The sequence below is a fragment of the Doryrhamphus excisus genome, linkage group LG10 (assembly GCF_037039965.1).
Source record: "Doryrhamphus excisus strain RoL-2023G ecotype Guam linkage group LG10, RoL_Dexc_Guam_v1.1, whole genome shotgun sequence".
Classification (NCBI taxonomy): Eukaryota; Metazoa; Chordata; class Actinopteri; order Syngnathiformes; family Syngnathidae; genus Doryrhamphus; species Doryrhamphus excisus.
In genome coordinates, this window is record NC_136366.1 from 20757564 (window position 1) to 20901742 (window position 144179).

General features: G+C 41.2%; 3 protein-coding genes across 6 annotated transcripts; 2 read left to right on the forward strand and 1 right to left on the reverse strand.

The window, feature by feature from the left end:
• Nucleotides 1–23341: 23341 nt before the first annotated feature.
• On the forward strand, nt 23342–92299 carry epha5 (EPH receptor A5). 3 transcript variants are annotated; one of them, XM_078794307.1, is made up of 19 exons: nt 23342–23597; nt 31636–31700; nt 40749–41463; nt 57616–57771; nt 58257–58595; nt 64929–65053; nt 66544–66633; nt 66812–66881; nt 67029–67131; nt 71002–71069; nt 71623–71748; nt 73177–73362; nt 73460–73521; nt 76475–76542; nt 76618–76759; nt 77727–77876; nt 82204–82397; nt 84275–84453; nt 86219–92299. In XM_078794307.1, the coding sequence occupies exons 1-18, from the start codon at nt 23507–23509 to the stop codon at nt 84441–84443; spliced, it is 2919 nt and encodes a 972-aa protein (XP_078650433.1). In that variant the 5' UTR covers nt 23342–23506; the 3' UTR covers nt 84444–84453; nt 86219–92299. The 3 variants fall into 3 exon arrangements, with proteins under 3 accessions (XP_078650433.1, XP_078650432.1, XP_078650434.1); XM_078794306.1 differs by having other exon boundaries at nt 84275–84439; nt 86219–92297; XM_078794308.1 differs by lacking the exons at nt 57616–57771; nt 58257–58595; nt 64929–65053; ... (11 more) ...; nt 84275–84453; nt 86219–92299 and adding an exon at nt 55414–55587.
• A 16576-nt stretch (nt 92300–108875) lies between these two features.
• LOC131111910 (N-acetyllactosaminide beta-1,3-N-acetylglucosaminyltransferase 2) lies at nt 108876–110854 on the reverse strand. Its single transcript, XM_058064136.2, has 2 exons — nt 110724–110854; nt 108876–110245 (listed from the first exon to the last, which is right to left on the reverse strand). Exon 2 carries the CDS (start codon nt 110217–110219, stop codon nt 108876–108878), a length of 1344 nt encoding a protein of 447 aa, XP_057920119.1. The 5' UTR covers nt 110220–110245; nt 110724–110854.
• A 787-nt stretch (nt 110855–111641) lies between these two features.
• Nucleotides 111642–126682, forward strand: smad2 (SMAD family member 2). 2 transcript variants are annotated; one of them, XM_058064166.2, is made up of 11 exons: nt 111642–111797; nt 114509–115010; nt 118640–118729; nt 118935–119128; nt 119251–119385; nt 119590–119664; nt 119774–119827; nt 119915–120127; nt 120356–120493; nt 122874–123018; nt 123764–126682. In XM_058064166.2, exons 2-11 carry the CDS (start codon nt 114754–114756, stop codon nt 123885–123887), a joined length of 1425 nt encoding a protein of 474 aa, XP_057920149.1. In that variant the 5' UTR covers nt 111642–111797; nt 114509–114753; the 3' UTR covers nt 123888–126682. The 2 variants fall into 2 exon arrangements, with proteins under 2 accessions (XP_057920149.1, XP_057920152.1); XM_058064169.2 differs by lacking the exon at nt 118640–118729.
• The last annotated feature ends 17497 nt before the right edge of the window (nt 126683–144179 follow it).

The following is a 144179-nucleotide window of genomic DNA, read 5'->3' on the forward strand; positions in this document are numbered from 1 at the left end:
TCATCTGTGGTGTACACACGACAGAATTAATCATACCACCAGGGGGCCGCGGCCCACACTTTGGGAATCACTATGCTAGGCTACCTGAACCAAAACAACTTTGCTTTCTGTTATAGGTGACAAAGCACTTTAGTGTACTAAAATAGCATGACTAATAATGTGTTGTTTTCAAAAATGTCATAAATACCAAATCCGTCCTGAAGTTTTTTCTTTGTCACTGAACTCCTTCCTTTCTGTTCCATCATCACTTCTTATTTGTCTTCCTTTCCTTCTTGACTGTGTTAGAAGTTACTGGAGTGCTCATTAAAGCCTTCCTTTATCATTTAATTAAGTCGTTGGATTAGAGTTGATGCTCCGACCAGTCAAAAGGGAGACAAATGGACAAGTGTTGGGTACAGAAGAGTGTGAGTACTTTTGTATTTCAAGTACAGCTTTTGTTTGTTTACTTGCACCACAACGACTGTACGTGCTTATTCAGATTGGAGGATCAGAGCGTTGGAGGTATCATTTTTGTCCCTAAAACTGATTTTAATCATAATAGAAAATTTCACATGGTAGTACCAGTGTTTCGTCTAACATAAAATACATAAAACGTAAAGTCTGAGGTTGTGGTTCTCTGCCTGACAAGGATTTTTCCGAGTGAAGGAAGGAAATGTTGATATTTCCACTACAGCATCAAGAGGAGCCAGTTGAAGTGGCGCAGACATCTAGTCCAGATGCCTTCCAGGCATGCCCACACGGGAGGAGGACCTTGGACACACTGGAGATATGATGTCCCACAGCAGGCCTGGAAACACCTCGTTGTCATCCTGGTAGAGACCGGGAAGTCTGAGCTTCCCTTCTGAGACAGCTTCTACCGCTCCTCAGACCAAAATAAGCAGAAGAAAATGGATGGACGGGTGAAGGAACGGATAGAAAATACGATGATGAGACATCAAGAGACAGTAGGGACTTAATCTTGTCTATCATCTTGACTCATTGTTGAACTTGAGTAGACCTCACCATGGAACTACAGTAGAGTCTCGTTATATCGATATTCTCGGGAGTCGGAAAAATACCGATATAACCGGACTATCCATATATCCGATCCTGCGCCAAACTGCATTAAAAGTGGGCGGATCTTTGATATGGCATGTAATTTTCTCCTTGAGTTCATGGATTGCGTATCTAGCATGCTTTTGTACTACAATACATTTTGTACTACAGTAAATAAAAATAAACTTACGCTGTAGTGATTACCGGTTACCGGCACATAATTCACCCCGGAACATAATTCACCCCGGAACTATCGATAGGGAAGGTGTTGCCACCCGGAGGGGTAGGCGTGAGGGACGGGTGTTTTCCGCTGTGTGTGCTGCACTCTGGTGGTGGAAGTGTGAAAAATAAAGTTGACTGGAAGCAGCCGTTCGCCGTGTTCTTTTTTGGTATTGAAATCCTTAAGCAAAGATTGATTTAAGCTGCTTTTGTATCGATATAAGCAGACCAAATTGGCTGGCGGGAGATGAAAAGGGCATCGTAGTAACCGGATTATCATAATAACCGGGTATCGTACTAACGGAGCTAATTATATCATAAAAGACTAGAAATTTGCTGGGAAATGAAAATAGTATCGTAATAAGTAGTAATTCGTTTTAACCGATATCGATATAACCAGACTCTACTGTACATTATGTGTGCGTGTGCTTATGGTTGCACAATGCATTAGTCAAACTGCAGAGGTCACAACTTAGTTTAGTGAAATTAATCGAATGCCGAGCATGAAGTCATGCTCAATGAAGTGAGACCGTCAACAATCTGTCTTGCTCAGTCGAGCGTTTCTCCATGAAGAGATGCAAAGCACCTGCTTGTGCATGATGCCTTTAAAAGCCACATAACAATGTTGACTTGGTTATATGATGGACAGGGGTGGTCCCTGCATGAGATCTTTTTATAACCTGTTGCACTGGAAAAAGTCCGGACAGGTTGAAATTAGAAACAAGGTTCGGTTCAAGTTTTAATTTGAAAGAAATGCTGCTGCAACTTGGGTAGAATAATACCAGAAAACCTCAGAAATGCAATATTTTTTGTCCGTGTTTACTTATTACTTATCATTTTTCAACAATTGTTTTCCTCCCTCTGTGTCGCTTCTCTCCCCCTGAGTCCTTCCATCCTCTTTCTGCTTTCTCCTCCTTTCTGTTCCTCCATCCTTTTGGGATAGAGGCGCAGTAGAATTACTGTCCTCTTGATCTATAATTACCATACAACTCTCTACAGCTCTTCCTCCTTCCTTTTCAATGCCCGCCCCCCATGACTGACAGATACTTGATAGTTGATTGAGATTAGGAAAACTCTTTCTGTTTTTCAACAAAAAAGTACCACTGTAATTGAAAGTTGCACGTTGTTAGCGAGTATTTTGTAGGATAAGGTGGATAAAAATGTATGAAACCGAGTGAACCATAAAACGTAGATGACGACTATGTTGCTGATACGGTTTTTGTTGGGGTTTTAAAATAAATCGGTCAGATGTTTCCGTGAAATTGATAAGACAGTCGATAAGGCAGCGAGGGTAAACACAGTTTGTAACCTACACTTCTATTCACCTCAACATCTATTATTCATCGGCCGAGATGATTCTTTCATGAAGCAAGCTAGTTGCACATAATTCATAATGCGGGCTGTGGAAAGTAGGACAGAGTGAGATGCAGGCGGGGGGGTGCAGCGGGGGAGGGGAAAGATGAGAGGGCTGAGGGGGAGAACGAGGGTGACGAAAAGGATATAAACTGAAAGAGAGCGAGAAGGAGAGGAGAGTGAGGTGTCTCACGGTTTGAACAAGGTGTGTTTACCGCCGAGAGAAAAGATGGCGGGATTGGACAATTAGGCAGAAGAAAGACAAGAGAAAGACAGATAAGCGCCGAACACCCACAGACACTCTAAAAAGAGCAACCAGGAGAGAGAAGGATGAGGAGGAGGAGGCGAGGAGCTGATGGCAGACGTCTCTATCAAGTGGTGGGAGGCGGGGTCTGCGGCAGGAAAAGATGTGATTGGTTACTTTTCATACCAAAGCAAATTTGCTCCATCTTAACCAAAAGATGCAGGCACAAATGTTGTCTCTGCATTGTGCATTCTCATGTTCACCTTGAGTGAAAAAGCGTTATCTCTTAATTGCATTTAAAGAAAGAATTGATTGTTAAGGACAGCTGTCTCAGGTCATGTGACTAATGAAAGGTTTTCCTACTTTTCCTATGCACGTTATATGCTTCCCCTTTTGCAAGTTTCTTCGAAATTAGTCATGTTTTGCATATATCTGCTCACCAACAAACCGTCATCTAAACAAGTGGTTCTGACAAGCCGTGTCGGAACTTACTTGGTTATGGACTGTAGCTTCTAATTAGAAACGTCAACACTGGTGTACATTTTACTTTTATAACCTGTGCTTCAAATGCCTCCTTGTTTTAGTTAATCCAACTTTATGGTGTTAAAAGGCTAACTGATCATTACTAAGCCAACTTTCAAGACTGGACTCCAGACTTTCCCATGACTGTGTTTGTGTTTTCTTACAGTTTCTAATCAGAGGTGGGCAAACTACGGCCCTCCCGTTCTTTCCAAAGTATTTCATTGAAACATACATCCTGGCATCATGGCTTGAGCCAACCTTTTGATGGTTTTAGTAGCTTTATTATCAATTTGGTTATTTGATGTGGTCTGCTGTTTATAAAGTGCTCCTGAAAAAAGGTACACAAGCACATATAGCAGGTTGCATGACACTTTTACACATACAATAATTCCAGGTGGACTGTTAGAATTATATGTGTATATAATGTGTAATATATAGTCTGGCCCCCCAATCAATTTTGTTAAATCAATGCAGCCCACGAGTCAAAAGGTTTGCCCACCTCTGGTTTAAATGGACGAGCTATTGGAAGTATTGAGCAATTTCAAGTACCAAAGGACTCAGGCCTCACAGCTAGGAGACCTGAGTTCAATCCCACCCTCGGGAATCTCTGTGTGGAGTTTGCATCTCCGGGTACTCCGGTTTCTTCCCACATTCCAAAAACATGCTAAGCTAATTGGTAACTCCAAATTGTCCATAGGTATGAATGTGAGTGTGAATGGTTGTTTGTCTATATGTGCCCTGTGATTGGCTGGCCACCAGTCCAGGGTGTACTCGCCTCTCGCCCAAAAACAGCTGGGATAGGCTCCAGCAACCGTTGTGAGGACAAGCAGTAGAATATGAATGAATGAATGAAAAGTACCACCCTTGTTCAAGAGTGACGGAAGGATTGAACGCAAGCTCGACACATGGATTGGTGTGGCGTCTGCAGTGATGTAGGCTCTGCATCGGTCTGTTGTGGTCTGTTGAGAGAGCTGATTTGTTCCTACCCTCAACTATGGTTATGAGCTTTTGTAGGGAATGAAATAACAAGATTCTCGCCATTGAGAGGAGCCAGAAGAGGTGGCTCGGGTATCTGGTTAAAATGCCAACCGGACCCCCTCCCCACCCGGGGAGGTCTTCAGGGCATGCCTGTGATAGGACGCCTCTGAGAAGACCCAGGGCACGTTGCAGTGACAAGTCTGAGTTGGCCTGGGAAAGCCTTGAGATCTGTCCGGAAGAGCTGGACAAAGCAACTGGAGAGAGGGAAATTTGAGCTTCACGTGATTGAGCTGGAGCCTATTCCAGCACTTTTCAAGCCAAAATTACGCCCGCCACAATTTAATACTGCTGACAAGCTAACAAACAAACATGATCTTCATGGCTCTAAAGAGCTAAAATATATAAGCAAATGTATGCATTCCATAACAGCCTCTCTTCCTATGCCGGCATCTCCAATAATCTCATCACTCCCACGTTACGCCTGCAGCTATTTCGTGACAGGTCTGACTTTTTAGACTCTGCTACTATCTTCTTACTTTCTTGACTCTTTATCTTGTCCTCCTGTACACCCCCCATCTCCTTTCCTCTTGATCCTTCAGCAGACGTCTGCTGACACCCTGTCAGAGGAAGCTTCATGCCGCATTTTAAAGTATGACGCAGACGTCACAGTCACCTCATATGGATATACAGTATGGCATATTTAATATGGTATTTATATATGTGTTACTGTGTGTCTAGGAGGCTTAATCGGTTGCATCAGGCAGTGAGCTCAGCCAAATTCCCCTCAGGGTTACTCTCTGTGTACATGTGTGTGGTGGCGGTTGCTCTTTGTTTATATTTGGGTCAACTGACATCACACTTCCTGTGCACCACTCGTTCCTGTCTGGCTGTGTGTGTGTGTGCGTGTGTGCGCGCATGTGTGTGTGTGAAAGATTGCAGGGTGCACCTGAATACATTTTTCATCAAATCTTGTAATATGCTTTCCCTATGCAGCAAATATATCCATTTTAGTTTGCTCAGCCTAAATATCAGCACTGTCTGCCCCATTTCCTCTTTTTTGAACCCTTCTATGTCTTTGACCCTTATAGCTAATCCGCCTTGTCCCCTTTCCCCTCTGTTATTCCCCCCCAATTATTTCCCTGAATGGGCATTTTTCTTACGGGTCAACTCGATTTTGCAAGATCAACCCTTTTGAGCTGGTTTGGAGTCACGTATAACCTCCAATTTCAGGCTCAGTGAAATCACTGAATAGCGCGTCAAAAAAAAAAAAAAAACGCCAAATGATGCCTGAGGAAAATCCCCAGTAGTGGAAAAGCAAGTACAGTAAAGTCTCGTTATATCGATATTCTCGGGAGTCGGAAAAAATACCGATATAACCGGACTATCCATATATCCGATCCTGCGCCGAACTGCATTAAAAGTGGGCAATAATGCACTCGACATTGTTCTATAGTATAGAACAATGTCGAGCAGCTTAAATCAATCTTTGCTTAAGGATTTCAATACCAAAAAAGAACACGGCAGCATGTACATATGAAAAACAGTGATTATTGCAAGCGATAAAAAGATATCTGAATACAACACAATTAAATACATGTATTTGTACGCTTGTGTCTTCGTTGGAATAGGTGTGTATGCTATGTCAGTTGGTTCTTCTGTTGCAGGCATGTGTTTGGCCAGCTATGTGGGGCGGGTTGAGCATGACCTGTGAACCAGGAAGTGCGGGAATCGGTGTGTGTGTGCTGCGCTCTGGTGGTGGAAGTGTGAAAAATAAAGTTGACTGGAAGCAGCCGTTCGCCGTGTTCTTTTTTGGTATTGAAATCCTTAAGCAAAGATTGATTTAAGCTGCTTTTGTATCGATATAAGCAGACCAAATTGGCTGGCGGGAGATGAAAAGGGCATCGTAGTAACCGGATTATCATAATAACCGGGTATCGTACTAACGGAACTAATTATATCATAAAAGACTAGAAATTTGCCAGGAAATGAAAATAGTATCGTAATAAGTAGTAATTCGTTATAACCGATATCGATATAACAAGACTTTACTGTATAAGACAACAGTCAGTATAGTAAATAAAGAAATACGAACCTTTCATTCATTCATTCATTTTCCACTGCTTATCTTCACAAGGGTCGCGGGGGTGTTGGAGCCTATCCCAGCTGTCTTGGGGCAAGAGGTGGGGTACACCCTGGACTGGTGGCCAGCCAATCATAGGGCACGACAACCGTTCACACTCACATTCATACCTATGGACAATTTGGAGTCGCTAATTAATTTAGCTTGTTTTTGGAATGTGGGAGGAAACCGGAGAAAAACACGGGGAGAACATGCAAACTCGGGTCAAATGCTAACCACTCGGGTCCACCGTGCAGCCCCCGTGATAGAACCCCTAAAGTTGCAATACAATGGATTCCATGATGCTGGCTGATCTTGACTTGTTTGTATTCTGAATTCAGCGTTCTCTATCTTTCAAGTCTCATTTTCATAGCTAGTTAGTTTTTAATTGAACTTCATTTCTTGTTATCCGCTGAACCGATGGGTCAATATGCCGATGCATACACACTCAGTATGTTTAACAGATTGTTGTCGACATTATTTGTTCGATTATGTGAGTGTGCATGGTGTGTTGCATGAAGACATGAAGTCGTTGAAAACCAGGCAATCAAACAGTTGTTGTTGGTCACTGAAATTGGGACAACTTTTTCAGTTCCTATAGCAAATATTAGTAATAGACGTTGTTATATTCCCAATAGAGTTGGACTGCTCTTAAGTACATGACAGTGACCTTTACAACCAGCAGTGCCACAATATTTTATGATGTCATGATCCTACTCGTTACAAAAGATGGCAGATTTTAATGAGTCAAAGAGTTTGGGTGTTGAAATGTTCACAAAGATGGATGCTATGTTTGGACTAATTTGCCCTTAACGCCAACACCAGCCCTACTTCACGTTGTCCCATTTTGTTTCATCTCATACTTCCTCCTCATCTCTCATCTCTCCCAGTATTTCCCTCCAATCCTCTTTATGTTCCTCCTTCCTCTCTCTGCCTTTTGCCTCTTCTCTCCTTCTGTCTGACACACTGTCTCACTTCCTCTACTCTCCGTTGGAATGGAGGGATTATGGAGATGAGAAAGACATTGTTAAGGACAGGGAGCCATCTGCCATCCTTTTGTGACACATCTCAATGCATCCAGCTGCATAGTCGAGCTACGAGACATGTGGCTGTCACCATTTCAGAAGCACCTGAGATGAATCTGCTGTCCATGGACAGTAGCCACATACAGCATCAAGAGATAAAAACACTGAACCCATGTCGGTACAAGTAAATACTGATATCTGCAAACTCACATAAGCAAACTCCAGCACGGAATAACGCTAACAAAGCTGTCAAAGTGGTGGAACTAACGTGATGTGGCAACCGCCAGGGGGTATTATACTGCAGAAGTTGGGGGTTCTACGATTTTTTTCTTGCTCTCCTTGCATTTACCCCTTTGAAGTGTGCTGTACCAACAAGCGGGCACGTTGGGGGGGGGGTGGACTTCAGATGGAATGTGATCCATTTTTTACAGTTACAGCCAGGCACTCAAGTAATTTCATCAAATACAGGTTGTGTTGTGGTATATATTACATCTGTCGGGATTATTAATGGGGTCATCCTGAGGACTGGTTCATTTTTTTTGTAATTAGCCGTCACTGCAGGCCATGAAACTCAATGTGATTATATTTATATGCAATATACAGGACAAATGATTGGAGCAAGAATATGTTCAAGAAGGATCTGTCACGGTCCTGTCTGGAGTGTTTATTTACTTGGTGGACTTTTTCGTTCATTTTGTTCATTTTGTTCATTTTGTTCATTTTGTTCATTTCGGTCATTACGGTCATTTCGGTCATTTCAGTCATTTCAGTCATTCTGGTCATTTCATTCATTTCGTTCATTTTGGTCATTCTGGTAATTTCGGTCATTCTGTTCATTTCGTTCATTTTGTTCATTTTGTTCATTTTGTTCATTTTGTTCATTTTGTTCATTTTGTTCATTTCGTTCATTTCGGTCATTTTGGTCATTTCCTTCATTTCGGTCAATTGGTCGTTAGCCTGTGATCTCTCCCTGTGCATCGACCCGGTCAGCCGTGTCGAGTCAGTCCGTTGTCCACTGTTGTTCACGTTCGTTCCGACTCAACAGCGCAACAACACATGATGACGTACCTTGAAATCTGAAGTATTATGACAGCCCTCTGGATCCGAGCGTCTCAGCTCCCCGGTCTAGCGTTACGACCCGGACATTTGTTGACCTCTAGTAACAACCGACAACAGCGACAACAGTGCAGCCTTGCCAGCACCGCTTCTTGCTAACAAGGTAAAATGACTTTTGACAAAACATCAAAGCCTTGTTCCGACTGTGAGGAATAACACAGGACGTGACAAAGTATTTCCACATAGTGGCTGCATCGGACTTCCACTTCTCTCATTTCATAGAAACGGTATGACGCAAAATTTTAGTGGCTTTGAAGCCGTGACTTTTTCATAACGGGTATCCGGCCCGTGCGTACCTTGTATTCAGTGTCTTCGTCAATCTCTTCCATTTGTCTTGCTAATTTCTGGTAACACGTGAAATGTGGCATTTCGGTCTTCTCTCACTCTTCTTCTAAGTCTCCTCTCACTCTGCCCAGTTTCAGTCCATCCACTTTTGTGGTCAGCCTTCTGCTCGGTCTGTCCAGTCACTACTTCAGTCTAACTCCTCATTTAAAGTCTTTCCTGGTAAGATTAGCAAGTCGTTCATGTCGGTGTGTTGAGCTTTATCGTTATTTTAATTCTTTAAAACATGAGTATTGGTTTCAATTCAGTCTGTATCTTGTGCTATTTGTCCAGCTTCTCAGCCTCAGTTTGAGTCTGCCCAGTCTCATGATAAGCTTGTCCAGTTTCTGTCATGTCTTCTGTTCAGACTGTCCAATATCTGGTTCAGTCTAACCAGTCTCCTGTCCTATCGAGTCTCCTGAATAGGGTTGGGCATCCTTTGAATTCCAGGGATGTTTAATCCTGTGAGTGGTGCATCCTCCTTCCTCCAACTTCAACCAAACTCGCGAGCGCCGTCGCACACTATCCATGGTCGAAATGGATGAACACAAACGTTTCTTCTTCTTGATGTTATGCCACGATTTTGGGCGGTTGGTGGGCTGGCCAATGTAGGCACTAGAATTTAAAGAACCTAAGGATTCCGGGAGAATCGGAATGTCAGAACCAATTCCCATTGTTGCTTGATGCCGTGTCGTGCTCCTGAATTGGTATCCTTCAGTTTGTTCCCCAGTTTCATCTTTCTAGCTCGTCCATTTGTTTTGACGGTCCTCTGCCCAGTCTTCTGCCCAGTGTTCTGTCTAAGTGGTTTCCTCTTCAGTTTGTCCAGTCAAGGGTACCCCCCCCCCCCTTGCCTCGGTCCTCTCCATCCACCTAACCCCTTTAATTGGCTTCACACATACTTGACTTCTGGATTGAACCCATCACAGTAGTAAAAACAGCAGGCACCCACTTATAATGACAAACCAATTCAGTTGCTAGAATGAGGTTTTTCAATTAGGGCATCACATCCCAGTCTCTGGTCAAAAGCCGCGTTCTTAACCTCACTTAACCTCTGCAGTCCGCATTCCAGCCCACATTCCAAGGTGCTGACCACCAGTTAGAGAGAGAAATTATCCAAATGACAAAAAGTAGCTGTTAATTGAAAACCACTGTTAAGCAAGGTTTATAATAACGACTGGGTGTCCCTCACTTGTGTAGCCTCTCGGCATAGATTTAGTTTTCAGCAATCAACATAGAAGATTGCTTTCTGCTTGTGTTTTTGTTACAGTGGGAAACAGAAGCTGCTATGTGAATTGCCAATGAGGTATCTAATCCCCTTTCTCTTGCTATGACAATGCCACAAGTTAATACCAAATTATTTTTCACATTGTTTTACAAATAAGGCTTTATAATGGAATGCAGCACGGTCTTTGTCATCTGCACAATGTATGCAGGAATGTGCTCTGGTCCAAACCACCATACAGCAAGATTAAAATAAGCCGGTCCATTTTCTACTCACACACACACATGTGTAAACGGCAAATATGCAAACATAAATCACCTTGTTAAATCCCTGCTTGTATCTGTGTGTGCTTTGTTTTTATTTATTTATAAAGGAGATGCTGGATGATGACTTGGAACGCAACATCTTTTACACAAAAAATGTTCAAATAGTGCGATCCATGTGTAGATTTGGTAGAATCACAATGAGAAATGGGATGTTTTTGCATTTCATGCCCTAACAATTAATACCATATGGCTTTTGTGTGAGTTTTAAATAAAGATGTCAGAATGTGAATCCCTGACGTACATCAGTTGTTCGGGCATGTTTGGCCACATTGTCCCCCAGCAGACCAGAGAAACATCAAGCCATAAGGTCTTTTATGTCTCTTTTCATTACTGTCCTATGTGTCTGACGGCAAGCTGTTCTTGCAGCACCGCTGCAGCGTCACCAGCTGTGCTGCCGCTCCCTTGGCAGGTAAATGATGAGACCTGATGAGGCAAGCCAGTGTTGTAACACCAGTGGGTTAAGGGAAATTTGCTATACATCTCAAGTGGCTGTAGTACATTTAAAGTAGTATGGGAAAGATAATGTGTTTTGACATATGGAAGGCAAGGAAAGGATGTCAGTGTCGACCTTCATGCAACCTTAACATGACCAATAAGATGACCTTCATGGTGGAATGAACACATATGTGTTGTACACAGCATTTTTAAATAGCGGCTTTCATTCATTTATTCATTTTATACCGCTTATCCTCATGAGGGTTGTGTGGTGCTGGAGCCTATCCCAGCTGGGTACAGCCTGGACTGGTCGCCAGCCAATCACAGGGCACATATACTGTAGACAAACAACCATTCACACTCACATTCATACCTATGGACAATTTGGAGTAGCTAATTAACCTAGCATGTTTTTGGAATGTGGGAGGAAACCGGAGTACCCGGAGAAAACCCACGCATGCACAGGGAGAACATGCGAACTCCACACAGAGATGGTGGAGGGTGGAATCGAACTAGGGTCTCCAAGCTGTGAGGCCTGCGTGCTAACCACTCGTCCACCATGCGGTCCCGCTTCTAATTCGAGCTTCAAAATGCAAAAAGAAGAAATGGGAGTGAGACAAAAAATGTTTTTTTTTGTAAACATTCATTCATTTTCTACAGGGGGGTGCTGGAGCCTATTCCAGCTGTCTTTGCGCGAGAGGCGGGGTACACCCTGGACTGGTGGCCAGCCAATCACAGGGCACATATAGACAAACAACCTTTCACCTAGCATGTTTTTGGAATATGCGGGGAAACCGGAGTACCTCGCACGCAAACTCCACACAGAGATGGCCGACAGTGGGATTGAACTGGGGTCTCCTCGCTGTGAAGCCTGTGTGCTAACCATTCGCCCAATAAATGATTCTTTCCATAATATTACCCCGATTAATGACCACCGAGCACAACAGGTTTACATTTCTTGGTAATTCAACGGTGAGCATCCGCTACTTCCATATCGAAGGTGTTATTAGAAAGGCTCTGTGGTGTCCGCCAGCTGTGCCAGCTACTTCCTGGCAAGCACCCTTCAGTCACCACACCATCTGTGTGTGCAGGCAAGCACTAGTCTATATAAACGTCCTCCTTATAACCGGCATGGCTGTGAGACAATTCAGCTGGCATCTGTGTTTACCTTTTTGCTCTTTTCGCTCAAGAAGAAATGGAATGCTTTCAAATCTGTTCACCGGGAGCAGCGGTTCTTCTTCACGCCAGCAATTTCAGCTATTGAAATAGTAAAATTGCAAGGTCAACTATATGTCACATATAAAAGATTAAAGACGGCATTTCAAATGCAAATGAAGAGGGTGTCAGTGTGCTAAAAATCATATTAGGGCCAATTACTGTGCATTATTAAACTGACTGCAGTGTTTATACAATGGCATGGTGAATCAATTTTCTTAGCGATGGAATAATTCCAGTCCCATGTGAAAAAGACCTGAATACAAGACCACGGTAAATCCCTGACTGTAGCAAATTGGAGTGTTTTGGACTCTGGAGGCTCTCAACATGACCTTAGCCAACATGTTCATGCCTTTAAAGAGTTTATATTATGTGCTTCAGCAGGGCTGGCTGTAATAATGCCCATTGCTCTCTTTCCTGTTGAGACATTTTTCCCTGCCAAACAAGCTCAATTTATCCCACCCCATTATCACACCTTGCATGCCTGCGCAGATTGAAAATGTTCCGCCAGCTCCCTTTTTCTCCCCCTAGTTGGAATTATACTTGAATCATTATGAAAATTGGCTGTCGTATGCACTGGGCATATAAAAGAGAAGACAGAAATAGGAGTAAATGCAGACAAGGAATTTGTCCCGGTGAAAGCTTACTTTGTGACTCAGGCGCCAGTTCATTTTTTTTTTAAACACATAAACTGATATTTTAGTTTTGTTTTTTTTTTTTTTTAAATACAAGCAGGTCCTTTAAAGTTGAATGTCTCAAAATTGTCACAAACCCACATGAAAAAATGTTCCACAGGCACCAGGCCTTTAATGATTATAAGTCATCAGAAATTTTGGTGAGCCTACTTCTCAGTCATACGGTCTCTTTGTCTTGGTGGGTGGAGGCGGGGCCGGTAGCATACACACACAATCATTAGGAGCAATGCAATCAGTACATTACAAAAGTAATTTTCTCTTACTTGTACACTCGATCAGTAATGATGCCAATGCAGGACAAACCGTATTTTCTGGACAATAAGTCGCTCCGGAGTATAAGTCGCACAAGGCCAAAAATGCATAATTAGGTAGAAAAAAAAATACTGGAGTATAAGTCGCATTTTTTGCTGGTAATTCATTTTACAAATAAACCAAATAGACATTACGTCCTCTTGGAAGGCAAGTTCTAACAATATAGAATAGAGAACAGGCTGAATCGGTGTAAGATATGCTAACATAATGGTTATTCAGCTACACAAAAAATAAACATGAATAGAAAAGGTGCCCAGTGTTTATGTAATATAAATATTTTTTTCATTTATAAGTCGCAGGGACAGCCAACCTATGAAAAAAAGTGTGACTTATAGTCCAGAAAATACAGTACTTAAAAAAACTGAATTATAAAGCAACTCTTGAAATGCTAACATGTGTAAGTCTACATTATGTTTTATTTATATGTTACATTAGTATGTCTTTGAGTAATACAAGTGAAAAAGTGACTATAGGTCTCTTTCTTTTAACAATGAAAATGTTCCATTTATAAATAAGCAATTTTACTATGCGGATATTCCTAATCACAGTCTGTTGTGGAAGCAATGAACCATGATAACTAAGTTATGATTGTATGTATGAACTATACATATCATGCGCTCTTAAGTTCATAATTCCAGGAATACTTCCAGACATGGTGAATGACGTGTATTTTCTGCGTGAAAAAAACAAATTTTGATAATTTTATTGATTTATTTTGGTCCACCCTCGGCCATCTCTGTGTGGAGTTTGCATGTTCTCCCCGTGCAGACGTGGGTTTTTTCCGGGTACTCCGGTTTCCTCCCACATTCCAAAAACATGCTAGGTTAATTGGCGACTCCAAATTGTCCATCAGTATGAATGTGAGTGTGAATGGTTGTTTGTCTATATGTGCCCTGTGATTGGCTCACAAACAGTCCAGGGTGTACCCCGCCTCTCGCCCGAAGACAGCTGGGATATTTATTTATTTTGGACCCAAACTCTGCAAATCAATGTGGTCGTTGATTTATGCTATGCTGTATATCACGGCATTAAACATGTTTTTCTCTCTGCATGCCTCCTGTTTTAAGAATTTTAATGTAATCATTAGCATAGTTCTATAGAACTGTGACATAAATAGAAGCAAGCAAAGACATGGAGATCAAATGGCGTAGGTTTAGGGGATAAATGTGAAATAAATCATTGACGTGCACGTGTTAAAAATGTCACAATGACAGCTGTTCATATAGTATGTGCTTACAAACGCACCACAAATGCACACAAACACGCATAGAAGCATGTGTGTACATGTGTGTATGATTGCTTCCCTTGGGTGGGATTCCAAGGCAAATATGGCGTGCGCTTCCTCCCTAGGGAACTTCTAATGGTCCTTTCCCTTGCACACATCATCACCTCTTCTCATTTTCAACATTCAAATCAACCTTTATGCAAAGGAACATACAGAACATCTTGTTGTGGCCATAGCATTAGGTACACCCGTATAGTCAGAGAGCCAATAGAAGAGTTGTGTTGCTTACTATTTTATTCCCAAGGAATGGGGGAGGCAGTGCATGCCTATGAGATATCGATGCAATCAATTCAAATCTGTTTAAAAACGGCATTGTGGGTTGCATAACCGCAACATGGCGTCTTCGAGATTTGGACTCATCTGATTGTCTAATCACACCTCAAACGCCGCCTCCCCCAAACATGAGGAGGCGAGCTTGTTTCAGCATCCCATAATGTTAGAATTGCATAAGTCAACATTAGGACTGCATCGTAAATATCAAGCGGCGAGGAGGGTCAGGAGCATCTCTAATGGGATCAGCATGAGCCCATTTGTCCATCAGCTACGTGGCCGGGTTGAGTTTTCGATGATTTCTCTCTCTCTTCTTTTATTTGCAGATGAGAATGGTTCCGCACCAAATTGTGTTCAACTCCAAAGCAGTACAATATTTCACTTAGTGTAATAAAATCATCCTAAGAGCAGCGCTTGGAGTCTAAATGAGACCACTTTGTCTTTGAGGGTTTATACAGAGTCTTGTCTTGCTTTCCCAGGCATCTTTCTATGAGTATTGCACTTAGAATAAGTTATCCCCGTGGCCCTATACACACACACACACACACACACACACCACTTCTCACATGAAGTATATATTCTGTAAGTCTTGACTTGGGAGATAAAATGTGTGAAAGGAGAGCAGCAGGATTTGGAGCAGCATGCAGAGGGGGAGCAGCCAAAATAGAGCAAGAATATCAGCAGTGCTGCCTGCTAGACTGAGCTGCTAAGCAGGGCTTAACGATGCCCAAGGGTGTGTGTGTGCGTGTGCATGTGTATGTGTGTGTTTTTGTGAGCTTTCTTTCTTTATAAGCCCAAAACATGAGTTCCAATGTTTCGGGTTCAAATAGAGGCCATAGAGTCTGTAAAGCAGAACTTTTTTTGAGGGTCCGTCAACTATCAGTATGACAAGATGTTCCTCCTAATTGGATGGATGAAGGACGTATGGTTATTCAGGAGTAGGGAAGTGACCTAACTTCACTGGTGCAGCTAATGAGGTCCACAACAGTCAAGTCAACCAAACAGTTGTCGAGTCTTTGACCTTTATCGTTCAAACATACGATTAAATCCGTGGAAACCTTCAATTTGTTTGGATATTGAATTGATTTTCCCAACAAGAACATTCATTCATTCATTTTCTACCGCTTATCCTCACGAGGCTTGCAGCGGTGCTGGAGCCTATCCCAGCTGTCTTCAGGCGAGAGGCCGAGTACACCCTAAATTGGTGGCCAGCCAATCACAGGGCACATATAGACAAACAACCATTCACACTCACATTCATACCTATGGACAATTTGGAGTCGCCAATTAACCTAGCATGTTTTTGGAATGTGGGAATGTGTTTTTTGGAAACCGGAGTACCCGAAGAAAACCCACGCGGGGAGAACATGCAAACTCCACACAGAGGGTGGAATTGAACTCTGGTCTCTTAGCTGTGAGCCCCAAAAAAGAACATATGAAAATGATTTTTTCCAAGTGTTGAACTATCGCCATTGTTCAAATTTGGGACACTAACCAAGTGAGCTCATCCATCCGTCTTCTTCCGATTATCTGAGGAACAGCCAAAGCAGGGAAGCCCAGCTACTTCGTCCACCTCAAGATCAGAAAATGGCTTCAAACCTGCAGGAGGGACACATAATTCTACTGTTCTGTTGCTGGATCCAACACTACTGTCATTAAGTCAAAGTTGTCCTCACGTTCTTAAAGTAGCATAATCAGCACTTCCCTGTGCTGGAGGCCAGCTGGCCAAGCCCCAAAGCTGATTATTAAGGGTATTGTGTGTTTGTGTGTACTTTTATAGCACCTATATGTGTGGTATTTTTGGAAACAAACTGATCATCAACAATTAATACTTTCCAATAGTGAGAGGTGAGTTGTCCTCAGAATGCTGGTCAGTGTCAGAGATGACCTTCCTTCCCACTTTCCGCCCCCTGTGTCATGAGTGGGGTTGGCACAAAACCACAGTCGGCGATTGAACCCGCAAGGTACCATCACGTCTCATTACACCAAATGGGTGCATTTGGAAACCAAACAATGCTGCATCCTGGAGTCAAACCGGGTGCTAAACACTACCCAAAAAAGTGTGAAAAACAGTTCACCATGTTGAAGGGCATGCCCCATTTGGACATAGTCCACCACATTGCCGTTTGGCAGTGAAATAGAGGCAAGGATGCTTTCATTGCAGTTTTCAGCACCATTTTGTGTCAGTACACAAAAAGTTGGGAGTACAATATAATACTTCCATCTGACCAAGTGTTTGAACTACTGTGTAAAATTATTTTCAAGACATATTGTCCGAATAAACATTCTTGATTTGCATAAACTTTTTTTTACATAAACTGCATACAATACGGCGGTTGAGTGGTTAGCGCACAGACCTCACAGCTAGGAGACCCAAGTTCAATCCCACCCTCGGCCATCTCTGTATCGAGTTTGCATGTTCTCCCCGTGCATGAGTGGGTTTACTCCGGCTTCCTCCCACATTCCAAAAACGTGCTAGATCAGGGGTGGGCAAACTACGGCCCGGGGGCCACATCCGGCCCGCCCAATCTTTCCAAAGTATTTCATTTAAAGTCAACATACAACCTGGCATCATGGCCTGAGCCAACCTTTTGATGGTTTTATCAATTTCCTTTTTTGACATGGTCTGTTGTTTACAAAGTGCTCCTGAAAAAAGGGACACAAGCACATAATAATAATAATAATTATTATTATTATTAGATTATTATAATTATTATTAGAACTATTATGATTATTATAATTATTGTATTCATGCTAATTATTATATTAATTATATATAATATTATTGATATATTTGCATATTTTGCATAATAATAATATCATAATTATTATTTTAATTTTATTGTAATTATTAAAATATTTTATTATTTTTAGAATATTTAAATATAAATATAAAATAATAAATAATAATAGCAGATTGCATGACAATTTTACAGATACAATAATACCAGGTGGACTGTTACGTGTAAAATATATAGTCTGCCCCCCCCCCGCCCCCCCTCGTAAATTTTGTCATATCAATGCGGCCCGCGAGTCAAAAAGTTTGCCCACCCCTGTGCTAGATTAATTGGCGACTCCAAATTGTCCATAGGTATGAATGTGAGTGTGAATGGTTGTTTGTCTATATGTGCCCTGTGATTGGCTGGCGAGACCAGTCCAGGGTGTACCCCGCCTCTCGCCCGAAGACAACTGGGATAGTCTCCAGCACCCCCCGTGACCCTCGTGAGGATAAGTGGTAGAAAATGAATGAATGAATGAATGAATGAATGAATGAATGAATGAATGAATGCATACAATATATCAATTGATTCGGTTGTCTACCCTCATGGGCTTATTTTGTTTCAGTTTCAATTCGATTTACTGCATTTCATTAATTACAAAGCTTCTAATCGAATTACATTTAAAAGTAATCAATTGACAACCCTAGTTTTGAGACACAAGGCATTCTTCTCCACAAACACTGCAAAGAATTAGACGGCGACACCTCCACAAGACAAACACTTCCTGGCATCCCACAACCACCTCCACACCCGCTGTTACACACACACACACACACACACACACACAGTCAACACCCTGGCATTACACCTACAATTCTCATCTTTTACTGCAAGATACAACAAAGTTTGAGGGTCTGTTTGTTCTTCAAAAGGAAGGAGATAATGTTTAGAATGCACAAGGAAAGTCAGAGGGAGGTCATGGAGGGAAGGCATCAACACACCTTTAGATCCAGATGAAGGAAATGTGTTTATGGGCCTATTTATGTACAGGAAGTGGGGGCATGTTGGACGTGTAAGCAGGGTAAACCGCAGGAAGATTACCAGGAATCCATCAGCCATTAAAAGAAAAATTGCAACGTTTTGGATAATGGCAGAAATAAAAACGTCACAAATTGACGATTAATGGAAATGGAAATGTCATATTGGAGATACATGGCTCAAACAATTTTTTAATAATATTTACAGCTCCGGTGTGATGTTTGCATACGCTCATTATGGGATTGAATGGATTGAATGGTCAAAATTTGAAAAAAGAATGTACATTTTGCACTGTTGGATCTGAAGGAGGTTCTAAGTGACATAATAAACATTATAGAACACAGCATATTTTTTAAGTTCTATGGAATCTATGGAGTTACAGTAAAGTCTCGTTATATCGATATTGTCGGGAGTCGGAAAAAATATCGATATAACCGGACTGTCGATATATCCGATCCTGCGCCGAACTGCATTAAAAGTGGGCAATAATGCACTCGACATTGTTCTATAGTATAGAACAATGTGTATAGAATCTATACACACGAGAGAAACCACGAACAAATTCTATAGAATCTATACACATGAGAGAAACCACGAACGCCAGCATGTACATATGAAAAACAGTGATTATTGCAAGCGATAAAAAGATATCTGAATACAACACAATTAAATACATGTATTTGTACGCTTGTGTCTTCGTTGGAATAGGTGTGTATGCTATGTCAGTTGGTTCTTCGGTGTGTGTGCTGCGCTCTGGTGGTGGAAGTGTGAAAAATAAAGTTGACTGGAAGCAGCCGTTCGCCGTGTTCTTTTTTGGTATTGAAATCCTTAAGCAAAGATTGATTTAAGCTGCTTTTGTATCGATATAAGCAGACCAAATTGGCTGGCGGGAGATGAAAAGGGCATCGTAGTAACCGGATTATCATAATAACCGGGTATCGTACTAACAGAACTAATTATATCATAAAAGACTAGAAATTTGCCGGGAAATGAAAATAGTATCGTAATAAGCAGTAATTCGTTATAACCGATATCGATATAACGAGACTTTACTGTATTTTGTTTTTTGGTGTTGTATAATTGAACATTTTAAAATCTGTGGGACAAAAATATTTTCTAGAACCAGAGATGATAATCATTGAGACGTCTTAGTAACACAAATATGGTGGCCTGACCCCTCGAGGGAGCCGGGATAAGGAGATAAGCATCCATTCATTCATTTTCAACCACTTCATCCTCACAAGGTTGGGGGGCGGGGGTTTTGGAGCCTATCCCAGCTGTCTGCGGGCGAGAGATGGACTGGTCGCCAGTCAATCACAGGGCACATAGACAAACAACCATTCACACTCACATTCATACCTATGGACAATTTGGAGTCACCAATTAACCTAGCATGTTTTTGGAATGTGGGAGGAAACCGAAGTACCAGGAGAAACCCCACGCATGCACGGGGAGAACATGCAAACAAAGGGTGGAATCGAACTTGGGTCTCATAGCTGTGAGGCCTGCCTGCTAACCACTCCCAACCGAGTTAAAACATAATGAGCATTATTCCCGCAATAGTATATCTGCTTAACTTTGTCTGCCACTGTACGGACGCACAACATAAAGACATAAAAAGTTATGAAGAAAAGGAATACTGTCGTCAACAACAGATGCCAGTAAAAGCGCGGTAACACGTCTCAGTGAGTTACGATTCATAAAAGTTTACACCACGGATTCACACCTTGATTAGCCGTCGCCTGAGGGTGTCTGCAAAAACCCACAATAACACAGCAAAGAAGGCAACCGAGTGCAGCACAAGTGTTTGAATAAAGATGAAGACAAAAAAAAAAACACAACAACAAGAAATGGCTGTGTAGCATCGTGACACTTTGTTTCTTTTTCTCGCTTGAACACAAAATGTTACTTTGAGCCACTGAAGCTCTGAGTGGCTGCCAACAATGCGCCCACATCCAAGATCTATCCACAAAGCGGATGCTAATTTGTTAAAATCATTTTTTGGTCGGTTTATTTTAAGAATATCAACAAAAAAGCAAATTTAATAAAAATCAAAGATTATCAATTAATTTGTGTTTGATCCCCAAGCAGAATGTGGAGAAACCCTTCGGTCAGAGGTTTCAGTTGATTACCAGGGTGGTGCACATCTCAGATACTCTCTAAATACTTAAAATTTTGAAGCGGTTGCTTGGCAACTAAAAATCTTCGCCCCTTCTACATATTTTCAATGAGTTTACAGTCCAGAGAGTGTTTAGACCACTCTAGCATCTTACTGTGCTTCATCTTGTGCCACTCCTTTGTTGTCTTGGTTGTGTGATTTGGGTTATGTTTTAGTTTTTCAATTGGATTACAATCCAGAGAGTGAGTGGGCCTCTTCAGAATCATAATGTGCTTCTTCTTGAGGCACTCCTTTGTTGTCTTGGTTGTATGTTTTGGGTTGTGTTTTAGATTTTCGATTGGATTACGATCCAGAAGTGTTGAGCCACTCTAGAATATTAGTGTGCTTCATCTTGTGCCACTCCTTTGTTGTCTTGGTTGTATGTTTTGGGTTATGTTTTAGTTTTTCAATTGAATTGCGATCCAGAGAGTGAGTGGGCCTCTCCAGAATCTGAATGTCCTTCCTCTTGAGGGACTTCTTTGTTATGTTTTAGATTTTCAATTGGATTACGATCCAGAAGTGTTGAGCCACTCTAGCATCAAACTGTCCTTCCTCTTGTGCCACTCCTTTGTTGTCTTAGTTGTATGTTCTGGGTTATGTTTTAGATTTTCTATTGGATTCTGGTCCAGAGAGAGAGAACCCACTCCAGAATCTTAATGCGGGTGCTTTTGTACCACTCCTTTGTTGTCTTGGTTGTATGTTTTGGGTTATGTTTTAGATTTTCTATTGGATTACCGTCCAGAGAGAGAGGAGCCACTCCAGAATCTTACTGTGCTTCCTTTTGTAACCACTCCTTTGTTGTCTTGGTTGTATGTTTTGGGCTATGTTTTAGTTCTTCAATCGGTTTACAGTCCAGAAGTGTTGAGCCACTCTAGCATCAAACTGTGCTTCCTCTTGTGCCACTCCTTTGTTGTCTTAGTTGTATGTTCTGGGTTATGTTTTAGATTTTCTATTGGATTCTGGTCCAGAGAGAGAGGACCCACTCCAGAATCTTAATGCGGGTGCTTTTGTACCACTCCTTTGTTGTCTTGGTTGTATGTTTTGGGTTATGTATTAGTTTTTCAATTGGATTACGATCCAGAAGTGTTGAGCCACTCTGTGCTTCATCTTGTGCCACTCCTTTGTTGTCTTGGTTGTATGTTTTGGGTTATGTTTTAGATTTTCTATTGGATTACCGTCCAGAAGTGTTGAGCCACTCTAGCATCTTACTGTGCTTCCTCTTGTGCCACTCCTTTGTTGTCTTGATTGTATGTTGTGGGTTGTGTTTTGGTTTTTCAATTGAATTGCGATCCAGAGAGTGAGTGGGCCTCTCCAGAATCTGAATGTCCTTCCTCTTGAGGGACTTCTTTGTTATGTTTTAGATTTTCAATTGGATTACGATCCAGAAGTGTTGAGCCACTCTAGCATCAAACTGTGCTTCCTCTTGTGCCACTCCTTTGTTGTCTTAGTTGTATGTTCTGGGTTATGTTTTAGATTTTCTATTGGATTACCGTCCAGAGAGAGAGGACCCACTCCAGAATCTTAATGCGGGTGCTTTTTTTTACCACTCCTTTGTTGTCTTGGTTGTATGTTTTGGGTTATGTTTTAGATTTTCTATTGGATTACCGTCCAGAAAGAGAGGAGCCACTCCAGAATCTTACTGTGCTTCCTTTTGTAACCACTCCTTTGTTGTCTTGGTTGTATGTTTTGGGCTATGTTTTAGTTCTTCAATCGGTTTACAGTCCAGAAGTGTTGAGCCACTCTAGCATCAAACTGTGCTTCCTCTTGTGCCACTCCTTTGTTGTCTTAGTTATATGTTCTGGGTTATGTTTTAGATTTTCTATTGGATTCTGGTCCAGAGAGAGAGGACCCACTCCAGAATCTTAATGCGGGTGCTTTTGTACCACTCCTTTGTTGTCTTGGTTGTATGTTTTGGGTTATGTATTAGTTTTTCAATTGGATTACGATCCAGAAGTGTTGAGCCACTCTGTGCTTCATCTTGTGCCACTCCTTTGTTGTCTTGGTTGTATGTTTTGGGTTATGTTTTAGATTTTCTATTGGATTACCGTCCAGAGAGAGAGGACCCACTCCAGAATCTTACTGTGCTTCCTTTTGTAACCACTCCTTTGTTGTCTTGGTTGTATGTTTTGGGCTATGTTTTAGTTCTTCAATCGGTTTACAGTCCAGAAGTGTTGAGCCACTCTAGCATCAAACTGTGCTTCATCTTGTGCCACTCTGTTGTCTTGGTTGTATGTTTTGATTTATGTTTTAGATTTTGAATTGGATTACGATCCAAAAGTGTTGAGCCACTCTAGAATATTACTGTTCTTCATCTGGTGCCACTCCTTTGTTGTCTTGGTTGTATGTTTTGGTTTATGTTTTAGTTTTTCAATTGGTTTACACTCCAGAATCTTACATTGTGAATACTGCATGTCAGAAAATCATAAGCAAAATCATTCTATAATCTTAAATTTTTCAGTCGAAATGATGGATTTCACAGTCTGAATTTATTAGTATCTTTGCCAACATTTGCAGTATCGCCCACCACAGCGAGAGATCGGTTATTATAACGTAAATTGGAACTAAATGAGGAGGAACGGCATAGCATTTGCTTGGACGTGGGTCCCGCAGTGGTGGGTTCTACCTGCCGAGGCTCCGTGATTGGAGGTATCCGCAGCTTAACTCCGCCCTCCCGCCGGCGCGCGGCCCGCCTCTCCCGCCTCGGGAGCGCACAGTTTCGCTCCAGCTCTCCGCCGCAGAACATGAGCTCCAACCCCGCTGAGCGGATGCCACACGCCGCCCATGCGTTCAAGACGCTAGCACTCAGAGAACCTGCCGCTTTTTAGGCACAAACTCACATTTAATACACTAGATTTGTTTCCGTTTTGCTCCTTTTTGTGTGTTTTTTTTGGATGCGCTATGAAGGAACGTTGGAGGAGTTGTGGCGCGGGGCTGGTGGTGGCGTGGACGTGGGTTTGGAGTGTGGCGTGGTGCATCCCCGCTAACGAAGGTAAGAACATGTCACTACTTCCTGGCTTTGCGACTTGCCACAGTCAAGAGTGGACAATGGACACCCTTTGTTTGGCACGTCGTTTGTGCGGCTTTGGTGTGACTTAGGACCTTTGCACAGAACATGCACCTTACCTCGTAGATAAGCATCATTTATGGATTTACGTGGAATGACACCATGCACCGTGGGGCTGCAGTCCTGGAAGTCCTGTTGAGTTTAGCAACCCTTCCAATATCTGCCTTTTTTATGCTTTTCCTGTATATGAATCAAGTCAGGAGGTGTTTTTATCTTGGACTTCAAGATAATAAATGATCACAGTCGCTTTCTTATCAAACTTGACGGCAGGGCAGCTCAGTTGAGCCAACATGACAGATCCGTAGTCGGCTATATCACAGGCAACATCAGGCAACATCTACATGAGGGATGCCTATGCAGCATCAGCTCAGATTGCGTTCCCACGCTGCTGTCAGCATTTTAATGGCGTAAGATGAGGGCTATTGTTGGGAGCTATTATTTGGCATTAACCCAGGAAAGAGAGAACATTAATCAGCCTGCTTATTCTTTGGCTACGTCTTGGTGGTTTTTGTTTTGTTTTAGGACGTATTTCATTGGATTCATTGCATTCCCAGTTGCGATTTGTATGATGTAGCCATTTTCTCTGAATATGTCAACCGTATTGGGTAGTACGAGTGACTATAGGGGTGTTAGTTCATGTCTGGAGGGCTTTAAAGAAGTTTTTCTTTTTTACAATTTTACTTTTAAAATAAGAAATCCTACTCTGGCGGCACGGCGGTCTAGTGGTTAGCGCACAGACCTCACAGCTAGGAGGACCAGGGTTCAATTCCCACCCTTGGCCATCTCTGTGTGGAGTTTGCATGTTCTCCCCGTGCATGCGTGGGTTTTCTCTGGGTACTCCGGTTTCCTCCCACATTCCAAAAACATGCTAGGTTAATTGGCGACTCCAAATTGTCCATAGGTATGAATGTGAGTGTGAATGGTTGCTTGTCTGTATGTGCCCTGTGATTGGCTGGCGTACCCTGCCTCTCGCCCGAAGACAGCTGGGATAGGCTCCAGCACCCCCGCGACCCTCGTGAGGAAGAGCGGTAGAAAATGAATGAATGAAATCCTACTCTGCGGAAATTCACTCATCATGGTCACCAATTAACAAGGAGTTATTATATAAGGTATTTAGACGACGCATTCAAAGACATGATGATATGTAGTATTCAACCAGGTGAGACACACAAGCACCAGACTTGATCGACCGGATGGGGTGGGTTGCGAACTTCCAGTTCGTCCCTCACTCTGCTCCCTTTGCAGCGAAACACATGACAGTTTATTTTTATTTATGTCTTATGTGTCTTATTTGTTTTTTTTCTGCGACAGAGCAACCACAATGTTTAATAAAACTCAATAAAACAAAAAAATAGTGCTTCCACAAGAGGGGAAAATTTGAATTTTTTTTTCGAAGAAAAGACCACCAGTTACAGCTCCACGCTCTACGATTTGGAAGGGGGCATAATTCAGCCTTGAGTCTGAGCTAAATTAACTGTTACGTCACTTGCTGTGTACACAGAACACATGAAGGACATCAAGTACGGTCATAAAAGTCATAAAATACAATCATAAAAATGCTAAAAACAAGCTGCTTTATCATCTCCACCAGCAGCTTCACCTTGAACCTTAAGGTTATGCAAATTAGCAAAGCCTTAAACCGCATAAAGCAACCTTTACTGGCCATAAACACTTCACTTTTTAAGGTTTCCAACAATCTTTTAGTCTTCTAATCGACATATCTCAAAAATGGGACTGCACTTCTTAGTTAACACTGTAGCTTTCGTAGGAGCAGATCCTTGAACATGTTCAAGGATAGAACGGTTGAGATGAAAAGTGTGGCCACTATTCTCCTGTCTCTGAGCTTTCTATGGTGACTGCTTTCCTTTTCTTTGGCGCACTGCCACCAGAAGAGCCTGCCTTATTGCTTGCCTTAGTCCTACTCGTTCTGAAGCGTTCTCGTATTTATAGACCAAAATGTAATTTTTTATCCGATAATAGGATAATAGGAACATGTTAGTAACCAAGGAACATCGGAATACAGAAGGTCCTAAAACGAGGACCAGCTGTACTAATAAGTGGTGAACTAATACTACTTAGTTCCTAGTAATTGGAACTATTTGATGGTGTTTCCAACTTCCCAGCAGTCCTGAATGCAGCAAGAATGCTACAAACATGTACTTCCTTTTTTCAGTTTTTCTACCCGATTGGGCGCTAATAGATGTTATAGACCAATCCAGCTTTCTTTAACTGTTTGTTGGTGAGGCTTGTGATTAATCGGAGGAGAAAATGGCGAATACCAACAACCTTAATGTGTCTTTTAATATTTAACGACTTGCTGCAGGAATGAGGAAAGTTCACCACTGGTGAAAAAGTTGTGCGTGATGCCAACGTGATTTATTCTCTCTTTTGGAGCGAGTCCATTCTTACTTGAATTGATGAATTTCTCCCAAATTGAAGATGCTCCACATCTGTTTTGGAGATGTTCACCAGGCCCTATTAATAATAATATTATCTGACTAATGATGATGTATACTAGCTGTGCAAGCAACAAAACCATCACACTTAATGGTGGTGCTATGAAGAGAGTGCATTTGCTACATTTGACTAAATGATATTAAATGACTTGAGTAAAGTGTGTGTGTGTGTGTGTGTGTGTGTGTGTAACACAGGAGAACGTAAACTAACGATTCAAGGGCCACTTTGATATTTGTAGATAGGCCAAGAAGTTATGTAACTGCATCACAGCATATTAGTATCAATGTTTGTTTTTTCTTGCTGTTGTTGTTTTATATTCCAAATATTTCAACTCTCTTCCTAAATAATCTGTGGAAATGATATTTCCCTTTTTAATATTTCAACTCTATGCTGGCATTATTTTTCTTCAGTTTTCTTTTATTCTCGTCAATTTTTCTCTGTATTTTTCACGTAATATTTTGACTGAATTCTCATGAAATTACAGCTGTTTTTCCCCCCATTTTGTCCTAATTATATTCTGACTTTATTCTGATATTTTCAACTTTTTTTTTCCATAATACTATGACTTATAATAGTAACATTTATTTTTTTATTTAGACATAATTTTTTCCTCTCAATATTACAAATTTTATTCTCGGAAAATTGAAACTTTTTCTTGTTAGAAGACAACTTTTTTATTGTAATATTTTGAATTAATTCTTGTAAAATTAGAGCCATTTTTTATGTTTTTGTCTTGTGATATTGTGACTTTATTCACATATTATTTTGATGTTATTCTTGTAAAATTACAACTTTATTTAATTTTTTTTACAAGACTATAATTAAAAAATATTGTCTTTCTTTAATATTTGTGCTCATAAAATTACAGCTTTATTTAATTTTTTTACAAGACTATAATTAAAAAATATTGTCTTTCTTTAATATTTGTGCTCATAAAATTACAGCTTTATTTAATTTTTTTTACAAGACTATAATTAAAAAATATTGTCTTTCTTTAATATTTGTGCTCATAAAATTACAACTTTATTTAATTTTTTTTACAAGACTATAATTAAAAAATATTGTCTTTCTTTAATATTTGTGCTCATAAAATTACAACTTTATTTAATTTTTTTTACAAGACTATAATTAAAAAATATTGTCTTTCTTTAATATTTGTGCTCATAAAATTACAACATTATCTTGTAAAATTACTGCAGATTTTTCCGTTTTTTTTCTTTACTTAGTTTTCTTGTTATGCCTTTAGAATGTGCTGCTGGCCAATAATAATATCACAAACGTCCCCCGACCTGCACATCGGAGCCCCTTGCTTTAAATTGTAGAAATCCCAGCTCCATGAAAACGCACGCAGTAAAGAAAGCCGACAGGAAGCTGATCGCGGCGAGGTGATGTTATTGCGACACACCTGTCTGCCTTTAACAGCCTTTTAGTTATCGTCAAGGAATTTTCCAACAGGATTCCTGAAGCTGAAAATCTGCTTACTCGTCAAAGTATGTGAAATACTTGAAGTATCCTTCAAATAGTGCGAGTGCAGCACTTGACACCCGCTCCGTGGTTGAGCGGTGATGAGTCTGGATAACGCGGCGTGTAGATCATTGTCACGACTTCGATGGTTTGAGGTGAGCGAGGCAGAGACCGCAAGCAGACACGTATCCCATATGATCTAGTTCAGCATCACTTATCTCTTCTTTATGGCCTAATTAGTTGTCTAATCGCCTCCTCGGGACATCTTTTATTATTCTCCGTAGAACAGTGGAGACGGTAAGACTAGCTGATGGTGGAGGGTTTGGGAGAGGGAGAGTCTCAGGTACAGAACAATGTTTGCCTCAGACTGGCTCCGTTTCCGCGTTGGGCGAAGACTTTTTCAAGGACTAGGATGAGAGTTTTGGCATTTTATTTTCTTTATCTTGCAATAAATGGTATGTTCCTCGGTAGAGTGCACAGCAGGAATACGGTACTACAGTGGAAGCTTGGTTAGCATCATTAATCCATTCCAAAACGTACACAAACCAAATCATAAAACAGTCGCACTTTGGGCACCCTGAATGATACACCATCCATCCAATTAAAAAGAATTGATCATTCATTTTCACTGTAGTGGATCAAAGAAATGTCGTCAGTGTCCCCGAACCTGACTTTTACTTCTTCTAGGAATGTTTTCATCCTTCAAAATTCTCATGAGAGCAGGTTGTTTTTCCAGTGAGGGGGGAGAATGTACCAAAAGTACCAAAAGCAGTTAAGCCATTATGAAAAGGAGATTGCATGTACCCTAGTTACATGCAGACTTAACAACATGGGTGGCAAAACCAAGATCACTGAGTTGCACAGAACAAGTTCAACGTTATCAGGGATGAGATAAAGTCCCGAGTGAACCCTGACCGGGTTGCTTTGATATTCCAGGACAGGGTTAAATTCCTCTTTATTCATCTCTCATTACTCCTCATCAACACCATTCCACACTGATGCTTTATGTTTATTCATCCATCCGTTTTCCATACAGCTTACCCTGTTAAAGGTCACTGGGGGCTCCAACCGACCCAAGCTGACTTTAGCCTTAAGGCAGGCTGCACCATAGACCGGTCCCCAGTCAATGACAGGCCGCATACTGTATAGACAAGGAAGCATTCACGCTTCCATTCACACGCTGGCTGCACACAAGTCAGAGCCGTGAACCACTAGAGTTATCTGTACAAACCACTGCATGACATGCTGGCACTATCGTTGTATCAAGCATGAATAAAGACACTAACAGATGTGCCAATGTTGAAGAAATTGATGATGATGACTGATTAAGAGTCCGTCACGCTCCTTTTCAACCTGCCGACCAGCGCTGCTCTTAAGGTAGTGAGGGAGGGAGTGAGGTTTACTTACGTACTCGCTCTCAGCTACACGAGCTGGCAACTTCTACACATGCAGTATTTATTAAAGTCCCATTTCAACTTTTACAGCATCAGTTACGGTGTCACAGGTGTCCAAAGTGCGGCCCCAGGGCCATTTACGGCCCGCAGATGTTTTTTTTGTTGGCCCTTAGTACATTGTAAACATACAAAAATGGAAAAAAACAAAAAATTTGGAGATTACATTTATACGAAAAATAGCATAAAGTAGAATTTTTTTTTAGAAATTAAAATAAAAATAAAAAGTCACTAACATATTAAAAACAAAATTTTTTTAAATCATTTTTATCATCATATTAGGAATATTATAAACAAAACCCTGAAAAAAACAAAATTTGGAGATTAAATTTAGGATATTAATATGAAAAAATACCATGTAGTAGATTAAAAAAATAAAAATAAAAATAAATCCTCCAAAATAAAAAAAGTCACAAACACAAAAAAATATTTTTATCATTTGCGATATTAGTAATATTATAAACAAAACCCTGAATGAAGTTGCAATTTTAGGACATTTAGGTTGGGTAAAAGTTATGTATAAAAATAAAAAAAATAATAAAAAATTAAAAAGTCACTAATTGCATATTAAAAACAAATTTTTTTTATCATTTGCAATATTAGTAATATTACAAACAAACCCTGAAAAAAACAAAATTTGGAGATTAAATTTAGGATATTAATATGAAAAAGTAGATTTGTTTTTTAAATAAAAATAAAAATAAATCCTCTAAAATAAAAAAAGTCACTAACATATAAAAACAAAAAAAATATTTTTATCATTTGTGATATTAGTAATATTATAAACAAAACCCTGAATAAAGTTGCAATTTTAGGACATCTAGGTTGGGTAAAAGTTATGTTACGATAATAAAGTCAAATATGAGAATCTTTAGATTTCTCTGTATGCGGCACTTTTGGGGGTGTGGGGGGGTACTTTGGACACCCTGATTGTGTACAAGTTTAGTTCAAAGTTACCAACTGTTAATAGTAAATTATGAATGAAATCATTCTAAAACCAAGCTATCTAAGGTAGAAGCAGCCATGCAAAGTCTTCCCTTTTCCTCCACTAAGTAAGACATGGTGGCCACATCAAGTAAAGGAGTTCTTCCACGTGTGCTCACAACCTTTGCTGATCCATTGTTATCCTCTTTAGACAAGAGCAAGCTTTCGTGAGTGGTTTTATTTATAGGCAAAAAATGGATGCCGTCTCTGGGACAGAACCTGCAATATGGATTTGTCCAGGCGGCGGTGGAGGAAGAGGAGGAGGAGGAGGGGTGTTCGGAGGAGTGCAGCAGTCAGCTACTTGGCCCTGACAGCTTAAATGAAGAGGCTGATGGAGGAAGATTTCAATAGATCTGTTTGAGCTGAGTCTTCTCTTGCTGCTTTAATTTATGTAAATTGATGGTCATGTTCGCTGTAATCACTTTGGCATTTCTAACACCATTTGATGCCTGCTGTGCTGATTTGCATTTTGTCAGCTCGTGAGGGAGACATTGGAAAACAAACACTACACCTGTAGACGTGTATGCAGGCTTGGGATAAATGGTAAAGTAGCGAAATCCAAAATCTCTGATGAAAACCGAAATGTGAGCGTTCACCGATCACCGTTTTCCTAAATTTATTGAGAGGGTGGGGGGGTGGATCGATCCTGACATATGAAACCGATCTTATCTACCTCTGCAAAAGTCTTCAAATCAGCACTGACACAGACTTCCACAAAGTGGGATTCCTTCTCATGAATTGGATATTTTCATAGTTCACCAAAAACACAGAAAACCTCAATGAGCCCTCTGGGCAGGAAGTAACACCCCTACAGTATAGTCATCTTTACACTGGTGTTAGCTAATGTAGTAGAGAATAAGAGAAAATAAGACATTCAAGACGGGCTTACAGGGTGGATGAGTGGTTAGCACACAGGCCTTACAGGAGGAGACCCGAGTTCAATTCCACCCTCGGCCATCTCTGTGTGGAGTTTGCATGTTCTCCCCGTGGGTTTTCTCCGGGTACTCCGGTTTCCTCCCACATTCCAAAAACATGCTAGGTTAATTGGCGAGGTATGAATGTGAGTGTGAATGGTTGTTTGTCTATATGTGCCCTGTGATTGGCTGGCCACCAGTCCAGGGTGTACCCCGCCTCTCACCCGAAGACAGCTGTGATAGGCTCCAGCACCTCCCGCGACCCCCGTGAGGAGAAGTGGTAGAAAATGAATGAATATTGGGAAATGTTTGTATATTTGTGTATACACATTTTGAGTATTAAGTTGCTGTGTTATGAATTTAGTGCTGTGCTGTGAAAGATGACTCAAAAGTTACAAAAGCGGTAGAAAATGAATGAATGGAGACATTCAAGACGTAAATCAGACTCGTCCTCGTGTGTGTTGCTATAAATGTGTTTGCAAGGGGAACTGAGTGACGGATGGACAGGAAGTGACGTCATGGATTCGGCTTTGCCTGCTGCAATAGTCGTCTGTGTGACTACTATTATGAGAGATATTGAGTAGTATTGTGCCTGTTACATTACACATTACAGTAACATGATTGACGCCATGACTACCCAAACATGAAACAGCATGATGCCTTTACTGACTGATTCTTACTTTTGTCTTCCAGTTAACTTGCTGGATTCCCGCTCTGTGATTGGAGACCTTGGATGGGTGGCATACCCAAAAAATGGGGTGAGTGTTCATGAAACCTGGGGAACCTTGGAGGGTGGGGTAGCTATCATGACTGACAGTTGTACCTTACAATAAAGCAGTTTTGTTTCAGGAATTTTCAAGGTCATTTCAGCTTCCAGGAATTCCTAAGGCTAGATTGAATTCATGAATAAACGATTGAAAGTCACTACGGACTATTTAATTTTTAAGCCAGGAATTGGATTTTTCATTTGTAAAGTATTCCCAAGAGTTGGGCTAATTAAAAAATGACTTGCTACAGTTGGGAAAATAGTCAATGAAAAATTATATAAAAAAAAGTCAAATGTATTCCAGAACACCTCTACTGATGATAAACTAGTTCACAGTCCCACACCTACTCCCAGAAAGTCTGCATCGCTTACACCAGCCATAATAATCAATTACAGTAAAGTCTCGTTATATCGATATTCTCGGGAGTCGCAAAAAATACCGATATAACCGGACTATCCATATATCCGATCCTGCGCCGAACTGCATTAAAAGTGGGCGGATCTTTGATATGGCATGTAATTTTCTCCTTGAGTTCATGGATTGCGTATCTAGCATGCTTTTGTACTACAATACATTTTGTACTACAGTAAATAAAAATAAACTTACGCTGTAGTGATTACCGGTTACCGGGACATAATTCACCCCGGAACTATCGATAGGGAAGGTGTTGCCATCAGGAGGGGTAGGCGCGAGGGACGGGTGTTTTCCGCTGTGTGTGCTGCACTCTGGTGGTGGAAGTGTGAAAAATAAAGTTGACTGGAAGCAGCCGTTCGCCGTGTTCTTTTTTGGTATTGAAATCCTTAAGCAAAGATTGATTTAAGCTGCTTTTGTATCGATATAAGCAGACCAAATTGGCTGGCGGGAGATGAAAAGGGCATCGTAGTAACCGGATTATCATAATAACCGGGTATCGTACTAACGGAGCTAATTATATCATAAAAGACTAGAAATTTGCCGGGAAATGAAAATAGTATCGTAATAAGTAGTAATTCGTTTTAACCGATATCGATATAACGAGACTTTACTGTAACTCAATTCTCTTATTGGGAAAAATCCAAATCTACAACAAGACGAAGATCCATGTAATCCTGGAAGAGGAATCGAACCAGTAACGCTGACCACCGTGACTTCTCAGCTCTTTGTATTCAAATCGCGGCTCCTCCCAGGCTGCTTTGTATGTAGATGGAGGAGATAGCGCTAAAAAAACCCAAATGCAGCCATATCCACAATCATATTAATTGAGCGTCATTGTTCTGCATGGTTTTATGCAGTTGCGTAAATAACCGCATTCAGACTCCATGGTGCGAAATAAAAGAGTCCATTATAACTTCAACTAAATCACATAGTAACTTGTGCAAGGCTGTGTTTGTTTTCCATTTAACATATTGTCTCGTGACTTGTGTGGGTGGGGGCGGGGGATAAATAACAGGAATTACTGTTGTTAGCGATTAGAATTCTTATTGTGGAAGCCGTTTATACAATGTAGTCCAATCTGCAGCATCCTCTATTAGCACACAAACACACACACACATTTGGCAACCGCAATTGCGTATGGCTAAATAAGATGTTATGGAGGCTTTTTTTGTCACATATTCCAGATGGTTTGTTTCATTCTCCTCCTCGTCCTCCTCCTCTATCCACGCTGGTATCTTTTACATTGGCTTCTTCCATGGGTTGCCATCTGCTTATCTTTTTTTTTTTTTTTTTTTTTCCTCTTCCCCTGTCTGTGTTCCCCACCGCGTGCTTTAAGGAGCACATGAAAGGCATCGTTAAGGAAGTAAACAACAACAATTTTAAAATTATTTTATTTCACGAAACTTTGCTTCAGTTTCCATCTTTTCACTGTTCTATACATTGCTACAACATTTTCAACAAACTGTAATGCTTGTGATTAGGGAAGATGTAGTCACCCATGCAATAGCAACGGCGAATTTGTTTCAAGGTCGCGAAACGAGTGTGTTCCGTGAGTGAGAATGTGTATCTACGGCTAAGACGAGCTTTCATTCATTTTCTACCGCTTATCCTCACGAGGGTCGCGGAGGGTGTTGGAGCCTATCCCAGCTGTCTTCGAGGGAGAGGCGGGGTATACCCTGGACTGGTCGCCAGCCAATTACAAGGCACAAAAAAACAAACAACCATTCACACTCACATTCATACCTATGGACAATTTGGAGTTGCCATTTAACCTAGCATGTTTTTGGAATGTGGGAGGAAACCGGAAAAACCCACGCATGCACGGGGAGAACATCCAAACTCCACACAGAGATGTTAAGACGGGCCTGGCCTGTGGCCCCCTGGGCCACACTTGGGACACCCCTGGATCATAGTCTCCAAAAAGTGTCCAATAAGATGAGAAAATGTTCCTTGATTTGTCATTTGGAAACTCTCGATGGTTCAAAATACTGGCTAAGTTTGCAACACTGATCCCTTGTGCTACGTTGTCTTATTCTCTGGTAGACCAGTTGCGAATGATGTGTGCTAAGAAGCGTAATGACAAGCCACATTCACAGAGAGTCCGTTATAATGTGTTTATAAACATGTAGCGGCAAATTGAGGCGCTGCATGGATGGCGATGGTCTTCTTACTTCAACCATTAATTAGTTTGGACTGAATCAACAGCGCCTCTGCAGGTTTTAGCTAGTACTGCAATGCATTTAATAAGCAATTATCAGAAATCTTTCATTAAAAACTCCTATCAAGAAAAAGGTAAATGAACATCAGGTGGATATGGATGGAAGTAACCTCAAAATATTTGCAAGCTAGGTCAGAGCGGGAAGCAAGTCTTGGCAAGAACACTTTAAATTGTTCTTTGTCCCGTCGGGACCATGCGTGCCCCCCTCCATTATGTCTCCCATATTGTGTCGTGATGGTAGATTGGCTGAGCTGCTGCTCGCGTGCCATTTCATAGAGGCTTTTATCTGCTGCATCTTCATGCTGGAAGAGAATAAAGAAACATCTGGAAGGAGGGCAGCATAAAAGGGATGGATGTCACAATAAGGATTAGTTTCCTGGCCGCTCCATCCATGTCACCTCATCGCGCTCCATTACCGGGCTGTCATTCCAGCGAATTCCAGGCCCATTTTCATCCCTTATCTGGACCATATCTACTGGACTCATCAAGAGTGTTGACAAAAGCCGACTGATGAAAGTTTTTGGACGTTACGAATCGAAGGTGGAAAGCTGGCATGACAGCTGACAGCTGGCGTGAGATCGGAAGAAACCAAACGGCTCTCAACCGGCTCACGATATTCACACTTGACTTATCTGATGAGGCTTGATGCATGCTCGGAATATTAACTGTCTCGCTGTGCTTGCCTCGGGGATAGATCATTTCAATATCAAATCCTGCTTTTTATTGATTTTCATTTTTCTCCCCGATCGATTTCAACTCTAAGATTGATAACTGAATAAATTACGGGAGTCGGCTTGTGCTTGTCAGGTTCAGTAATTAGTGCCGAAGTAGAGAAAATGCTTTTGTTTGCAAAACGTTGTGCAAGGCAAACCATAAGTCGGCCATGTTTCCCCCCCATAGAATTAGGACTGTATGCACATGCCTACCACCTGCTTGGGCAGGGGTGTCCAAAGTGTGGCCCGGGCCCCATTTGCAGCCGATGGCTGTTTTTTATTGGCCCGCGGCACATTCTAAAAATACAATATAACAAGAAAACTGGAAAAAAAACAATTAACAGTAATTTTACAAGAATAAAACTATTAAGAGAAAAAAACATTTTAAAAGAATAACATTGTGGAATTACAAGTAAAAATAATGTAATTTTACTGGTGTACAAATTTTTTTTAAGTTGTAATATTATGAAAACAAAACAAAATGAGGTTGTAATTTTCAGAAAAATTAAGTTGCATGATGAGAATAAAGCCATAATATTTGTGAAGATTATTTAATGAGAAAATTGAAATATTTGGGAAGTAAAAACATCTAAAAAGGCCAAAAGTGAGGCTGTAGGTGCAAATCGGCAGCCATGTTTTTGTCAATTACTTTACACACGTTAGCATTGGGAGAGTTCCTGGTGTTACATTACTGACACCTTTACTATATATCATCACAAAGTCTTTGAATGCGTCTTCTGAATGCCTTATATTTGTGTTTTAGTTCACTGAGCTGAATGCATGCTTGAAATAATAATATTTCTTTAGAACTTGTGATGGAAATATGCTTCACTGATCAGGCGTTAAAAATTCACACTTTCTTCAGCGGTCTTTGAATGTAGTCAGTCGTTACTGTAATTATGAAAGACGAGCAGTGTGGATTATGCAGCTCAGAGAAAGGCCGTACTGTGACTCAGATTCCATATTTATTGCTTAAACCCAAACCTTAAACCTGTGAAGCCAGTACCGTGTGTAGAAAATAGACATTGGCATGGCCCCAGAATGTAAGACTTGTGAAAAGTGGTATTCTCCTTGACAGGAGGTTCGATACTAATTTTGCTTATGACTTTTTTTGTTTATGAACAACAAGCACGCGCCGTTGCCACCTGCTGTTTATAAATGCCACTCATGCAAGTTGATATGAAACATTCAAGTGTAGGTTTTCATCCTGGACAAAGACACCATCTGGCTTAGCGAGAGGGAGCGACGCTGAATCGAGACTTCGATTCAGTTTTGAGATACAGTAAAGTCTCGTTATATCGATATCGGTTATAACGAATTACTACTTATTACGATACTATTTTCATTTCCCGGCAAATTTCTAGTCTTTTATGATATAATTAGTTCCGTTAGTACGATACCCGGTTATTATGATAATCCGGTTACTACGATGCCCTTTTCATCTCCCGCCAGCCAATTTGGTCTGCTTATATCGATACAAAAGCAGCTTAAATCAATCTTTGCTTAAGGATTTCAATACCAAAAAAGAACACGGCGAACGGCTGCTTCCAGCCCCACATAGCTGGCCAAACACATGCCTGCAACAGAAGAACCAACTGACATAGCATACACACCTATTCCAACGAAGACACAAGCGTACAAATACATGTATTTAATTGTGTTGTATTCAGATATCTTTTTATCGCTTGCAATAATCACTGTTTTTCATATGTACATGCTGGCGTTCGTGGTTTCTCTCGTGTGTATAGATTCTATACACACGTGAGAAACCACGAACACAGTTGGTTCTTCTGTTGCAGGCATGTGTTTGGCCAGCTATGTGGGGCGGGTTGAGCATGACCTGTGAACCAGGAAGTGCGGGAATCGGTGTGTGTGCTGCGCTCTGGTGGTGGAAGTGTGAAAAATAAAGTTGACTGGAAGCAGCCGTTCGCCGTGTTCTTTTTTGGTATTGAAATCCTTAAGCAAAGATTGATTTAAGCTGCTTTTGTATCGATATAAGCAGACCAAATTGGCTGGCGGGAGATGAAAAGGGCATCGTAGTAACCGGATTATCATAATAACCGGGTATCGTACTAACGGAACTAATTATATCATAAAAGACTAGAAATTTGCCGGGAAATGAAAATAGTATCGCAATAAGTAGTAATTCGTTATAACCGATATCGATAAAACAAGACTTTACTGTATCTCAAAACTGAATCGAGGTCTCAGGAAAGTGAAGCGTCGCTCCTCGACTGCTCGACATTGTTCTAAATGTCGAGTGCATTATTGCCCACTTTTAATGCAGTTCGGTGCAGGATCGGATATATGGATAGTCCGGTTATATCGGTATTTTTTCCGACTCCCGAGAATATCGATATAACGAGACTTTACTGTACTACGCTGTCCATTGAAACTCGACGTGATTCGCATCGTCTCTGTTTATCCGCTGCCTGTCCTCCCTGACAAACCCTTGTGGTTGCCTCTTTCTTATTGAGGTAGTGTGTACACTGGCTTTAACTAATTTGTCGATAAGAAGGGGAATAGAACCCAGTGTCGGGCTATGAAAAAGAAAAAAGCTACAAGTGCGTGTGATTAAAGTGAGCAAATCATCAGAAAGAAGGCAGTGGTCCAACAGCATCTGTGTGTGTGTCAGACCGGGTGATTAAAGCAATAATGGTGAGGACACATAGCGGGAAAATGATTACAGTCGGGGACAGAGCAGAGTCAGCTGGATGCCGGAATAGAATAAAAGTAGGTGGGGTGTTTCTTTCATGGATAAGGAGCAGGAAGGACAGTTCGATTACAGTGTCATGGCGGTCAGCATATAATGGGCGGTAATAATAAGTTGGAGACAGCTTCCTTGTGCCGGGAGGGCACTCAGCACAGCCGCGGGGGGCTGTGTGTGTGGGGGGGGGGGGTCTGCTGACTGATGTGACAAATGCAGACGCACACCCAGAAACACACGCACGTGCACATAATAGTCAGCAAAACAAACACAAGCGCTAATGAGGCGCTGGAGGGATGCCCACGGGGACGCTTCGGCGTATGCATGCAAGTGATAAGGACAGGAAGTGGAGCAGGATGTAGAGGTGAGAGAGAGGTTGAAAGGATGAACCTCCAGTGATCAAACCGTCTCATTAGTTTCCCCACCACTTCAATAAGCGGAATAAATATTATGACGGAATATGTGGATTAGGCTGCACGGTGGGGAGTGGTTAACATGCAGGCCTCACAGCTAGGAGACCCGAGTTCAATTCCACCCTTGGCCATCCTTGTTTGGAGTTTGCATGTTCTCCCCGGGCATGCGTGGTTTTTTTCCGGGGTTAATTGCCGACTCCAAATTATCCCTGCCATTGGCTGGCAACCAGTCCAGGGTGTACCCCGCCTCTCGCCCGAAGACAGCTGCCATAGGCTCCAGCACCCCCCGCGACCCTCGTGAGGAAAAAGCGGTAGAAAATGAATGAATGAATGAATATGTGGATTAGGCTGCACGGTTGTTGAGTGGTTAGCATGCAGGCCTCACAGCTAGGAGACCCGAGTTCAATTCCACCCTCGGCCATCCTTGTGTGGAGTTTGCATGTTCTCCCCGGGCATGCGTGGGTTTTTTCCAGGGACTCCCGGAAAAAATTAGCCCTGCCATTGGCTGGCAACCAGTCCAGGGTGTACCCCGCCTCTCGCCCCAAGACAGCTGGGATAGGCTCCAGCACCCCTCGCGACCCTCTTAAGCGGTAAAAAATGAATAAATGTGGATTATTCTGTGTCATTGTTAGACTGGTGACACTGAAAAAAAAAAACTGAAGAAAAAAAACTACAAGTCACATGTGTAGCGCTGCAACCAATTAATCAGTGATTAATTAATCGTCCAAATAACAACAGTAATTGTTCTTCAATGTAAAAATTCTGATTCCAGCCTCTGAAATGTGAATATTTTTGTTTGTCTTTGATTGCATTTTGGTTGAGCGGTCCAGTGCCGGATTACTCGATTAATCGCAACAACTAAATTCCAATTAATCAGATCAGAAAATAACTGTTAGTTGCCTGTTCTTCGATGCTGGCTAAACTGAGCTCTAATACCAACTGATTGACCAAAATCGGTCCATGTGCGCCGGCCACCGAAGCCACGCTCTACTGCCCAGCGCTAATTCACCAATCTAAGCCTTAATTAAAGATTTAATGGCAGGTTGTATCTCTAATTGTAGCTTGTTCCTTGTGGTGTTGTTAACGTCAAATGATATGTGATGAAATACTCGAGAGTCACAGCAAATTAGCCGACCTTTCACATCGGCATTCGAAGAATATTGTGGCTCTGCGGCGTTGTCACAGCGATGTCAGTGCATGTGTATGTGTGCGTGTACGTGTTAAGCTGCGGGAAGCTCGAGGAAGGCTGCGGGATCTGTGAGATCTAACCAGTAAGAGGCTTAATGTCTGCACAGGAACTGACTGCTCCAGTCTGGGACACACAGAAACACAAACATACACATACGTTTGGGAACTGAGGAACTGGAGCTCCGTTCCCATTGTCTTCCCAGGTAGAATGTAGGTCTACTGCGTGTAAATCGCTGGAAAAGTGGATGATTACGGCCTGAACAAAAGATGGGGAGGCAGTTGGAAGAAGACAGATGCAGAGAGACATGAAGGGGAGGGAGACAAAGACAAAGGCACAAGGTTGTGTACAGCAGCCACAGAAAGGATGATTAATATGGGCTATTAAGCTATAACACCAGATCATAGTCTGGTCCCTCTGGCCATATTACGCTGACATGATGAAGTACTTGTATTAGCCATGGGAGCGTGCTAGTGATGCAGATAATAGCCACATCCCGGGAGACCCGCAGAAGGAATTAATGCCGTTGTCTCATCATTTACATACAAACTGCATGAATGGAACGCGAGGCTATTTAACTTTTACGGTGTTGCTACACAATGCACACCGACGAGACAACTCCGCCCCCGTTCATGGTAAACACATATACTCGTATACTCGGTAACTCCCTCTACTGTGTTGCAGTAGAAAGAAAACCAAGTGGAAGAGATGAGGATTATTTTGCTATCCATATTGAGCTTCTCGCAGTTCTTTTTGTACTTTACTCTTGCCCGTTAAGCCCGGCGTCGGGCTTCATACCTCATTTTGATGAGATTTTCATGGTGCTTACACTCTTCACCTGCGTATAATATGAATGATGAATCCCCTCAGACTACTGTATGGAGGCTTTGAGGAGTGACTACTGATAAGCTGTGAGGGAAACTATTGAAAACTGCTGTACAGGTACCAACTTGACGTTTTTAGCTCAGCACACGCCGAGATGAATTTAAAATCAGTGGGGTTCCTCAGGGTTGTGGTCCTCTTTCAGTGCTTGCATTCATTCATTCAGGGTAAACCCTGGACTGGTGGCTAGCCAATCACTGGGCACATATATGTAGACAAACAACCATTCACACTCACATTTATACCTATGGACAATTTGGAGTCGCCGATTAACCTAGAATGTTTTTTGGGAGAACATGCAAACTCCACACAGAGATTGCCGAGGGTGGAATCGAACTGGGGTCTCCTAGCTGTGAGGCCTGTGTGCTAACCTCGCGGCCGCCATGTTAGTTTTTAATTTCCTAGTGATGGCTTTCCCAAAACTTTTTTTTAAAACTATTTTGATAAATAACCACAAACTACGCCATCTGACTTTTCGTTTTCACCCATTTTTGTCACCCCTCCAGTGGGAGGAAATCGGGGAAGTGGATGAAGACTATGCCCCCATCCACACTTACCAAGTGTGTCGGGTCATGGAGCAGAACCAGAACAACTGGCTTCACACCAACTGGATATTGACAGAGGGAGCCCAGCGAGTCTACATCGAGCTGAAGTTCACCCTGAGAGACTGCAACAGCCTTCCCGGGGGCGTGGGTACCTGTAAGGAGACCTTTAACATGTACTACTACGAGACAGACGGGGATGAAATGGAAGATGGAGAGATGAGAGACGGAGACGGGATCACGGTGGAGGAAGACAGAGCGATGAAGGAAAGCCGCTACATCAAAATCGACACCATAGCAGCCGACGAGAGCTTCACCGAGCTCGACCTCGGGGATCGGGTTATGAAGCTCAACACGGAAGTCCGTGATTTAGGCCCTTTGACTCGGAAGGGCTTCTACTTGGCTTTTCAGGATTTGGGAGCCTGCATCGCTTTGGTGTCGGTGCGGGTTTTCTACAAACGCTGTCCTTTTCTTGTGAAAAGCTTGGCCGAGTTCTCCGACACTATCCCGGGATCGGAGGCCTCGCAGCTGGTGGAGGTGGTGGGTCGCTGTGTCAACAACTCGCTGCCTTTATACGAGCCTCCCAGGATGCATTGCAGCACCGAGGGAGAATGGCTGGTGCCCATCGGGAAGTGTGTGTGCCAGCAAGGATTTGAGGAAATTGGTGGATCCTGTCAAGGTGAGCTTTTTTTTTTTTAATTTGTGACTGCTTTTTGTATTTTTTGATGTCTTTATTCATCTATAAGGGTTTTTTTTTGACTGAGTGCATGCATTTTTCCTCGGCTTAGCGGTGGGTTTTCCCCTGAGCCCTGCAGCACTTTGCTGCTCTCATACATTCGCCTTTCTGCTAAGCCTGGAGCCCAAACATTCCCACCTCCGACGTCAACTGACATTCCCTTGTGCGCCCTGTCCTCTCTTGTTTTCCCTAATGCGCTTTTTAACGACTACCGCTCTTTCTCATTTTAGCTCTACGGATTCTCTTTCTTTACTAACTTATCATGGACATTGTGAGCAGAATGTAAGCATTTCAAACCAGTCAGGAAAGCCCCACAGCAAAAAACAAAACAAAACCTTGTTTGGTTTCAAATGGAAATACAAAATATTTTGTTTTCATTCCTTCATTCATTGGTTGGTTCCTCGTTTTTAAGTTGCTTGAAAAGGTCAGACAGAGCTGTCTCTTCCCAGACAACCAATAATATGATATTTACACAAAAAGACACGCTATAAACCTTGCAATCCTTCCTAAGCACCACTCGTTGGCTCCAGTGGGTGCAACGTGATACGCTGATATGTGGGCTAAGCTGATCAAACTTGATCAAAATTACTTAAGATTTGTCAGATCAAAATCCGATCGCTGGGAAAAAACGTGACATTAGCGTCCGCTTATTATTTTTGGTCGCTGTGAAATTTACGGTTCATACCGTAATGCAGTTTTGTCAGAATTGTACAACATTATATTATCAAGTCGAGGTGTTTGTCTCCGAAATGGATTACGTAAGAGACGTTGGATTCTTCCATTACCAGTTCTGATTGGTAAATAGTGCATAATGTATTTCTATCAATTTTTAAGCCAAAATACGTTTAAATTAATTGGTTAGCGCCCAAATAAGGTTTACTTCATGAACCCCTTTTTTATTTGTCGTAATTTCCCATCCACCTTCATGCTTGTACTCCTGTCAACCCGTACTTTAGTAGTTGGCCATTTGAGTTGCTCAAGGACAAACAATATGAGCTGTGGAGCTCCGCTAGCCAAGTGACCTTCTGATTACCAGACAGCCAATCTACCCCCTGTGCCCCGCCGGCCCACTTTGTTGTTTCATTGTCCCCAAGCTATGAGGGGGAATGGGGTTGGCTGCGCACAAGGCGGCTTTATCAAGGACCATTTAGCATGTCTAGTTTTCCATCGTACAAGGCCTCTGGAAAGTCACAGTAAATCTCTCCCGCTTTCCTGAGTTCGCATTGATGGATTCATTGGTACAACCCCGATATGGACAGTAACCACTTCAAACTTTCATATTACTACCACATTTTGTTTGATGCCTGAAGGAAAAAAATTAGCCACGTATACATGGACCCAAATATTCCAATTCTATTTGGTTTATTTGCTTAAATGGAAAGAATTTAACCTTTGTATTCACCTCATTCCGAAAGAAATGTGCCAATCTGAATGAATATATAAATCAGATTCCCGGGGTGGAATATTCCTTTCCCCAATCCGATTGAGATATCTTGTTCTTCTTCGTCGTGTTTTTCTTCTTCTGTTGTTGATTGGCGGTTGGCAAGCAGCTTTCGTGTGCATTACCGCCATCTGTGGAACAGAATCTAAACACTTCTATATTTTATTCACAAGTCCAGTTTTATTAAAAAAGAAAATATACAGTAAACCTCGGATATATCGGACTCTGATATATCGGAAATTCGCTCACAACGGACAGATAAAAAAAGAACCGATTTTTCTGTAATGCATTTCCAATAAAAATTCATTGCATATATCGGATTTTTTATAACGGATTTCGCCTATTTCGGACAAAATCTCCAGTCCCGTTCCAATTTCCCTCGCATATATCGGATGGCCGCATCGTGTCCAGATTTAGGACAAATATAAAAGTGAGTGAGTGTCAATAATACTAGCACAGCAGTGAATGCGATCTTAACCTCACTATTGGAAATAACGTAGGCCTGACGGGCGTAACAGGGCCGAGCTTAATTAACAATTTGTTATGCTCAGAGTCCAATAAAGTTAAATTCTCATTACCTTACGTCTCTTTTCATTGCCCAGTCCAGGTACATTGGAAACATAGTCAAGGAAGTGCCTTTTTATAACGGATAAAATCCAATTTACGCATATAACGGATTTCGCTTATATCGGACAAAACCAGTGGGAACAATAGAATCCGATATATCCGAGGTTTACTGTATCTATATACGTAAAACATGTCTCGAGTTTAATTATAAAATATTAGCAAGATTGAATTTGATCTTTTCCTGTTTAAATTTATCCCGGGTGCGTTCTTTCAGCACATGCTCAGATATGACGTAACACGCAGATCCAGACGTTCTTCAGTTTTAAAAATGGAGGCGAGCAATCGGCACTGGACTGCTAAGGAAAGTTTGTTTTTGATCCAAACTAAATTCAAGACTGGACGAATGGAAAAACCGGCAATACAGAGTTATTCCAATATGTGAAAGAAAAACTATGGGAAGTTGGTATCATATGATGTTGATGTTTACGTTTTACTGGGCATGCCCCATTGACTATTCTGTTTGATTATAGCTGCGCATGTAGACAAGAGATTGGAATATTCCTTTCCATGTATACCATTGTTTTCGGAAAAGTCATTCGAAAAAATTCCATTCGGAAACATGTAAACTTGGCTATTGTGGTATATCGGAAATAAAATACAAAGTGACCATGCAGTCTGTTTGTCTTTAAAAATGAATTCCTTGCCTACGTGAGGCGATGCTCATTTCAGCGAGTTGCCGTGTTCTCTCCCCCCGCTAAGGAGACAAAGTTGTGTCACATGCTAATTATCACCGGTTGTTCAACATTAATTTCTGAATAAAAGACGTCTCACTGCTCACCAGTAAACACGGCTCACGTCGCCAGTGAAGCTAAACAAATAAACGTGACTCCTCTAGCAATTAATGAAGCCGCCGTGTTTTGCTTTTGCACCACAGAATGCAAATGAGGCTGTCACACCGCCAGCCTTTCAAAGGATCTAATGAGAGAGAAAGATGGAGATGAGAAAAGGCAATATTTTCTCCAATTTCGACTTCATATCCGTTTCAAATCTTAAGACAGCTTCACCGGTTATTTTACTTGAGAAGTGAAACATTTAGGCAGTTTTTTAGGGACCGTAATCCCTTGTTTATCACCATGATGAGTGAATTTGCACAAAGTAGCATTTTTTTAAATTCATAAATCAAATATTTTCGTAATTAGGGCACGGAAAACTTAATATTGTTTTAACATTATTAAAGCCCTCTAGACATGGAATAACACCCCTATAGTCACATTTACACTTGTATTATCTAATACAGTAAAGTCTTGTTATATCGATATCGGTTATAACGAATTACTGCTTATTACGATACTACTTTCATTTCCCGGCAAATTTCTAGTCTTTTATGATATAATTAGTTCCGTTAGTACGATACCCGGTTATTATGATAATCCGGTTACTACGATGCCCTTTTCATCTCCCGCCAGCCAATTTGGTCTGCTTATATCGATACAAAAGCAGCTTAAATCAATCTTTGCTTAAGGATTTCAATACCAAAAAAGAACACGGCGAACGGCTGCTTCCAGTCAACTTTATTTTTCACACTTCCACCACCAGAGTGCAGCACACACAGCGGAAAACACCCGTCCCTCGCGCCTACCCCTCCGGGTGGCAACACCTTCCCTATCGATAGTTCCGGGGTGAATTATGTCCCGGTAACCGGTAATCACTACAGCGTAAGTTTATTTTTATTTACTGTAGTACAAAATGTATTGTAGTACAAAAGCATGCTAGATTCGCAATCCGTGAACTCAAGGAGAAAATTACATGCCATATCAAAGATCCGCCCACTTTTAATGCAGTTCGGCGCAGGATCGGATATATGGATAGTCCGGTTATATCGATATTTTTTCCGACTCCCGAGAATATCGATATAACAAGACTTTACTGTATAGACATAATATAGACTCACACATGCTGGCATTGCGAGCGTTTCACTGCCACCTAGCGTTGACTACATCCTGGTAGTGGCCTGAAACGTTGCGAGTGGTGCTGTGAGTTGTGTCACAACCCTAACCCTAACCCAAGTACTTCTTTGAGCATTAGCTCCTACAATAACAGAGATAATGTAAATGGAACATTGTTGCCATTTTTTAGAGGGCTTTACAGTGGAAATAGGTGAATCCCATTACGCATATTGTTAGTTTCACATGAGGATTATGGATGATGGGCAAAAATTCCAAATAAAGTGCAGTTTTCCTGGAACTGGGAGGCTTCATATGTGGAATCGACTTGGTTGTTTTTAGGATCTTTGTGTCATCCAGCATTCGCTCCATTACATTAGCTTTTATTGCCGCTCTGCTCTGTGAAAATAATAAAATTGCACGTTATTGCCCGTTCAGGCTATTCAGGCCTTGTTTTTTAAGCACGCACGCCTCGCTGAGTGGGAATTGTTGCAGGTCAGAGTGCAACACAATGTGAGAAAATGCACACCGCCTCGCCGAGCATGATTTAACGTCTTTGTAAATGTGGGACAGAACTGCTCGTGGGCAGCTCATCCTCACCTCTTTTGTCTTCCTGCGGTTTTATTACCGCACCTCATTGGAGCACCGCTATTTCCCTGTCTCATTTTTATCTTTACTTCACTCCCTCCAATCTTTTCCACGCTTGCACGTCTTTTCTTTTCCGTCCCACTTTCTCTCGGTTTATCTCCATGTCGCTGTCAGTCATTTATTGTGTCCCAGTCCCCGGCTCGCCATCCCCCTCCCGCCTTTTCTTTCATAAAAGCTCCGACGTTAGCACTTCAGCGGCTTAGACACAAGGACCCCTCCTCTCGTTGAGTCCCAACATTATGTTTCTATTTGGGAAAAACAATTGGTTAAATTGGTGTAAGTGCTTTCCACGGGGAGCATCTACGCGGCAGATGAGAATACACGATTGGAAAGCAATGCATTGTCCCCTTTTCAAATGAGATTATTCTGGTTTATCTAGCAATATTGGTCATTGGTCATGTAATATTTACAAGGAATGTTACTGTGTACAGTAGGACAAAGAAAGAAAGTCATATTAAGGCAAAAAAAATTGCCTAAATTTGAAAAATGACAAGAAAAAGTTGTAATATGAGATAAAAAAAAAACAAAGAATAATGTTGGGAAAATTAGGTTGGGAAAAAGTTATAATATTACAATAATAAAATCAAAATATTCCGACAATAAAGTCATAATAGTACCAGGAAAGAAATACTACAAAAATAAAGTTTAAATATTTGTAAAAATTTAAAAAGTGTACCACGAGAAAAAAAAGTTCATACTAATCATATGCTTTGTTACCAATAACACAAAGTTGCGATACAGGCTGTTTTTTTTTTCTTTAAATATAAAAAAAAATATCTGCATGTCCAAATAAAACATATAAAGCCCCCAGCATCCTTTTTTTTTAGTTTTTTTTTTTTAATTTTTAGGAACAACTGAGGGCATCATAAAAGTGTCCCTGGCTCAGCGTCACATCATCTCTCACTGGCATAGCACTCAAACACTGGTGACACTCAACGACTATCCAAAATTCAGTGCCTCTAAGCGTCAAAACAAGGCAAAAAGAAGTCGAGCAGGTATAAAACGTTAGCATATGAAGCATGTTTTGATGTTACATCGTGGTTTGAGGTGGCAGCTAAGGATACCGTGTTTGCTTTTGTGAGATGTATAGATGTTGGCACAACTTTAGCCGGGATAATTGGCGAGAGCCTGCAGCTCTGTCAGCACAGCGAGCCTGCTGAGCGAGACAAGAGCGGGTGGGGGTGGGGTGTTACTCTGCGTTTACAATAATGAATGACTGCATACAATGGAAGATGGATGGACGGAAAGAAGAAATGAATGAGGGAAAAAGTGGCACTGAAGTGAGGCAAAAATGAGGTATAGTTCCTCTCGCCTAATTCCGACTTTTTTAATTACGACTTTCGCATGTAGGATGAACTTGGATTAAGTGTATGCATTTAAGTATTCATTCATTCATTCATTTTCTACCGCTTATCCTCACGAGGATCATGGGGGTGCTGGAGCCTATCCCAGCTGTCTTCGGGCGAGAGGTGGGGTACACCCTGGACTGGTGGCCAGCCAATCACAGGGCACATATAGACAAACAACCATTCACACTCACATTCATACCTTTTTGGTATGAATTTGGAGTCGCCAATTCACCTAGCATGTTTTTGGAATGTGGGAGGAAGCCAGAGTACCCAAACTCCACACAGAGATGGTCGAGGGTGGAATTGAACTTGGGTCTCCTAGCTGTGAGGCCTGTGCGCTAACCGCTGTTGTGATAATTTTGACAGTCGCTATGCTATGCTATGCTATGCTATGCTATGCTATGCTATGCTATGCTATGCTATGCTATGCTAGGCTAGGCTATGCTATGCTACGGTGTTGTGTGCTATGCTATGCTATTTTTGTGACAAAAAAATTAAACAGATTTGTAATTAACATAACTTTATTATTGTTATGCTATGCTATGCTATGCTATGCTACGGTGTTGTGTGCTATGCTATGCTATTTTTGTGACAAAAAAATTAAACAGATTTGTAATTAACATAACTTTATTATTGCTATGCTATGCTATGCTATGCTATGCTATGCTATGCTATGCTATGCTATGCTACTCGCCAACTCTAGTTTCCGCCCACATTCCAATAACATGCATGCAAGGTCATTGGATACTCTAAATTGTCCATGGGTGTGATTGGCTGGCAACCAGTCCATTGTGTACCCCGCCTCTCGCCCAAAGTCAACTGGGATAGGCTCCTGCATACCATAATACAATACCATAATTCACTAGTGAGGACGAGCGTCATGGAAGATGGATGGATATGTAAATCCTCGTCCTAAAAGACAAAGAGAGGGCAGATGGATGAAGAGTGAGATAGAGATGACGTGGGTAGAGCTTGCAGATAGAATTTGCCTTCCCAAACTCAAGCAGTGAATTTGGGATGTCGTGAGTAAAACGCAGGAGTAAATTGAATTTTGGGGAGCTGTGAAAAATTGATAATGGAAGAACGTCTTAGTGTTTGTAGAGAAACGAGCTTTCTGTTTTTTTTTTATCTCCCCCTTTTGCCGCATTGCAAGGAAAATAGGACGCCTTGTCTGCTTTGCCATCTTTATAAACGTGTCTTGTCGTTTTTATTTTTATTTTTCACTATTAAAATAAACATGATCGTGAATGAAATCAAGAAATTTGGGGTTGAATAATTGAGTACTGCACTACATATGTCATAACATGGCTTAAAAGTTTAAAATCAGTGATAACGTCTTTGATATAACGGCGGAACAGAGCTAGGTTGTTAAATAAATGACACCATGCACAAAAGAAGGTTGATAATTGGCTGAGAGAAGCGTTTGACTTGAGGGCTTTGGGGATAATACAAGGTAATCTCGTATGATCCTGTATATAATAAAGGTTAGATTTCCTCATTTGTGGAGGAAAAGTCATTTGCAGTGAATGCATAAGAGCAGAAGGAAACATACGCCCTTAAAAGGAAAGCTGAAGAAACGTTATGCTGGAATCATGGAAGAGTACTGACGGGATGAGAGTTGAATGCGATGTTGGGAATAAAGGTGGAATCCTGAGATTTTGACAGCTTTGTGGTGTTGAGTTTCCAGGCAAGCTGACAAAAGATAAAAAGCCGGAAGGTATACGTATAATGGCCGATGAAATTGAGCAAGAAGAAGTTGGGGGAGGGAGCGCATAAGCAAGCGGGGAAGATGAAACGGGATGACAATGGATAAGGAATACAAATGAAAAGCAGGAAGACAGTCGGTGTCATTAATTAAAAGAAATTCCTGGAATGCTAAACTGCCGTGGAGAATTTTCCGTCTATTAATGTCGTCAAAGTGTGTCACAGGGACGACTGCGTGTCCCTTTGCGATACTTTGCTCCGGAGGCGGGGCTCCCTTGGTGTTTTTCTGTGTTTGCCGGCTTGTCAAACGTCACTGCAGCATATGTCAAACTCCATCTTGTCACGGCGATGCTGCCGCAGCTATCAGGCACTGTCTCTCTGCCATTGGAACTGTGGGAAGCCTTCCGCCGGCTCCCTCTTGGGAATCCCGGGATGGCCGGTGAGTGGTGTGGCGTTTGTGTGACAAGGCTATTCCAGTCACACACCAATACAAACATAAGCATCTGCTGCATCTCTTATTGCAGCATGATAAGCCATATGTGTTTTTGGTTACTCCAGCTTGGGTTGCATTATTTATCCGTCCCATGCAAAGGAGAGAGATATTGTGTTTTATTTGTGGTGGACTGATTTCTCTGTGTGTCCCAATGGCAGTACAAAATTTCAAAAAAAAAAAAATTCCAACAAAAAAAAAATTCCAAAATTCATTCATTCATTCACATTCTACCGCTTATCCTCATGAGGGTTGTGGCGGGCGCTGGAGCCTATCCCAGCTGTCTTCGGGCGAGAGGCGGGGTACACCCTGGACTGGTCGCCAGCCAATCACAGGGCACATATAGACAAACAACCATTCACACTCATGAATATGAGTATGAATATAGCTTGTATCATTATTAGAGCCCTCTACATTTGAAATAACACCCCTATAGTCACTTTAATACTGATATTACCCACATATAGACAAACAACCATTCACACTCACATTCATACCTATGGACAATTTGGAGTGGCTAATTAACCTAGCATGTTTTTGGAATGTGGGAGGAAACCGGAGTACCCGGAGAAAACTCACGCATACACCAGGGAGAGCATGCAAACTCCACATGGAGATGGCCGAGTGTGGAATTGAACTCGGGTCACCTAGCTGTGAGCCCTGCGCGCTAACCCCTCGGTCCCTCGTGCTGCCTTTTTCTAAAATATGTTCATAAATAAACTATTCTGTGATTCAATACGGCCTACAAGTAAAATTTTGGATTTGGGACACTATAGACAGATTTCCGCCGTCATTATGTGTATGCATGTGGGGGGGTGCTTCATCTGTTTGTAGAATGCCCACAAATGACGAACAGCTCAGTTTCTGTCTCCTTTCCTAATTAGCATTGTTCGCCCTGCGTTGATGAGGTGTTCAAGCGTATAAGTATTTCTGAGTGTTTGGTTTGCTTTTTTAAAAATTGCAGCTGCAAAATAAGCCACCACGGGGCCGAAGAAGGTGAGAAAGACACTAAATCCAAGAACTGTTTGTTTCAGTGGGATATATATATACGTATATATATATATATATATATATATATATATATATATATATGTCTTCAGTACCCAACCATCCATTCTATTCTTATGCCTCTATTTTCATTCTTTTCCCTCTCATCCTAAGATTGATATTTTGTGTCAGTCATGAAAGATGAAAGATGAAAAATCACTTTCCCTTTCACTAATGTCCCCATTGAGTAAAACCCTTAGGAGTGAGCTGAAACAAAAATGGACGTTCCTTCATGTAGCACTAACACAAGCATGCGGTGAATGATAGCACCCAAATCCGTGAGTGGCGGCAGGAAGCCTTTTCCATCATCTCCTCAAATATGAATTGACTCAATTTGCTGCAAAAAGAGCCGCCATTCGTCATTTAAGAGCCCGCTCAATTGGAAAGCGAGCGGCTGCTTTCGGCGCCTTCTTTTCTCCCGTCTTCCGCCCCTGCCTCGCTCCATCACGACTTCATCTAAACATGTGATGCTGTCATGACAACTAAAGTGCTTCCTGAGTGCTTGTTGGGTAAACCAACTTCCCCAGTTGTGCTTCCTCTCGTTTGCCCTCCCCTCTGCTGGCATTCACACACACAATCATTGAGTCCCAACCGAGTCCAACACAAAAGCCACCATTTGGCCAAATCCTGATGCAAATATGACAGCATTGTTAAAGGAATGACAATCCGTTCCGTCCACAAAATGCACATCTCCAACGGCGAGTGATACACACATTCCGTTAGTTGGTGAAATATTGATAAAATGCCTCATTCAGCAGAGCGAGCGTCTCTCCATGAAAGCCTGTTGTCTCCAGTGGCCCAGCAAGTGGCTCGTCAGAGTCTTTTTGTGTCGGATGCATTTAGGTCAGCCTCCCAAATTAAACCCTTTACACAACTATTCTCATTTTACAGAACAAACACACTGTTGATATGTTCCCCAACCCCCCCCCCCCCCAGCACCACCTCTGCGTACACAGGGGACGACTACTCTACCATCTGATGCATTGATGCATGCCACCGTGCACACAATAAGGATGTAGAATTGAACATTCATTTTCAATAGGGAAGAAATGTCTCAGAAATATATTGGAATTATGGAAAATTTAAGAATTTTTGATAGTCTAAATTTAAGTTTGGGCACCCCTGACAATTTCCATCATTCAATTCTGAATAAATAAAAATAATTTTAATATATCAAATATTTTCACAAGGTGTGAAATATGCATCAAATCAAACTTAAAATGATTCAAGAACCGAAGATCGAACCAGCAACCATCATGTCACCTGAACTCTGTCACCCTATAGAATAAACGGAATGTAATTATTTTTCACCAATAGGGGGCACCATTCATTTTTGCTTTTAGCAAACTAAAAAAGGCAGAATATTGATTACAGTCGGATCGATAATTGAACCAGAAACCACTCTGGTTCGGAAACAACCCCTCTGTAGAAGATCGTACAATACAAATTTTTTATACCCCGCATGAGTCCAACTCGTTGTAGCATATCTTTATTCCAAAACATTAGCATGTTAGCATGCTTTCAAAATGCCAGAACAAATTGATAAAGTCCAATCTTCCCCTGTTTTGCTCCAAAAAAACACAAAAGTGGTTTAAGTTCAAAAGCTATTTTGACCTTTTTTGTGCTTGAGGACTGATTGTTGGATGACAGGCGGCCATTGTTCAGCCCGACAGGAAAGCACCCTTTGACTCTATTGTGTAATACTGCATTATCATCTGTCACTGTTTGTGTTCACACACTGTTATACACAAATACGAGCACAACGACACGGAATGTATACAAATAGTGAATGAACAATAATACACACAGCAATGGAATCCTCAGCGCACAGACAAACATACAAATACGCTCACGTTTTCCGTGTTTGTGTTTCTTCGTCCAGTCGCTCGCTGTGGGACAAATACAGGAAGAGGATATTTACGGTGTTTCCTCATCTGGTTTATTGGTTCACAATCATATCTGTTAACAACACAAGCATTGTATTAGGGTTCCTTCGACCCGATATTATGTCCAAGTTGACTTTTGAGTCAATCCTGCAACTTCATTCAACATGTGGTAATGATCTCACAACAGGTCCAATATAATCCCTAACATGGGCCACTGTTGCAGCCATAACCCACGCCTAGCTAAAACTCAACTTTGAACTCAACTTCCTGTCCCCGTCCCCGTCCCCCGCCCACTCTAGCATCAGAACACATTTACAGCAACACAAACACAAGTCTTATGTATGTCTTCAATGGCATATTTTCTCTTATGTCTCCTATATTGTCTCCAAAGCTGACTATAGGGGTGTTATTTTATGTCTTGAGGTCTCTCAAACCGTATTTAGAAGGTTGTCAACGGGTTTTCTATTCTCCAACTATGAAAATGAATTCCCTTGTTTGGAGAATCTTACAATAGTATACAATACACAATGTTTAGCCTACACAATATATGTACAGTATATCATGATACAGTAAAGTCTGGTTATATCGATATCGGTTAAAACGAATTACTACTTATTACGATACTATTTTCATTTCCCGGCAAATTTCTAGTCTTTTATGATATAATTAGCTCCGTTAGTACGATACCCGGTTATTATGATAATCCGGTTACTACGATGCCCTTTTCATCTCCCGCCAGCCAATTTGGTCTGCTTATATCGATACAAAAGCAGCTTAAATCAATCTTTGCTTAAGGATTTCAATACCAAAAAAGAACACGGCGAACGGCTGCTTCCAGTCAACTTTATTTTTCACACTTCCACCACCAGAGTGCAGCACACACAGCGGAAAACACCCGTCCCTCGCGCCTACCCCTCCGGGTGGCAACACCTTCCCTATCGATAGTTCCGGGGTGAATTATGTTCCGGGGTGAATTATGTCCCGGTAACCGGTAATCACTACAGCGTAAGTTTATTTTCATTTACTGTAGTACAAAATGTATTGTAGTACAAAAGCATGCTAGATACGCAATCCATGAACTCAAGGAGAAAATTACATGCCATATCAAAGATCCGCCCACTTTTAATGCAGTTCGGCGCAGTATCGGATATATGGATAGTCCGGTTATATCGGTATTTTTTCCGACTCCCGAGAATATCGATATAACGAGACTTTACTGTATTTGGCCGATGGTACAATGCTACACACAAGTTTTGCTAATGAAGTAACAGAAACACAAGTTTTATGTATGTCTTAAATGGCGTGTTCTCTCTTATGGCTCCTATATTGGGTAATATGACTGCAAAGCTGACTATAGGGGTGTTATTTTATGTCTTGAGGTCTCTCAAACCGTATTTAGAAGGTTGTCAACGAGTAATGTTTAGCCTACACGATATACTAGAGTATATCATGATATTTAGCCGATGGTACGATGCTATACACAAGTTTTGCAAATGAAGTAACAGATTTTTTTCCCATTTTTAATACCATCCTTGACTTTATCCTCCTCCTTCCACTCTCCTCCGAAGACAGCTCGCCTTATAAACCAACATATTTAAAGTGATGTCCTCAAGTAAAGAGGATGCTCGTTAAGGGCTATCATAGGACACCACCGGATCCTTAATTGCTTGGGATTCCAGTGTGTGTGATGCATATTAATTGTGCATTAAGCACACACACACACAAATGGCGCATTAGCGTGTATTGCATATTAATTACCTATTAGCCTTTGTTCTGTGCATTAAGAGCTGTGTGCCATCAAAAAGACAGCTTGGCCAAGGGCAGCACACACACACTCACACACACACACACACACACACACACACACACACACACACACACTGGCTGCATTGACAATGAGGAATGAGGCATTTCAGTCCAGCCATGACCATAAATAATCTCACCACAGAAAGCGTGTTTGTTCGGGTGTAAAACTCTTTAAAACTATAAGCAATTAGGTACCAATGATTGAAAGTCCGAGTGTCCTTGAATGTGCCATTCACTGTAAAGCTATAATTGAGTTAACTAAAACCAACAGTGGCTTTTTAAGACTAAATAGTGATGCATCATGTCATCGTTATGACTGACATGTATATGTGCGTGATGCATTCAAGGCACGTGGAAAAGAGCAGCACTTAATGATAATGAATGCCTTCACATCAGTAACGTTGGTTGCTATGAACTGTAATTGACTTTTTATTTACCACCTCCATTATTCTCCAGTCATTTGCAACTTGCCTGGGAATACGTTTTCACTGTATTACTTTAATTGAATCAGACTTGAGTTAAACACTTGAGTTGGAGAGAACACTAGCTCTCCATTGGGTTGCTTTTCTTTCATCATCATAAACTTCCATCACCATGAGGTCCTCTCAGTTTTACTTTGTAGTAAAACGACAATAACAAGTAATGTTCCGTGTTCTCAGGAGGATTTAAAAAGATTATGTACCTAAAATTGGTAGTCAACTGACATTACGGGATTTAGCATGTCCAATTAATTTGATTATGAAAGTAATTTAGTGAACATACACCAAATAACTTCTATGTAATAGATGGATAGATACTCTTTGAATACTCTATAAATATCCATAGTTAGAGCATAGACTACCTTATTAAAATATTCTACCTATGATTTTTAATATTACAACCCTCTAGACTTATTATAGCACCCCTACAGTCACTTTTACACTTATATTACCCAATACAGTAGATAAAATCTGAGAAAATAAGCCATTTCAGACCTAAAGAAGACTTGTGTGTTTCAATGGATTTCTTACAGATATGTGAGCAGACGACTTGGCACCCCAAACCATGACTGACTGTGGGAACCTTAGAGTGGACCTCAAGCAAAGTGGATTCTGTGCCTTACCTCTCCTGCTCCAGACTCTGGTACCTTGATTTCCAAAGTGATGGTGATGGTTTGGGGTGCCATTCATCTGCTGGTCGTGGTCCACTGTCTGAGGTCCAAGGTCAGTGCAACCGTCTACCAGGAGCTCCTGACCAACTTTATGGTATAGTCCGTTTTCCGACAGGACTTGGCACAAAACTACCAGTACCCGGTTTAAGGACCATGGTATCCCTGTCTTTTGTCCTTTGGCCAGCAAACTCGCCTGACCTCAACCCTGTAGAACTCTATACAGTAAAGTCTCGTTATATCAATATTCTCAGGAGTCGGAAAAAATACCGATATAACCGAACTATCCATATATCCGATCCTGCGCCGAACTGCATTAAAAGTGGGCGGATCTTTGATATGGCATGTAATTTTCTCCTTGAGTTCATGGATTGCGTATCTAGCATGCTTTTGTACTACGGGACGGGTGTTTTCCGCTGTGTGTGCTGCACTCTGGTGGTGGAAGTGTGAAAAATAAAGTTGACTGGAAGCAGCCGTTCGCCGTGTTCTTTTTTGGTATTGAAATCCTTAAGCAAAGATTGATTTAAGCTGCTTTTGTATCGATATAAGCAGACCAAATTGGCTGGCGGGAGATGAAAAGGGCATCGTAGTAACCGGATTATCATAATAACCGGGTATCGTACTAACGGAGCTAATTATATCATAAAAGACTAGAAATTTGCCGGGAAATGAAAATAGTATCGTAATAAGTAGTAATTCGCTTTAACCGATATCGATATAACGAGACTTTACTGTATTATAAAAACCGGGACGCACATAAACTAGGGTTCCATGGAAACCGCTTTGCATACATCAGCGTCATCACGTGTATTACTGTCTGCTTGGTTCAAGTCAGTCCAGCTTGGAAGATTCCTCAAAAGCCGAATCTTAAGCTCCCCTTTTATAAGTAGACTCTATGTGACGTTTTCTATGCTAAATCTGTGCACATGTGTGTCAGATGGCGAGGTCGGTGGGAGAATTTTTCAGACCTAACGTTCCATGACAACTCGCCAAGGTTCCATCAAGGTGACTCACCACCCTCCACTGCCTCAAACGCGCACAATTCTTCCGCATCTCCTTTGTGCCCCTTCCCCCACCCCCACCCCCCCCCCTCCACCTCCTCTGCCTTATTTCCTTGTCTGCAATTTATCTTGCGGCTTATCTGAGCTTAATGTAGTTATTAATCACAGTTGTGGTCTGAATGGTCTCCACGAGATCTCCAGCAGGAACCACATAAGCTATCAAACACGTTGCCTTAAGAGAACAAGAGAACAAGGAAGAGGATGCTGCAGTGATAAGCCCGAGAGTGGATAGCGAGGGGACAGAAGTTGCGTATGTCACCTGAATGCTGCGTGTTTGGGGGAAGATTACATCTGTTTCTCGCATTCTGTTATGCAATGTGTGGATCCATGTGAGATGTGTTGTGTGCGCGCACAGCAGATGTAAGTGCAAATTCTTAATCAGTTGTCGGTGGCGAATCAGTGAGCTGGAGACTGACAGGCTGTGGAACAGCAGCCGCTTTGAGTCGTCCATCAGCGTCCATACATAATGCATAAAAGTTGCGCGAATGCCACGTTGTGACAGCTCACAGCGCCGTGTGCAGTCAATATTGTGTGCGGAAAAAAGAGAAGACAATTGATTTGAATGTTAAAGTGTGATTGAATGTCAGCATCTGAAGGGCCGCCTGTGTCCTGTGCTTAAAAAAAAAAAAAAAAAACTGAAGGAAAGCCCTGAAAATTGCACTTGAGATGACGCATGGGTAGATCACAGCCATCCCCAGAGGGATAGCGTCATAAGAATAGAACAAAAGCATGGTAACAAATGTTTTATTCGGCTTTTATTGCTGCAACGGGTATTTCTGATAACATCAAACCTCCCTGGGAGAGTGCGATTGCCACTGTGACCTCCTTTTTTGTCAAAGCAACTAACTTCCACTATCCTCCTTTCTCCTCTCCCACTTCATTTAACCTCTCCACCCCCCACAACTCCCTTTTCTATCTGTACATCTGCTCCTATCATCCCCCTTCTCTCTTTACCCATCTTCAAACGCCCGACGGCATCCGCTCCCGCTCCGTCTGTGTCTTTCAGCTTGCAAAGCGGGGTTTTACCGCTCGCTGCTGGAGTCTTTGGCCTGCAGTAAATGTCCACCCCACAGTGTGGCCCGGCACACTGGAGCGACTTCATGCAGCTGTGAAGAAGGATACTACAAGATTGACTCGGATCCTCCCAATATGGCCTGCACAAGTAAGAATCAATTGCATGTTTGCATCTCAGGAAGAGGAAGCAGTGTAATGTCAAGACTGGGTATGGTGGTGTGGTGCAGGAACACTGCCTGGGGACTCGTGGGTTGGCAAAATGCTCCCTGCCTTGGGTGCTGTGGGGCTGTCTCTGCTGTATTGGGGTGGTGGTTTCCCTTTTTTAAGAAAAGGGGGACCATTTGTTCCAATTACAGTGTGAACAGGTCATTCATTCATTCATTTTCTACCACTTATCCTCACAAGGGTCGCGGGGGTGCTGGAGCCTATCCCAGAGGCGAGGTACACCCTGGACTGGTCGCCAGCCAATCACAGGGCACATATAGACAAACAACCATTCAACATGCAAATTACACACACTGATGCCCGGGTGTGGAATCGAACTTGGGTCTCCTACCTGTACGCTAACCACTCAAGCACCAACCAGCCTGTGAACAGGTCATGTAACTTTTTTTTTTTTTTACTGACTCTCAGGACCCCCTTCTGCTCCTCGGAACGCAATCTCCAACGTCAACGAGACCAGCGTCTTTCTGGAGTGGTCCGTTCCCATGGAAACGGGTGGCAGGAAGGACGTCGGCTACAACGTCCTGTGTAGACAAGTCTTGCCCGACGGGAGGGGCTTGGAAGAGTGCGGCCCCAATGTCCGCTTTCTGCCGCGCCATGTGGGCTTGTCCAACACCTCAGTGATGGTGGCCGACCTGCAGTCCCACACAAACTACAGCTTCCTGCTGGAGGCCGTTAACGGCGTGTCGGAGCTGGCCAAAGATCGCACGAAGCAGTACGTGTCACTCAATGTGACCACCAATCAGGCTGGTAGGCACTCCTTTTTATTCCTTTGTGTTCTCCCTGTAACATTTGGGATCATTTCAAACTCCTGGTATGAATACGTAGCAGACGCCAGATGATGATATGACAATATAATTAAACAAAGCTGTTGCTCTATTTACTTTTAGTCAACGCTGAATTCTTGCAGGCTCTCAGTAAGTCTTTTTTTTACTCTTGAAGGCAATCCACAGTCTATGAAAATCGCCATATTTATGATGATGTGTTGTCAGGGCAATAATGAATTATGTTATGTAAGTTGATAAAGAGTTGATAAAGGAGCTTCCTGTTCCTGTTCCTTGACAGATGGTCTGCATGTCATTATAGGATAGGAGGAAGTAGTTGTGGTTAGATGATGGGTGTGGACGACGTACGTCGATGGTCAGTCCACCAGATGGTTGTCTGACAGTCAAAAGGGCCAACGGACCATTAGCCCTCCTGTCACTGTGACTGTCAGCAGACTGAGTGGATTACACCAGACTGCAGAACCCGCGTTGGAGTTGTAGCGGGATTAAAGTTAACCAGTCACCGGACCAATTGGAGATTAGGGATTACGTCAGATTACACACGACAGGCAAAGTCTCTGCTTCTTGGCACTGAGTGCAACTACACTGTTGAAGTCTATGACATTTTTATTGTATGGGGATGCCTTTAAGAGTTTAGAGATTAGGGTTGATATTGGTATTGGATATCGGTTCGATATCAGGAGAGAATGGGATTATACCGGTTTGCACCAAACAAGCAGTCCATACCAGGCTTCGCTCCATCACTTCAATCCGGATCGAGTCTACCACAACTGTGTGAGACGTGTCAAAAGCCCATTAAAGAACCGGGAAGTTGGTTTCAAAAAACACGTACATTTTTGTAACCACAAATGAGCATTTGGTAAATGATTTGGAGAAATGTCCTTGGGTGGGCGTGAGTGACATCTTGGTCTGGGATGGATGCAAGAAGAAGAAGAAGAAGAAGAGGAAGTGCGAGAGGACTAGTGAGTGCTTTGATAAAAGTGTGAAAGAAGTAGTGAAGTATAGGCACCCCCCCCACCTTCCCACCACCCCTTGCAACACTTTCATGTTAGCAATACACCAGATAAGAAGCCATCACACTTCTTGTCAATGCTGCTAATGAGCACGGAATCTTTGGTGGACATTTCCAATGAAACCTTCAAAAACACGGTGAAGAACCTCACAACATCATCACAGTGCAGACAAAAACCCCTCCAGAGACCGGTTTCTCTCTGAAGCACCAGAAAAGAAATCAATACGGACCTTTGACTATCTAACACTGTTTTATTACACTTTAACTGGGCTGTGGGAAAGATAATCAACAGTCGAACGAAAGCGTGAGCGAACGGGACATGCTTTCACCAGAGCTGATCTCATCTCTTCGACTTGCAGCTTCACTTTGTATCTTTCTGTTCTATTTCATACCGATGTGATCTAATAAAGATACATTTTAGGAATGTGCAAGACAGAATTGAATGAATAAACTCTATACACAAATTTCACTTTCATCCAAAACGTAAAATGAAGAAACTCAATTTACTTTGACTCGCTGCATGAACCATCTTAGTACCATTTCTACTGGTATCATATCGGTTTTATTTCATCGTTTGCTACTGGTTTTGATTTAGGGACTCACCATCACCCCTTAGGTGCAGATTGACTCCTCCGTGTGAGGCAAAGTCCATATAGTTGCAAAAAATGAAATGGTTTATTCCATAGAATGTTATGACAAAGTATAATTTTTCAAAAACGATAACTCAAGAGTCCAAAGCTTCCACCTTACCGTGTGGCACAGCACCTCCCCCAACATGTGCGTGACCGCACACCTGAATAAAGTTTTAATAAATCAGCAGTACCATTATTTGAAACAGAAATAGCAGCAACAATTAATTCAAATAAATATTACCATTTCAAACAATATTTAAGGTGTGCATCATAGCATAAATAACAAAAACTCCATTCTACAATTGACTGGCTCATACAGTAGTATATGGGGACCAACAACTGCAGCAAGGTTACCCAGCATGCCTTGCGGGCTGTACGTATGCTAGTGTATAAGCGCTATTTTAATACCCACGTACTCATGTATGAGTTTTTACACGACAAGGGGAAATCTCGATATCCAGAGTAGAACACACAAGTACTAGAGTACAAGCAAATAGGTTCAAGCCAGATTCAAACCCAGAACCCCCGGCTGTGGGGCAGACGTGTTAACCACATTGCCAGCGTGTTCTCCCCACTACGAAGCACAGCAAATGCTCTCTTCCTATTATCTCACACACTGCTCCATCATTCTTCACTTGCACTTTGGCTGCTCTACATGTATCTTCCGCACTTTTGCCCCCCCCCCAGGTCCAACCCGCCCTTCACCTCCCGAAGTAGCGACTCTTTATTATTCAACACAGGGACAGTGAACCCACCCATTTCACTGACCCCTTATCAAGTATGACACTTCCCACACTTCACAGGGAACATCTGCTCTGCCTCTGCCTGTCAGACCCCCCCCCCCCCCCCCATCCCCCCTTTTGGCCTCGTCTCTGCCTCCTCTTGCACCTCAAAACTCACATATACGTGCAGCACAGATGCTTGGGGGGGCTGATCCCAGCCATCATCGCGTAATTACATCTGTGACGTGACGCAGAAGAGGAAGCGTGGGTGGCGAGAGATTGTTGAGTGGGATTGAAACGGTGGGGGAACGTTCATCGGAGTGGAGGAAGCCACAAGGTGGCTTTGAGGCAACATCTGGTAAGGTGACGATGCTGGCGAATCACAGCCTAAATCTCACCATTGTACACTACTAGCCGTGGAAATTCATTCATTCATTCATTCATTTTCTACCGCTTCGGGTGAGAGGCGCGGTACACCCTGGACTGATGGCCAGCCAATCACAGGGCACATATAGACAAACAACTATTCACACTCACACAATTTGGAGTCGCCAATTAACCTAGCATGTTTTTGGAATGTGCGAGTAAACCGGAGTACCCGGAGAAAACCCACGCATGCACGGGGAGAACATGCAAACTCCACACAGAGATGGCCGATGGTGGGATTGAACTCAGGTCTCCTAGCTGTCTGTCTGCGCGCTAACCACTTCTCCGCCGTGAAGCCTAGGCGTGGAAATCATAAGACATAATGCTTCGTATTAGATCAGCATGAGTGAATTGGTACAAGTTGGAGGGAGGAGCTGCTGCCTGGCATTGCAAGGTTTATAGTATGTTGTTCTGTGTAAATACCCAGACTGTTTACATTCCTTTGACAACTGCCTCAATATTTAGAGTGGGCAGCTGTTATATTTATGTACGTACGTATATGCAAGTGTGTGTGTGTGTGTATATATATATATATATGTGTATATATATATATATACATATACAGTAAAGTCTCGTTATATCGATATCGGTTATAACGAATTACTACTTATTACGATACTATTTTCATTTCCCGGCAAATTTCTAGTCTTTTATGATATAATTAGTTCCGTTAGTACGATACCCGGTTATTATGATAATCCGGTTACTACGATGCCCTTTTCATCTCCCGGCAGCCAATTTGGTCTGCTTATATCGATACAAAAGCAGCTTAAATCAATCTTTGCTTAAGGATTTCAATACCAAAAAAGAACACGGCGAACGGCTGCTTCCAGTCAACTTTATTTTTCACACTTCCACCACCAGAGCGCAGCACACACACCGATTCCCGCACTTCCTGGTTCACAGGTCATGCTCAACCCGCCCCACATAGCTGGCCAAACACATGCCTGCAACAGAAGAACCAACTGACATAGCATACACACCTATTCCAACGAAGACACAAGCGTACAAATACATGTATTTAATTGTGTTGTATTCAGATATCTTTTTATTGCTTGCAATAATCACTGTTTTTCATATGTACATGCTGGCGTGTTCTTTTTTGGTATTGAAATCCTTAAGCAAAGATTGATTTAAGCTGCTCGACATTGTTCTATACCATAGAATTATTATTATTAATCATTATTGCCCACTTTTAATGCAGTTCGGCGCAGGATCGGATATATGGGTAGTCCGGTTATATCGGTATTTTTTCCGACTCCCGAGAATATCGATATAACGAGACTTTACTGTATATATTCTACAGTATATATATATACTATATACTGTAGTTCCTGTGTGGAAACCACAGTGCATTGGAGCGTGCATGTAGAATTCCTTTCACAATGTATGATTATATATATCATGGCGCAGTGCATCCATTTTTGTAGTATTTTAACACACGTTTGATGCATTGTTACAAGTTAAGCTGCGGGAAAAAGGAGCCCCACTTTCTCATCATTGCCCTCCAGGCTTCTAGCAGTATTTAAAACGAAGCAGTGTGTGTGTGTTGGTTTTTGGTTTCAGGCTTTTAAGATGTCGCAGATAACACTTTTGTGCAACCATCTACTCAGGATACAGTTACTGTGTTTGTAGCAATGATTTATTCCCTGTAGAGTTTTGCTGAAACTATTGAAACCTAAACGTTGTTGGGTGTCGCGCACATACACACACACACAAAGTGAAGATGTTGCCAGAGGGAGCATTTTGCCTGGTTAAAAGCCTCTTTATGTGTCGGAGACTCTCCAACTGTCCCTCTGAGAGATGGGCCAACAGTTCGGGTTACAACAGGACGGCTCAGTGACGGATGCTAACTCACGCCAGCCAGCTCTCTTGACTTGAGAGCTTTTGGAATGAATTACCTCCAAACCTGTGTTTAAAAATGGAAATATTTGGAAATTGCAGCACTTCATAGCTAATCACAGGTAAAACAAAATACCGTATTTTCCGGACTTCAAGTCACACTTTTTTTTCATAGGTTGGCTGTTCCTGCGACTTATACTCCAGAGCGACTTATAAATGAAAAAACTGTGTATGTTACATAAACACTGGACACCTTTTCTGTTCATGTTTATTTTTGGTGTAGCTGAATAACCATCGTGTTAGCATATCTTACATCTATTCAGCCCGTTCTTTATTCTTTTATTGTGAAAACTTGCCTACCAAGAGGATGTAATGTTGGTTTTTGCCAAGTAGTAAAATAAATTACCCGCAAAAAATGCGACTTATAGTCAACTTATGCAACTTATGTATTTTTTTTCTACCTAATTATGCATTTTTGGCCTTGTGCGACTTATACTCCGGAGCGACTTATAGTCCAGAAAATGCGGTATATACAGAAATATGTAAATACGATTGGTGAAACAATATTCTACCAGAAACGTAATTCATTGCTGTCATGTTCCTCCTGCGTCTTCTTCACTGTCAGAATTCCTTCATCACACACTTTGTCAGTCTCTCTCTCTTTTCACTTTTGTCTTAAGGAAAATTAGCTTCCTGTCCTTCCCATCACACAGTAGTCCAATCTCCCCTTTGGTCATAGTGTATCAGGATCCATCGGCAGACTTCAGTTGCTAAAAGTTGCTCGGTTTCTTTTCTTCTTTGGGATATTCCAAATAGTTGTAGTGGCTATGAGCAATGTTGTGCAATGTCTCTGATTGATTTTCCATCACAACAGATTCCCAGTCCCGCATTGTCTGTTTTTCATGTTGTTTTCACCTCTAAATGCAGTCTACAAAGGCTAATCCTATCCTAGCCAAGCTGAAACTGAACGTAGACATTCAGTGCTTCAAAATAAAAGCGCTATCTTCACTGCTCCGACACTTCTAAAGGGCACAGGATGTATATGTTTTTGTCTCCCCAGATCCAAAGTCGAACCAGGATACTGTTCACATACAGGATACTTACATACATGCTATACTTTAGGCTAAATATTGTTTTTAAGAAGCAGGTTTATATTTAATTTAGATCTCTTTGTAGCGCGTTTTTAGCTTTTGCTGTCTATTCAGTCGTTGTGTTTTACTGTGCTTCTCTGTATTGCTTCCAAACAACCGTGGCACTCCAAACACAGCACCAGATTGACAGAGTCATGGTTCAACTTGTGGTCTTCTCTGCCAACATGGAGCGAATAGCTGAAGATTTAACTGGGTGCTTTAATTAGGCGCTGGTGGCTGTCAATGCCAAAAATGTAGCTGAAGCTGCCTTGGCCTAGAATATCGGCTCATTGGCTGGAAGAGCTCAGTGGGATGAAAACAATCAAGCATCCCCAAAGGAGCTTGAATATGAAGCGATGGGGAACGCATGATAGATTAGTGCTGCTGTGAAACGTCTTTTAAAGCAACTTTCTCGCCGGTTTGTAGTAAGACGCCGATGTTTAATGATGGAATTCATGTTATTGTTGCTGGCCTCTAATCGTATTTGTGTGTGTGTGTGTGTGTGTGTGTGTGTGTGTGTGTGTGTGCGTGCAGCACCTTCCCCAGTGAGTGTGGTGAGAAAAGGTCATGCCGGGAAGAGCAGCATCGCTCTTTCCTGGGCAGAACCGGACCGGCCGAACGGCATCATCCTGGAATATGAGATCAAGTACTTTGAGAAGGTAATGCTATGCAGCCCACATCACATTCCAAAAATAAAATTTAGGGAAAACAGAAGAAGTGATTTTACAAGAATAAAGTCACAATATAATATTATATAATTAATAATATATTATAATAATATAATTATATAATTATTATATAATTTATATATATATCATTATAATTTATATATGTCATTGCGGAGTTGTTCATCGTTATGTATGTTCTCAGAATAAATAAAGCACACACGCGGTAAAGATGATTCAAGAATGAGTTGGCTGGAATCCACCTGTTGTGTCCCGGCTGGAATCTACCTGTAGTGTCCCAGTTGGAATCTACCTCTAATGCCCAATCTGGAATCTACCAATAGTGTCTAAGCTGGAATCTACAGATAGTGTCCCAGATGGAATCTACCTGTAGTGTCCCAGTTGGAATCTACCTGTAGTGTCCCAGTTGGAATCTACCTGTAGTGTCCCAGTTGGAATCTACCTGTAGTGTCCCAGTTGGAATCTACCTGTAGTGTCCCAGATGGAATCTACCTGTAGTGTCCCAGATGGAATCTACCTGTAGTGTCCCAGATGGAATCTACCTGTAGTGTCCCAGATGGAATCTACCTGTAGTGTCCCAGATGGAATCTACCTGTAGTGTCCCAGCTGAAATCTACCTGTAGTGTCCCAGATGGAATCTACCTGTAGTGTCCCAGATGGAATCTACCTGTAATGTCCCAGATGGAATCTACCTGTAGTGTCCCAGATGGAATCTACCTGTAGTGTCCCAGATGGAATCTACCTGTAGTGTCCCAGTTGGAATCTACCTGTAGTGTCCCAGATGGAATCTACCTGTAGTGTCCCAGATGGAATCTACCTGTAGTGTCCCAGCTGAAATCCACTTGTAGTGTCCCACCTCAAAATCAACCACTATCAAATCTTCACAGAACCTCCATCAACAATGCATGGATGCTTTGTTTGAAAACCAAGACATATTTTTTTGCCATAATTTTCATCAAAAATTGAATCAAATCCTACAAGAGGTGGGGCATGCAAAGCATTATTTGCTGTATTTTACAGGCATGTAGTGTAGCACCATCACTTTGCAGACATTTTCAGGTGACTTCCTCACACAAAGCTCTTTCTTTAAGGTGGACATTGTTAAAGAGAGCAATTTGATGCTTGGGCTCAGATCATTGCTCCTGTGCACTTCCTCTTTTACTCCTTTTCATCCTTGTAAGCATTCCTTTCTGGGAAGGTCACAATAAAGGTATACCGGAGAGAAGGAGGGAGGGGGAAGGAAGAAAAAGCAAGGTTTGTGGTCAGTGGTTAGCTAATGGTTTCTGGCTAATGGAGTGGGCATTTAGCCTTGTTTAAACCTGATGAGGTTACAGCTGGGAAAACCGATCCCGACACACAAGCAGCAGATACACACTCAAATCCAGCTCTAGCAACGCAGAAAAAAAAAAGACAAAGATAGATTTGTGTGTCAAAAAATGTGCCTTTTTTTTGTCTTGCAACAGGAGCAGGACTCCAGTTACACGATTATCAAATCCAGGGAGACGGAGATGGTGGTGGAAAGCCTGAAGCCCTCTTCGGTCTACATCTTTCAGGTCCAACACACAATCTATACGGATATTGATTCATGATAATGAGATGACAAGAAAAAGACAAATCTTATTCAAAGAAATGTATTCCAAAATTATTGTAAGCTGTCAAGAGATTGTCTTTTGTCTCGGAAAGTGACCTACAGAAAACCTTCAGGAAAAATAATCTGTATGTGCATTACAGGTCCGAGCCAGGACTTCTGCAGGCTACGGTGCTTTCAGCAGACGTTTTGAATTCCAGACCAGCCCTTACTGTGAGTTCACAGCGAGCAAACACGGCCATACAAAAAAAAAAACCTCACACCTGTACTTGACAGCACACTGTTGTCGAAAGCTCATCACATTCCAAGCGTGTGCGTCTGTGTGGATCTACTTCTGTTTTTATCTCTTTCCATTGGCAGTGACAGCTACCAGCGAGCGTGCCCAAGCTTCCATTGTAGCTGTGGCCATCACGCTGGCGCTGGTCCTACTGGCAGTGGTGGCTGGATTTCTACTCAGCGGACGGTGAGGCAAACAATATAATTTACGGGTTGTTTGAGGCTCTTGTTACAAAGAGCGGTGTAATCGCTTCGCTGCGATAGGTGGCACAAACACTAGCAAAAACACGATAATGGCTCCGAGGCAACGGTGCTTAGTTTAGAGTCTAAAGTTGAACAGTGCTTTCCATGCGTGTGATTGTATTGATATGATGATATGAGAGGGTCTCATGTCGAGTCAAGTCAATTTTAGTTAAAACATTAAAAAAAACTGAAGATATTGGAAAAATTGAGCAGAAGGAAAAATATAATGGGAAATAAATCGCATACAAATCTCCCGCTGCATAGGCTACTTTGATTTTTCAAGTTGGCCTTGCACTCATAAAATGTCTTCTAGGTGAGCGGGTCCAGACCCAAGTCGGGGATTCACATCAGCGTTAAACCTATGTTGTTTATATAAAAGGTCAAAAAGAGCGTCCGCAGTGTAGCCTATGCATCCATCAGCATCACGGCGACGGAACAACCCGCAGCCCTCAGCCGCATCCACAGTGGAGGTCAAGTAGAGCAGCTGCTGCGGTCACAGTGTTTTACTGTCAGAGCTCAGCTTCATGAATATCATTGCCGTTCCCTCTATGGGGAATATGCTGAGCTTTGGAGTTTCTCCACAGTGTGTCCTACCTGTCTGTGGAAGTAGCCGACGCACCAATTAGACACAGGTATCACAAAGTCATTCATCAACTGATGGTCAACCTCTAATGTTCCTGCCATTGTTGTGCACAGGACGAGATTAAATCATGCCCCAAAAATATAGACGCAACACTTTTTGAGCTCAGCTTCAAAGATCTAAAACGTTATACAGTAAAGTCTCGTTATATCGATATTCTCGGGAGTCAGAAAAAATATCGATATAACCGGACTATCCATATATCCGATCCTGCGCCGAACTGCATTAAAAGTGGGCAATAATGCATAATAATAATAATTCTATAGTATAGAACAATGTCGAGCAGCTTAAATCAATCTTTGCTAGTTGGTTCTTCTGTTGCAGGCATGTGTTTGGCCAGCTATGTGGGGCGGGTTGAGCATGACCTGTGAACCAGGAAGTGCGGGAATCGGTGTGTGTGCTGCGCTCTGGTGGTGGAAGTGTGAAAAATAAAGTTGACTGGAAGCAGCCATTCGCCGTGTTCTTTTTTGGGAAATTTTGGGACACGCGACGTCCACTGTATGTCCCTCGGGCCAATCCACACATAGAAACACGGTGCACATGTGTAGCCACACGTATGTGCAGTCATGCGTGTCTGCATAAATTAACGTGTGCATGCACGCGCATACAGGAAGTTGGAAGGCCAAGTGGGCCGCCTCTTGACTCAACAGCTCCGGAAAATGAGACACCCCCAGGCTCATGACATACATGAAAGACACACACACAAATACTATTCCCAACTATATTGGGGGATGGTTGAAATAATATTTCCGATATACTGGGGGTGTCCATACTTTTTCCAGCAAGGGTCACGAAGAAGTATATTGTTCGTCTGAACTTTGGTCTTTTGTTTACACATTTTTGCAGTTTTTCTATTTACAATATTTCAACCCTTTTTTTGTAGATTTTCTGTAATATTATGATTTTATTCACAAAAATTGTGTCTTTATCCCTATAATATTATAATTTTTTTCTGCAACATTATTAAAAATATTTTGTTTTGTGTTTTTCATAATATTACGACTTTTATTTCATCATTATTTTTCCTTATATTTTTTTTCTCTCATGATGTTATTGCCATATTTTGACTTTATTTTCATAACATTCTAACATTTCATTATAACTTTCTTGTTAGATTACAGCTTTTTTCACAAATATTTAAACCCTTTTCTTTATACATTTTCTTTGTGTAATAGTATAATTTATTCTCAAAAATTGTGCCTTCATCTTTGTAATATTAGGACTTTTTTCTGCAACTTATGTTTCCAAAAAATATTTAGTTTTGTGTGTTTTTCATAATATTATGACTTTTATATCAGCATTATTTTTCCCTGTATTTTTTTCCGTCATGATGTCATTGCCATATTTTGACTTTGACATTTCATTCAAACTTTTTCTTTTTAGATTACAGCTTTTTTCTCGTTAAGATTTTGAATTTTTCTTGTAAAATAATTTTTTTTTTTCTGCCACAAGCCAATAAAAGACAGCCGGGGGCCACGAATGGCCCGCAGGCCGCACTTTGGAGACCCGCACAATATACTCTACTAACTATAAATGCTGTACTAACCTTGCAACGCAGTGTTAAAAAGTGTCCCAAAATAAAACGGAGCATTATGTGTCATGTTGACGCTTTTGTTGGCGTAGTAAATGCCGGGTTTTTCTAATGAGATCCAGTTATAATTGCTTCTGGATCACTGAAATGATCCTAGTTATCTTTCTTGAAGTCTTTGTTGTGTGCCAAACTGCTGGTGTATGTGCGAACATTGGATCAAGTGCAAAATCAATCCTGCTGTTTAATCTGGATTATCTGATTGTCTCTGATGGCTCGGATGTGTAAATATTGGCATACAGAAACCGTGTGGACAAACAGACATGTGGACACACGCACAAGGGGATTTTTGGATACGCGGAAAACAAACATGTAGATTAGAATCATTTACTCACACCAGGGTTGTCCAAGTGTGGCCTTGGGGACATTTGGAAAAGTCATAATATTTTGGTAATAATGTCATAACATTATGAGAACAAAATGTACATGTAAGTAAATTTACAAGTAAGTTAAAATAAAACAATTGGAAAAATTGGGATATTATAATATTATGTAATATTGTAATATTATAATATTGGGAAAAAAAGAAATTGGAAAAACTGCTAGAATTTTACAAGAATAAAGTCAAAATATTAAGAGAAAAAAGTCGTATTCTAACAAGAAAAAACACGATTTTACGAGAATAAATTTGTAATATTATGAGGAAAAATGATGTGATTTTTGTAGCATAGAATTGAAATAATAAAGAAAAATATGTTTTATTATGTCATAATATTCTTTTATTACAGTAAAGTCTTGTTATATCGATATCGGTTAAAACGAATTACTACTTATTACGATACTATTTTCATTTCCCGGCAAATTTCTAGTCTTTTATGATATAATTAGTTCCGTTAGTACGATACCCGGTTATTATGATAATCCGGTTACTACGATGCCCTTTTCATCTCCCGCCAGCCAATTTGGTCTGCTTATATCGATACAAAAGCAGCTTAAATCAATCTTTGCTTAAGGATTTCAATACCAAAAAAGAACACGGCGAACGGCTGCTTCCAGTCAACTTTATTTTTCACACTTCCACCACCAGAGTGCAGCACACACAGCGGAAAACACCCGTCCCTCGCGCCTACCCCTCCGGGTGGCAACACCTTCCCTATCGATAGTTCCGGGGTGAATTATGTTCCGGGGTGAATTATGTCCCGGTAACCGGTAATCACTACAGCGTAAGTTTTTATTTACTGTAGTACAAAATGTATTGTAGTACAAAAGCATGCTAGATACGCAATCCATGAACTCAAGGAGAAAATTACATGCCATATCAAAGATCCGCCCACTTTTAATGCAGTTCGGCGCAGGATCGGATATATGGATAGTCCGGTTATATCGATATTTTTTCCAACTCCCGAGAATATCGATATAACGAGACTTTACTGTATTATCTATTATTTTCACGATATAGCCCTCACTGGAAAAAGTTTGGAAAACCCTTCTCCTTTTTTTCCATCTTCGGGGTCACAATCACATTTTGGCTTTGTTTTTTTACGCCCGATGGCCAGGAATCAAACTCGTGCCCCCTACCCTGGACGCCATAAGCATGGATCGTTGGTCCAATGTAAATTTTTCCATGGTGCTCTGTTGTCTCCTAGGCGCTGTGGTTACAGTAAAGCTAAGCAAGATCCCGAAGAGGAGAAAATGCATTTCCATAACGGCCACAGTAAGTATATATATTCCATTCATGTTTTTTATCATACTTATATCAATAACACAAGGAGGTTTTTAAGCCAAACAAATTTGAAGAGACATGCTTTTGATTGGAGACCAATGACATTTTTGTGTGGGTGGGTTTATGATTCGGGGGTTCAAACAGTGGCCATGTCTGCATGGGTTAGTTTACCCCTGAAGGCCTGGCAGTGTGTGTGTGTGTGTGTGTGTGTGTGAGTGGGACAGTCAAAGATCCTGAGGGTGTTCATTGTTGGCATACTGATGGAGTCCAAACAGAGCGATGATCATTTATCCGTCTTGACAGCTTCATATATTTGGCAACATTTTGGCATTGTGGTCCTGCTCCCCATCTGTTCCAATTAGGGACAACTGGGACGGCACAGTCAGTGTGTATTTATCTGTGTGTGTGTGTGTGTTGCTCTTTCACACTGGTGCACACAATGAAAGACAATTTTGTCATACGCGAAACGGGGTCAGTTGAGTGGTTGTAGTTGTGCAGTTGGTAGTTTGTGCCTCCACATGATGCCTTGCATGTGTGTCTGCAGTCAAGTTCCCTGGAGTTCGCACCTACATTGACCCCCTCACTTACGAGGACCCTAACCAGGCTGTGCATGAGTTCACCCAAGAGATTGACGTGTCATTCATCTCCATTGAAAGGATCATTGGAGCAGGTGAGTTGGATGTTTTTATTTGAAGAGCTTGCAACCAAAAGGCGCTAAATCCATTTTGACTGATTTCGAGAAAATCAATGATTTTTAATTACGCACATATCAATCTATTTGGTCATCAAGTCTATATTGCAAATGAAAGAGCTATCAATATAGGTCATAAAAATGCTTGCTATAAAAATCCTGCACACACCATGTATTTTATATATTTTTTTAATTAATTTTTTTTTTTTCGGATTTAGCGCCTTTTGGCTGAAATGATGGATTTTGTGTTCTCCTGAATTGCATAACATACTGTAACTATCATACGTGTACTTAATGTACACAAACAAAACAGGATGCGCACTGATAATGGCTTTCTGTATGTGCAATGATAATTGTATTCTTCTCTCTGATTGGTCAGATTATCAATAGATGGGAAACTTGGGCCAATCAGAATAAAGAATAAAGAATAAAGAAAGGGATTTAGCTCCTTTTGGTTGAAATCTGAAATGGAAATAGCGCCTTTTGGTTGAAAGCATAAATTTCATATCACTTTTTTTCATATTTTTAAAAATGATTTCAAGACCAAAATATGTGATTTGGATACACATGACAGAGGTCTATTAAACTCATGAAAAACATGCAACTTAGTGAAAATTGGATTTAGCGCCTTTTGGTTGCAAGCTCTTCATTTACTCTATATTGTTTTTAGCAATCTGTCCACACGGAGGCTCTGATATTAACCGAGATTCATTTAATTCATTGATTTTTAGTATTTTTTCACGTTATTTTATGTATAGATTTTTTTTTCTTTAGTAGTATCACCACTTTATGATTATTTTTTCACATGCCATCAGATATTTTTCAAAACACATTCAAATCTTGGTTTTCAATTAATATAATCCAGGTGACTATATCCAAGTCTGTCTAAAGTCCAGTGTATAAGTCACACCCACTAAATTGAGAAGAAACAACAATTTGCTCATATATAAAAAAAAATGTCCAGAGGGAGGCTGACGTCATCGCAGCACCCCAATGAATGTGTTGCTCCAATGAAAACTTTTCATTTTAAACTCTTATTATTACATGACACAAGATTACAACTTAGCCATAAATTAGCCTCACAGCTGCATAAGCGGCTGGGTTCAAAGTTCAAGAATAAAAAGTGCAGCATCATCATTTGCATGCCAAACATTTCAGAAAAATGAGCTTACTGGTGTAGTGATAACGCATCCTGAAAGTGGAACTGAGAGATGAAATACTCCACAGCAAAAGAGACCGCCAAGAGCGCATGTGGGTGGCTGCAAAAAATAACCCGCTTCTTTTAGGCCTAAAAATGCAACAACATCATAAAAAGGCGTTGTTATGTTCCAGCTTGTTGCACCGCCAGATAAGACGATTGCAGGTCAAGGTGGGCTCCAACGTGAAGCTCTCTTTGTTTGCCCTCAGGGGAGTTTGGCGAAGTATGCAGCGGCCCGCTAAGATTGCCGGGGAAAAGAGAGATGCAGGTCGCCATCAAGACATTGAAAGCGGGCTACACCGAGCATCAGAGACGGGACTTCCTGTGGGAGGCGTCCATCATGGGCCAGTTTAACCATCCTAACATCATCCGCCTGGAGGGCGTGGTTACCAAGAGTGGGTGTCTTATGTAGGAATAGGAATTCAGGGCTATTCTAGTACGTCGTCATTGTGTCTTCAGGAGATGTTACATACTGGATGTTGTTTGTTTCAGGCAAACCGGTGATGATCATCACTGAATATATGGAGAATGGATCACTGGATACGTTCCTGAAGGTGAGATGAGGAAGACCACACGTACTTTTGAGGAATCAAACAGGACTAGAACATACTATGAAGATCATTCATAGCAGGGGTGCCCAAACTTTTTCCACCACGTTTAGTAAGCAACACATGTAGAAATGCTGAGATTTTTTTTTTTTTTAAACACATCTCAGCTTTGTGATATAGATAAAAAAGTATTAAAAAGTTTTTTCTCCTAATACTCTGACTTTATTCCCATATTCCCACTTTTTCCTTTTTTTTTTGTTTTCTAATACCATTATGACTTTATTATGACTTTTTTCTTTAATATTTACATTTTATGCTATTAAAGTGGCATTATTTTTTAAGAGTCGGTTCTCAAAAAATTGCAACTTTTTTCTCGTTAGAATCCAATTTTTCCACTTAATATTTTGACTTTGAAAAAAAACTGCATACATGTTTTATCTCCGATTTTATTTTTATTTTATTCGCGTAATAGTTTGACTTCTCATAACATTGCAACCTTTTCCCCCGAATCTAATTTCCCAAACATTTTTTTGGCTTTATTTGTTCGTCATACGTATTCTTTGTATAATATTGTGAGTATATTCTAAAATTGCCTTTTTTTCTCAACATTGTTCTCATAAAATATGACTTTTTTTTAGATTACCACATATTATTTTCTACTTTATTATTGCAATTTTACTGCCGATTTTTCCTTGGTTGGTCAATAAATTGGACTTTGGACACTCGTGACTTAGCATAGTTTAGCCTACAGTAGCAACTCTGTGAAAGTATCAGTACTGGAACACTTCTACTTTCTAATACGCCAAAAGGAACAGTTGGTGTGAAAGTGTTTTAATCCAGTGGTCATTAAAAAAAAGCTAAAGATGGAGTTGTTTGAAAGCTGCGGCGGAGTTGTTGGCAAAGCGACGCAAGCGCCCAGATCAGCTTTTATTATTCCAAGTGAACGCCTCATTAACTGGGAGCACTCAGACAGAATGGTACCTGCATGCTGCAAACATACTTCACACCATGGACACAATTGGGAGTCGTTTTCACGCTGTCTAGACGCTCCAACGTGAATGATCCCTTTACACGCTACTTCAAGCTTCTCATAGCTTCAATGAAGGCAAGTCAAGCTCCATCATCTCTTCTTAAAAACATCGAAATAAGCTCCTGTGATGCAGCACGAGCAATGTCAAGACGGCACTGTAAATTTCTCAGGATGCCACGAGACTAAAAGACTCAACGCTCGGTCAGTGGAAAGTGCTTACGGGACTGTCCTGAGTGCCAAAAGGGGAGGGGGAGGAGCAAGCAGGCAGAGCAGCTCAGTAAAGCCTGTCAAGTAATTACATGGATGGCTGCTGTACTGAGGATGGTATAAATGACACTGCCAGGGTCTGCATGGGCTTCCGAATTAGTTGTTGCAGCATTTGACAATGCAGTAAGGGATGCTCACAGGCTTAATGTCTAATTTCATTTGGGAATGGGATCTTCTGCAGTGGATTTTTGGGGAAAAGTAGCCATAAAGGTGATGGAGACAAAGGGCGGAATTTGGGCGTTAGGAGTACTGCTTTATGTTGCGATAGATAGAATGATGGGAGACAGATAGGAGATACATTCATTCATTCATTTTCTACCGCTTATCCTCACGAGGGTCGCAGGGGTGCTGGAACCTATCCCAGCTGTTTTCGGGCGAGAAGTGGGGTACACACTGGACTGGTGGCCAGCCAATCACAGTGCACATAAAGACAAACAACCATTCACACTCACATTCATACCTATGGATAATTTAGCTAATTAACCTAGCATGTTTTTGGAATGGGGCAGCCCGGCGGTCGAGTAGTTAGCGCGCAGACCTCACAGCTTGGAAACCAGGGTTCAATTCCACCCTCGGCCATCTCGGTGTAGAGTTTGCATGTTCTCCTCGTGGGTTTTCTGCGGGTACTCCGGTTTCCTCCCACATTCCAAAAACATGCTAGGTTAATTGGCCACTCCACCTCTTGCCCGAAGAAGACAGCTGGGATAGGCTCCAGCACCCCCCACGACCCTCGTGGCGATAAGCGGTAGAAAATGAATGAATGAATAAGTTCTCCTCCTATTTTGTGTGGAAGTGGTAACTTTTTGGCTTCTTATTTTGTCTTTCCCCACCCTCGGCCATCTCTGTGTGGAGTTTGCATGTTCTCCCCGTGCATGTGTGGGTTTTCTCTGGGAACTCCGGTTTCCTCCCACATTCCAAAAACATGCTAGGTTAATTAGCGACTCCAAATTGTCCATAGGTATGAATGTGAGTGTGAATGGTTGTTTGTCTATATGTCCTTGTTGATTGGCTGGCAACCAGTCCAGAGTGTACCCCGCCTCTTGCCCGAAGAAGACAGCTGGGATAGGCTCCAGCACCTCCCGCAACCCTCGTGGCGATAAGCGGTAGAAAATTAATGAATGAATGAGTTCTCCTATTTTGTGTGGAAGTGGTAACTTTTTGGCTTCTTATTTTGTCTTTCCCCACCCTCGGCCATCTCTGTGTGGAGTTTGCATGTTCTCCCCGTGCATGTGTGGGTTTTCTCCGGGTACTCCGGTTTCCTCCCACATTCCAAAAACATGCTAGGTTAATTGGCCACTCCAAATTGTCCATAGGTATGAATGTGAGTGTGAATGGTTGTTTGTCTATATGTGCCCTGTGATTGGCTGGCCACCAGTCCAGGGTGTACCCCACCTCTTGCCCGAAGAAGACAGCTGGGATAGGCTCCAGCACCCCCCGCGACACTCGTGACGATAAGCGGTAGAAAATGTGGGAGGAAACCGGAGTACCCGGAGAAAACCCACGCATGCACGGGGAGAACATGCAAACTCCACACAGAAATGGCAGAGGGTGGAATTAAACTCGGGTCTCCTTGCTGTGAGGTCTGCACGCTAACCACTCGACCACCGTGCAGCCCCGTGTACTGTATATTTAGCCAAAATGATGTCCTTATGTTCTCTGCAGAAAAACGATGGCCAGTTCACCGTGATCCAGCTGGTCGGAATGCTGCGTGGCATCGCATCTGGCATGAGGTACAAAAACAAACACGCCAGTCTCTTAACTGCAACAAATCCCCGCTTTTTGACGCCCTCTATCCACATCTGCAGGTACTTGTCCGACATGGGTTATGTCCACCGCGATCTGGCAGCTCGCAACATCCTTGTCAACAGTAACCTTGTGTGCAAAGTGTCTGATTTCGGCTTGTCCCGTGTCTTAGAGGACGACCCCGAGGCAGCGTACACCACCCGGGTGAGGCTGTGCATTTTTATTTGGGAATAAAATTCCTTGTCCCACAGCCCAAGGTGACTTTTAAAAACTTGACCAACGACTCAATTTCAATATGGCCATGAAATAATGTATTCATTTGTGCGCCACACTTTGGACGCCACTGCCTTTACTACTATTCCTCATCACGCATGACATCAAGCGACTATTTACAAAAAGGTGAAAGCTGCCCAGCATGCTTTGCTACACATGCTGTCTAAAAAGTTGCTTCATATTTGTCCTACATATGTAGGATATAATACAAGTTTGAGATCTCCGAATGACCGTGTGACATCAAGCCGAGTCGGAGACGCACTGTCAATGGGTGGCATAGCAGCCAAGGTCTTTATTCGGATCACGGTGTCACAGAGAGAGTGGCATCCTGTCATAGGAATCTCCCACTTCCTGCAGACAGAGGGCCAATTAGTACTCGAGTATGGCCTCTCCGTCACTCAATTAGCGCCGAGTCTTGCTGCCTTAGCGGCAAATATCCCCCGTCAGTCACCTCTTCCCAGCAAGCTCCACACCTCAGCTCGACAGTCTTTCACACACACACACACACACACACACACACACACACACACTTCGGCAAGAGTAATGTCATCCCCGACCCTTCAAATTATCAGACTCGTGAGATATCCTGCTGCTGCGTTCATCAATGCTGCATCAAGCTAATTTCACTTCTCATTGACTAAAAGCACATTTGTCTCTGAACTCAGCAGTCATCGAAGAAAGTGTTCCGTCTTTGCAATGAAAGATCCATAATGAAGTCACACACACACACACACACACACACACTCACTCTCACAGCACTTGGACAGAACATTTGTAAAGGAACCCCGACTTTTTATCCTATGCATGCTCCTAAATTAGCATTCATTAGTACAACCGGCTTCTATACTGGATGTATTTCTATCACCAGATGATATGATATGCTCGCATGTTCTCACAGGGCGGCAAAATTCCGATTCGCTGGACAGCGCCAGAGGCCATCGCATACAGGAAGTTCACCTCAGCCAGCGACGTGTGGAGTTACGGCATTGTCATGTGGGAAGTGATGTCCTACGGAGAGAGGCCCTACTGGGAGATGTCCAATCAAGATGTAAGTGTCATCACTTTTGGTTGTTGTTTGATTTAAGCTGATGATAAAAGGGTAGCATGGGGGTGGAGCATGTCTGCCTCACAGCCAGATGTCCCAGGGTTGCACCAAAGAAGGGGGCGGGGCAAGCCTGTGCGGCATTGCCCAGGCCAGCAGTTGTATTTTGTGACTTTTGCGTTATCTTTCACAGCACAGCACTAAATTCATAACACAGCAACTTAATACTCATAATGTGTATACACAAATATACAAACATTTTCCAATATTCATTAATTTTCTACCGCTTGTCCTCACGAGGGTCGCGGGGGTGCTGGAGCCTATCCCTAGCCGGGGTACACCCTGGACTGGTGGCCAGCCAATCACAGGGCACATATAGACAAACAACCATTCACACTCACATTCATACCTATGGACAATTTGGAGTCGCTAATTAACCTAGCATGTTTTTGGAATGTGGGAGGAAACCGGAGTACACGGAGAAAACCCACGCATGCACGGGGAGAACATGCAAACTCCACACAAAGAGTGGGATTGAACTCGGGTCTCCTAGCTGTGAGGTCTGCGAGCTAACCACTCGGTCCGCCGTGCAGCCACATTCCCCAATATGAGTTAAAAAAAAAACAGTTCAAAGTTTTCCCATATGGAATTGCATAAGCAATACATTCATTGTGGCTGCAATGACATCAGCTTCCCTCTGGGCTTTGTGCCCAAGGTCCTCTGGCTCCCTCTGGTGGACAGAAGCAACATTTCAGTGCCATTTTCTAGGTTTTTGAAGAGGGAGGCAGTGAGCCGTGTATCGAAAATAGACATCTTTACGGCCGTCTCAAATAGTCGTGGATTTTGGGCATTCAATGTCGGTGCCAGAAGCTAGCTTCATGCATTGTTGCAATGTGCAAAGACAAAATGAGGGAGCGCCACGCTGTAGGTAGAATGCATCCATTTCCTTTCCAGAGGCAGAATGAGTTTCTCCGCCGGGGGAATGGCGTCAGAAGCAATTGTTGTCCATCAATTACTGCAAAGTGTTGACAATGAGAATGAATGGCTGTAATGGAAACACAGGGAGATATCTCGTCTCATGTGTGGAGAAGAATGAAACGGATGAACGCGCACAGAGCTGCAGAGCTCAGCAGAACCGCGTCGTAGTGCGGCGCACTTTGTGAACACAGCGTAGAAGGAAATTACATGACACTTTTAAGTGGCGGCGGAGTGCTAGCGACCTAAATCGCTCTCCGGTGAGGAGATGAAGTGTGTCAGAGGAGCAGGATCTTCAAGGATCGCGTGACCTGCAGGTCATCCTAATGGGAAGGACTTCAATGGCGTCGCATGGTGATGAGTTTAGTGGGAAGCAGACACCCCGACTCCCCCCCACGCAGCCCTGGAGTGACCTCCTCATCCCCTCACTGCAGGCCCCTCCCACCTCTTTTTGCTTATTAGGCTGTCTGTCTGCCAGCGCGGAGGATGAGAGGAGAGAGGCAAGAGAGGAAGACGTTTGATGTTTAATTGAAAGCACCATGCTGGATTTTCTCAGATCCGCACAAGAAATTGCAGCCTCTTCCAGCCTCTTTTTTTTTTTCTAAGCCCTCTCCTTCTGTTTCCTCTTCCTCACGTCTCGCTTCTTTCTCACCATCTCCGTCTTTTGTCCCACAAAACCACCGTCTCTGTCTACATCCTCTCTTGCTTCTTGTCTTCCCTCTCTTTCTTCCTCTCTGATCTCTGTCTCCCTGACAGTCAGCTTTGTGGAGTTCTTGCCTCTCGGCATGCTGGGCTTTCACTCCCAACGTACTCTCATACATGTCTGGGGGCTTTGACGCAAGTCGTGGCTGTCGTGAACTCAACTACCCAATCCCCCTCCATGGTCTTGCACCAGCAGAAGCAGGCTGAGACCTTCTGACTGCCTGTCGTGCAACGTTCAACTGCAGTCGGACTTGCGTTGCAAATGGATGACGCTTTAAGACGAGGGGGGGGTCCAAACCTTCTACAGAAAGGGCCACATCGTAGCCACGTATACATGGACCCAAATATTCCAATTGCATTCGGTTTATTTGCTCAAACGGAAAAAATGTAACCTTTTTTATACACCTCATTCCGAAAGAAAAGTGCCAATCCGAATGAATATATAATCGGATTCCCGGGGGTGGAATATTCCTTTCCCTAATCCGATTGAGGTATCTTGTACCCGCTCAGTTTTTCTTCTTCTGTTGTTTACTGGCGGTTGGCAAGCAGCTTTGGTGTGCATTACCACCATCTGTGGAACAGAATCTAAACCAGGGGTGGGCAAACTTTTTGACTCGCGGGCCGCATTGATATGACAAAATTTTACGGGGGGGGGGGCTATATATTTTACACGTAACAGTCCACCTGGCATTATTGTATCTGTAAAATTGTCATGCAATCTGCTATTAATATTTATTATTTTATATTTATATTTAAATATTTTAAAAATAAGAAAATATTATAATTACAATAAAATTATAATAATAATTTTTATATTATTATTATGTAAAATATGCAAATATAACAATAATATTATATATAATTAATATAATAATTAGCATTACCAAAACCATCAAAAGGTTGGCTCAGGCCATGATGCCAGGTTGTATGTTGAGTTTAAATGAAATACTTTGGAAAGATTGGGCGGACCGTATTCAAACACTTGGCGGGCCGGATGTGGCCCCCGGGCCGTAGTTTGCCCACCCCTGATCTAAACCCTTCTATACTTTATTCACAAGTCCAGTTTTATTAAAAAAGGAAATATATATCTATATAAAACATGTCCCGAGTTTAACTAAAATAAAATATTAGCAAGATTGAATTTGATCTTTTCCTGTTTAAATTTATCCCATAAAAAAAATGGAGGCGAGCAATTAGCACTGGACTGCTAAGGAAAGTTTGTTTTCCTTAGAATGAAAAACTGGCAATACGGAGTTATTCCAACAAGTGAAAGAAAAACTCTGGGAAGTCTGTATCACGTGATGTTGATGTTTACGTTTTAATGGGCATGCCCCATTGATTCTGTTTGATTATAGTGGCGCATGTAGACAGGATATTGGAATATTCCTTTCCATGTATACTATTGTTTTCGGAAAGAGAAAAACTCCTCGTGTAAACGTGGCTACTGGCAAATTTTCTCTCCATTTTTGCTGTTCTACTCTTTCTAAATCTTCTTTAATTCCATATTATAAGATTCTCCACAAAAAAATCAATTGTAAGTAAATAAAAATGCTTTATTCCTCACGATTCATCTCTTTTTATACACGATATCATGGGAGCACATTGATTTCAGGGATGTTTCAGTCAGGTCAAAGAAAGTGCACACGCCCCGGAGCTGGAATCAGGATTTAGCATCTTCCTTCAGAGTCCTGAAATTGGCGTTGTTGAAATATGATGCTGGCTTTTCCAGTCCATAGCCTGGAGATTTGCAATGCATAAACTAATCTTCACAACAATTGATGGAGAGATTTGTCTTTAATCCACTTTGCGTTATGGAGATATTAAAAGGGATAACGTGTAACAACCCCACAGTTTGGGGTTTGTCCCCTTTTTCAATTCTCATGCAACTGTTTGGACAAAATGAATGTAAATGCATACCTTGGTTAGCGTACGTTTTGCCTCGGTTTGCATACATAAGTTTGGACAAAATGAATGTAAATGCATACCTTGGTTAGCGTACGTTTTGCCTCGGTTTGCATACATAAGTTTGGACAAAATGAATGTAAATGCATACCTTGGTTAGCGTACGTTTTGCCTCGGTTTGCATACATAAGTTTGGACAAAATGAATTCAAGAGGAGATTAAATACATTCCAAATGGATGGAATTGTCCTCAGGTGTTTCGCCATCCTAACTAACCCCTCCCCCTTCTGCACACGCCTCCTTGCCTTTCTGCAGGTCATAAAAGCGGTAGAAGAAAGCTATTCAATTCTCATGCAACTGTTTGGACAAAATGAATGTAAATGCATACCTTGGTTAGCGTACGTTTTGCCTCGGTTTGCATACATAAGTTTGGACAAAATGAATGTAAATGCATACCTTGGTTAGCGTACGTTTTGCCTCGGTTTGCATACATAAGTTTGGACAAAATGAATGTAAATGCATACCTTGGTTAGCATACGTTTTGCCTCGGTTTGCATACATAAGTTTGGACAAAATGAATGTAAATGCATACCTTGGTTAGCGTACGTTTTGCCTCGGTTTGCATACATAAGTTTGGACAAAATGAATTCAAGAGGAGATTAAATACATTCCAAATGGATGGAATTGTCCTCAGGTGTTTCGCCATCCTAACTAACTCCTCCCCCTTCTGCACACGCCTCCTTGCCTTTCTGCAGGTCATAAAAGCGGTAGAAGAAAGCTATAGGTTACCAGGTCCCATGGATTGCCCCGAGGCCCTGTACCACCTCATGATGGACTGTTGGCAGCGTGAACGCAGCAACCGACCCAAGTTTGATGAGATCGTCTGTCTATTAGACAAACTCATCCGCAACCCCTGCTCGCTGAAAAAACTGGTCAACTCCTCGCACAGGTGAGAACACGCCCTCCACCCCCATTTATTCATTCATTTTCTACCGCTTACCGCTTATGCGCGCTAACCACGCCGTGCTGCCCCCTCCACCCCCATAACATGCAGTAATACCAATAGTATTTAGTGGAAAACAGCTGTCCCATTAAAGTACCAGGGACTACAGATGTCCCATGCCTCGGCTTGATTTGGTATTTTCATTTTGCAGAGAATGTACCCCCTCCGGCAAAATGGACACCCCCATGAATGGTGGCGTCCTACTTACAGTGTGTTTCTATTATTGCACAGGTGTGCTTTAGACTGGCCACAATAAAAGGATACTCCAAAATATAACATTTTACTGTTTTTGAAGCACTGAATGTCGACATTCAGTTTCAGCTTAGCTAGGATAGGATTAGCCTTTGTAGACTGCATTTAGAGGTGAAAACAACATGAAAAACAGACAATGGGGGACTGGGAATGTTGTGATGGAAAATCAATCAGAGACATTGCACAACATTGCTCATAGCCACTACAACTATTTGGAATATCCCAAAGAAGAAAAGAAACCGAGCAACTTTTAGCAAATGAAGTCTGACAGTGGATCCTGACAGTGTGGATTTGGGTAAAAAATACACTATGACCAAAAGGGAGGTTGGATTACTATGTGATGAGTAGGACAGGAAGCTAATTTTCCTTAAGACAATGTGAAAAGAGAGAGAGACTGACAAAGTGTGTGATGAAGGAATTCTGACACTGACGAAGATGACATCAATGAATTACTTTTCTGGTAGACCAATCGTATTTACATCTTTCTGTATATACCGTATTTTCTGGACTACAAGTCACTCCGGAGTATAAGTCGCACAATTTAGTTTACAAACTACTTGACCTTGGAAGGCATTTTCTAACAATAAAAGAATAAAGAACAGGCTGAATAGGTGTAAGATATGCTAACACAATGCTTATTTAGCTACACAAAAAATAAACATGAACAGAAAAGGTGTCCAGTGTTTATGTAACATAAATATTTTTTTCATTTATAAGTTGCTCTGGAGTATAAGTGGCAGGAACAGCCAACCTATGAAAAAAAGTTTGGCTTATAGTCCGGAAAATAAGGTACTTTTCACCAGATGTAATCAGATGTGGTCAAAGAAAACTACCATGTTATTTTTCCTTCCCTTTTTCTCGTGAAACACTGCTAAATTCCACATTCTACACCTTCCTCCCTCTTTTTTGCATATTCTTTCTCTTTCTCCAGGCTTTGAGCTTAATAAACTCATCACCATTCAGATTAAATGTAAATAGAGTCTGTTCCAGTCTTGTGTGGCTGCATAATTAAATCACTTTGGACAAAGACTGCAATCATGCTGGGAAAGACGCGGGAAAAAAAAGCAAAAACCTAAATGAAATTGATTTTCTTAAGAATAAGCAAGAGTTTCAATCGTTTTCTGTGGGGCATCTTGGTTTTTCAAAGCATTCAAACGTCCAATTAGTTGGGTTTACATTAGCGTGTAATGACATTAAAGTGTTGTAATGGCCACGGTTAGTCCTCGTTTCTTTGTACAGCAAATGAAATAATGATGCCGCTATTAGCCAGCTGCAGCTCCTACGTTGGTTTGAAGAATGGCCTGAATCGTGTTATGTTTGTCATGACTGGGCAGTATTTTTTGCATCGTTATAATTATAGAAATATCATTCTCTAAAGTACCAAAACAAGTTTCCCTTGATGGCACAGAACTGGGCTAGTTAAATACAACAAACCTGTTGTGGACTATTATTCTCTGTTTGCGTCATATCACTCGATCAGACATTTTCTTTCCATCCATGCTACATCATAACTGATTAATTTGATTAATAATGATCAACTGTACACCATCTATCCTTTTTGACTGTACCAGGGTCTCCAACCTGTTGGTGGAGCATGCCAGCTTAGACGGGGACTGCAACATGTGGAGCAAAACTGTGGGAGAGTGGCTGGATTCCATCAAGATGGGCCGCTATACCGAACTCTTCATGGAGGGAGGGTACTCCTCACTGGAAACAGTCACTCAGATGACCTCGGAGTAAGGCAACCTAGGTTGAAAGCTTTATGGTTTCCTCCAGAGAGGTTATTATTCAATGCATGGCTGCTGGTAAATAGTAAATATATAAGAAATATGCATTCATTCATTCATTTTCTACTGCTTATCTTCACGAAGGTCGTGGGGGTGCTGGAGCCTATCCCAGCTGTTTTTGGGCGAGAGGCACAGGGCACATATAGACAAACAACCATTCACACTCACATTCATACCTATGGACAATTTGAAGTCGCCAATTAACCTAGCATGTTTTTGGAATGTGACCCACGCATGCAAACTCCACACAGGCTGAGGGTGCAATAAATGGAATAAATATATATATATATATTATAAAACATAATAAAATAAATATAATATCATAAAAAATACAATATTATATGTATATATATACATATGAAGAGCTTGCAACCAAAAGGCGCTAAATCCAATTTTCACTAAGTTGCATGTTTTTCATGAGTTTAATAGACATCTGTCATGTGTATCCAAATCACATATTTTGGTCTTGAAATCATTTTTAAAAATATGAAAAAAAGTGATATGAAATTTATGCTATTTCCATTTCAGATTTCAACCAAAAGGCGCTAAATCCCTTTCTTTATTCTTTATTCTGATTGGCCCAAGTTTCCCATCTATTGATAATCTGACCAATCAGAGAGAAGAATACAATTATCATTGCACATACAGAAAGCCAGTATCAGTGCGCATCCTGTTTTGTTTGTGTACATTAAGTACACGTATGATAGTTACAGTATGTTATGCAATTCAGGAGAACACAAATTGTGTTTTTACAGTATTCTGTAACATGGAAGTTTTTTTTACGCCATAAAAGGCATGTCTCTACCTTGACACCTCCAACTTTCATGAGAAACATTATTTTACTTGTACTAAAAAACATACAATGTAAAGAGTTTGTAATGAGATGATTTTTGTCACTGTCACCTTCATGGTGCAGTCAATAATAAAATTTGTATTATTGTCTGCAAATTGTTATTTTTCATGTGTCGCTCTACTGGTGACTTCAAATTTATTTCAGCCAAAAGGCGCTAAATCCATCATTTCAGCCAAAAGGCGCTAAATCCATCATTTCAGCCAAAAGGCGCTAAATCCATCATTTCAGCCAAAAGGCGCTAAATCCATCATTTCAGCCAAAAGGCGCTAAATCCGAAAAAAAATTAATTAAAAAAATATATAAAATACATGGTGTGTGCAGGATTTTTATAGCATGCATTTTTATGACCTATATTGATAGCTCTTTCATTTGCAATATAGACTTGATGACCAAATAGATTGATATGTGCGTAATTAAAAATCATTGATTTTCTCGAAATCAGTCAAAATGGATTTAGCGCCTTTTGGTTGCAAGCTCTTCATATAGAGAGACAGAGTGAGATAGATAAAAAATAAAAATAAAAAATAATTGTAAAAAATAAGCAAAAATTAAAAACTTAAAAATAGAAGAAAAAATTAAAAAGTCTATTATATTTTATTATTATAAATATTTATCGTTGCCTAAATTTAATTTTTTGCACTTTTCCAGCTCTTCCTAACTTGAATCACATTACTCAAAAATGCAGTTGCTGTCATTTATGTTGCGTTTGAGGCAAGGCATCTTTTTGTGTGTGAAACCAAAGTGTATTTTACCATAATTTTCAAAATACAATCTTGCTTAGAATTTAGTGTATTAACTTCAATCTCAATGCAGTTGCTGTCATTTGTATTTCTGTGACTTGATGTAACATTTTCATGTTTTTGTGTTGCTTTTAGGGACTTGCGGAGAGTTGGGGTGAACCTAGCAGGACATCAAAAAAAAATCATCACTAGTATTCAGGAGATGAGAGTCCATATGAACAGCTCCAATACCGGTGTAAACATCTGATGCACATCCGACGCACAATACATGTGGACCTAGTATGAGTTGAAAAGTTGGACCTAGGGCGGCTTAGCACTTTCTAATGACAAGGAGACAGTTTTTATGGACCAGTGAGCTGATTTTTTTTTTTTTTGTGGTGTCACAGACCAAACAGGAGGAACTGATTGGTTGTACAATGAAGGGAATGCGGTGGACTCAACGTTTGATTCTGACTCTCGCAGACTTTGAGAGCAACCAGCACTTTTTGGCTAAATCGCAAATAAGTCAGGCCTGTCTCAGGTTACCTTGAGTCCAGCGGTTCTGTATGGTAATTGGATCTGGAAGCACGGTCGTGTTGGGAGTCTCGGAAGTGATCACCGGCCGGGGTATCGACGGACCATCATCTGCCATGTTGATGTGTGTTTTGGGGGTCTGAACTGGCTGTCAAACTCGTGTCCGATCCCGAGCCTCATCCTATCACATTTCCATCGTTACCTTTCAATGAATGGCGAGTGAAAGCTGAGATGCATCAAAGGTGCCCCGGCTATGGACCTGTCTCGTTTCTGGATGAATGTATAGGAGGTTTAAGCACTCTTTCTTCACACTAAGGTTCTTCTAAAGTTTGCTCGCGGATTGCATGACCACGTGAGCTCGCTTAATGTCGTCTTTTCTCCAAGGAGGCGGGGAGAGAAAATGTGTCCACGCCGCTCATTCAGATCAGCCACACTGCTTCATCAGGAATAGTTGAGGATCGCTTCGGTTGAAGTGGAAGGATTCTTCTAGAACCCAGTGGAACATTCAAGCACTGGTGAAGAATTGGAGTAATTGGTTGACCTTCTCACGGATCCTTCTCTTCTACCAGGGTTCAGGTACAGAAAACTCAGCAATGTCTTCAGTTCATGCAACCCAATCTCCTCGGAGACACCTCACTCCAACTGGAACCGCTGGCAAACGGAGGCAATATAACAGAAATGGATAATCACTTATTTATTATTTCTTGATATTTATGGGGAAAAATGCAAAAAATGTTTTGTGCTTTATCTGTGAAGCTCCGCCTATATGTGTATTTCATGTATATAATGTATTATAGATATTTAAAGCAGGGAGCATTGTTCTTCTGTCTACCATCATGTGGACACGTTGGTATTAATCAAGCATCTCAGAGTAGAAGAGTTTTTATATCTTAGTTAACCCTGGCAACATTCATGAAAGAGCGAGCCACTTAAAGTTCATATTTTGCCAGTCGGAAGTCATTTGCAAATGTCTAGTGATATTTCAATACATATTTTATGAAGTCATATTTAAAGCCTGAAAGAAGGAGTACTGGGGCCACACTAATACGTGTATGCAGTCGTCCTTTACTATGATGCAGTTTTTCAGAAATCAATTACATTTTTTTATGGTAGACTGTGGTCGATGATTAGTGAAAGTCGTGTATTCACTCATTCATTTATTCATTCATTCATATTCTACCGCTTATCCTCACGAGGGTCGCGGGGGGTGCTGGAGCCTATTGCAGCTGTCTTTGGGCGAGAGGCGGGGTACACCCTGGACTGGTGGCCAGCCAATCACAGGGCACATATAGACAAACAACCATTCACACTCACATTCATACCTATGGACAATTTGGAGTCGCCGATTAACCTAGCATGTTTTTGGAATGTGGGAGGAAACCGGAGTACCCGGAGAAAACCCACACATGCAAACTCCACACAGAGATGGCCGAGGGTGGAATTGAACCCTGGTCTCCTAGCTGTGAGGTCTGCGCGCTAACAACTCCATCGCCGTGCCGCCTCTTTTTACGTTTACAGGAAAAATTAGAGGCAAAATTTTGCATAATAGTTGTGCAATCTGATATAAATGATGAAAAATAGGAGTATTAAATTGACTATATATTTTATGTCTATTTATACACGTAATATATTTCAGTTTTGTCATTTGTCCTCATTCCAGTTTATAATTCCATGACTTTATCGTCCTTGGATTATCGCTTTTTCTTCACAGTGTGGCCCGACTACTTCTTCATAGCTCCTTCATAGCTCCTTCATAGCTCCTTCATAGCTCCTTCATAGCTCCTTCATAGCTTGTGCTGTGGTGTGCCTGTGGTGGAAAAAAGAGGGGACGTTGTAAAGCTAGTTTTCTAAGAGACGGCATAGGAGCGATATTCACTGTTTGATAAGCACACAAGAAGAATGTATGATTTTTTTTAAGGGGTGTTTCACTTTTTAGGGACCAGTTTAAGACTGAAATAAGGACCCCGATGAGGCCTCTATGGTGGTTGGAAGCGGTTATGGTGTTAAAACTTGTGAATTATGTCCTATTCTGCTAGATATCACATTAATTGTCAACAGTTTTCAGTTTGCAGGAGTAAAGTACAACTGGATCCAGCTCAGTGGGAGGTAACAGCCATATGGAATATTACTTGTACAGTTTATAGGACATGTACAGTAAAGTCATTGAGCTGGCTGTGTTTGATTTGTAGCCTAGTATTTGTTAAATTCCTTAATCACACTATAATTACGTCAAAACATTTCCACTACACGCAACCGTAGTATTATTCCACCTGATTGGGAAAGCTGCGCCTCCGGCATGAACAACTGGAAAATTCTACACTCTTACAAGTGCCTCGTATGTTTTTTTTTAGCACCACTGCCCCCCTCCCTTTGCCAAAATGCTTCGCCCCCTAATGGTGCACCGTGTTTTATTGATGTACCTTTTTGCCGAGGTTATATCTGCAGGCAATAAGAAGAATGTCAGACAATGTATGTCGGAACTAATTTTATTTGCACTTTATGATCTATCTCTTGCCCTGCTCTTTTTGTTTTGATTCGCCGACAGAAAGGCGGTGCTAAATTGCGTTTGCAATGTCTGTTTTGGACACATGAGCACAAAGCTTTGGTAATACACTACCGCTCAAAGGTTTGGAACGACTTGGAAATTTTGAGTACAGCTTCCAGGTGACGACCCGTGAGGCGTCTTTGTCTTAAACTACACACTCTCAGATATTTGTCTTCTTGCACAGTTGTGCAGCGTTTTTCTATCCTTGTTAGACCCAGTTTCTGCTTCTCTCTAAAGGGAGTAGTGAACAGCATGGTAAGAGATTTTAGTTTTAGTTTCGATTTTTAGATGGGTTTTCTAATAATTTATTATCCTTATAAAATGATGAACTTGGATTAGCAGCCATACCAGGAGATTGATGCAGAGGACTGACAGTTGTTGATAGCAGGCCTCTATGCAAAAATGTCAATCGTTCTTTGAAAATCATCTGATTTATTTTAATTGTTTTTGAAATTGATGACAATTTTGTGAAATGGAAAAAAAATTTTTGGGAAAACAAAGAAATTTGCAAGTGATCCCAAACTTTTGAGCAATAGTGTATATTTTAAGCAATTCAATTCAAGGATGTAGACCACTGTTTTCTGATGTATGGCACAATTTTTTGGGTGTACGTATACCCTAAGCAGTCTAATAACAACCATGTTGGTGGGACAGCATTTTCACTGGAAAGGTACCGACTTCAAAAAAGAAGATGTAGGTATTGTTATTCCGTTACAATCAATAATAAACATAAAGTTCCATTTCTGGTTATCCACAGCATGTCAGCAAGTCCCAGGCACGGCACAACTTGTTGTTTCGACTGATAGAACGACTCAAAATAATCGGTCAAAATACACACATTAAACTACACATTTTTGGTTATAAAAAACGGCAGGTCATTTAATTCATGCAATCGCTCCTCTCGCAAGTACTTAATAACAGCCGCGCAAATAAATCATCAAAATGCGGATTAAGACTGAAAATAATCCACAAAGTCAAGTAAATTCTAGTAATACTGCAATGTAGAAGTGATGGGACAAGTGTACGCCTGAGTCCAGGGGTGGGCAAACTATGGCCCAGGGGCCACATGCGGCCCACCTAGTTTTTGAATCCGGCCCGCCAGTTGCTTTCTAAGTATTTCAACTTTTAACATACAAACTGGCAACTTATAAGTCGGATTCTTATTTAGTAAAAAAAAAAAAAAATGTAAAATTAAATTACATAGTTTGATGTGAACATACAACTCAATGAGTAACTCCATGAATAACTCACGAGTCAAAATATTTGCCCACCCCTAGTCTCTAATCCCGATCAACCGCTAACTGTTATATTCAACACTTGTCAATGTTAATGTTTTCTTTCTTGTGTCATGGACACCTAAGTTGTGGATGTTTCCATGGCAACTACAGTGGAACCTGAAAGGTCGACGTCAGTCAATATTTGATTTGTTTGCGGTTTTTTTTTTTAACAATTTTTCAGAGTTGATAATAAATAAATAACATACAGTACGGGCAAAACCACTACTGCTTACATGGGGGTTGTTGTGTCAGCATTACAGAAGGTGAGTTCCTTGCAGTAAGCTAACCATACATCCAAAAGATCGGTAGTACTGTGTCTCCAAAGCTTTTCTGTTGTTTTTTTTTTTTTCCTGGAGTGATTTTTGTGATGGTCCGATTTTGAGGTTCCACTGTGGGAGTTTGTTTATTTGCAGGTTTTGATTTCATTTAGTGATTATACTCGGAATATCAACATCGTCTATGATGTTGATGATTGAACTTGACGTACGGGTCCAATTGACGTCTTTATGATGCCACTACGTTTGTCCACGCTGGGATGGAAGAATCGAAACTTTTTCATTTGTAAAAACGTGTAGCTGTTGCTTTTCCCCAGGCCGAAAAAAAAATTTTTTTTGGGGGCTGGACAGCTCTGGATTCATTGAAAGCACAGTAAAGCATACTCAGTAACTGTTGTGCTATTAGTTTGTCTTTGAGACTGTCATGTATTATGTTTGTGTTGCTGTTTTTGTAGCGTGTTCTCAAATTCTATATTTTTGCAATAAAATTATACAAACTTATGACTTGGGAGTTTTTCATTGTTACTTCAACAAATTGAGAAGTTGTAGTGTATATTTACAGAACCAAAAAAAAGAGAAGCCTGAAGATAATAAGCATTATTCTAACATTATATCTTCATTTGTACAGATTTTCACATGTGAAGGTCACACTGTTGCGGCGATGTTTGTTTACATATACACCAGATATGAGGAGGATATGTGGGTATGTGATGACGGCAAATGAAAGCAGGGTGGGATCTCAGGGGGAATCGCTTACTTTCATAGCTCAAGGTGATTATAACAACCACACGTGCAAGAAGTGTATGAAGGTGAAATTGGCCATCACGCCATCAGTGCCGCTATTACGAAAAACCTCTGTATCAGCGCCTTGAAGAAAAGACCGAGTGTGTGTGTTGGGATTGCACTGGGCCTGTATTCCCACTGGTGCTGAGTGGGATTGTTCTTGGATGAAGCGGATTGTGGCTTTGGGCTAGCACAGCCATCCCTGTAAGCATCGTACCTCTTCATCTCCATATTTGACTCTATCAAGGGTGGCCTTTTGTTGCCTTTACATCCTTTATTCCTGGCAACATCACTCCTAACCGTCCCGGCCACTGCGTCGGTGTAAAATCAGGTGTCCCAGGGCACAATAAAGTAATTTTCTCTTGAAGAGATGTCAGTGGCCGAGACATCCCATGGGTCATTTGAAAATCATTGCAGAGAGACCTCCTTTAATCATGATAAATGACCTTCAGCAGAACCTTAGCTGTCACTTTGGATGAGGTTGTGGGGGTGTCTGTGGATCTGTGGACATGAAAGACTGGATGATGGCATTTCATGAGCGTCTATGATGTTTTCAGGGTGCATTGGTGCAGTGCTGCAAAAGGGAATGACGTTTTTATATGCATTTATTTTTTTTATTTACATGTATTTTTAATTAATTGTAGGGCAGAAATGTATATTTTATAATTATTATTTTATATACATTTTTATTGTTTTATTTGTATTTAACTTCATATTTTATTGTTTTTTATTATTTATTTTTTATTTGTTTTTTATTTTATTTTATTTTATTGTTAAGTGGTAGAAAATGAATGAATGAATGAATCCAAATTAAAGGCAGGAAAACATTATTTAAACAAACAACACCTCTGCAAAGGATACTAGAAAAGCATCAATTATTGTATTAATGAATGTCCCAAAGCCATTACATTATAAGTAAAAATTTAAAAAGTTGAATGAAGTTCTCCTCGCATTCCCTGTGGAAGTGGTACTTTTATAGCTTCTGACTTTTGTCCTTCTTTCCCACTCAGTTTCAAACCCTTTAAGTTTAGCATAAATAAATTGGAGGCTAACTTTGTTAGCTCGGTAGAATGCTATGTTTAAAGCGGCAGCCATCTCTTGTGTCTGCAGAAATCCCATAGCCACATTCTTATGTCATTCATTCACATTACGTTCGACATACAACACAAGGAACTTTCCTTGTGTCTTATCACTTATCATGTCTGCAATATTAGGTAAACCCAGTATAAAAGTGACTATAGGGGTGCTATTTCATGTCCACGGGGCTCTAATGTATTTTTAAAGGCAAACTATCATTGCAACTATGATAATAGTCAATTACAATTCATAATCCAGCAATTCTCACACTGAAATATTCTAATGAAAAAAAAAAATAGCAAGTGTGATACTGCCGGGGCTCAAACCCGAACCACCAAATCGGCTTACCAGGTTTACCAAAACACACTTTCACCTGTGAGGCCCCAATGACTTTATTTCTGTCCCTCTGTTTTTCCACCATTTCCCTTCACACAATTGGATGTTAGCTGCGCGTGAGCAGATAAAGATGATCTCAATGTAGCAGCATCCATCCTGAACATGAAACTGTTACAGGAGGTCTGACCCCGACCAAATAAGCCGCTGGTAAATAGCCTTATCCATTCTGTTTGTGATGCGACAAGCCTGCCATGAGAGGGCCGTGTGATGTCAAGTGGCTGGCTGGCAAGGACACACACACACAGACACACACACACACACAGAAAGGCTATTGGCAGGTCTTTGTGTAGCATTGGAGATAACTCAACACACAAACACCCCCCTCAACCCCCTCCCTGTCTGGCTTGCATGGTATCTGTCTCCTTCATACAAAGGCAGCCAGAGGGAAGTATTTGTCACTTGCCCAGATGTTTTCCCAAGGTCCTTTATTCCAAGCAGTCAATCATACATGAGGAGAATTGTCCCTTTAGTGTAATGGGTGTATGCGCAGCAATTGCATGCATGAGCGCATACTGAAGGTCGGTCAAGGTGAGATGAAAACGCAGTTATCTGGAGACAAGGAGGATATAAATGTATATTAATAGCGAAAATGCTACACATATACCTCGCTCTAATGCATACACACACACTGCGCTATTGCTCCTGGGTAATGAGGTTTGACGCATGTGAACACACACACACACTTTCACTGGTTAGACATGTTCTTTGTTCTTCTCCATGTTGTATCCTAATTAGGTTCAATGTTGAATCATACTCGTTGTCACATCTGATGATGAAATCTGGAGTAATGGCATTATAGAAATGTAAGCAATGGGACAAAAAGGAACCCTTACCTTCTAGAAAGTGATTTTTTTAGGACTCCGGATTTCTAAACTGAATATTTTCATAGTTGAAATCCTGTTTACAACCTTCGAAATACGGTTATAACACCATTAGAGCCCTCTAGAAACGGAATAACACCCCTATAGTCAGCTTTACACTCGTATTACCCAACAAAGTAGGCGTAATAAGTGAAAAGAAGACATAATATAAACTCACAGGTGTCAGCACCGCTCCTTGTTTTGTTTTTATTTTATTCCTGATCTGTACAGTACTTCCTGTGGTCGTCAATGTAACGCTATGACTCTTAAGGGCATTGTTATTGTCTTCATGTTGTTGTGCTTGCGTGTGTTGCTGACAGGAAGTGATGTTGTGTGTTCAGAGTTGAGTTTCAACATAACGTGGGTCACTGCATTTTACCATGTGTGGAACAATAACATGGCTTATTTGTTAACTACTATATTTTTGCCTGGTTACTGTACGTGTTCTGTATGAATCTGTGTCTATAGCTTTAAACTTCCGTGGCCTTTTATTCACTCAGTTCCTGAGCTTTTCTTCATATTTCGCCTGCATACCAAAATGGCCGACTACTTGTGCATCTTATTATATAGGTTATCAAACCAAAGCTAATTCTTCCATAGACTATAATGAAAATTAAATTATATGCTACTTAATATTATTATATTAGAAACTGATAATATAATATATTTACTTATAATATATTAGTTTATTCATGTAAAATTGCAACTTTTTTCTCATTAGAATACAACCTTTTCTCTTAATATTTTGACTTTATTATCATAAAATTATTTCATATTTTTTACATTTCTAGTGTTGTTCTTTTTAATTTTCCAACTCTTTCATCTTTGTTTAGTAATTTAGTAATTTCATCTTTAATATTTATTTTTTTCCCCATTTTATTTTTACCTTATTACTGTAATATTTTATTTTTTTCAAAAATATTTTGTTTTTGATGTTTCTCATAATATCATGACTTTTGAAAAATAACATATTTTTCCTTTAATATTTAAATTTATTTATGCTAATAAATGTTATTTTTCCTCATAATGGTATGGCTTTACTCTCATAAAATTACAGTTTAACAGTTTTTTTTCTCTTAATATCTTGACTATATAAAATGTTCTGTGGCCCACACTTTGGCCCCAGCTTGATAGTCCATTCTTTCCCAGCACATGCATGCTTTGTTTGGACTCTGCTAACCAAGTAAATGAATGAAAACCGAGACATATTTTTGACAATAAGTGTCAAAAATGGAGGTTCTGCTGTGATTGCACGTGTTTCTGTGGGGACTCTCCCTGCAGACGGTCTACAGTTTTTTGATGAATCACTTCTGCGCGGTGATCACTTTGTGCTTTCCCTCAGTGAACTTCCCAAGAGTTTTCTTTTGTCGCAGCCGAAATATCATTGACTGATGCCATGAATGGGTTCGTTTGAATGAATGAATGAATGAATGATGCATTAGAATAGTACAAGGAAAAGCAGACGTTTAAAATGCCTTTTTTTGTTGTTGTTAAGGGAACAAGATCTGGACTGACCTCATTTGGAGCATGGAAGCACATTTCAATTGTGCGGTTGTAAAATTACAATGTAATTATTATTAAATGCATGCACTGTACATTGCATTACGCTATTTAGTTTCAATCCAAGCCTTAGTCAATGTGTAAACGCTAATACATTGAAGTCCATTAATTTGGTGCAATGAAACACTTAGCGGATGAGGACATGCATACACACACACGCAGACACAGCGCTGTATGTCTCTGATAGCTTCTATTATCTAGGTCTCCCTCCTGGCTGAACATCAAACATGGATGAGCTCCAACCATAAAAGGCTCCATTTTCCTTTGATTTATACAAGGAATAAAAATCGGAAAGGTGAAAAGTCCAAACCATGCATATTTTATCAGCTCGCTCACACCAAAAGCAAGACAGAACAAATTTTGCAAAACTTAAAATAGACCACGATAGGCACAAACACAAAGCCCTCATGCTGCAACCCCTTGTCCTTGTGGGGGCATGAGCCTTCTCAAAGAATAACTCCATTATAACAATTTTACTAGCAAAGTTTGAGCTTCTTTTCATTATGGCTGAAAAGTAGAAATACATCACACAGGCCAGATAGCGGCGGATCAATAAAGTCAGCCCACCAGAGGTCGGTTCATCTTATTCCTTTTGAAAGACAGCTTTGATTACACATCAGCATTTTGACACTGAAAGGCGGGGGGGCCGTCTTGTATGTTTTCTCCAAATGGGCCTGAAAGCTATGAGATGCCAGATTCGACTTAACGCATCTAAGCTGTAATTTAACTATGAAGTGTGCAATACTAAATAGGAGTTGGGTTAGGCATTGTAAAAATATTACAATGCAAATATTAATTATGATAATGATAAATTATGAAATATAATAATAGACATGGTGTGTCTTGGAATATTCAACTATTTGACCATTCGATTCAGAGGAGTCTGATTTGACTGTCGATCTCGTAATCATATGACGATGTCATGTGATCAAGACTGTACCACTCTGACTCAATGGGGGGGTGCCCGCGGATGCTCCTGAGTAGGGGTGTTCTAGAGTATCCGACTACTCGTCAATTCGGAGTCATATTCAACTATGAATCTCCCCATCAAATCATATGAAGATGTCATGTGACCAAAATTGTACCACTCTCATTACATGGGGGTGCCCACGGCTGCTGCTGCTGCTGAGTAGGGGTGTTTTAGAGTATCCGACTAGTCAATTCGCGGTCATATTCGACTATGAATTTCACCGTCAAATCGTATGAAGATGTCATGCAATCAAGATTGTACCACTATCATTACATGGGGGTGCCCATGGATACTGCTGAGTTGGGGTGTCTTATACTATTTGACGATTCAATTTGTAAGTCTTATTCGACTATCAATCTTATTGGCGAATCATGAAATGTCATGTGATCAAGATAGTACCATTCTGATTCCATTGGGGGTGCCCAGGGATGCTGCTGAGTAGGGGTGTTTCAGAATACTCGACTATTATATAATATATAATATTCGACTCTCAATGTCACCATTGAATAAAATCATCACGTCATGTGATCAAGGCTGTATCACTCTCATTACATGGGGGTGCCCACGGCTGCTGCTGAGTAGGGTAGGGGTGTTGTAGAGTATCCGACTAGTCAATTCAGAGTCATATTCGACTATGAATCTCACCGTCAAATCATATAAAGATGTCATGTGATTAAGATTGTACCACTCTCATTACATGGGGGTGCCCACAGATACTGCTGAGTAGGAGTGTCTTATACTATTTGACGATTCAATTTGTAAGTCTTATTCGACTATCAATCTTATTGGCGAATCATGAAATGTCATGTGATCAAGATAGTACCATTCTGATTTTATTGGGGGTGCCCAGGGATGCTGCTGAGTAGGGGTGTTTCAGAATACTCGACTAATATATAATATATAATATTCGACTCTCAATGTCACCATTGAATAAAATCATCACGTCATGTGATCAAGGCTGTATCACTCTCATTACATGGGGGTGCCCACGGCTGCTGCTGAGTAGGGGTGTTTTAGAGTATCCGACTAGTCAATTCGCAGTCATATTCAACTATGAATTTCACCGTCAAATCGTATGAAGATGTCGTGCAATCAAGATTGTACCAATCTCATTACATGGGGGTGCCCAGGGATGCTGCAGAGTAGGGGTGTTTCAGAATACTCGATTATTATATAATATATAATATTCGACTCTCAATGTCACCATTGAATAAAATCATCACGTCATGTGATCAAGATTGTATCACTCTCATTACATGGGGGTGCCCACGGCTGCTGCTGAGTAGGGGTGTTTCAGAGTATCCGACTAGTCAATTTGAAGTCATATTCGACAATGAACCGTCAAATTATATAAAGATGTCATGTGATTAAGATTGTACCACTCTCATTACATGGGGGTGCCCACAGATACTGCTGAGTAGGAGTGTCTTATACTATTTGACGATTTAATTTGTAAGTCTTATTTGACTATCAATCTCATTGGCGAATCATAAAATGTTATGTGATCAAGATAGTATCATTCTGATTCCATTGGGGGTGCCCACTGATGCTGTTAAGTAGGGGTGTTTCAGAGTATGTGACTATTATATAATATAATATTCAACTCTCAATCTTACCTTTGGATAAATCATAATGTTATGTGATCAAGATTGTACCACTCTCATTACATGGGGGTGCCCACGGCTTCTGCTGCTGAGTAGGGGTGTTTCAGAGTATCCGACTAGTCAATTCGCAGTCATATTCGACTATGAATTCCCCCCCCCCCACTCCCCATTTTTCCCATTCATTCATCCTTTGTGAATAATGTAGTGGCCAAGCAGCTGCACCGCCATTGTCCCTGCTTCAATGTTAATGCTTTGTCCTTGTCACAATTACTGGCTCACTATCGTCCATCACGACTAATCATTGTCACGCAGCAAATAAAACACATTATAAAACAAAGGCAAGCAAGCAGAAGAGTATTTGATGATTCAGGAGGGCCTGGCTAACTTTGATTTGATGTATTTTAATAAATGTATCATGTCGTACATTGGAGCATCTCGCTTTAATGAGTGCTGCTAAACGGGTCTGTCAATAAAGACTCTATTTACGTTCCATCTCAGAGCCTTTACTTTCAAGTACTGTAAAACGGAACATGCAGAAATATAGCAAGTCAATTATAAGACACAAATCATCTATGTTTGACGTTCAACATCAATGATATGCATTAAAAGCAGACGTGCTAGCTCAATTCTACTTTACATTGAAAATCCCATATAATGGTTAGCCTTAGCGTTAGCAATTTTACAAACACTTCCCAATATGACTATTACATTTATAACTAAGTAGCACAAGTACTTAAACAAGTGATATATGTCGGATAAATATCGGTATCAATAATTATCAGACCAATATCACTATAAAAATGCGATATCGGTTGATATTTTTTTTCCCGAAATCATGAAATACATTCAATCCATTACGTCATGTTACACATATCGATGTCGGCTGACACAGACGCAATATCGGCAATGGCAGTAGATTGCTAGCAAACATTAGCCACATTTACATGAGCAGTTTTTCCGAATGGAATCTTTCCGAATGACTTTTCCGAAAACAATGGTATACATGGAAAGGAATAAATAATATATAAAAATATCCTGTCTACATGCGCCGCTATAATCAAACAGAATAGTCAATGGGGCATGCCCAGTAAAACGTAAACATCAACATCACATGATACCGACTTCCCCAAGTTTTTTTTTCACTTGTTGGAATAACTCCGTATTGCTAGTTAATAACTCCGCCCACCCAAGTTTTCTGATTGGCTGAAGACGCAATCTTAGCCAATCCGCATCACTTATGTGCTCTAAACACCCGCCCACCCAAGTTCTCTGATCATCAGTAATGAAGTCGGTAATATATTTTTAGGCGGCTTCAGTATGGGCCGCACGGTGAACGAGTGGTTAGCACGCAGGCCTCACCGCTAGGAGACTTGAGTTCAATTCCACCCTCTGTGTGGAGTTTGCATGTTCTCCCCGTGCATGTGTACTCCGGTTTCCTCCCACATTCCAAAAACATGCTAGGTTAATTGCCGACTCCAAATTGTCCATAGGTATGAATGTGAGTGTGAATGGTTGTTTGTCTATATGTGCCCTGTGATTGGCTGGCCACCAGTCCAGGGTGAAAACAGCTGGGATAGGCTCCAGCACCACTTGCAACCCTTGTGAGGATACCGGTAAAAAATGGATGGATGGCGACTTCAGTAAGGTACAGTAACGGGGTGTCGAAAATGATTTAGATTACCTGTTACTGACAAAACTAACAGTGTTAGTAATTCCGTTATTCCCATCACTGCTCGCGACCCACTGAAAACAGGACCTGAGGCCCCCACTTTAGACGTCGTCATTGAACAGTAACAAGCCGACATCAGTCATTATCAGTGTTTCTCAACTTGACTCAGTGTCCCCTGAAACCATTTACGTGTAAACACAGAATCATTCACATTGTCAACATCTTGTTTTCTGCTCGGGTGCACATCTTGACAGATTCATAAAAGCACTCACCGGTTGCTAGTTTGCTTACCCTTTGTCTCCTGAAATCTGAGGGGTGCCCTCACTTGTGTGGGAGACGAAGTGTCGGTGGAGTGTTTGCACATGTGCGTGCCGCATCAATCAAATCGATCGCAATCAGAGCCGGCTGGTTTCCATTACCGATTTAATTATCCCCCATCAAACAAACATGATAGGACCTTGAGATCACTTAGGTCACAGTCATACACTCACACACACACTTTCACACCCACACAGGTTTGACCTTGTTTTAGGTCGCTGTGACGCTTCACGTGGAGCCACATGCTAAGACACAGGGACTCGTTGAGTGATGTACCGTCTGTGGTCTTGATTCACTGCTTAGCTTTTTGTCTGTTTTAGTAAATGACTGTGAGAACGCGATATGACATCTGCGTCACAGCCAGGTTCTGGGTTTGAATCCCAGCTCTTGTGTATGTAGCGCAATGTGGTTATTATTTAATTGGCAAAACTAAAGAAACTAAAAATGTAAAATAATAATCTAGTCAAAAGGGCTGCACGGGGGTCGAGTGGTTAGCGCGCAGACCTCACAGCTGACCTGAGTTCAATCCCATCTCGGCCATTGTCTATATGTGCCCTGTGATTGGCTGGCCACCAGTTCAGGTTGTACCCCGCCTCTCACCCGAGGCCAGCCGGGATAGGCTCCAGCACCCCTGAGGATAAGCGTTAGAAAATGAATGAATTTAGTCAAAGAAGTTGTAATTTTGCGAGAATAACACTGAGATATTATGAGGAAAGTAATATTTTTGCAGCATAAAGTAGGAAAAAAAACATGATATTTTATGAGAAACTAAACAAATTGTGGAAAATCAGGTTGGACAAAAAGTTACAATATTATGGGAATAAAGTCAAAATATTTGGCGAGGAAAATGTACAAGACGAAATATAGCTGCAATTTTACAAGAATAGTCATATTCTAACCGAAAAAGTTGCAATTTAAAAAATATTACTTGTAAACTCAGGGAAATACAGTGCATCCGGAAAGTATTCACAGCGCTTCACTTTTTCTACATTTTGTCATGTTACAGCCTCATTCCAAACTGAATTAAATTCATCTCTTACCTCAAAATTCTACACAAAATACTCCATTATGACAATGTGAAAAAAGGTTTTTTTGACATGTTTTGAATTTATTAAAAATAGAAAACAAAAAAAAAATCACATTTACATAAGTATTCACAGCCTTTGCTTAATACTTTGTTGATCCACCTTTGGCAGCAATTACAGCCTCAAGTCTTTTTGAATATGATCCCACAAGTTTAGCACACCTATCCTTAGGCAGTTTTGCCTATTCTTCTTTGCAATAAGTCTCAAGCTCCATCAGGTTGGATGGGAGACGTCTGTGCACAGCCATTTTCACATCTCTCCAGAGATGTTCGATCGGATTCAAGTCTGGACTCTGGCTGGGCCACTCCAGGACATTCACAGAGTGGTTCTGAAGCCAATCTTTTGAGATCTTGGCTGTGTGCTAATGTCTACTGTCTATATGGTCAAGGTACATGACCAGTCTACTGAGGTCAAGAGCGCTCTGGAGCAGGTTTTCATCCAGGATATCTCTATATATTGCTGCATTCATTTTTCCTTCTATCCTGACTAGTCTGCCAGTTCCTGCTGCTGAAAAACATCCCCACAGCATGATGCTGCCACCACCATGCTTCACTGTAGGGATGGTATTGGCCTGGTGATGAGCAGTGCCTGGTTTCCTCCAAACATGGCGCCTGGCATTCACACCAAAGAGTTCAATCTTTGTCTCATCAGACCAGAAAATTTTGTTTCTCATGGTCTGAGAGTCATTCAGGTGCTTTTTGGCAAATTCCAGACGGGCTGCCATGTTCCTTTTACTAAGGAGTGGCTTTCGTCTGGCCACTCTACCATACAGGCCTGATTGGTGGATTGCTGCAGAGATGGTTGTCCTTCTGGAAGGCTCTCCTCTCTCCACAGAGGAACGCTGGAGCTCTGACAGAGTGACCATCGGGGCCTTGGTCACCTCCCTGACTAAGGCCCTTCTTCCCCGATCGCTCAGTTAAGAAGGCCGGCCAGCTCTAGGAAGAGTCCTGGTGGTTCCAAACGTCTTCCATTTAGGAATAATGGAGGCCACTGTGCTCATTGGGACCTTCAAAGCAGCAGAAATGTTTCTGTATCCTTCCCCAGATTTGTGCCTCAAGACAATCCTGTCTCGCAGGTCTACAGACAGTTCTTTTGACTTCATGCTTGGTGTTTGTGCTCTGACATGCACAGTCAACTGTGGGACCTTATATAGACAGTTATTATATTTCCAAATCATGTCCAATCAACTGAATTTACTGCAGGTGGACTCCAATTAAGCTGTAGAAAGATCTCAAGGATGATCAGTGGAAAAAAGATGCACCTGAGCTCAATTTTGAGCTTCATGGCAAAGGCTGTGAATACTTATGTAAATGTGATTTTTTTGTTTTCTATTTTTAATAAATTCAAAACATGTAAAAAAAAAACCTTTTTTCACATTGTCATAATGGAGTATTTTGTGTAGAATTTTGAGGTAAGAGATGAATTTAATTCAGTTTGGAATGAGGCTGTAATATGACAAAATGTAGAAAAAGTGAAGCGCTGTGAATACTTTCCGGATGCACTGTAACATCATTTTCTGAACATAGAGTTAAAAAAAAAATTGGAAAAAATGGAAAAAAAGTCATAATATATAGTAAGCAGAAAAAACAAACAAAAAAACAGCATAAATGAAACACAAATTGCGCTAATAATAAAAAAGTTGTGTCCTGTTCTTGCAAGGGTTCCTACTGTCCAACAACACGCATGTTATATTATTGACTATATCAAGCTCCAGCTTACCTGCATGGTATGAATCTAATGACCGATGGAACACTCAAAGAAGTTGTTTTGATGCTGCAGCGTGCAAGCAGCAGCTCGTCTGCGGTGAAAGTCAGACACAGACAGCAGCGAGTCTTGCGTCTGCTGGCGTCTCCGTCTAATTAGGCTGCAGATAGCATGCTCTCGCCGTCTCCCTCTCCGCTGTGATTACATAACGACCGTTGCGGTGAAATATCTGAGCCTTGTGTGGGCGCACTTGTAGTATGAACATGAAAGTGAGAGCAAGTGTGACTCAGTGCATGACCTAGAATCATTGAAGAGTCTCTCACGGCTTCATTATAGTCTGAACTGGAAGCTGAGTATCCATAACCTTCACATGATCACCCCGTTTTGACTTTGCTGATGTATGCGTGCCTTTTTGTTTTTTATCCTTCTCCATTATTGCTCGCTTCTTATCAGCATTTTCACCCTAGTGTCCCCTCTTTGTCGCTGGCAAAGAGTCATGTGATTCTAATGATCTACTTTCCCACTTCCATAACTAATAGTCAGTGTTATAATTATTTCATCTTATTTTACCCCCTTGTTATCTGTGAGAGCTTCCATCAATTTGTTCTGGAGGATCGCTTTGAATACCATCTGAAGCATCATAGCCGTGCTTCGTTTAAGGAGCGAAGCTGATACCAGATGAACGATGGAGTTATCTCAGTATCGCCGAGTATTTGAGCGGAAAGTAATGGTTTCTGCCACCAGCCAACTCCAATCTGCGATATGTGTGACAACTTTACTAACAAGCTAGGATATAATGTAACAATCAAACTTTAAAGACTTAAACACCCCTGAAATATAAATAAAATGTTAACTAAATAGACTCAGTAATGAATAGCTGGTGGCCGTCTGTGGGTGGAATACTTTAAAACTGACCGTTTTCACAGGAAGCACAAAATCCAAAGAAATACAGCTGAATAGGTGCAGATTCTAGAAGATCTTTCTGTGCTAGTTATATTAAACAAAAATCAAAAAATTACAAACTCGGAAGGGAATATACCCAAACTAATATTGACGTGAAATGTGAGTGTGCATGGTGTGCTACATAAAGACTTGAAATGGTTGTCCTTCATTTGTACTGTTCTTCCATGGGGGTGTCGTGAACATTCATTCATTCATTCATTTTCTACCGCTGATCCTCACGAAGGTCGCGGGGGGGGCTATCCCAGCTGGAGGTACACCCTGGACTGGTCGCCAGCCAATCACAGGACACATATAGACAAACAACCATTCACACTCACATTCATACCTATGGACAATTTGGAGTCGCTAATTAACCTAGCATGTTTTTGGAATGTGGGAGGAAACCGGAATACCCGGATTGCACGAGGAGAACATGCGCACTAACTGCTCGACCGCTGTTCATCTTTCAGTGCTTATTATGTTCATTTTCACTTTCCTGATGATGGCTTTCCTTTTCCTTGTCACACAGGAAAGACATATGAAGAATAAGCAATGCTATTCTTCCCAAAACTTGTATCAACTCCTTTACCAAATGGTGGAAACATGTCTATTTTGATAAATAACCACAAACTACGCCATATGACCTTTTGTTCAGGGAACATGCAAACTCCGCACAGGGTGGAATTGAACTCGGGTCTCCTAGCTGTGAGGCCAGAGCACTAACCACTCGGTTACAATGCGATCCAAATACTGAATGAATCTGAGCACTTTTGGTGTAACTTTCCGTCATCGGTTTGAAAACTTTCAGGACTTCTCGACCACCGTTTTTTCAAGTAGAGCCTTGATCTGGAGAACAGCATAGTGCATTTGTAGCTTTAATCAAAGCAGCTTTGACAGTAGTAAATAACTGAGTGAGCTGGACCACTTTCTCGCAACACGTCCCAATTCCAACAGTGGGTCTCGAACCCACTCTCCTCCATTCCAAGCAGACGGAAACTCTACCACTTTCATCAAGACTCCAATCAGAAGCCCTTACTTTGGAACTCTATGACACTGCTAAGGACGGCGCTACACGACGATGTGTACTTCCTCCACATAGAACTACTGCAGCATTCTTTCACTCACCCTTCACTTTTTTTTCATACCTCATCACCTCGCTTCCCCTCTCCCCCGCCCCTTCTTCTGGCATCCTCTCCTCCGAGTACCCCCCCCCCCCTTCTCTGCATCACTCGTCGCCCCTAACCCTCCTCCCCACATGTCTGTCTGTTCGAAACTGGAGCAACATCTTAATCGAGGCTCACAGACGTGACGGGAATTTCTTAGCAACCCCAGCTCTGCTGCAGCAACACACACACACACTTTCTGCTTGGCAGCCAATTAGCAGCCTGCTCTCCAATGCCAACTGAATGACTGCATGTTGATGAGCTGGCGCCACAATGTGTGTGTGTGTGTGTGTGTGTGTGATGAACGAGTGGCCGTCAGAGACAGTAACACAGATAGAAGGATATTTCTTTTATGTGTTCAGGGGAACGAAGGGGATTATGGTGCATTAAAAACACCTCCATGAGGGACAGACTAAGGCAAGGAAGTGGAGGAGTTTGCTTCCTGAGATTTAAGTGTGTGTGTGTGTGTGTGATGGTGTCCTGGTTCCTTCAATGCGTGTGCATGTGTTTGCTCATAAGCTGCATTACAAGAACAATGGAGATGATTTACATGGAACAGAGCCTTGCTTACTCCTCCTCATCTTCATCCTTCCTCTATTTTTGCTACCTCTTCTTCTTCCCCACCTCACTTCTATCCTGCCTCGACTTTGGGGAGTTCATCCAAAGGTGAACCCTACCTTTAAAAAAAAAGAAAACTCTCTGATATTCTCTTTGTATGTCAAAAATATTGACACCAGTCTTGACATAATATCCCCCAGCAGTGATGCGATGTTGTTTTCCAGCCCGGGTTTCATCATCCAGTCTTTCTTTTTTCAGAGAGAATATGTTGAAACGTAGACTGCGGGTTTAAAATCTGCCTTCTCAGTTGTTGTTGCCCTACTTTTTGACGCAGTCTCTTATTGACTCCATACAGTCTCTGAAATGAAAAAGGAAGCGCAACATCTTTTAATAAAATGAGATATTTAAGGGAATATATTTGATTTCCAGATAAGGTAGATGCCCAAAAATACATCGATTGTGACCATAAAAGTAATAAAATGCTAAAACATCTAAATACGGTAAAGTCTTGTTATATCGATATTCTCGGGAGTCGGAAAAAATATCGATATAACCGGACTATCCATATAGCCGATCCTGCGCCGAACTGCATTAAAAGTGGGCGGATCTTTGATATGGCATGTAATTTTCTCCTTGAGTTCATGGATTGCGTATCTAGCATGCTTTTGTACTACAATACATTTTGTACTACAGTAAATAAAAATAAACTTACGCTGTAGGGATTACCGGTTACCGGGACATAATTCACCCCGGAACATAATTCACCCCGGAACTATCGATAGGGAAGGTGTTGCCACCCGGAGGGGTAGGCGCAAGGGACGGGTGTTTTCCGCTGTGTGTGCTGCACTCTGGTGGTGGAAGTGTGAAAAATAAAGTTGACTGGAAGCAGCCGTTCGCCGTGTTCTTTTTTGGTATTGAAATCCTTAAGCAAAGATTGATTTAAGCTGCTTTTGTATCGATATAAGCAGACCAAATTGGCTGGCGGGAGATGAAAAGGGCATCGTAGTAACCGGATTATCATAATAACCAGGTATCGTACTAACGGAGCTAATTATATCATAAAAGACTAGAAATTTGCCGGGAAATGAAAATAGTATCGTAATAAGTAGTAATTCGTTTTAACCGATATCAATATAACGAGACTTTACTGTATGCATAAGCACTGTACCTAATGAGCTGTATTCAGATTCTATTCATTCATTTTCTATGCCGCTTATCCTCCCTGGGGTCGTGGGAAGGCTGGAGCCACAGGTTTCTTCTAAACTTAAGAAGCCAAAAACGTACCACTTCCACATGGAACGGGAGAGGACGTTTTGACTAATGGCCTCCAAAGGTTGCCGCATTTTCAAAATAGTAATTGCCATAAAATTCAAATGTAAAGTTATGCCCAATTAATATTATTGATTCATAATATTATATTGTATTTTGCTTTTTTATTACTGCTGATTAAGACAAAGTCTGATTGTTTACTCATGAAGCCTAAATTAAATAACAAAATGCATCACAGCGTCAAAAAATATGTGTCATGTATAATAATAACAATGATACGGTAATACAATATGGATGTACTTTTAGGGAAATACTGCTATAGCTGGAATCATTTATGGCTTACGTCAGTTGCAGGAGCGACAGTATTTTGGAAGGTTGAGCAATGTGATGTAAATTATTGTGAAAGGCTGCCATCTTGTGGACAAAAAGTATGACCGCGTCCTCAAAAATACATCACACAAACACCTCTCATATTCCAGCAGTCATCTTAATTACGGTATTTCTTCTAAAGAGACAATACTATAGGAATGGAATGTACATATGCTCATAATAGCCTGGGTACAGCTTGTATCGCAGTACAAAGTAGTGTATTGCCTGCATTTCAGCATGGTGAGGGTGTTGTAGTGTCAGGCTGCATGAGTGCTGCCGCTTGAGGTTCATTGAGTGGAAAAATGAGTCTAACCGGATGAGATTCATCTCTTTATGCTGTTGTGCTGCATTTATCTTTTCAATCTTTTTATCTTTTGAATGTTCTGTGGTATTGTATCATAAATAAAAAACGGGTGTCCCACTTTCAGGGCTATTGCAGGAAATGACCACTAGGTGTCCCTCAATCCCAAATGAATTGAGTGTTCAAATATTGAAATTACGACAAGAAAGTATGATTTTTACCATCTTTAATTTGAATGATAAGGTGTCATCCAATTTACATGGTTAATAAATAATAAATAAATACAAAAATATAATATACATAAAATGAATTGAATAAGGGAATAAATAATCATAAATTATAAATACAAGAATCAACATGAAATAATTTCAATATACACAAATTTTGCACACAATAACTACATATATATAAGCAGCATTTACAGTATGCAATAACTATACACCAAATGAAACATCTACTGTACACAAAAGATATATAAAATACCTGTCTTTGACTATATCCAAAAATGATGAGACCTATTTGTATTATTTGTAGTAATATAAATGGGTCATCGCTTTACATTTAAATCAATGTGAGTTTTTTTATTTTAAGAGTTTTACATACAGTTAACCCTTGATCCAATTGATCACGGTTTTCAAAAATATATCAATTCATAAATCCTGTTGTTTTATGGTTGAATACAGCCCATTAATTCCTGTACACCCCCTACTCAGCTCCCGTTGCACTGGAACACATTTATAGGAATGTTTGTGCCACATAGAAATATGCAGCTTTCCAAATTGTATCATTGCTGTTAATGGTAGAACATGTTATAAGAGTTGACTATTGGTCATGTTAAAACTTAACTTTGAACTCTGTGTTGCTTCCTGTCCCACCCCCCCCCCCCACACACACACACACACACTCAGCTCCCCAAGCACCAGAACAGATTTAAAGCAACAAGCCTTATTTATGTCTTGAATGGGTTTTTTTTTTATCTTATTATGTCTACCATACTCGGTAATACAAGTGTAAAGGTGATTATAGGGGTGTTATTTCATGCCTAGAGGGCTCTAATAATGTTGTAAACTGGTTTTCTATCCTCTAGCTATGAAAATATTTGACTTATAAATCTGGAATCTTACTTTTCAGAAATTTGACAGTCAGGTTTGGAAGCAATTACCAGCAATTAATGAGGGATTATTGTAATTATATTGAAGCTGATTTCCTTTTTCTGGTATTTATGGCTCCTCCTGGATGCCACTGTGTACTCAGCTTCATGAGCCAGCCGGCGTTGTGTCTGACAGACCCTTTGAGGTAGCTCAGATCCCGCCTCAGTTTTGCATAAAGACAGGTATGGTACATCCATCCAACTGCTCATCCTGTTCTTGGATAGTAATGGGATAAATTCCTGTGACCTTTGGTGTTGTGAAGCAACAACACATGCTAACCACTGGAGTACTGTGCTGCTGGTATACATGATTTAATTAATCATGCTGTGGCACTAGAGTTCAACTTTCACGTTTGCATGGCCGCATTCATCCTAATGCGTGCTATTTGACAGGCAAATGAGTCTCAGCAGTGAGCGGGCAGATTGTGCAACTTATGCCACAAAGCTAACATCTCCTTGGGACTCCGTCTGTGAACCAGCAGCACAGACTTGTGAGCGCAGGGATTCCCTCTGTCTGTCTCCGGGAGATCAAATGTTAAAAACCCCGGGTGATGGCTGGGAGAGAGCCCAAGTCTCTGCAAGCACATCCCCAAGTAAACATCATCGATCGGGAAGAGGCGCACTCTCTTGGACACCTCTTTTAATCGTAATGCAAGCGAGAGGGAATACACCACCCCTCCCCCTCCGGCATACGCTGGGTAGGAACCTTTGTAGAATGTTTCTGGGATGTAGTATTTAGTAGATGGATTCCGGTTTGGCATTGCATTACTGATGACATCCCCCACAAATAAATCGATGTGAGTTTCATTCGTGAGAGCTCTCCGCAGTTTGTGCTCCTGCCATTGCTTGTGCAAGTAATCCAGTAGAGCACCAGTTCGAACAAAGACATCATCGTCCCCTTTAAAGATGAACACAGCCGTGGGGCAGTAATGCTGGAGCCAATGCCAGAACAGCAAGTCTTTCAGGGTCAGGTTATAGAAAGTATCTCTGAAATCCCACTGGAGGATGTCGCCGTATTTCTGGTTCTCAAGTTCCAGGAAGTTTTTCAAGTCCGGGTGAGGTCCTGTACTGGAGTCCTGCCTTCCGAGCAGAAACACAGTACGCACAAATCCACCTTTCTTATACGACTCCCCTTTCACCAAACCGCTGCGGCCCCAAGTTTCACGGATGGCTTGCCTGTTTTCAAAGTTCCCCACCTGAGATTTAATGGCCATGAGGAGCATGGGATATGCTGCGCCAGATTTAGTGGTGTTCCTTTTGCACGTGGTGGGCTGATTGATAAGGATCGGATAGCTCCTGCAGTGCATTGACCTGACAAATGCCTTCATTTGTTCGGGCATGTTGTTGACATCATACTGACCAGCTTCTGAACACTTTTGCGACGTACAGTCAGAGAGGCATTCACCTCCAGTTTGACTTGATAGCTTTGCTTTGGGCTTCCTCTGAGTCCCGGTTGCGTTTCCTCGCAGTATGGGATTATGCTGACGGTCCAAGGAGTGCTGCAACTGGTTCCACAATGCACCGTTCTGCAGATGAAGGTTCCAGAAGGGGCTGAGTGGGTGAGAGGCCAAAGCACCAGAGTTTGCGGAAATCCCCGGAGCAATGTAGTGGATGGTTATTTTCGGGGGAGCGTAGGAGATGGTGACAAATATGGTGACCATGATGTAAATCAGAAGGTGGCAAGTCATCATGCAGGGTAGCAAGCACATGCACAGAAGCCTCCCGTTGCACTTGCAGCATTTGCCCATTTCTTGTAGTGAAATCAGACCCACACCTGCACACAAACAGGACACGATAAATAGAATTCTTTACACAAAAAAAAACATAGAAACTCACTTTCCCACCAAGCGTGCCACTATGGGTTCGTAACTAGCACTGTAGTCAACCCTCTGGAGTTTCCATCACCTTGGTGATGGCCCAGTGAGAGTTATTAACTCAGCATCATTCTTACCTACCTGGAACTACATGAACATGGACAGGGCAGACAATATGGGACAATGTTACACAATATTACAATATTTTACATACTACAATAACTAATCCTTCGTCTCCCATTAATGTAAAGTAAATGTATCACATGATCGACTGAGCTTTGTATGCTCATACTGTATTTCTTTCCATAACAATATGAATTTTTGGTCTTTCTATAGTAAAATGCTGAATAGCCGCGTATAAACCAACAAACTGCTTTACGTATTTAAATATATGAATGTAATTAATCAAGGGACTGGTATAAACATGCACATACTTACAAGAAATCAGTAAAGTCGACTGAGATGAAAGACTCAGTGAGCCACAGGATGCTCCTTGTGTTGTGTTTTCTCATACGGCTGGATGGATGTTAAATATATCATTTCCGATCCGGAAGCATCACTGATGTATGATAGCTGCAAAAAAAAAACCCTGCAGAATAAAACAGTCCTGATGCAAAACGAATCTGAGCAACAAGTCCCAGGTGAGCCAGTGGGTGCAGCGCGCATGGGCACATATTGTCTATATTAAGGTAAGTGTCCAACTATACATAGCCTGATTTAAAACTAGGAAGCAGTTTAACTGAGCTGTGATTTATTTGAGGGATTGATTTGCATGCAGGTGCTGCATGGTGAATATATTGTGTTTGCATGATGCCACCAGATTACCTATGAAAATTTTCACTGACATCATTATTCTTCAGCTTTCAAAATATTCCTCCAGATAATGGACCAACATTGGAACCTACAAATTGTACGTAAAACATAACACACAATGTACAGTTGTTATGTTTGACAAAGTTTAGCTACTAATCATTGAATGTATATGCTATCATATCTACACAATGACTCCAAATTGACTGTCAATACATTAATGTATATTGCTGTTTCATAAATATATGTGTGTATATATGCTCGTTATGGATTTATATATATATAAATGAATATATGTATATATATATATACACACACAAAATGTTATCGTAAAATAATAATAATAATCATAACCAAAATCTTTATAATCTGAAGGGCAATTCAGGTATAACTAGTAAACATCACCGACGTATACGTCACAACAATTTGAAACTGACACCCTCTGAAACCAATTGAAAACATACCTACCAACAACTTTCTGCTTGGACGAATTAATCCGACCAATAAAAATACAGCAAAGGCGGAGCATATGAGCTTCTCTTTTTTTGGCGAAGCAATACAAGTTAGGTTGAGCTTTGAATGAGGGGCCATCATCCCGGTGGTTCGGTGGTGGTATATACAGTTTTAATATTAAAATGAAAAGGATGGATTTATTGACGGGTACCTGAGTTACCACCACGCCTTCTTTCACCTTCTCAGTCGGTAAGCATGTCTTAAAACTGTTCAAACCTAACCAGACGTGATTATTTATCGGACAAAGTAGCAAGCTTGCTAGCAGATTTTTTAGCACTCGTTTTTGAAGCCGGAGGGAGGAGGAGAAGATGGAGTATCAGTCATTACGAGACAAAGAAACTTGAATTGGGTTTATTCGCCGAGACTCTGCGAGCGTATGCGAATTTAGCTCGCTTTTAAGCGGTTTCTCAAAGTCCACATCCACGGACTCTGCTTGTTTGTGGCGGCGAGGGTTAGCTTATTCTTCAAACCCTGTGAGTGCTTGTGTGTGTTTGCATTGTGGGTGGTTGCAGGGAAGAAGTAGCCCAAACAGACAGTTTCTCACAAAGAGATTTGACATTTCAGACATAATACAGTTGCTTATCTTGTCCACAAGGCCGCTCCGGTCGCGATTACCATTTTCGAGTTGGCACCGTAGCCGTATCAGCACGTTTTGAGCTTTTTTTTGGTGTTCCGTAGATTAACACTCCCGTGTGCTACTTGCATGGTTTTCCTCACAACACACGGCTTTGTCCCCGAAAGCCATAGTTTTTGTTGCTCGTTATTGTTCGCATAAGGACAGTAATTAATCCACAATGTAAATGTGTGTATTCCCAAGCTGCATGTGAAGGTTTTACTAGTGTCGCTGTATTTTTGTCTACCATCAAAACATTCCTCCAGAAGCAACAATTATTGACGCCGTGAAAGCTTGCTTGAATATTCCCACTAGGGCTGCAAATAATCGAATAAAATGTGAACTAAATTCACACTAACATACGGTTGAATTTGAAAAATCAATTATTAAAAAAAAAAGAGCTGCATTAAAGCTGCCAATTACTCATGCCGCACTGGCAGCATGACGGCCAGGGAGAGCTGGCACCGTTACCCTTGCCCAGGTGATAATTAATGCATGAATGAAGTAGTTTGGAGTGAGTAAGGTGCCATGTTAATGTTAATTCATTTATATAAAACAGGGGTGTCCAAACCCCGCAGCAGTAACAGTAGTAGTAAATCTGATCTGATACAGTTGAGAACCTGTATTTAATTTTTAGTACTGAACACCCTTGGTTAGCATACACCCGGATGAGTGTGTTTCAGTTAGCGCCGCAAAAATATGCCAAAATTTTGCCTCGGTTTGCGTACATTTTCCCCATTAGTGTACAGTATGGCATGCGTCTTGTGAGTCCAACTGTGTTGTTGTTTTTATCGCAAAACACAAGTATTAGATTCCTATTAGCTTGTTAATCCAGGGACACAGGAACTAGAAGTCAGCTCTGTCGCTCATCTATGATGCCATCACTGCGAACACAAACACGGTTTATAGTTTTACAAAAACAGTTTGAAATGTATATAAACAATCTGAAAAGAATATGGTTAGTTTTACCTTCATCGAAGACGTGATTGTTGACACAGAGACGGCGAGAAAAACACCTTCTTGTTTTGCCATGAGTTATTTCTTGAATTCAGTTGTTTCTCTGCTTTTTCTCACCTATCAAAATCCCGGCAGTAGCAACTTTCGGTGCCATTTTGGGTTATTTTGCAGCCGTGATAAAAGCAGAGACTTAAGGTGAGAAACACAGCAACACCGCATTCAAGACATAACTCATGGCAAAACAACAGGAAGGTGGTGTTTTTCTCACTGCCAACATTTATCTCTTCAGTGACAGTAAAAGTAACCCGAAACGCATTGTATTCATCTGTACAAACCACTGTGTGAGTTAATGGCACCAGCATCATTCAAGCAGACATGTCAATCTTGAATTATATGATCAGAGTCTTCCTCTGCCACTTGAGCACTGCTTTAAAGCAAAACAAGGAGTCTAATGGTTTTTTTTGTAGGCTAGTACAAAATACAAAACTGTGTGTTTTGGGGGGGAAATCATTCCAATCTCAGTCCTATGCAAGTAAATTGATGTGCACAGTTATTGCAGAAAGTACAGCCCTCGTTAACGCTACTAAGAATCCAGTGTATTTCATTCAGGAATGGTCTGACTTGCTCTGCCACCCATGTACTACCGGTATTTGTAAGCAGTCCAAGGGTTAAGCCAGTGAAATTAATTCTAAGAAGGAGCTTGGACTTTCAGAGTAACGCTCTAGAGACAGTTATCCCTTCTTTCCTGTCATCAGCGTCCTATTCTCTTTTGGATTTTAAGCCTCATTGATCAAGCTTTTTCTTCTACTAATTTGACACGAGCGTTCTCAAAGCTCCGTTCCTGAGCCTTGCCCTCACTATTTACCTCATCGTGAAAATTGATCTTGAGAGCTGTAGTATAGGGATAGTGTTACATGTGCAGGTCGGAGCGCTTTGTCAACTGCCAGCAAAAAATGGATTTGATCTTTCAACCCGCACCTGTCAAAATTGCTGATAGAGAAATGAAAACAAAGCATTGACGTAAAGCTGTTGAAGGCGGCGTGTTTGACCCTGCACCAGGCCCAAGTGTAATGCAGTCTGACACTGCCCGGCTTTCGGAGGAGAAGGTTAACCCTGGTTTTGATAATAGGATAGGTACACTTGGATAGGATTAGCATATGATTAGCGTAGCGGAGATTTGTCACCTCGGTTAAAATGTCGTAGGTAGAAGCTGACCCAGTAACTGAACCGGGACCTTGTATTGTGGCACGGGGTGTGAAATGTGAGCTTTGTTATCAAAAGTTATGTTTAATTCTCATGTGGGCTCTCTTTGTCCCTTTCTGTTTCTTAGGATTCTTTGGACGTTCTTCCCTTCACTCATTTGCACATTCCAGTATTTTTTTTTATATTTTCTTCAATGCTAATGCCTTAAATTTGACAAAACTTTATATAAAAAAATACACATGTTCTTTATATACACTTATATCTCCTGAAGGATTTCAGACATACAAGCTTCAACCCCCACCCCCTCCGTCTTTCCCTTTACATCAGATTAAGACGCTAACTCAAAACACACGTACACAACGTACAGCGAGCATGTCCTCCATACTACCCTTCACTCCCCCAGTTGTGAAGAGGCTCCTCGGGTGGAAGAAGACTCCGGCAGGGGGTGGAGGAGCCGGAGGTGGGATAGGGGGAGTAGGGGAGCAGAACGGAGGCGGGCAGGAGGAGAAGTGGTGTGAAAAAGCCGTCAAGAGCCTGGTGAAGAAGCTGAAGAAGACGGGACAACTGGATGAGCTGGAGAAAGCAATCAGCACGCAGAACAGCAACACAAAGTGTGTCACCATACCAAGGTGAGATGAGAACACAAACCCGCGGTTTGTCCACCCGCAGACACTGTGAGGGCCAGATGGTATCGTTAAAAAATATTTCATGTTGATGATAGCGCCACATTTGTTTTACTCTACTTCTGCGTCATTGCGAGACGTATGCCTCGCTGTTGCCCCCTGCTGAGTGCAGGAAGTACTGAACTATTCCATTGACCTCTGGAACATAATGACCTGTAACTATCAAAGTTATTAAATTCAACATTGTTTTATTTCAACCAGTGATGTCCAGACACATTTTCCACCATGGGCCACATGCTGAAAAATTTAAGAATACAAAGGACACTTGAATAAGCCAATACATGTAGCCATGGTAATATTTCATAATATTCTGACATTATACGCAAAATATTATTTTTTCCCAAAATTACATATTTATTCTCAGGAATTTACCACTGTTTTTTCCCATAAAAAACAGCCTCTGGTAGCTTTGATTTTAACATCCCTGATTTATTTGTTGTTTAAAGCCTACACCGTTCTGTATCTGTGTCTGTCATGCACGGACATGATTACTGTTACTCAGGATGTGAATAACGCAACGTATAAGGATACAACCTGCTTTCAGGGTTGTGTCTACTCACTTAATTGAACTCATCAATGAACTGACACACCATTTCACCGTAGTCAACCGCATGTCTCCACACCACAACCTCACAGGCTTGCAGGAAAAATAAAAGTTGTGAAACAGAGAAACCACTTCTTTATTCATGTCACATAAATGCGCATTGTAAGAGAGAAGTGAAACTGGTGTGGAGGAAACCAAACCCCAGCTGGCGAAGCCAAGGCTTTAGTTGGAGTGGAGAAAACGTGCAGCATTTGTATGGCATATGCTGTATATTATACTTGCTTGGCCAAAATGCTCACTGTCTGAACTAAATCTCAGGAGGCATACATTGGAACTGGTAAACAATCAGGAATTCCACCAAAATCTCATGGGGGGAAAAAGACAACCTTGAGCACAATTCTATGATTCCAACTTTGCAGGAACAGTTAGACTTTCCTGTTCCAGCATGACGGTACCCCACCGAGCAACACAAGGTTCATAAAAGCATGCTGGGATGAGAACTGGACTTAAAGCTTTAAACAAATTCTCAGATGTGAGCCAGCATCCGCCACCTTTGATCGACTTTCGCATTTCTTGGACAAGCTATGCTATTTTATGGTTTTAGTGCATTTGTGATATTTATGCTTTTTAGACCACCAACTGGGACCCAAAAGTAAATTGCAAAATTTATGTAACTCGTGTCTGATTTCAAGTGAAATATCTGATTTTGTGGTTGTTGTGATATTAAAGTTTAGTTAATGCATTACTTTTAGCCTATGCTTGCAGATGCCATGTCTTCATTTATACTTGAATTTGGCCTGATTACATTTACACACTAAAATGCATTGTGGACATGAAATAATGTGTATTAATGTTTCAATAGATGACAAAAATAGATTGGCTTGGTTTACTTTTTAACACCATCGACCATTAAATATGTAATTTGTCAGCCAACTAACGATGAACCTGCATCCTTAACTGTTGACAGCTTGTAATGACACGGGTCGTTTGTTTTACACTGTGAATTTCAGCAATCTTGCATCATGGGCTAACCGAGCCAAGTCACATGGACAGATGAAACTTTTATCTTGATCAAAACGATGTCAGATGAGCTCCGACTGAAGCATGTGATAGATAATTAGGCTTCTAGCTGAACATAATCTCTCCACTTTTCAGTGTTATCTAGCACATCGAGTACATCATGTATATACTGTAGAGTTGTATGGCATAGGGAAACGGTGAGTATGGTGAATGTTTAATGGTGAGGAAAGCTTTTCCTGCATGAAGCCCCTCGTACTGCGAGAGTGCTACTTTTGGAAGTGGTATGATATACTATATACAGTATGCATCACGGCTGTCAATGAATGTGATCCTATTCACAATGGCTTTAGTTGAAACTGCTACATGGAAATTTTACTATACTCGAACTCCATGTTCACTTACTGTTGGATATTGCCTATGAAATTTGTGACTCATTTCACCTGTGTGTGAACTTTCGTGGGTGATATGTAGTGTAGGGAGGAAGCAGGTGTACATTTCAGTTAGAACTCCAAAATACAATGAAAAGAGTGTGTGAAAGACCACTAGCATGGGTAGGATGAGTACTATTAGCTGTACGTTTTCATGATTTGCATGCAGAAACTGTCTGGATATTTTCCAATGTTTGGATCAGCTACTAAATATAAATATCAACTTCGTTAATGCCAAACACTTTAGCAACTGTTTACAAAACAAGTGCCACAAAGCATACTGGGGGTGTGTTCAGCTTATCAGCATGCCTTTCTGATAAGAAATGAATCAGTCATTTGTGCTGTGTGGAGATACTTTTCTATTACTAGAAAAAAAACAATGATAAACCTAATTGACATTGTTTGTAGTCTATGTGTGTGTGGGTATGTATGTGTGTGTAGGGGTGTTTGTCGGTCATAAACAAGCCATACATAACACTTAAATGTGGTCAAGTCTCGGCACATTTCGAATTGTCATTTGCATTTATGTACATACTCATTTATGTCATTTTTGGTAGTTTCTGTGCAACACAACTTATACCACATAGCTTTTCTTTTTCTAGAAATGATATGCATAAATCATGCACATTGTATCAATTCATGTTCAATCAGGCTTTGTGGGAACTTCTGTGACGTTTAAGCGCTCTGAAAACAAGCACAGTTGTCCCTCGTTTATTGCGGTTAATCGCTTCCAGACCCGAATGAGATAAATTATGTTAATGAGTGGAATATTTTTGTAGTTAGAGCCCAGAAAGCCTGTTTGACTTTCAAAATATGTTTGTTAACATTACTAGAGCCCTGCTACTAGTCATTAACACTACTAGAGCCCTGCCCGGCATAAAATAACTTTTTTCAAACTAATTGAAACTTGTACCTTAAAAAGAAGTATGCACCTAATTTATTGATTAAAAAAGAACTACAGATCCCATGATGCTTAGAGGGGTACAACAGAAAGTAGTGCATTTCTGCAATAGTAGAAGCCAATATGATCTGACAAATCTTAAGTAAGTTTGATCAAGTGTAGAAATACTACACCTTCTGCTTGGATTGTTTGGACCGCGGCAGCTGTTGTAGTCGCGTCTCAGCTCTTACCAGAAGAGTGACACTGGGAACGCAGTGTGTAGTAAGGATTACAAGGTTTATAGTGTCTTTCTGTGTAAGTATCCTTTATGTGGAAACCTGCAGGTTAGATTTATGAGGCCTGTATATGTACAAGAAATTATCTCTTGAAATTTGACGGGCGCACCTTATTCCAAAACTTTCTAATCATTTATTTAACTTTGCCTGATTGCACACATCACCTCACTTTTCAAACCGTGCTCTGTCACATGGTCGCCATCAGTAACAGTGCCTCTTTGGGTCGTTAGAATGGGAGGAGGCAGACTGTTTACATTGTTTGTGATATCATCCTACTTATTTTGAATGCAACATCTCATATTTACTGTCTGTCTTTTATTTTTGTCCTTTTTTGCTCATGTCCTGTATGGTTTTTGTGTCTTTGTGTGTGTGTGTGTGTGTGTGCGTGCGTGCGTGTGTGTCTGTAGCAATTGCTCAGATCTATGGGGTCTAGGCACAGGCCACATGATAGAACAGTGGGACTCTGCAGGCATGTACGGATACCCTGACCACAACAGGTGAATACACTCACACATGTACACAAACATATTATTGCAGCAAAGTGATTCAATGCCACACAGTGTGTAAATGTGTGTACATTACAGTGTGTGTACAGTATAATTAATTACATGATCACAAAGCAGCATGTAATGGTAATGGAGTGTTTGTACCAAAGAGTTCTGTTATACAAACACATTACAAACAAATTCCATATTCTACCAGGTCGCTGGATGGCCGTCTCCAGGTGTCCCACCGTAAGGGCCTGCCGCATGTCATCTACTGTCGCCTGTGGCGATGGCCTGACCTTCACAGCCACCATGAGCTGCGAGCCATCGACAACTGCCAGTACGCCTTCAACCTCAAGAAGGATGAAGTGTGTGTCAACCCATACCATTACCAGAGGGTGGAGACACCGGGTAATGATCTCTTTGAAGTAGATTTGAAATTATGTGTTGCTCACTCATGTCGCTGGGCTGCCATAATCATGGCGGTGATGGTGTTCGAATGACATACAGTATGCCTCTTCCTTTGTCCTCAGTGCTGCCCCCAGTGTTGGTGCCACGCCACACAGAGATTCTGACAGAGCTTCCACCTCTAGATGACTTTACAAATTCAATCCCTGAAAACACCAATTTCCCTGCCGGCATAGATCCTCCTAATAACTACATACCAGGTCTGTATTCATGCAGGATGAAACACTTCAGCCATGTGCAGAAAGTTCAAATGTGATTGATCTGCATTCACTTTAAATGGGATGTTGTTAATTACATAACCAGCCAGCAGAAGCATAGGGTGACAGATTACTGTGATGACATCTTAACAGGAACATGCTTGTTTTCTGCTATGCTCGTGAGCATAATTCATGTTCTGTTTACAGAGACTCCCCCGCCTGGCTACATCAGTGAGGATGGCGAGGCCAGTGACCAGCAGATGAATCAAAGTATGGAATCAGGTAGGCTGGTTTTGTTTTGTCACATCTACATTATGCTGTCCGACATTGACACAGCAGTGTTACACTCAAGGTGTGTTTGAAATATATCTACATTGTTTGTATGTCTAAGGTTCACCAGCGGAACTGTCACCTAACACCTTGTCACCTGTCAGTCACGGTCTGGGTAAGTCTGCTTTCTGTGTTTGGTTCTCTATGGAAAAGCTACTTTTCAAAATAAAATGGATTTATTGAAGCCTTTTTCCCCAACCAGACCTCCAGCCTGTTACCTACAGCGAACCAGCCTTTTGGTGCTCGATAGCCTACTATGAGCTCAACCAGCGAGTCGGAGAAACGTTCCATGCTTCGCAGCCTTCTCTTACCGTGGATGGCTTCACTGATCCCTCCAACTCTGAACGCTTCTGCCTTGGGCTTCTCAGCAACGTCAACAGGAACGCAACTGTTGAGATGACAAGGAGACATATAGGTCAGTGGAATCGGTTTGTGGCACTCGGTTGCCAAGGTAGATTATGTCATTGTCTAATTTGCATAATTAGCTAAGGTGCAAGACTCTGGCCATAATAGAGATTTTCAAAATGAAAGTATGTTAAACACTGGAAATATCTGCTCTGTAAACACACCTACTGTGCATAACCTAAATGCTGAAATGATTTAAGGTATTTTTCTGCTTATATACTTGCAATGCACCCTACAGGTCGTGGAGTCAGGTTGTATTACATTGGAGGTGAGGTTTTTGCCGAGTGCCTCAGCGACAGTGCCATCTTTGTCCAGAGTCCCAACTGCAACCAGCGATACGGATGGCATCCCGCCACAGTCTGCAAGATACCGCCAGGTACGTACTCATGGAGTTTTTTTTTATTAAAAGAGATGTTATTGCACAAAAGTTAGACTTCATATACTAAATATACTGCCATACAGTGAAGAAAATAAGTATTTGAACACCCTGCTATTTTGCTATTTCTCCCACTTAGAAATCATGGAGGGGTCTGAAATTTTCATCGTAGGTGCATGTCCACTGTGAGAGAGATAAACTAAAAAGAAAAATCCAGAAATCACAATGCATGATTTTTTAACAATTTATTTGTGTGATACAGCTGCAAATAAGTATTTGAACACCTGTGTATCATCTAGAATTCTGACCCTGAAAGACCTGTTAGTCTGCCCATTAGAAGTCCACCTGCACTCCATGTATCATCCTGAATCAGATGCACCTGTTTGAGGTCGTTAGCTGCATAAAGACACCTGTCCACCCCATACAATCAGTAAGACTTTAACTTGTAACATGGCGAAGACCAAAGAGCTGTCCAAAGACACCAGAGACAAAATTGTACACCTCCACAAGGCTGGAAAGGGCTACGGAGCAATTACCAAGCAGCTTGGTGAAAAAAGGTCCACTGTTGGAGCTATCATTAGAAAATGGAAGAAGCTAAACATGACGGTCAATCTCAATCGGAGTGGAGCCCCATGCAAGATATCACCTCGTGGGGTCTCAATGATTCTAAGAAAGGTGAGGAATCAGCCCAGAACTACACGACAGGACTTGGTCAATGACCTGAAAAGAGCTGGGACCACCGTTTCCAAGGTTACTGTAGGTAATACACTAAGACGTCATGATGTGAAATCATGCATGGCACGAAAGGTTCCCCTGCTTAAACCAGCACATGTCAAGGCCCGTCTTAAGTTTGCATATGACCATTTGGATGATACAGAGGAGTCATGGGAGAAAGTTTTATGGTCAGATGAGACCAAAATAGAACTTTTTGGTCATAATTCCAATAAGCGTGTTTGGAGGAAGAAGAATGAAGAGTACAATCCGAAGAACACCATCCCTACTGTGAAGCATGGGGGTGGTAGCATCATGCTTTGGGGGTGTTTTTCTGCACATGGGACAGGACGAGTGCACTGCATTAAAGAGAGGATGACTGGGGCCGTGTATTGTGAGATTTTGGGGAACAACCTCCTTCCCTCTGTCAGAGCATTGAAGATGGGTCGTGGCTGGGTCTTCCAACACGACAACGACCCGAAGCACACAGCCAGGAAAACCAAGGAGTGGCTCCGTAAGAAGCATATCAAGGTTCTAGCATGGCCCAGCCAGTCTCCAGACCTGAACCCAATCGAAAATCTTTGGAGGGAGCTCAAACTCCGTGTTTCTCAGCGACAGCCCAGAAACCTGACTGATCTAGAGAAGATCTGTGTGGAGGAGTGGGCCAAGATCCCTCCTGCAGTGTGTGCAAACCTGGTGAAAAACTACAGGAAACGTTTGACCTCTGTAATAGCAAACAAAAGCTACTGTACCAAATATTAACATTCATTTTCTCAGGTGTTCAAATACTTATTTGCAGCTGTATCACACAAATAAATTGTTAAAAAATCATGCATTGTGATTTCTGGATTTTTCTTTTTAGTTTATCTCTCTCACAGTGGACATGCACCTACGATGAAAATTTCAGACCCCTCCATGATTTCTAAGTGGGAGAAATAGCAAAATAGCAGGGTGTTCAAATACTTATTTTCTACAGGGCTGTTGTGTAGCACTGCATTTGATTCCACACTCATTTTATTGTGTTGCTGTCAAACTATTACTAATTTATATTCACTCAATATCTCAAAATGACACTGATGGCAAAATTAGAATAGAAAGACAGTCTAAGTAGCATGTTGTGGCAGCATCTAAGAAGATCAACATGTCATATAGTAATTACTTGCCTTTCTTGATGAGTGACTGAGCAAAACAGTCCTCAAAGAAGAGCAACCAATGCTCTCCACAACGTGACTTGTTTTTCCTCAGCCTCTCACCCACACACGCTGACTAATCTGCATCCATGCAACTTTGAACATTTCATTCTTGGCCAAAGGAGCGGCACGAACAGTGTCATTACTGCAGCGCGCACTTGCGTTGAAGGCAAACACGAGCATCACGTGGAAATGTCCAAGCTGGTGAATAATTGCCATCATGCAACACCCCCGTGTTTCACAGCACATCAGCTTGTCACCATCAACATTTGTTTGGAAACAAACTGTTTTTTTTGTTGTTGTGTGTTTGTCTTTCGAACACAGTACAATAGAAACGCGTCTTCACGACATGTTGTGTTCTTACAATGCATTCATCTGTTTTTTAATGAAGAAAATACATTTGAAACCACACAAATGCTAAAATGTGTTTTTGTCAGTGCACATCAAATTAAGTCTCAGCTCATGTTTTGCATTTCTAGGCTGTAACCTGAAGATTTTTAACAACCAAGAGTTTGCTGCTCTGCTGGCCCAGTCCGTCAATCAGGGGTTCGAGGCGGTCTACCAGCTGACCAGGATGTGCACCATCAGGATGAGCTTTGTCAAAGGCTGGGGTGCCGAGTACAGGTATGTCAATAGTTCTGTTCTTAGACTCAGTAGTATTTCCATGAGACGGTGTAGCGTTCATTATTTCTGAAGTTTATGTCCACATCCAATTTGCTATAAAACATCTACAGCCGAAGTCAATCAATTGTACATCTGGGGTGGTTCTCTCTAACAGTAACATGTAGAACTGTAGACAAGCATTAGGCAACAGCACACACACGTGTATAATCGCTATTATATTCACCTTTTGTTGTGAAACAGCCTGAGATTACAGGGCGTTTGTCTGTCTGTCTGGTCGTCTAACCATCCATCCAGCAAACATCTGTTCTGCCCCTGGCTCGGCTTTTGTGTTAGAGCCTCCCAGCAGCCAGACAGCACTGTCAGTGGGGGTGTATGGGTTCATCCTCATTGGTCGGCCTTAAGCTGCTGTGGAGCCTGTCTGGTTAACCATCAGTGTCCCCGCTGCTCGGGCTAACAGCAGACCGTTTAATCATCTGATCAGGCTTGGGCGATAATTGTTTCTCCTTATTTGCACCAAATGATACACTTCTTTTTATAGCGGGGGCCTCCAACATCCATGTGTCAAGTATGACTCCATAGTTCATTAAAGATCGGATGTTGGGTGGTTGAAATATTGACCTGGGGCTTACAAAAAACTCCACTTCCATCACAGTCTACGAACGTTAACTCATTCGTAACCCGTGGACCAACTATGCACCTCAATGGATCATTAATAGCCATTTTGTACTTCACTCCATCACTCCAGACGCCAGACAGTCACCAGTACACCTTGCTGGATTGAGCTGCATCTCAACGGCCCCCTCCAGTGGTTGGACAAGGTGCTGACCCAAATGGGTTCCCCTTCTGTGCGCTGCTCCAGTATGTCCTAAATGGTGTCGAGCCGCGGCGGAAGACACTTGACATTACACAACATTTGACCAGCATCTTAAAGGATTCCACCATGCAGAACGGACGGGAGTAACATCATTCCAACAAGTAAACCTACACAAGGGACCTCAAGGATGAGAGAAGGAGCAGCGCCGCAGTGGAATGTAAACATCACAGCAAGCCTGATCACCTTTTTGCTTCTGCTGGATCGACCTCAGGCTGACATTCCAATCACCACGGACCTACTAGTTGAAATCACCATGCATTTCCGGCCCCGGAATCCATTCACGTTTTCAGGTATAAAGGACTGGAGGTGCTGAACCAGACACACACACACACACACACACACACGTCAAAGAACTCTTTGGCTGTTTGGGGGACTGAAGTCTATCTCTTTGCTCACCAAGTACACCTTGCCTCCTCACTGCCTCGCTACCACACCACAAGCTGGATCCAGTGTCAAGAGTTTTTCGTTTACACAAGGTTGACTTGTAGTCCAACTGTCACTCTCTGGGTTCACGTTCAACCAAAGTTTTTTATAGTGTTTCTTGGTTTCAGTGACCAAAGTATTGTTCTGTTTATTCTCTCTTCTCTGTCCACTGTTGCCGTGAATGAATAACACACCACAACCTGTCTTCGTATACACTTGCAACATCTCGGTATTGACTCTGCTGCAGTTTCAGTGGGTTGGGACTGTCTCTTGCTTCCTTAAGAGTCCATTACATTATCTTCTGTATATCAAGGACTTGACTACGTGCAGGATGAGGACTGTAGCGTCCCACTGTCGCCCCCTGCTGTCAGTACGCTTCCCCCGATTATGCCTGAACTGATGCATGGCTCCCCCCTCGCTCAATTCATCAATAATATATTGATAAGACTCCTACAATGTGGGATTAAAAAAATGGCCTCTATATTATAATTGCACTGCCCCAAATTATGCATCCTTATTGCTTTCAAGAAAGTTGCCTTTGATGTAAAGAAACAGCAAGAAATGCTTTGAAATTGTACATATAGGAATGTGGGAAAGCCCCCATAGAAGTGTATTTTTGGAATATTCACTATCGATTTTCGATCTCATCGTGTTATGATATGAATTGGCTTATTATGGGGCATCTCTTGAAATTTCGAGTGTTCAAAGCAATTGAGAGTCCACAGTTTTCCAATTCAAATGTATTTAAGCTTTAAGTATTAAACCAAGCAATTATACTGCACAGTTATTTGAGGTTTTCAGCTTTGTTTTTGCATATTGATGATTTTTTTTTAAACAAAACTATATATAAATGTATATCAAAATGACAAATTATTCACTGCTTCCTCCTTCGCCCCCTGAGATGATTATAGCGTGAAAAGTATGTAACATAGGATGTAAAATTGTCAAACGGCCAGGTATTCACATAATCAGTGAAATAATCCTTGTCCAGAAACGAGGTGTGGAATGGCTTTATTATGAAATGAAATGAATTGAGAATATATAAGATATGATACCCCTTGATAAAAGGCAGTGACTCAGATCATTACGAATTGCAAAAGTGATTATGTTGTCCCAAAGACTAAATGCATTGTTTGTACACTGACCACAACATTATGACTACCGATTTCTAGTTCTCACCTGTCCCCAGTGATCTAATATTTAAGATTTTAAGGTTTTATTTTCAGCTTGGGCAATGCAGAATGACGTCATCACCGCAGTTGCTATTCTTTGCCTTCTACAACATTGGAAGCACGCAACATTTAAATGTGGAGCTCTGCAGCTGTATGTACGAGTGTGTTTACATGCATGGATATACCCCCCCAACTTATTTATGTCCCCCGACTTGGAGTACATAATAGGCTAGCTGGCGGGACCTGTAAATATGGCAGATGTCAGTCACTACGTCACATTCCAGATTTTACACCAAATCAGATGGTGACACATTCCTTGTGCATGTAAACACATTTGTCGTGACAGCTCGTCAAACAGGTTGATGCACATCCACATTCGGACCAAGCTGAATGACTTTTATTCCTTTATGGATCCTGATCCTGCAGGGTGGCCTTTTCCCATTGTTTTTTCTGATCCTGCGGAATCATGCTCACTTGTACATAAACTAAACTAGCCCATGGCAGTTGTGTTTATCTCTGTGTATCTACATGTCTTTTTATTTTCTTTTTACTTAGTAGGGAATACTTTTGACTGGACTATTTTCAATGCCAAGGTCAGTACATGGTAAAAAAAAACAAAAAACAGAAGGTTGTAGTTTCCTTAAGGTTGTTGTATCAGTGACACATACAGTGTTTGTTCTATGCATTGACATCAGATTGTTCAGAGTGTATTTTCAGTACATACAGTAGGTGTTTCCCTTAGAAGATTACAGTTGTGTGCATATTGCCAGGTTCCAGCAAGCCTTTGTGTACTTTTTTTTTCTTCTTTAAACGAGTGCCACCTTGTTCTCTAGTTGGCTTTTTCACTTTCTGAGAAGTTTGCAAAGAGCGAATGCACCTCGATACATTCTTGACAAATCACCTGTTGTGTTTTTTGTTTCTTCTGTGAAGGACAAGTGTGGATTCCCGAAAAAAAAAAAATCCAAACCTACTTCAGGGGAAAGTTGCTTCACGTCACTTGTAGTGTTTTTGTATAGTTATTCTTTTACCTTTCTTTGTATGCCTTTTTTTTCTTGCTTCCCACAACGCATATCCCATCGGGACAATAAGCTGGTAAGGGTTTCTGTCTTCAAGCGCTGATCTTCATATGTGTTCCAATTACGAACGAGCAACTTCTGACTGTACACTAATAAAGCTGTTATGATTCAATCCAGAATGGTGTCCTTTTGCCCTTTTTGTGTCTTTGTTGTGTTGATATGGGAATCAATATTAATAAATTGGATATTTTCGGGGGTTAAGAGCATTGAAAACCTGTTTGACTTTCTAAATATGGGTTTTTAATATTGCTAGAGCCCCGTAGACATGAAATAACACCCCTATAATCACTTTTATGCTCTATTCTTTGTTTACATCATGTTGCACAGGCTGTGGGATGACTGCAGGGACAAAAGACTGACACCGCTAGCATCACAAGCTAACTAATTAGCCTCTCATATGTACTTATTCTAAAATTAAAGTGTTTGACACTGAGTGGCGAAGAAGGACAAAGAAGCCAAAAACCTGCCTACCACTTCCACACAGAATGAGAGGAGAGGCTTCTCTTTGGTATCATTAAAAAAATTATACATGTAAAATAATGAGGTTTTTATAGTATCATGTACAATAGGAGACCTTCAATAAAACATTTTCATTAAACAACATTTTAAATGTTTAATCATAACCTTTCCTGATCATCATTGATTGGCTGGGGAAAATCGCATAGTTCCACTAGCTGATGACTTGTGGGGGTTATTATCAATACTTGATGTGTTTTTTATATGATTAAAGTTTGGCTTTAACTAATAATTAAAATGCAAATGAAAATAGTAGATGAAGTCATACTACTAATTGATTGATTAATGAACTAAAAAGCGTGTTGTGATATATTCTATAGACGTTTATTTTGACATGTTCGTACCGGAAGTGGGTAAGTGAAGCGGAAAAGGCGGGGCTAAAGCCCCACTTTGACAGATAGCCACTTAACAAGTGAAACGAGCAGGCCTTTTAAATTAAGAAGTTAAAGTTAAAATAATGTTTTAAGTTGGCTTTTGGGGGGCTCCGAGAAAAAGGCAAACACTTCTCTGAAGGACAATGTCTTATTTTTTGGAAGTCTCCTAACAACCGCCATTGACGAGGCAAGCACAATTAGCATTAACAATTAGCAATTGGCACTGCTGGCTATCTTGACACATTCGAACATGAACCAACGTGAATGAAAGCTATATTTAATATAACTTGTTTTATGTCAATTATTATAAAGTATTGAGTTAGTTTATTTCGAAAAACTCAAAACCCAATCTGATGTCCCCTGTGTTACAAATCTCAGTCCAACTCTTTTCAACACCACAATATGAAATATGGCGTTTTAGTTAAACTCGTAGTTTGTAGCATTTATTATGTGTTAGTAATTGATGTTTTGTTGTTTTCTAAGGAAACCATTTAAAGAATTTGGCTGTGCTTTCAGTGTGTATACAGTCAAGCAAATACACAAAATATTACTAATATTATTACATACAGGTGTGTGGTCCTGGATGCATTTCACGCTAATAACCGCTAGGGGGCGGTAGAAGTGCACTAATGCGCCACATACATTGGCCCACTGCGGCTAGGACTGCTCCGCTGTACTTGAATAATATACTGTTCATGTAGTGAAATACGAAACCTAAATACAAATAAATGAAATAAAGCCACCTGTAAAGTAAATTACTATTATTTATACAGATGCAGTTAGTACATTATAATCTTAACCATATAAAAAATTATGAAAATGAATACAATGAGTGCCTGTCCTGACATTATTATTTTAAGCATTATTGTTTTTGTAAATAGTTTAAACCGTGCAACGTTTTTATTGTTATTGCGTCTGATCAGTGTATACAATATGTATGTGTCAGATCACCAGTAAAGTGTATTTTGGGAGCGTGAGTACATTTTGTATGTACTCATTGTCTGCCTACACTGCATTAGCACAGCATTATAAAGCTTCTATTGTTGCTGCTCAGCCTCTTTCCTCAGCATCTGGCCTTGGATCCGTCCCCCAGTGTCCTCTTACAGTCCAGTACAGTGCATTGCAGTAAACAGTTCCCAAAACAAATGCATAACACACCCTGAATGCACTGGAACTTTTAATGTAGACTGGAAATAGTGGTATGGTCATCCCTTTCTCTTGTGGTAGCAGAACGGATTTTGGTTAATGTGTGCAGACACTCTCACGTTAAGTCCTGTGACCGTGGCGTCTACTCATTGGATGGATATTGATCGGGTGTGCTGTAACCATGTTGTCTGCTACAGTGCAAATGCAAAATGCTTTTCCAATAATTATGTGTAATTCAGGATGTTAAATAACTGTCAGATGAAGCTGCAGAAGCAAGGCGGTGGCATTAGGTTTGGGTGACATTTCTGTGAAAAAAAAAACATCAAATGTTAGCTTCTTTTTGTACTATTTGTAATATACATTGTAGTGCATTTTTCCAGAATTATTATAGTTTTTAAGTGAAAGGGATGCAGATGTTTTGATAGGGTAGCAACCTCATTGGGCCTGGATTAATTGCGACCTCTGCTGGTCATTGTAAAATAATGAGAGTCCATGTATAAACATACAGTTCCACTCAAGGATATTCAACTAAATGTAATTTATGAAAAAATAAATTAAAAAAAGTGTCCATTTAGTATTTATGAGTCTGTGTGACGGTCATTTGTAATCCACAGGGGAGGACTTCTCCATCTGCCATGTTTGATTCCTTTTGACGGACAAATGTAGGTCCTGACCTCAAACTGTCATCCATCACTGATATGACTTTATATCTGGTGTTGTTTTGTGCTATTTGGTGTCATGAGGTCAGGTTCCTCCCAAGGTTCCTTACATTTCACCTTCCTGACCTCCCCAGTTCTAAACTTAGACATGCTGCCTGATTGTTATATTCAAGAAGACATTGGATATGTAACATGGAGAAACCCCCTTCTTGCCTTTTAAGTTTTAAGCAGACACTGTATGTTTTTTTTGAGGGAGGAGATGACTTGAGGAGAGGTAATCATGTATTAGTTATGTCAACTAATTAAGACTGCCTTCTAAACTATGGCTGACCCCAAAGAAATAACAATGCAGCATCTAAAGGCCTTTGTACACGAGTGCCTGCGGCCTCTTTGGCCATGCTCAAGTGTTGGATGTCCCATGTTGGTGTGTTATGGCTGGCTGGTAGTGCAGGGCTACCATGATCTGGTAACAGGAGCATTATGAGAAGAGAAGTGAGGAGCAAAGAGAAAAGGAAAGGGTGAAATAAAGTACGGGACACGCAGGAGACTGAACCATGTCATTAGTACTAAATGAGTTTTCCATTGACTCGGCGAGTCGCAGTGATGCAGCACTGGGACAAAGACAAGAATGGACAGTGTGACGGACTGGACTTTGGTTCAATAACTCAACAGGGTGAACCTCAGGCTTCTTAAACTTGGAGACCTCTGTGGTCAAGGTTCTCAGATTAACATCATTTGTGCGAGGGCAGTGAAAATAACTCATCATTTTGTCTCGATCAATCCGACGGATTGTTGAATGACCACCACCTCGCCACCCCTACAACAAAAGACGATCTTTATCTTTTAATGATCATTGCAGCATTAAATTGTCCCATGAACTGAAATTGCAAACGGAATCTCAGAATTGGCCAATAAAAAACGGAATCTACCGTTAAACGCGGAATCTCACAGAATTTGACATAATTTGAATGAAAGTTTGCCATCGCGAGGGGAAGGAACATTTGTGTGGGGAAGCATTTCCCCGGCAGACTGCTCAATCACGGCAAATCTCATCACAACCATCCATTCGTCCATCTTTTAGGCCGGAAAAAGTTGGCGAAAAAACTTGGAAACTGCTCTCTTACGGAGTGTGAATGGGTTAGCTTAGCGGGGTTAGCTTTGTTTACCAGAGCATGCTAGTGCGGCTGTGCGAGTGTGTTTGTTTGAGTGAAATAAGGACAAGACGGACGCTCATTCTTGCTTCCAGCTCGTCTTAACCATCAACAGACATTCTGAACACAACATAGATCCGGCCTTCATGAGAAGAATGCTTTTCGCCACAGACAGACAAAACAATAACTTGAAAACTGAAAATTGTTGAGGTGCCCGACAGAGGAATAGAATTGACACCCCCCCTCCCCAGAAAAAAATCCATGCCCATTGTACTAAAAGCAGTGTGAAAGCAAGCCCTCCTTCCAAAACACGCTCTGGAGACTCATTGCAGCATGTTGTCGGGCCGTAGTCCCAGGTTTTCGGCCAGGAGGTATTGCTGTCAAAGCCATTAAATAAACCACACACTCTTGACTAATCAGTTCTCGTCAAACACGCAGAGCTAATGGGGCCGTTGTTGGCTCTTTGGACCCATTCGAAAAAGCACATCATGTCTTCAGGCCACCTGGCCACAGATCAATCCCAAGTTGTGCGAATGGGTTCAAACTCATTTTTAATTCGTATTGGTCACCTGCGAGTGTGACATTAGGCCAACTGACCACAGGCCGTTAAGACCAACCAGCAGGATGCGTGGTTGGAATTGCGTCACCGTAACCCGCTCGTGACCTGCACGCCAATTGGGTTCAAAGGGTCACCGGATGACAGCAGATGTCCCAAAGACAACTGAGATTGAGGCTGCTAGTGCTATACAGTGGAGGCTCAGTTAGCGTCATTAATCCGTTCTGGGAGGCTCGACCAACCAAATCAGGTTTTCCCGTAAGAAATAATCCAATCCATCCATTCTATTTAGTTTTACATGCAGAAAACATTTTGAAATTCATGTACAGTTAATGATGAATATTATTTAGCATCGCCTTTACCTTGCTTGAAGACTTGATTGTTGACAGACGGCTCAGAGACGCCACCGTCATGCTTTGTTACGAGTTCCTTCTTCAGTAATTTCTCAGTCTTTTGCAGCAGAAAAAGAGACTTGTGGCATAACTGTGTTACTTAGCAAAGAACTACAGAGTCGGACTGCTGATGACATCATAGATGGGCGGAGACAGAGCTGGGGGACAATGATTTCCGCTTCCAGTTTCCAGTTTCCATGCTAACAGCAGGGTTCAGTTGGGTAAATGACAAGACGGACGCTAACCGGAAAATGTACGCAAACCGAGGCAATATATTAGCATAACTTGTGATCGTTGTTAGCAACTAAGACGTTATTGGGAGGTTGTAGCTGGTCGTTCACTTATTCCAGACTCCTGTCTCATTCTGAATCACATCCTCACATTTGGTGACATTTCGACTGGCGGTGCCGCTCAATGCTAACAAGTTAGCTCTTGTCGTCACACTCACCTCCTTCCCCCTTCGCTGCCCCCCCCTCACTGCCCCCCAACATGTGTTACGTGGTAGGATGTGTGTAGGGTTATGAAAACAGTTAAACTTAATAATTGATGTTCTGCATTTCAATCAATTTCACCACAGTGTTAGGCTAATTAAGGTTACCTTCATCCTCCCGGGAGCTGCGTGTGTGTGTGTGTGTGTGTGTGTGTGTCAGGGACAATGTGTGTGCTTGCTCCTGAGGCTCCACGCTCCATTTTATATCTAAGAATACATGGGAATTCTCTATTTCGGGAGCAAGAGATGTAAGATCATCTCCATCTCTCGCTTCCTCCGCGCTCTCTCCCCAGGCGGGATCCTAAATGCAATTAACACAGTCGCTTTACTGCTTGCTAATTATTAAAATACACATGCATACACACACACACACACCACACATACTGGTGGAATTATCTTATGCTGTCTAATTTAAGGTTCATTGACAATTGTTTTAATTAATTCAAGAAAAGTACACACTTAAGAAAATCTGTCAGGCTGCCAGGCAAGTACTACAGGCATGTAATGGTCATAATTATTGTGTGTGTGTGTGTGTGTGTGTGTGTTCACCAGCTTTACATAGTGTAACTGAGAAATTCCATGACTAAGCAGAAATAATTTTCTTGATAAAATAATCTGAATTTAGTAAGCACAGGTGGGCAGGATGATGGGAGCCCTGCAGTAAGACTTAAGGCCCGAGGGCATGAGGACACATTGTGTGTGTGTGTGTGTGTGTGTCATGCAACTGAATGACTGCATGAATATCAGTGTCATCTATTGTGTGTATTTTAGCACATGCTTTGTGCATTTGTGTGTGTGTGTGTGTGTGTGTACAGAGGCCGCTGGCCAGGCCATACGTTATTGATGCTCCTGCCTCGGGGTATGTCGGGGGGTGGAAATGGATGTGTGTGTGTGCGCGAGAGGGTGCTGGCGCGCACGTGTGTGTGGGTACGGGGGGTCACGTCGTGTCATCAAACGGCGGCTGGTGAAAGATGGCCGGGGCTGATATGATCAGTCATCTGTTGATCAAGATGTACTGCTGCCGCCAAGTCCTGCTTTCTCTCACCATTTCGCTGTTAACTCGCTCTCTTTGTCGGGTTATTTGTTTAGGAATTTGACTTGCTTGCTTGCTTCCTCCTCGTATACCAAACACAGTATCTTAGTATTTCCTTTGGACAGTTTCAATTCATTAATTGATGTTAATGTATTGAAGGTGAAATTAAGAAAATCTGCTGCTAGATGAGAGACGGGACAGTACACAAGTGGAAGGGTGATCTACTCCTCCTGTGTGGCATAGAAACAATAAAGGGCAGATTTGCCAGTCTAGACACCCAAAGGCTATTTGAATGAGGTGATGAGCATGTGGAGGACTTGTTTTGAGGCTTGCAGTTTGAGCAGATAATCACGAGTTTCAGTGCACCACAAGGTAAAATACGCCAGTTTATTACGCACAATATTGCACAAGTCGAAAATTCAAAACCAAAAATGGGAACGCTGGAAAACAGAAATTTGACTATATTTCATGGATCAGGGCTGTCCAAACCTTTGAGGGCCGTATATAGAAAAAGTGAAGGGTAATGGAGGACCTTTAAATGCTAATACTGATCCAATTTGGGACAGAATGCCTAGACACCAAAGGGTAATTGAATCAGGTGATAAGCATGTGGAGGACATGTTGTTTTTACAATATATCCATGCCTTTCCTCCGGGAATGACTTTCAGTTGAACCATTTTTGCTCTTCCCATTTCTGTCAATCTGTGTAAGATCAGTGAATGTATTCTTTCTTCCATGCTGTGATGTGACTGTGGTTTTCTGCCATTGATATTCTCCCGTTTGTCCTCATATTCATTCTTTTATGTAGCTCAATATAGTTCTCCTGTGTCATCTCTCATCCCTGCGGCTCTCACATCCTGGTCTTCATCCTACTTTCATTAAAGTGTCACATTACATGTTTGCGCACAGAGAGCCGCAACACGCAAACAATGACCCACAATGGCACACTTACACACACACACAGGATGGTGCACCGGTGTTACAGCATCACACACACACAGTGTGGTAAGTAGGTAATGCGTTTTAGAAACAGTGGTTAACAGTAAAACACCAGTCTAAAGTGCTCTGCTCTGCGGTGAATAGCTAATGGACTTGGGAGAGTTTGTTTCTTTAAAGTTAAGGTGGTGTTGTTTTCTGTGGTTAAAAGATAATGGGGGCTCATTGTGTGGTTAAGTGCTCTCTGTGTACGTGTGTCTGCATGTGTTTATTACAAATACTATTACCGATTGGACTTTGTTACTTGAATCAAATGAAAGACTACTCACTGACGTATTTGTTATCGTGTTATCTAGACCTGTAAAGCCTTCACATCAGCAAAAATTGGGTTCAAAATTACATTTATTGCCAGCAATACACAATCTCATAGACTCCATTCTTTTTAGGGGCTAGAGTTTGGACTATTTTCCTGGTGATAATAACCAGGAAATAACACCCGTATATTCACCTTTACATTCCTAGTACCCAATACATTATATCCAATGAGAAAAATAAACCATTTAAGACAGTTTACCTCATAGGGGAGCAGATTTGGTGGCGGACAGGAAGTGACAGTGTTGAGTTTTGGCTTGCAGCAGTAGCTGCTGCTGCTGATTATTATTGTTATTATTGTGCCTTTTGTAAATGAATGGTGCAATATGACAACAGTTTGTATTCATTAATTCATTATAATAATTTAATATAATTGAATCTGTGTCCGGTTCACAGGAATATGGATATATATGTTGTAGATTGTCTTATTGCGGAATCTGTCCTGTACATACCGTATTGTCCGGACTATAAGTCGCACTTTTTCATAGGTTGGCTGTTCCTGCGACTTATACCTGCGACTTATACTCCAGAGCGACTTATAAATGGAAAACTGTTTACCCTAACCAAAACCAGTATGTGGTTCAAAGTGGTGGGTTAAGAGTACCGTATTTTCTGGACTGTAAGTCGCACTTTTTTTCATAGGTTGGCTGTTCCTGCGACTTATACTCCAGAGCGACTTATAAATGGAAAACTGTTTATGTTACATAAACACTGGACACCTTTTCTGTTCATGTTTATTTTTGGTGTAGCTGAATAACCATTATGTTAGCATATCTTACACCAGGGGTGGGCAAACTTTTTGACTTGCGGGCCGCATTGATATGACAAAATTAACGGGGGGGGGGGGCAGACTATATATTTTACACGTAACAGTCCACCTGGTATTATTGTATCTGTAAAATTGTCATGCAATCTGCTATTATTATTTATTATTTTATATTTATATTTAAATATTTTAAAAATAATAAAATATTATAATAATTACAATAAAATTAAAATAATAATAATTATATTATTATTATTTAAAATATGCAAATATAACAATAATATTATATATAATTAATATAATAATTAGCATTAATATAATTATAATAATCATAATAGTTGTAATAAAAATTATAATAATCTAATAATAATAATAATAATTATTATTATTATTATGTGCTTGTGTCCCTTTTTTCAGGAGCACTTTGTAAACAACAGACCATGTCAAAAAAGGAAATTGATAAAACCATCAAAAGGTTGGCTCAGGCCATGATGCCAGGTTGTATGTTGAGTTTAAATGAAATACTTTGGAAAGATTGGGCGGGCCGTATTCAAACACTTGGCGGGCCGGATGTGGCCCCCGGCCCGTAGTTTGCCCACCCCTGTCTTACACCTATTCAGCCTGTTCTTTATTCTTTTATTGTTAGAAATAAAAGCCTTCCAAGAGGATGTAATGTCTGTTTTGGTCAAGTAGTTTATAAAATAAATTACCCGCAAAAAATGGGACTTATACTCCAGTGTGACTTATGTATGTTTTTTTCAACCTAATTATGCATTTTTGGCCTATACTAGTCTTAGACTAGTCCATAAAATACGGTACATATATATACAGCTAATTGCTGTATGCAGTATGTCACCATTACATTGGCTTTGTTTTTTTGTTTTTTTATGTTGTGGGAAGCAGATATCATCTTTACAATGTGTGGTTAGAGTCGAGACCGACACAGTTCATCGCGCCCTGACCCCAGCCGATGCATAATGCAGCTGTTCTGACCGCACTTAAATGCTGGCCATTGGGAGGGGAAGATGCAAGCACTAAGAGGTCTGAATGATGCTTTAATGAAGGCATAGATCGGTGATTGGTGGAAGATGATGGTGGAAGTGTTTGTCTGCCTTCAGCGTCTGTCCTTATGAGTGCTTAACTTTTTGATGGCGCAAGAGAAACTACTTTGAATAAGTTGTATTCATTAAAAGGTAAACAGTTTTTTTTCTTAATTTCTTTATGTCAGAGGCATCTCAACACATTTAGACAAGTAACAATCTGGTCGTCACTCACTTAAGTTCATTTGGCTTCTTCTCTTCACTCCCTGAGTCTTTGGTCTTCGCTCTCTAGTCTGCAGTTGTAAACAACTATCATATCCAGCCTTCTTAAATAGCCATTGCATTACACACATGGAAGCACACACAAAATATCTCATCAATGTTTCAGAGGCCCGGCTAAGTATCATCTAGCTATGGACCATACCTCGTCCTCACTTATTTACATCCGGCTGCCCCCGCGCCACTGAAACCTCAAACAGCAGCATCAATGATTCATAAGCTGATGTTTTAGCAAAATGCATTCCTGCTCTGTCAATACAGAAGACAATACGAAGGGAAGGAGCTGGAATGAATGGGGAGAAAGAAAATAAAGAAGTGGGGGAAAATGGTGATGAACATTGTGTATATATTTCATATTGCATGACTCGCTAGTTGGTTGGTTTAGCTCTTTGACCGTGGCGTTTGTCAAGAAAAAGTTAGGATAAGCAGTATAGAAACGGATGGATGGATATTGTATGATTTGTAATGGCAGCCAATGGACCGGATCGGACAAGAAGTAGTTAAGATGTAGCAGTCGGGGTATTGGGTAGAAGTAGAAGGAAGAAAGACTATGAAAGAATTAGGAGAGAGAGAATCCCTTTTTCTTTTCACTGTCAACCCATCAACACTTGATCCTTCTTTTACGGATGAAACACGGTCCCTTTTTATGTCTTTTTTTTTTTGTTGGTCAAATCGATGACTCTTCAGACGCATACAGACTCAGAATCTTTAGATTTCAGTTGAATGTGACCCATCTCTCCCTATGGACCTCTACTTCAGTTCCGATATTTACATATTGATTTTAAACATCTACCTGCCTAAGATTGTTCCGTGTGTGATAAAAAATACAAATTGTGCATGTTTGGGATCCTTTGGATCGGCATATATAATGGCGTCTTCTACTTGTGGCGATATCCGGCATCAACAACCTGATCCACTTTATGTGAAGATGTTGTTGGTAACATTTTAAATACTACAAAATTGACCGTTTTTAAGGGCTATTTGAAAAAGAGCAACGTACTAAATGTGTAAATGTAACTGGTGTTATTTCCGACGATATGTCGCGATGACCTGCCTTCATTCCTGTCGATAAGCAGATGGAATTCTTCGGAACAGCGATGAAAGAGCCATTGCCAATACATATCATTGCTTCTACCATTAGTGAATAATTGCTCACATCAATGATTAAGGGGCACTCTTCAAAGTGAGTTACAGTATGTTATGAGAACCATTAAATACAAATAATGCAAAAATAAGACACTTTTTTTGGTTTATTTTTGGGAATAAACTCGATTTTTATTGGCTGTAGAATTGCAGATAAACACATCAACGTGGATGTGTGTGTGTGTGTGTGTGTGTATTCCCAGGACCCAGACAGACTATCAAGCATCTATCTATCCGTTGTAACAATCAATATTTATAAATCCCAATGGACCTGCGGTATGAAGCTATAAACAAGCAATGGAGTAGAGTAGTGATAGACCACCAAACACGCACACACGGAGATACATAAAAGCTGCAACAAAACATTGGCAGTGTGGAATTAATGTGCAACGGCATCGGTCTACAACGACTAGCATATTAAGTCAAAGCTGAGTTCAAGTTGGGGGTTCGCTTTTGGTGTTAAACTTGTGCACAGTCTTGAATACTGCGAGTAATAAAACTATGTCATTCTGCAGAAAGTGCCCAAATAAAGCACCTTACGTGTTCCTGAGTCAATGTCCGTGCAGTTTTTATTTAGTGCGACAGTGACGTAAATAAATAAATAAATCATATGTCATAAGCCTAACATATGTACACACAGGCCTACATGTCCTGTTTTCCAAATATGTGCACAGTCACCACTGATCTGATACATTTTATATGTGTTTTGTGTCATCAAAGCAGGCGGAAACATGTCACGTAATTAACGTGTCATAATCAGTGTGGGAGAGTTTGACACCTTGTAATCACCATGTAGAGATTAGCACACATTGCCCCTGGATACATACACACACATGCATGCAAAACACACTGAGAGGGGTTTCTTTTCCAACATAGCTCCACTCAAATGGTCAAACATGAATGTTTGAATGTGCTCATGGCTGCTCAGCGACTAAGGCTTGCATATGCAACACTGGAAACCCACCCACGCACGCACGCACGCAAAGAGGGCCTGTTTAATATCATTTACATAATGAGAGAGCAGTCGCAGTAATAGCTTTTCCTTTCTCTTATTATCATAATTTCACCCAGGGCGCCAAATGACAGAAAAAGAGACAGCAAAAGAGAGTGAGAGAAACATAGCAGCGGTGTCTCGTCCTTGTTACCTTGAAACAAGTCCTCCTCAATGTCAAGGCGGACTAGCCTTCTGCCTCCTTCTGTTTCTGTCCATGTTACTCCGATGATGGACCAGTCGCTTGGTTTGAAAAGCCGGCGCTGACTGGAGTGACAACCATTTGCCTCACGCGGTAGCACTTTATATTTGCAGTTCAGTTCATTTAACCAGATTTACACTTAAAAATATGTATCATTTCATTATAATAGGTTTTATTAATTAATATATTTTTCAGTAACTGTCATAGAGTGAAGCCACAAAATACACGTTTCACTGTTTTTTGGTTAAATCTCTACCATTAACATCTTGTATGATTTCTAACGATTTTGTACAACACTGTCATACAGGGCTCCAAATAACTATTTTAATAACTGATTAATTCATATTTTTTGGATTTTTTTTTTTTTATCCACATTTAAAATTTCTGCCTCTTCATTCGGAAATAATCATTCGGAAGTAATCTGGCACACATGTGAGATTACCACTTGAATATTCTGTTAAAAATAAAGTTAAATTATAAAAAAAAATTAAATACTGTAGCAAAAATACAATCAAGATCATGTTCTTTTGATTGCTTTCTTTGATTTAATATACAGGGTTTTTTTTTCAATTCATGGACTAAATTAACATGAAGCAAAAACCTACACACTATCCTCCCAGAAATGTAATCAATCTCTGCATCTTCTTCAGTGTCTGAATTGAACAGTCTGATAATTCCTTCATCACACACTTTGTCAGTCTCTCTCTCTTTTATCGTCTGCACTTTTGTCTGAAGGAAAATGAGCCCTTGTTAGTGCTTGGGTCCCCAACATATCAGAAAAGAAGCAAAACACAAAGATGAAAAATATTAGCACGAGTATATTTCAAACAATACATGATTAATTGATTACCAAAATAGATGTCGATTAATTGGGTAGTCGATTATTTGTATTAGCTGTGTTTAGAATTTTAAAGAATTTTTACCACTCCAACATAACAGAGCAGAGACTTGTCTACATGTCATTGTTACGCATGTCGGCGCGTACATACATGGCGCTGCACACTTTCAAAGGCGCACGGATGACGGGCTGGCCTCTCAGAGCACACAATAGACCGACATGATTGGATGGAGGCCCGGCTAAAAAAAAAAAAAAAGTGCCACGAGACCTCTTGAGAAGGCCAAGTGGCTGAACCCGAATAATGAGACGGCGAGATCAGACGGCGATACCATCTGCGCTGCCGGACACTTCATGAGCCCGTATGCTTTATACGCTTTGTCCAAGAGAGGACAACTTGTGTTTCTTGATTAAATCTGGCCTTTTCTTTTTTTTTTTCTTATAGGAAAAATGCATACGGTTCGACTTCTGGAACAAATTAATGACGCTAACCAAGGTTGTATTCTTTTGTATAGTACATTAATACGCATATATCTTGAAGACATAATACATATGTGAGGGAGAGGCTGGGAAAGGACTTTGTGTGCACGTGTGTGCGTGTTCCACCTCATTTCTCATGGTGTGTGTTAGTGTCTAATTCCTGGTGACAGATAACTGGTCCAAGCAGGACTGTGTCAGCTCTGTTTAGCTGGGAGAGGACTCCTGGAAATAAGACTTAACTCATAACCACAGACACCAATTGTCCTCTGCTAGACACAATCATACGGACGCGTCTATGCTGCAACATACAGTAAAGACATATTGTGGTGATATTAAGCAGCAATGCATAAAAACAGCAATACACACACATGCACCATGTGCTAGAAAACAACTTATTCAGTACCTGTCACCACCGCTTAATAAATAAGAAGCTACTTCTGTTTGTGTGTGTGTGTTGGGAAAAAGTACTTTAAAGTGTGTGTATACATTTGTTGATTTGTGTGTACGTGTAAGAGATTGAGGAAAAGAGACGGAGTGGAAGGGTGGGGACGGCGGGGGGGGGGGTTGAGCGGACAAGCGTCGCTATCTAGATTAAACATCTAGTCGGTGTGGTCAGCCCCCTTAATGAAAACCAATAGGGATTCACTTTGCTTTAATGAACAACACACGCACCTCACAGCCTCAATTTACACCTGCAATAAGGCCCTGTCACTCAGCGTGCGTGCGTGGAAGAGACTAATGTTATGGGCACGGGGTTGTCATTTTCTATCTTCTACCCTTTTTTTATGTACCGCTTCAGTTTAGATTTGAAAGCCAGTAGCAATCTGTGCAGTTGTACAACTCCATGTTTAGTACTGTGTGCTTGGTCACTGAGCTTGGTAATACCAAGGCCAGGTTTGTAAGGGTCTGCTTTGGAAAGGGAACCCTGATCTGGGTCTGCATGGTGGTGTGATACAAGCACACCGGTGTTTGGTTTGGTTAACCAAAACCAGTATGTGGTTCAAAGTGGTGGGTTAAGAGTACCGTATTTTCTGGACTGTAAGTCACACTTTTTTTCATAGGTTGGCTGTTCCTGCGACTTGTACTCCAGAGCGACTTATAAATAAAAAAACTGTTTATGTTACATAAACACTGGACACCTTTTCTGTTCATGTTTATTTTTGTATCATGTATCTGAATAATTATTGTTAGCATATTATATGATGTAAAGTCTGTTTTTGTCAAGTTTGTAAAATAAATTAATCGCAAAAAATGCGACTTATACTCCAGTGTGACTTATGTATGTTTTTTTCTACTTAATTATGCATTTTTGGCCTTGTGCGACTTATACTCCGGAGCGACTTTTAGTCCAGGAAATACGGTAAATGTGCAATGCAAAACGATATTGAAGAGATTTACAGGCTGGAATCTGCCTACAGTGTCCCAGTGTCTGCAAAAAAGACCAAAATTAAATGCCTTTGTTTTTCCCATACGTTGGGTTCCATATGTGTAATTAGTTGACGAAAAAGTTATTTCAGTGCTGGTCAATCATGACTAATGAGCGTTTATGTCAGAAATGTGTAATTCCACTTTACCACCTCTAGAGTACCGTCTCAAATCCAAAACCGAACCCGTTAACATCTCCTGGCACATTATTGTGACATACCTACGATGCAACTAATGCCATCAAAGTCTAATTATGAGCCAGCTCTGACTGCGCTCCAGGCGCCATCCATCATGTTCTGTGTTGATACCGTCTCTGGCCTCGTACAAGCTGGTAATCATGCTCTGTCTCCAGTGTTATTTGTCATCCTCTATGGGTGGCTGCCTTTGTACTAATCACTCCTACTGCAGCCACTCAGCAGCGCCTAATGGACTCATCCTGGAGAGTACAGTATATTATTAAGGCTCATGTTGCTTACATCTCTGGGTGGAGTTTGCATGTGGTGACCGGTGCAGGGTACACCCCGCCTCTCGCCCAAAGTCAGCTGGGATAGGCTCCAGCATGCACGTATGATCCTAATGAGGATAAGCTGTATAGAAAAGTATTTTTTTCTGTTCTTTTCTATTCCTGTAATTTATTGACTTAATAAAAAACCTTATCATTCCCTAACTGTACTCATTTTGCATCTATCAGTGTTTGATCACACGAAGAGCTCCTTTTCTCATGGTTTATGCTGGGTATTTTCTAGTATCCTGAGCAGACGCTAGCCAAGATTCCACTGTATTCATCATTTCTGGACTATAAGTCGCTCCGGAGTATAAGTCGCACAATGCCAAAAATGCATAATTAGGTAGAAAAAAAACATACATAAGTCGCATTTTTTGCGGGTAATTTATTCTATAAACTACTTGACCAAAACAGACATTACATCCTCTTGGAAGGTAAGTTCTAACAATAAAATAATAAAGAACAGGCTGAATAGATGTAAGATATGCTAACACAATGGTTATTCAGCTACATAAAAAATAAACATGAACAGAAAAGGTGTCCAGTGTTTATGTAACATAAACAGTTTTTTCATTAATAAGTTGCTCTGGAGTACAAGTCGCAGGAACAGCCAACCTATGAAAAAAAGTGACTTATCGTCGGTACTTGGTATCAGGTACTTGGTATCAGGTCGGTTCCAAAATTAGCAGTATGGGCCAAGCCTGCTATTTCCCCCCCTTCATCACTTATTCTGTTACCGACCCTGTTTTCTCTTACCATCCGTCCTTTTTTTTTCTTTTCCTTTCATTATTCCCTTGTTGCCTCAGGCTAGTCCACCGGTCTGATGGCTCCCAGCAGGAGGGACGACTTAGAATGCATGGATACTGGGAAGATGCATACTGCTAAATAATACTGTTTCAGCGTGTTCAGTGTAGTGGTTGTACATACTGTATACGCAAATCTTTTGTTATGATTATTATTATACTGATTATAATCCCTCAAGGGGAAACAAAGTCGATGTGGAAGTTTTATGTTGCAAAGTTGAATCCAGGCAATGATTGCAATCATTGAAAGTCATATACTTACGGCGAAATGAGGATAGCATAAGTACAGTATGCAGCATGTGCATGCACGGCCTTTTAAACGCGTGCAGCTGTACGTACAGCACATTTGCCGCAGAGGACGGCGCCGTTCTTGCCACTTAAGCTCCCTTTGCAGTAAATGACTCATATAAAGTGATTGTGTACGCACAAAGACTAGTTTGCGTGTTTATCTCATTTCTTGAGCTTTGCTTGCACTGCATTGCAAAGTAATAAAGAAGAGCGTCGTTTTCACACAGTGCTAGTAATTACGGGAGCGCTGTGATGAGAAGGTTTTCTCTTGATAGACTAGATTGGCCATTCATTACCGGCGCCGTGTGCACACACACTCGCAGAAGCTGAAGAGAGACAATAGAGGGCAGGCTGATTCAATCTGGGCTTGTACTTACAGAAAACATGAGATAATCAAGTCGAGCGTTACACCACAGCGTGCAGGGCGAGGAGTGTGTGTGCACGCCTTAATACAGTGCGGTCCTTCTGCATGCCGAGTGTGTATTTTACTCTCAGACAAAATTTAAAAGTGGAATGAATTGTATGTATATCATTTTTTTCTATGTATTATTTATTGTTTCTTTCTGTTACCGCCTTCCTCTCAGCAGTATATGGACCGCTTTCAGCCTCTCAATTGATATGTGCTTGATTCCCGCCACCCCCTCTGGCACCCGCTGGGGAGCCTTTTTAGATTTTACGCTTGGATATATCTGTTTAACTCCACATTTACCCCTGTGACAACACAATACACACACACACACGCTGACGTGAGGGGATGCCGCCCCACAATCTCCGGGGAATTGGACAATACAATAAAGGACAAAAGGCCGGAGTGGAAAACAAGGGATGCTTTTATTTTGTTGATGGCTTACTTTGAGGAAATTTTTTTTTATATTTTTTTTTTCCGAGGTGTATCAAGTAGATAAATTCTGCACTAATCTCTATTTGTTTCATTGCTTTTTATGTTCCATCCCGTGTATCCGAGTCACTTGGCATTGAAGTGGGTGTGCACTGACTGCATAGGCCTACTGATAAATGGATGAATTTTAATGCACTGTTGTTTTCAACATTGTGACACACATTTAGACAGCCACGTCAATAAAGGGCCATGAGGACATGAGAGAGTAATATTCATGAGCCCTGCAAGAAAAATCACCACCATACACTGGTAAAATATGCCAGTCTTAATTATGTTGGCTAGGCACCACTGTCATTCTAAATGACCTTAGTTTGAATCCTTCATTCATTCATTTTC

Bases quoted from the DNA above. Each gene is read 5' to 3' on its own strand.
- epha5 (XM_078794306.1), top strand. From the start codon at position 23,507: ATGAAGGAACGTTGGAGGAGTTGTGGCGCGGGGCTGGTGGTGGCGTGG. The intron at 76,543-76,617 runs GTACAAAAACAA...CCACATCTGCAG, and splicing joins GGCATCGCATCTGGCATGAG to GTACTTGTCCGACATGGGTT. The intron at 76,760-77,726 runs GTGAGGCTGTGC...ATGTTCTCACAG, and splicing joins AGGCAGCGTACACCACCCGG to GGCGGCAAAATTCCGATTCG.
- LOC131111910 (XM_058064136.2), bottom strand. From the start codon at position 110,219: ATGGGCAAATGCTGCAAGTGCAACGGGAGGCTTCTGTGCATGTGCTTG.
- smad2 (XM_058064166.2), top strand. From the start codon at position 114,754: ATGTCCTCCATACTACCCTTCACTCCCCCAGTTGTGAAGAGGCTCCTC. The intron at 119,665-119,773 runs GTAGGCTGGTTT...TGTATGTCTAAG, and splicing joins GAATCAAAGTATGGAATCAG to GTTCACCAGCGGAACTGTCA. The intron at 120,494-122,873 runs GTACGTACTCAT...TTGCATTTCTAG, and splicing joins AGTCTGCAAGATACCGCCAG to GCTGTAACCTGAAGATTTTT.